At 45.7% G+C, this 143,479-nt stretch overlaps 2 protein-coding genes across 2 annotated transcripts; both read right to left on the reverse strand.

The window, feature by feature from the left end:
- Window positions 1-26,165: 26,165 nt before the first annotated feature.
- Window positions 26,166-55,600, reverse strand: LOC113427892 (lipopolysaccharide-binding protein-like). The gene is made up of 15 exons (XM_087959116.1): window positions 55,400-55,600; window positions 53,295-53,409; window positions 52,303-52,431; window positions 51,149-51,304; window positions 45,865-45,928; window positions 42,476-42,539; window positions 40,498-40,589; window positions 38,067-38,243; window positions 36,326-36,385; window positions 34,302-34,469; window positions 31,762-31,829; window positions 30,604-30,646; window positions 28,643-28,706; window positions 27,028-27,104; window positions 26,166-26,368 (listed from the first exon to the last, which is right to left on the reverse strand). The coding sequence occupies exons 1-15, from the start codon at window positions 55,506-55,508 to the stop codon at window positions 26,330-26,332; spliced, it is 1,425 nt and encodes a 474-aa protein (XP_087815242.1). The 5' UTR covers window positions 55,509-55,600; the 3' UTR covers window positions 26,166-26,329.
- A 10,914-nt stretch (window positions 55,601-66,514) lies between these two features.
- On the reverse strand, window positions 66,515-116,049 carry KIAA1755 (KIAA1755 ortholog). Its single transcript, XM_087958972.1, has 15 exons — window positions 115,969-116,049; window positions 113,749-113,910; window positions 108,645-108,842; window positions 104,726-105,944; window positions 102,224-102,415; window positions 99,080-99,203; window positions 95,182-95,275; window positions 93,079-93,165; window positions 85,655-85,771; window positions 83,143-83,241; window positions 77,091-77,239; window positions 75,838-75,976; window positions 74,222-74,344; window positions 71,074-71,265; window positions 66,515-68,853 (listed from the first exon to the last, which is right to left on the reverse strand). Exons 1-15 carry the CDS (start codon window positions 116,047-116,049, stop codon window positions 67,930-67,932), a joined length of 3,900 nt encoding a protein of 1,299 aa, XP_087815098.1. The 3' UTR covers window positions 66,515-67,929.
- Between the last annotated feature and the right edge of the window lie 27,430 nt (window positions 116,050-143,479).

Here is a 143,479-nt window from a genome sequence, read left to right on the forward strand (position 1 = left end):
AAAAATGAAATGAAACTACTATATTTAAGATCCCCATGATATATCCCCCTAATTTAGATTGTAATTATATAGTAGTCATATTTTTTCTTTATTTCCACTTAGCCAAAGTTTGCCTATGTAATTTAATAAGTTTCCCCTACTTTTAATCATCAAAAATACTTTCATTATAAATATTTTATATTCCCATATAATTGTTCCCATGTTTTTCAACCTCCTAAAGCAAAGGTGGGGAATTACGGCCCCTTTAAGACTTGTGGACTTCAACTCCCAGAATTCCTTGGCAGCATGGCATCATCATAACGATGGAATCCCCAATTATAATTTCAAAAAAGGCAACTATGATCTTATAAACAACGATCTCTCATCCCTTGATTGGCAATTTCCATTCTCTGGATGCAATACTGTAGAAGACCATTACAACATATTTTTACTTGAAGTCAAAAGAGTCATCAAACTATATGTACCAACAACAACTCCCAAAACAAAACAAAAAAACAGATTACCCATAACAATAAGGAAACTTCAATCCAAAAACAGATCACTTTGGCGGAAAAATAAATCTGGTCACGTTGCCAATTTCAAAAGCCGATACAAAAATTTATGCCACCAGATAAAGACCGAATGCATCAATTATCACATTAAACAAGAGGAAAACCTTCTACACACCAATTCCACCCGCGCTTTTTACAATTTTGTAAACAACAAACTAAAAGACTCAAGGTCCATCCCACCCCTGAATGGACCTAATGGCAAAGACTGCAACGACGACACCATTAAAGCCAACATCTTTAACACATTCTTCAGCTCAGTATTTGTAAACAGTAATGGATCATGCCCAATGTTTCCTAGCCGTACCACAGATAACAACAATGATCTAATACATATCGATTTTACAGAAGACAATGTTGAAAAAGCACTATGCAATCTAAAATCATCTCTATCTATTGGACCGGAAGGAATATGTGCCTACTTCTTTAAAAACCTATCCACTGCCATAGCCGAACCTCTAAGCATAATCTTTGAAAAATCTTTCAGGACCAGCTCCTTGCCAAAACTCTGGTCACAAGCCACGGTCATCCCCATCTTCAAAAAGGGAGACCCCAGCCTAGTTGAAAATTACAGACCAATCTCCTTATGCTGCATCACCTGTAAAGTCATGGAATCAATTATTAACCAATCCATCATCCTCCACTTAGAGACAAACAACCTACTCTCTAATAAACAATTTGGTTTCAGGAAAAAACTATCCTGTAATCTGCAACTCTTACACTGCAAAAACACATGGACTACACAACTCGACCAGGGCAAAGCAATAGACGCAATCTACATAGACTTCTGTAAAGCCTTTGATTCAGTGGTACACGACAAACTACTCCTAAAAATAAAATCCTATGGTATCTCTGGACAACTGAATAACTGGATAGAAGCAGTCCTGGCAAACAGACAACAAATGGTCAAAATTGGGAGCATCCTATCAAATTCTGTACCTGTCAACAGTGGTGTCCCCCAAGGAAGTGTTCTAGGACCAACTCTCTTCATACTCTACATAAATGACCTCTGTGATCGTATTAAGAGTAACTGCGTTCTCTTCGCTGATGATGTAAAGCTGTTCAACACCACAGACAACACTGCTACCCTTCAAAAAGACCTCGACTATGTGTCAGAATGGTCAAACAAATGGCAACTTGAAATCTCAACAAATAAATGCTCTGTCTTACATATTGGCAAAAAAAATCAGAAAATAAAATAGAAGCTGAATAGTCAAGACCTTGTTGATGACCCAAGCTCTGTAAAGGACCTTGGAATACTCATCTCTAATGACCTAAGTGCTAGAGCCCACTGTAACTACATAGCCAAAAAGGCATTAAGAGTTGTTAACCTAATCCTACGTAGCTTTTTCTCTGGTAATATCACACTACTAACCAGAGCATACAAAACATTTGCTAGACCAATACTCGAATACAGTTCATCAGTCTGGAACCCACATTACATATCTGATATTAGCACAATTGAGAAAGTCCAGAAATATTTCACAAGAAGAGTTCTCCACTCCTCTACTCGTTGTAGAATATCTTATGCCACCAGACTTGAAATTCTAGACCTAGAAAATCTAGAACGATGTCGCCTCTGGTCCGATCTAAGTATAGTATATAAAGTATATACGTTGCAGTGTCCTACCTGTCAATGAATACTTCAGCTTCAACCATAACAATACAAGAGCAAACAATAGATACAAACTCAAGGTTAACCGCACCAAACTTGATTGCAGGAAATACGACTTCAGCAACAGAGGGGTCAATGTCTGGAATACTCTACCTGACTCTGTGGTTTTTTTCCCCAAACCCCCAAAACTTTTACCTTAGACTGTCTCCTATTGACCTCACCCCCTTCCTAAGAGGTCTGTAGGGGGCGTGCATAAGCGCACCAACGTGCCTACCGTCCCTGTCCTATTGTTTATTTTATTTTTTTAATTTTTCTTATATGTATCCATGTATTCATAATTATGTTTTTTTTTTACTTATACCTATTATCTTGTAAGCAATTGACAAAAATAAAATAAATAAATAAATAAATAAAATAAATAAATAAACAGGACTCGCAAGACGCATCCACCATATGTTCTGCCTGCTGGATGTAATTTCCTATTTAAAAAGAAATAGAAATTATGGGCTAATTCTCAAGGACAAGCTGGCTTAATATAATAGCTTTCCAAGTTACTGAAAGAGTTTTTATTTTTTATTTTTCCCCCCTCTCTCAGCATAATTGCAATATTTTAAAATCCTCAGTGACCAGCATGATGGGATCAGATGTGGTAATTCAGCCGGTTCTGACCAGTTCTGGAGAACCGGTAGCGGACATTTTGAGTAGTTCGGAGAACCGCCCAATCCCACCTCTGACTGGCTCCGCCAACCCCACCTCTTCCCTGCCTCCCATTGAGTCCCAGCTGATCGGCTGGGTCTCCTTTGGTTGCCCTGCACCGGAGAACGGAGCTGGAAAGCAGGTTAGTGGGGTGGGGAGGGAAGGGGGATTTTGCAGTAACCTTCCCCTGTCATGCCCACCAAGCCAAGCCCACAGAATGCCATGCCCACCAAGCCATGCCCTCAGCCGATTGGCTGGGTCTCCTTTGGTTGCCCTGCACAGGAGAACGGAGCTGGAAAGCAGGTCAGTGGGGTGGGGACTGGGAAGGAATGGGGATTTTGCAGTGTATCCTTCCCCTGCCACGCCCACCAAGCCACCCCCACAGAACCAGTAGTAAAACAAAATTGAATCCCTCCACTGGATGGGAACCATCTGATGGCCTTCCCCCTCTAGTCTTCTCCATCTGCTTGGTGAAGCCCAACCCATAAGTCCCGGGGAGCAGAAGTGACGAAGTAGAAACTAGAGACTAGTCATCTTACAGTTGTAGGAACTGGGCATGGCTAGTCTGGTGAAGGGAGAGCTTGGAAGCTTTCAAGAAGAGACTGGACCGGCATCTGTCAGGAACGGGGTAGGGTCTCCTGCTTGGGCCGGGGATTGGATTAGATGACCTCCAAGGTCATCCTTCCAACTCTGATTATCTGTTATCTGTTATAACCAGGTTCCTGGCCACTTTCCAGAAGCAGCCTTTGCAAACCAACTGCTAGTTTCTGGGCTTAAGCTGTTTCGTCTGTTAAACGTACGATGAACAGTTGCAAGAACTGGACCTGGCTAGTCTAGGGAAGAGAAGGACCAGGGGAGACAGGATAGCATCTTCCAATATTTGAGGGGCTGCCCCAGAGAGGAGGAGGAATTCTATTCTATTCTATTCTATTCTATTCTATTCTATTCTATTCTATTCTATTCTATTCTATTCCTATTATCTTTTCTATTCTATTCTATTCTATTCTATTCTATTCCTATTATCTTTTCTATTCTATTCTATTCTATTCTATTCCTATTATCTATTCTATTCTATTCTATTCTATTCTATTCTATTCTATTCTATTCTATTCTATTCTATTCTATTCTATTATTCTATTCTATTCTATTCTATTCTATTCTATTCTATTATTCTATTCTATTCTATTCCTATTATCTATTCTATTCTATTCTATTCCTATTATCTATTCTATTCTATTCTATTCTATTCCTGTTTTCTATTCTATTCTATTCTATTCTATTCTATTCTATTCTATTCTATTCTATTCTATTCTATTCTATTCCTATTCTATTCTATTCTATTCCTATTATCTATTCTATTCTATTCTATTCTATTCTATTCTATTCTATTCTATTCTATTCCTGTTTTCTATTCTATTCTATTTTCCCTTCCCTGCTGGCTTGTCAAGGAGAGACAGGAGCTGCCAAGGAGAATGGTTTTCTGCAGCAAGAGAGGGAGGAGCAAGCAGCCTTGGGGGCCCCTTCAGAGAACAAGGAAATACTCTGAAGAATCGGGTATCGGTTGTTTGGGGAGAAGGAATTTATCTTGGCTCGCTGGGGGCCAAGATTTAGGCGTTGTCGAGAAGCCAACCATATCTCCCGCGGGCATCTGTCACTGTCTTCCAACAGCAGTTCACTTCAAGCGGAGCCCAACGCTGTTGTTTTTGGACAATTTTCACACCAGCTTTCAGTTTAAAACAATGTTGGAGGCTGCGCTGCATTCCTCATCTGGCATTTGCTAAGTACACTTTCCTTATCTCCTTCTGACATGTCAGGTGCACCACAATGCTCCCGAGCTTGGTGTGTGTGTGTGTGTGTGCTTTGCTCTGACAGATCCACCCACCTCTCCCAAAAAGTCATCTGTTTTTTGTCTGCCAAATCCTGGCCACAAGGGTTGCAGGATGTTCTTTCAAAGTGTCTGTGGTCAACACAAAAAGGTTTGTGATGGAGGGTCGAAGAAATCCAATTTGGGTCCATCCAGGTTTTGTCACCATGATATAAAAAAGATGTTGAGGCTCTAGAGCAACCAGGATGATTAGGGGACTCAAACAGACCATGAATGGTTTCAGGAACCGGACCTGGCTAGTCTAGGGAAGAGAAGGACTAGGGGAGACAGGAGAGCAGCCTTCCAGTATTTAAAGGGGGAGGGAGAGAAAGAAAAGGAAAGACAAAGAGAAAGGTAGGAAGGAGGTGAGAGAAAGAAAAAAAGAGGGAGAGAAAGAGTGAGAGAAAAAGAAAGGAAGGAAGGAAGTAAAGAAAGAAAGAAAGAAAGAAAGAAAGAAAGAAAGAAAGAAAGAAAGAAAGAAAGAAAGAAAGAAAGAGGGAGAGTAAGAGAGAGAGAGAGAGCAAGAAAGAGTGACTAAATCATAAATTGAATGGTTGCAGGAACTGTGCATGGCTAGTCTAGTGAAGAGAAGGACCAGGGGAGACAGGAGAGCATCTTCCAATATTTGAGGGGCTGCCACAGGGAGGAGAAAGGGGGTCAAGCTATTTTCTAAAGCCCCTGAAGGCCAGACAAGGAACAATGGATGGAAACTGATCCAGGAGAGATTCAACCTGGAAATAAGAAGAATTTTCTGATAGCGAAAGCAATCAATCCGTGGAACTGCTTGCCACCAGAAGTTGTGGGAGCTTCATCCCTGGAGGCTTTCAAGAAGAGACTGGACCGCCATTTGTCCAGAATGGGATAAGCTCTCCTGCTTGGGCAGGGGGTTAAGCACCCAACAGCCCAGATCCCTCTTCCGTCATTCGGTTATTCTAGGTAACGTTTACCTCTTGGGTGGACCGAAAGTCGATTCTCGATTTGCTTCTGAGTTCTGACCCAGAGGTGGCTTGCCAAAAACAACAGGCCTTTGTTTAGAGTTCTGCTCTTTGGAAATGAGGTCCTGAGTCAAACTGATGCGTGCTGGGGCTTGAGTTAAGAGGCTGTTTACTTGTCGCTTCAAACTTGGATCTGGGCACTGAAGTCGTGATCCACTCTGATTGGGAGCAGGTTTCGGCATGAGCTCATCCGGGGCAATTGACAGCTTCCCTTGCCAGAGATCCACATTGAAAGGAAAACGGGTCCAAGTCCAGATGTTACCCATCTGGATCGTATTTTTTTCAACTCAGTGTCTTTTCAGGTTCATTGACATAGGCTCGATTTACAGAGTTTGGAATAGAACAGGCCGAGTGCATATCCTCGACATAAATTGTTTCAACTTCTACCCTCAAAATGACACTATATAGAACATTGCACACCAGAACAAGTCGACACAAGGACAGTTTTTCCCCCCAAATGCCATGCCTTTGCTAAACAACTAATTCCCACAACACTGTCAAACTATTTACTGTATTACTATTCTTCTTCCCATCCCTCCTATTACCTATTTCCTTTTCTACGTACGAGTATAACTTTGTTGCTTGTATCTTTATGATTTATATTGTTTTATTTTGTTTCTTAGTATGGTTTTGATTGCTTATTTCAGTGATGGCTAACCTTTTCAGCTTGGTGTGTCGAAAATCAGGAAAAAGTGTAGCCTTCCTCGGGTCGTGTGTCACTTCAAGAAATATCAATAATTTGGTAATATCGTGAGCACTGTGTCTGGTTGTTGTGGTGCAGTCCTCCTGCGATGTTTACGACGGACTGGGCTGGGGTGATCACACAGGGCTGTGAAACTCGTCTCCCTTGTCTCAGGGCTGCAGGTGCAGGATGTGGGGATCGGAAGGCCACCTTACAGGGCTGTGAACCTCATGGATCTCCTTTCCTCCTGTTAGCGTTCCTGAGGTAATGAAACTGACAAACCTCAGTTTATGGCGGTTAAAACTGGTTCTCTGCTGCAAAGATCTCGCGGCAGCGGTGACACCACGCCTCCACACAACAAGCAGGGAGCAGGGATTGGAGCAGAGCACAGGCAGCCTCTAAATGTGCAGGTTTTCCCCACACCCACAGGCGTGTCAGTCAAAGTGCCTCGGCGTGTCACGAGTGACACGCGTGTCATAGGTTAGCCATCACTGGCTTATTTAGTATCCTATGACTATCACTAAGTGTTGCATCTTATGATTCTTGATGAATGTATTTTTTTATGCACCGAAGACAAATTCCTTGTGTGTCCAATTACCCTTATATAAATGCACTGCTCATTGCTTGAACGTCTGCAGGCCTTGTCCATACACACAGTAAACATCTTTTTGCAGATGAACAGAGGTGGAAGGGACCTTGTAGGTCATCTACTCCAACCCCCTGCCCAAGCAGGAGACTCTACACCATTTCTGACAGGTGGCAATCCAGTGTCTTCTTGAAAGTCTCCAGGGATGAAGCTCCCACAACTTCTGAACGCAACTTCTGTTCCACGGGTTGATTGTTTCTCACTGTCAGGAAATTCTTCCTTATTTCCAGGTTGAATCTCCCCTTGATCAGTTTCCATCCATTATTCCTTGCCTGGCCTTCAGGTGTCTTGGAAAATAGCTTGACGACCTCTTCTCTGTGGCAGATCCCCAAATACTGGACGACTGCTATCATGTCTCTACTTGGCCAATAAAGAATTCTATTTTATTATACTTTTGACCATCAGAACTACTGTGCGGGGGAATTTTCAATTGCAGCGCCAAACAAGACCCTTAAGCCCACCAGCCTCTCTTCCTTCCTTGTCCTCATAGAGATGTCCAGAGAGGAGATGGTGGCCACCATCACCTCCTCCAAATCTCAACCCCTTTTTTTAGATTCTGTCACAGTGGACGACAAAAATGGGTCAGGGTTTGAATTGCACGGCGGTAGCCACCATCTTGGCTTTCCGACTCCTCTGCGGACACCCCAGGATTAAAACAACAAGAGGAAAATAAGCGACCAAGAGATCCAGAGTGCATTGACTTCTTCTTCTTAGGAGAGATTCTGGCTGTCATTGTGCTGACAGCCTGACGGGCTGATGGGTGTGCCAATATTTCTGGTGAAATATTTCCTGATGGGCGTGCCAATATTTCCGGATTGCACAGGACTTTGTTCTTATCTAAAGTGGTCCGAAGCAAAACTTCCATTCTGGAGCCAGCCTGTTTCCTCTTTCTTTGTATCGTATTTGTTCATCCGTTCTCCTTGGCTGATGAAAGAATGGGGCCCCGCAAGGACCAAACTGCCCTGGATGAAATGGAGAATCACGGCTTCGACTCCCAGAATTCCCCAGCCAGCATGAAGGGAATGAGGTTTGCTCTCTATTTCTAGAGAACCAGCCTGGAAATAACTTTCCTGACAGCGAGAACATTTAATCATTTGAAGGGTTTGTCTCCAGAAGTTCTCTGTGCTCCATCATGGAACATTTCCAAGAAGAGTTTGGACAACCATTTATCCACAATGATATATGATGTCCTGCCTGAGCAGGGGGTTGGACTAGAAGACCTTCAAGGTCCCTACCAATTCTGTTATTCTGTTAGAATTAAGGAGGAATTTCCTGACATTGAGAGCAACTAGTCAGTGGAATGGCTTCCCTTCAGGACTTGTGGCTGCTCCATCACTGAAGATTTTCAAGAAGAGATTGGACAGCCATTTCTCCGGAATAGTATAGGACAGGAGTGTCCAACCTTGGCAAATTTAAGACTTGTGGACTTCAGGTTTGCTTGTCATTCTGCAGCAGAGTTTCTTCAACTTGACCACTTTATCCAATTCATTCAACTCACTCAACCAACCAACTCATTGAACTCAACCAACCAACCAACTCATCCAACTTACTCAACCATCCAACCAACTCATTGAATTCAACCAACCAACTCATCCAACTCATCCAACTCAATCAACCAGCTTGTTCAATTCAGCCAACCAACTCATCCAACTCACTCAACCAACCACCTAACCAACTCATCCAATTCACTCACTCACTCAACCAACCAATCAAACATTTGCTGGCTGAGGTATTCTGAGAGTTGAAGTTGCGAAGGTTGAAAAACACTGATGTAGAAGAACCTTCATCTAGGCTGGCTAGGCAATTCTGGGAGTTGAAGTCCACCTATTTTAAAGTTGCTCAGTTTGGGTACCCCTTACTATAGAGTCTCCTGCTTGAGCAGGCGATTGGCCTAGAAGACCGCCAAGGTCCCTTCTAACACACTTTCTCTGTTATTCTACACAAGGGACTTGCCCTGTCGATGGGAGAGTTCTTGGTGGTTCCTTGAATTTATGGAGAGGTTCATAAAGAGCCATGGTGGGGCAGTGATTAGAGTGCAGTATTGCAGGTTAACTCTGCCCACAGCCAGGAGTTCGATCATGATGGGACAAAGTTGGCTCATCCTTCCATCCTTCCAAGTTAAATAAGGACCCAGATTTTGTGGGGGGGGAGATGCTGACTCTATAAATGGCTTAGAGAGGGCTGTAAAGCACTGTAAAGTGGTACACAAGTATAAGTGCTATTGCTATTCCTTCCTTCCTTCCTTCCTTCCTTCCTTCCTTCCTTCCTTCCTTCCTTCCTTCCTTCCTTCCTTCCTTCCTTCCTTCCTTCCTTCCTTCCTTCCTTCCTTCCTTCCTCTTTCTCTACTTCCTCCCTCCCTGCTTTACTTCCCTCCCTCCCTGCAACTCTCCTTCCTTCCTTCCTTCCTCCCTCCCTCCCTCCCTCCCTTCCTTCCTCCCTTCCTTCCTCTTTCTCTCCTCTCTCCCTCCTTTCCTTCCTTCCCTTCCTCCCTGCAACTCTCCTTCCTTCCTTCCTTCCTTCCTTCCTTCCTTCCTTCCTTCCTTCCTTCCTTCCTTCCTTCCTTCCTTCCTTCCTTCCTTCCTTCCTTCCCAGTGCTTAGAATGCAGCACTGCAGGCTAATTCTGCCCACTGCCAGCAGTTCAATTCTCACCAGGCTCCAGGTTGACTCACCCTTCCATCCTTCTGAGTTAAACCAGGACTCAGATTGTTGGGGGCAATATGCTGATTCTGTAAAACCGCTTAGAGAGGGTTGTAAAGCACTGTGAAGCAGTATATAAGTGTAAGTGCTATTGCTATTCATGTGCCCAGGAAGGCAACATATCCCAGAGGTGCTATCTCTTCTAACACAAACTCGGGCTGATAATTCACAGGACCTGAACATCCCCAAGATAATGTGCTATTTGCCAGCCTTATCACTCCCCCAAAACGATGCCTTCTTTCTGGTCAAGCTGTTCCATTCCAAACCTGTGTGAGTTTTCGAGGGGAATGTGCTTGGTGAGCTAGAGCAGGGGTCCTCAAACTTGGCAACTTTAAGACTTGTGGACTTCAACTCCCAGAATTCCTCAGCCAGCTATAGCTGGCTGAGGAATTCTGGGAGTTGAAGTCCACAAGTCTTAAAGTTGCTAAGTTTGGAGACCTCTGAGCTAGAGAACTGGATGCCTAAACATATTTGGCTGGTGTTGCAGGCCACGTCCTTCCAACATGTCGGTTTCTCCTGAGCCCCAGATCAGCAGCTTCCAGCCATGCCAGGAATGTCCATGAGTTCAGTTGGAGCAACGCGGGATGCCTGAAAGTGTGCGAGAGGCCGTCTCCAAGCACATGCCTGGGATGGGAACCAGCCTGCATGCCAGCTCTAAACTGAAGCCTTGCCAGGAAACTGGCTCTAATTTTTGTTACCCCTTAACGGCGAGCAGCATTTTAATTCATCAGTCACCTCATAAATAAATCAAGTCAATTTCATTCCATCTGTCTTGGCAGTTGCTTTCCAAAATAATTCAGTTCCAGTAGGGAGGGAGAAAAGATTGGCATGCATAGAGGACGGTTTTGTGCTAAAAAAACAACAACACACAAAAAAACCCACACACCGAAGCCTCCAAATTCTGAAAGAATTGATGTTTCTCTCTAAAACCGGTCTATCAATCCCTGAATGAGGGAGGGGTGGAAACAATATCAATCTTGCTTTCTCGGCATTAATGTGCTTGCCGCTGGAATAATTAACGGTGCTCCATCTCTGCCAGACTACAAATGGTTAGATGCAACTTTCCTGCCCCCAACCTTCCCTGTTTGAACAGGCGTGCGTGCATCCTGGACAAGAACCATGCAGAGGCCAGGACCCAAAATGGGCGGAGTCCTTGGTGCTCTCTGAGCGGCGTGGTTTTCTTCCAGACGTTTCATGAACCAAACTAGGGAACGTCATCGGCGTTAGTGGGCAGAAGCGTGCCTACGTGCACAATTTCCACCCCCCACCCCCCGTGTGCATGGCTTTCGGAAGTGTTTGATACTTGGTACCAAATGTGCTGCCCATAAAGGAGGATATTTGTTAGCTCAGGGTTGAAGTGAGGATATGCTCTCGGAGTTTGGTGGCTTTCTGGCAGACGTTTCATAACCCAACTGGGGAACATCATCAGGGCTAGAAGGGAGTGGGGTGAAGAGGAGCAGAAGGAGAGAGAGGAGGAGGAATAATTGAGAAACGGGACGAGGAGGAGGGGGAAGGAAGGAAGGAAGGAAGGAAGGAAGGAAGGAAGGAAGGAAGGAAGGAAGGAAGGAAGGAAGGAAGGAAGGAAGGAGAAGAACTATGGGGTCCTGGATGTTCTCTAAGCTTGGCTGCTTCCTTACAGATGTTTCATGACCCAACTAGGGAACTTTGGCAGTGCTAGAAGGGAGGGGGTGAAGAAGAGCAGAAGGAGGAAGGAAAGGAGGAGGAAGAAGAAGATGAGGAGGAGGGGGAGGAGAAAAAGGAGGAGGAATAATTGAGAAATAGGACAAGGAGGAGGGGGAAGAAAGGGAGGGAGGGAGGGAGGAGGAGAATTTGGGGTCCTTGATGCTCTGTGAACTTGGTTGTTTTCTTGCAGACATTTTATGACCCAAACTAGGTAACATCATCAGTGCTGCAACAAGAAAACATCAAGCTCAGAGAGCATCAAGTTCTCCTCTTCCTCCTCCTCCTCCCTCCAAACCCTTCTAACACTGGTGATGTTCCCTAGTTGGGTCATGAAATGTCTGCAAGAAAACCACCCAGCTCAGAGAGCACCAAGGACCCCACAGTTCTCCTCCTCCTCCTCCTCCTCCTCCTCCTCCTCCTCCTCCTCCTCCTCCTCCTCCTCCTCCTCCTCCTCCTCCTCCTCCTCCTCCTCCTCCTCTTCCTCTCTCCAAACCCCCTTCTTCTAGCACTGGTGATGTTCCCTAGTTGGGTCATGAAATGTCTGCAAGAAAACCACCCAGAGCACCAAGGACCTCACAGTCATTCTCCTCCTCCTCTCTCCAAACCCCCTTCTTCTAGCACTGATGATGTTCCCTAGTGGGTCATGAAAAGTCTGCAAGAAAACCAGGGAACATCATCAGTGCTTCAACCCCTAAGCTACAAATATCCTCAAAGAAGCCTCCATGCTTTTCCCCACAGCCATCTCTGGTCTACAGGAGATGGTGACCAGGTTTTCTGCCCAAGGAATGGAAAGGAAGGTTCAACTTGGAGATGCTGGAAAAGGCCGAGTTCCAGGAAAAGGGGATTCAGGGTTTTCTGGAGAATAAATCCATATCTTGGGATTCCAAAGAATTTATGTTCTATCTACTTGGCAGACCTGTAGCCTTTTGGAGCTTTTTGTGTTTGCATTTTCTATGGAATTTTGCTCAACAGCATCTTCCCAAGAAAGACGAAACATTTCCTGTGGTTTTGCAAGATTTCAGTGCGCTGGATTGGCTTCCCATTTGAAGAGTTTCCTGCTCTGACATGTTCTACAGAAACCTTGTCTCTTGCGAAGGGGAGATCAACACAGAATAACAGGCTTGGAAGGGACCCGGGAGAACGGAGAACAGAGAACAGAGAACAGAGAAGGGAAGGGAAGAGAATAGAGAATAGAGAATGGAGAATGGAGAATGGAGAATAGGCAAAGGAAGAGAATAGAGAACAGAGAACAGAGAACAGAGAACAGAGAATAGAGAAGGGAAGAGAATAGAGAAGAGAGAAGAGAGAACAGAAGAGAGAAGAGAAGGAGAAGAGAAGAGAAGAAGAGAAGAGAAGGGAAGGGAAGAGAGAAGAGAAGAGAAGAGAAGAGAAGAGAAGAGAAGAGAAGAGAAGAGAAGAGAAGAGAAGAGAAGAGAATATGGAATATAGAAGGGAAGGGAAGAGAATAGAATAGAATATAGAATATAAAAGGGAAGAGAAGAGAGAATAGAATACAATATAATAGAATAGAATAGAATATAGAATAGAATAGAATAGAATAGAATAGAATAGAATGGAATGGAATGGAATGGAATGGAATGGAATGGAATGGAATAGAAAATATGGAATGGAATGAATAAGGAATAGAACAGAATAGAATGAATAAGGAATAGAATAGAATAGAATAGAATAGAATAGAATAGAATAGAATAGAATAGAATAGAATAGAATAGAATAGAATAGAATAGAATAGAAAATATGGAATGGAATGAATAAGGAATAGAACAGAATAGAATGAATAAGGAATAGAATAGAATAGAAAATAGAATAGAATAGAATAGAATAGAATAGAATAGAGCAGAATATTCTTTATTGGCCAAGTGTGATTGGACACACAAGGAATTTGTCTTGGTGCAAATGCTCTCAGTGTACATAAAAGAAAAGAGACATCCGTCAAGAGTCAAGAATCATCAGATCCGACACTTAATAATAGTCATGGGGTACAATGAACAATCAAATCATACTGGGAAACAGTCTATATAAATAATAAGGATACAAGCCACAAAGTTTCAGTCATACAGTCCTAAGTGGGAGAGGATGGGTGATAAGAAGTGATGAGAAGTTTATTTACTATTAGTAGTGCAGACTTTGTAAATAATCGATAACATCTTCCGTGTAGGAGGGAGCGGGGTTTTCCCTCTGTTCATAGACCGTAGCTTCTTGCCTCAGTGACAAGAGGTGGCTTGCGAAATGTCGGCAAGAGAGCAACCAGGTTCAGAGACCCCCAAGGACCCCACACGACAGGAAGGGTTCGTGGGTGGGTGGGGGGAACCACTGGCCTAGTTGGTTTGATTTTCCTCCCGAGCAGAGCTTCAGCCCTTCGTGGTTATCCAGAGAGGAAGCCCAAACCCTGAGCGCTAACATACCTGAACGTTACCCTCACGGAACTGGGCAAGCCCGAGAGCCCATCCCTCCTCCCTGCCCTGACTTTCCAGAGAGCTTAGGGAGGGTCTCTTCTGGGTCACATTTACACTCCCCACCCTCATTCTTGCTTTCCGTTCACATTCCTGTGATTCCACCCGTGCTTTGGCTCCCTTCGTCTTCTTCTTCCTCCTGCCTCCCAAGGTTCTTCTCACAGCCCTGCCTAGTTTCTCCTCTCTGAGATCTATAGTCCTGATTATTATGATGCCCTGCCTTTCCCGCCAAGGTTGTCCCCAATTTGGGTCTGAGCCTAGGGACAAAGCCAATGATAGATGCCAGGCACGATGTGCAGGTTTTCTGATGGCTTTCCCCCCCCCCCCAATACATTTTTATTATTTTCCACCACTACAAACCTTAATTACTTTTTCAACAACACTGACATCCACATATAATATTGTCTTATACTTTAACCTCGATTCATACCTATCCTTAATACGTATATTAGACTGATTATTATACATCTTTGATCTTTCTGTCTATCCTATTATACCTTGTGTATCACTTTCTTGAGAATTCTTATTTAATCATTTTTTCCTAATTCTTATCTCTCTTTTTCTAGCCACATGGACCATCTATGCCAGTGGTTCCCAACCTTTTTTTTCGCCCCGCACCCCTAAAGAAATTTCACTCGAACCTTGCACCCCCTGAAATTTAGACTTTAGGAACTACTGAACGCATTAAATATATGGTAGGATTGAATCTTTTCAGCTATGTATGTGACGGCCACTAAATAATGATACTTAACTCTAAAATGAAAACAAAGTTAATCCATTGCATAATAAATAAAAATGCCAACATATAGCCAATATCCTATTATTTACCTGGACTTTTCTCGCATCCCCTGGAATATCGTCTCGCACCCCCAGGTTGGGAACCCCTGATCTATGCCAAATCGAGTAGCATTCTGATTCTTCTTTCTCTCTCATTTTAAGTGTGAGCATGTCCATCTCAGCACAATCTGCTATTTTTTGTATGGTTAACTTTCTGACGGCTTTTTATTGGAGTCCTCCAAGGAAAAGGGCACCTGGTCAAAATGCCAAGAGCCAAGAACAAAGGATTGTGCAAGCTTTATACATTTTCACTAAGGGACAAGGTGGGACAAAGCGAGCTAATAAGACGTATCATCGAGTAAACATTTTAGTCATAGTTCTACGGTTTGTTCTATTGGTCTCTCCCTGTCCCTATTCCCAAGTCTTGGCTAATGAATGCCCTAGGAGTTATCGAATAGACATTTGATTTGCTGCAGGCCATCTCTATCCCTAACGGTTAGCCGAGGTCTGCAAGTTGGCTAACTGGAATTACTTTTATCAGCTTTCCAATTAGCCAGGATTGTTACAAGATTTACACACTCATATCCTCCTGTGGATAAGCATTCTTTGTTCTTGCCAGACCGACTCCACAATTAAAAGTTTCCTGATTTGCTTTGAAGCGTGTGCCATGACCTGGCTTTATTTTAGCAGATGGCCCATCACTGATACCTTTAAAAAAAATTCAGTTTCCATAGAAAATAGAAAATATTAAATTCCCTCTTCCGTCAGCCTGACATTCAAGTTCCACCAAGATGGTCAGGTCACTGTCAGCGTCCCAGCAACCCTCCTTTCCAGCCAATAACTCCAAGACAAACATCTTCTCAAAGATTGCTTTACTAAGATAGTAAACTGGCACAACTGTGGAATCCCGAATCTAAAAGTTTTCGGGCTCCTTTGCAATATTCTAAGCTACAAATCCACCCCCCTCTTGGCCGTCATCACATCACATGGCCCAATCCCCATCCGTCCCAAAGTAAGATTCTTATTTCATTCTGCGCCATACTCAAGGACCTTGAACTATCAAAAGAATTTTATTTTACCTACTTAGAGCTACTCAGTTGAATCCCCTGCCTTCCACTTTCTCAGGCTATGTGGCAGCGTGGGAGCATCGGATCCCAATATGGCTGCCAGTCATACTTGAGAGCAGGGCAGAGATGGGATTCAGCCAGTTCGCACCGGTTCTTCAGAACCGGTAGCACAAATTCTGAGTAGTTGGGAGAACCGGCCAATGCCACCTTTGACTGGGCCCGCCAACCCCATCTCTTCTCTGCCTCCCATTGAGTCCCAGCTGATTGGCTGGGTCTTCTTTGGTTGCCCTGCACAGGAGAACGGAGCTGGAAAGCAGGTCATTGGGATGGGGATTGGGAGGGAATGGGGATTTTGCAGTAACCTTCTCCTGCCACGCCCACCAAGCCATACCACTCCCACCATCCATGCCCAACAAGCCACACCCACCATGCCATGCCCACCACACCCACCAAGCCACGCCCACAGAACCGATAGTAAAAAAAATATATGAATCCCACCACTGGAGCGGGGGGCTTAGATCTGGCCTGGAAACAGCCCCATTTTTCGGCTGCGACGTTCTTCTGCAGCCAGCCCTCTGCCAGTGGAAAAAGAGCTTGGAGCTGGCAGAAAGGTGGCAGGAGACCATCCCAGCCGAAAAAAACGGGCCTCCGTTTTCGCTTGCCAGACGTCTAGCAAAACAAATGAAAAACAAAACGAAAGGAGAAACGTTTTTCCACCTTTTTGGATTTGAGCACACGAGAAGAGAGAGGAAAGGAGGAAGGGAAAGAGGGAAGACGAAGAAAAAGAAGGAAAGAGGGGTGGGATTGAAAAATTTTAGCAAATGGTTCTCTGCCCGGTTGGGGGGGGGGTGTTTTTGTTCTCCCTGTTCCTCCAGCCTCCAGGAGGGAGAAAATGGCCGCCTGGGCTCTCTGGAAGCTGGAAACAGGCCCATTTCCAGCCTTCCCAAACTTATTTATTTATTTATTTATTTTATTTATTTATTTGATTTGCCAATTGTTTACAAGATAATAAGTATAAATGTATACATAGTTGTGAATACATGAAATGGGTACATATAAGAAAAATAAAAGAATAAGAGAAACAATAGGACAGGGACGGTAGGCACGTTGGTGCGCTTATGCACGCCCCTACAGACCTCTTAGGAAAGGGGTGAGGTCAATAGTAGACAGTCTAAGGTTAAAGTTTTTGGGGTTTGGGAAGAAACTACAGAGTCGGGTAGAGTATTCCAGACATTGACCACTCTGTTGCTGAAGTCGTATTTCCTGCAATCAAGTTTGGTGCGGTTAACTTTGAGTTTGTATCTATTGTGTGCTCTTGTGTTGTTATGGTTGAAGCTGAAGTATTCATTGACAGGTAGGACATTGCAATGTATGATTTTGTATACCATGCTTAAGTCAGACCGAAGACGGCGTAATTCAAGGTTTTCAAGTTCTAGAATTTCAAGTCTGGTGGCATAAGGTATTCTACAACGAGTAGAGGAGTGGAGAACTCTTCTTGTGAAATATTTCTGGACTTTCTCAATTGTGCTAATATCAGATACGTAGTGTGGGTTCCAGACTGATGAACTGTATTCGAGTATTGGTCTAGCAAATGTTTTGTATGCTCTGGTTAGTAGTGTGATATTACCAGAGAAAAAGCTACGTAGGATTAGGTTAACAACTCTTAATGCCTTTTTGGCTATGTAGTTGCAGTGTGCTCTAGCACTTAGATCATTAGAGGTGAGTATTCCAAGGTCCTTTACAGAGCTTGAGTCATCAACAAGATCTTGACTATTCAGCTTGTATTTTATTTTCTGATTTTTTTTGCCAATATGTAAGACAGAGCATTTATTTGTTGAGATTTGAAGTTGCCATTTGTTTGACCACTCTGATACATAGTCAAGATCTTTTTGTAGGGTAGCAGTATTGTCTGTGGTATTGAACAGCTTTACATCATCAGCGAAGAGAACGCAATTGCTCTTAATATGATCACAGAGGTCGTTTATGTAGAGTATGAAGAGAGTTGGTCCTAGAACACTGCCTTGGGGAACACCACTATTGACAGGTACTGGATTTGATAGTACGCTCCCGATTTTGACCATTTGTTGTCTGTTTGACAGGAATGCTTCTATCCAGTTATTCAGTTGTCCAGAGATACCATAGGATTTTATTTTTAGGAGTAGTTTGTCGTGTACCACTGAATCAAAGGCTTTACAGAAGTCTATGTAGATTGCATCTATTGCTTTGCCCTGGTCGAGTTGTGTCGTCCATATGTTTTTGCAGTGTAAGAGTTGCAGATTACAGGATAGTTTTTTTCTGAAACCAAATTGTTTATTGGAGAGTAGGTTATTTGTCTCTAAGTGAAGGATGATGGATTGGTTAATAATTGATTCCATGACTTTACAGGTGACGCAGCATAAGGAGATTGGCCTGTAATTTTCAACTAGGCTTGGGTCTCCCTTTTTGAAGATGGGGATGACTGTGGCTTGTGACCATAGGTTAGGCAAGGAACTGGTTCTGAAAGATTTTTCAAAGATTATGCTTAGAGGTTTGGCTATGGCAGTGGATAGCTTTCTTAAGAAGTAGGCACATATTCCATCCGGTCCAATAGATAGAGATGGTTTTAGGTTGCGTAGTGCTTTTTCAACATTGTCTTCTGTGAAATCGATATGTATTAGATCATTGTTGTTATCTGTGCTACGGCTAGGAAATACTGGGCATGATCCATTGCTGTTTACAAATACTGAGCCGAAGAATGTGTTAAAGATGTTGGCTTTAATGGTGTCGTCGTTGCAGTCTTTACCATCAGGTCCTATCAAGGGAGGGATGGACCTTGAGTCTTTTAGTTTGTTGTTTACAAAATTGTAAAAGCACGGGTGGAATTGGTGCTTAGAAGGTTTTCCTCTTGTTTAATGTGATAATTGGTGCATTCGGTCTTTATCTGGTGGCATAAATTTTTGTATCGGTTTTTGAAATTGGCAGCGTGACCAGATTTGTTTTTCCGCCAGAGTGATCTCTTTTTGGATTGAAGTTTCCTTATTGATATGGGTAATCTGCTTTTTTGTTTTGTTTTGGGAGTTGTTGTTGGTACATATAGTTTGATGACTCTTTTGACTTCAAGTAAAAATATGTTGTAATGGTCTTCAACAGTATTGCATCCAGTGAATAGAGATTGCCAATCAAGGGATGAGAGATCGTTGTGTATAAGATCATAGTTGCCTTTTTGAAGTTACAATTGGGAATTACATCATTGTGGTGATTTTTGTGTGGACGCATGTTGAGACAAAAGTCAATCATATTGTGGTCGCTACTGGAAAGGGTTCTTTAGTTTGTATTCCGTAAATTAAATTCAAACTATTGCAGAAGATGAGATCGAGGCAGTTGTTTAGTCTAGTGTTGTTGGTTACTAGTTGTTCCAGTCCCAGATTTGTAGTAGCATTGTAGAAGGTTGTGTGTATGATTTCAGTTGTACAATCATTTAGGGTCCAGTCAATATGAGGTAGATTGAAATCACCAAGAAAGATAAAAGGGTATGGGCAGGATACAGCCCATGTTAGTAATGTATTTAGCTTGTTTACATGTTCGATGTCATAATCAGGTGCTCTGTAACATAGTAAGAATCGAATTGTGATATTTAAGGATAGTTCACAGATGATGGTCTCAGGAAGAGCAAGCTCCTGGGTAACTTGGATATTTTTAGATGTAAGGATTTTTATAGAAGATAGCAACACCACCTCCTCGACGATTTTCACGATCTGATCGGTAAACATGATAGTCTCTTACTGTGGTAATGGAGTCGGGAGAGATGCATTGAGCCATGTTTCACAGACAAATATAATGTCAAAGTTAGCCATATTTAGGAGGATGAGAAATTCAGGTATTTTATTCACGAGGCTTCTTGCATTGAGTAGTTTGCATTTAAGGCCGGCAGTAGTTGGAATTGAGGTAGTTGGGGCGTGCGTGCCTAGTCTTGGGTGATGGTGGATCGGTTGAGGTAGGGTTGTGGTTGAGGGTAAAAGCTGAGTATTGGGTTGCGTGGCTTACTTTTGATACAGTCAGCATGGTAGTCAATGTACAGGTCCTTCTCTCCATTGTCTAGACGGTTTTTGAGTTCAATGCGAGTACACGGGAGCGGGCACGTTGCTGTATGGTTAGGTCAGGGCGGCAACGGAGGTTCTTATGGTTGGTGTTGGTTTTGGCGAGTGAGTTTATAGTATAAATGAATTTACGTTTGCTTGTTTCATTTTTGCAAATGACTCTGCACAGGCGTGGGGCTACAGAGCCGTCACTGTTATTGAGCTCTCGGCCAATGCGTGAAATGTCAAGTATTTCATCAGCGGAGATGGTTGATGCTTGATAATCCCTGATGATGTTTCGGACAGTTGTGATGTCATCATTGTTATTGGTGACCTCTAGACCAAATAAGATGGCGTTTGGACGTTTCCGTTCACGTTCAACAGCTTCTCTGATGAGGATTGGGATATCAATATTTGTCTGGGTTGTGTTTATTTGTGGATTGGGTTTTGGATTGGGTTGTGGTTGTTGGGTAGAGATGTGGTTTGTAGCTATTGGAAGTTCAAGTTTTTTGCGTTGTTTCTTTTTTTTCAAGGTTGGATATTCTTTCTTTTATGGCGTCCAGGGATGCTACTATGGTTTCAATGGTATCAATTCTTTCCAACAGATCCAGTTTGGGTTTGCATGAATTGCAGTAATATGGAAACTCATTGGATGATTCCAGGTATTGAATAAATTGCTCGGTTAATCCCAAGCAGTCATGATGAGTGTATTTCTTACACAGAGAACATTTGATGGAGTTTTCATTATCCTTTAGATTTTTGTAGCATTTAAGGCATGTGCAGGAGTCTTGTGGATCATTGGTGGGGATTATGTTCTCTGTAGGTAGTGCTTTGGCATAGGATTTTTTCTTGTCATGGTAGGTTTGTTAAGATGGTACGTTGATTAAATTAATTAATGGAACAATATCACACCAATCAATCATCAATTGCAGTAATCTCTCTAGTCAGATAATATTTCTGGGCAACAATCAGCCTAATCAATTAAATATTCTAAACACTAATCAATTAATTACACTAATCATTAATCACACTGTTCATTTAAATTCACTAAATCATTGATTTTACTATTCAATTAAAATTACATGCATATTGATCTTTTCAACTAGTCAGTAATAACACTATTTGCACTAAACACTCTAGTCACACTAATCAATTAGGACCATAAATCAATTGAACCATTAATAAAATATTTTATAGAAATTGATTATCTAACCGTAGATATAGGTGATGAGGTAGAAAAGTTGTAAGTTTTGAGGTATTGAGTTAATCAGTGTTTGATTAAAGTAATGAGCTAGTATTAAGAGTCTGCAAGGAAAGGGTTAATGCTGTTGTTGACTGAGAGGAAATTGTTGCTCTTTGTAATAGTAGATTGCTATTACTCTGTAAACAAGACTGTAATACGATGCTCAAAGGGTTTTTGAAACAGTGAAAAACTTTCCTAAGCTGTTCAAGTTGAGTAGTAGGAGAAAATACAGTCACGTGGCTTGGGTTTACTTATCCGATTTGTCATTTACTTCCAACTAAATCTGGTAGTAATGACTTCTTGGAGGCCCGTTTTTTGCCGTCCTCAAGACTCCACGTGTGCCCTGCCCTTACCTGCATCCCAAATGGGCTGTGTGGGGACTCCTGGGAGGAGAAGGACGGGGTGGGTGGGGCTAGCCAGGGGTGGGATTTGGGGGGTTCGCCGAACTGGCAATTCAAAATGATAAAATTAGATCCCAGTTCACCCAAATTGGGGCGAACCGGTAGCTGCCCATCCCTGGAAGGAAAGATGGGAAGAGAGCAAGGAAGGAAAAACAAGGAAAGAGGGGAAGGAAGGAGAAAGGAAAATGAAGGGGGAAGGAAAAAGAAGGAAAAGGAAGGAAGGAAGGAAGGAAGGAAGGAAGGAAGGAAGGAGGGAGGGAGGGAGGAAGGGAGGGAGGAAGAGGGAAGGATGGAGGGAGGGAAAGAGAGAGGAAGGAAGGGAGAGAGAAAAAGGAAAGACAGAAGGTGGGAGGGAAGGAGGAAGAGGGAAAGGAGGGAGGGAAAGAGAGAGAAATGAAAGGGAGAGAGAGGAAGGAAGGAGGGAGGGAGAGCAAGAGAGAGGAAGGAAGGGAGAGAGAGAAAGGAAAGAAGGAAGCTGGGAGGGAAGGAGGAAGAGGGAAGGGAGGGAGGGAAAGAGAGAGAATGAAAGGGAGAGAGAGGAAGGAGGGAGGGAGGGAGGAAGAGGGAAGGAAGGGAGCAAAGGCAAGAGAGGAAGGAAGGGAGAGAGAGGAAGGAAGGAAGAAGGAAGGGAGGGAGAGGAAAGGAAGGAATAAAGGAGGGAGGGAGGGAGGGAGGGAGGGAGGGAGGGAAGGAAGGAAGGAAGGAAGGAAGGGAAGGAAGGAAGGAAGGAAGGAAGGAAGGAAGGAAGGAAGGAAGGAGATTATAATGAGAGGGAGGGAGGGAAGCCCTGCCTTAGCACATGGCCACCCCCAGGTGCCCCCGACACCAGTGATGTCAAGCTAGCCATGCCTACCCCGGATGGACACACACACGGACACACACACACACACACACACACACACACACCTACCTGCACCCACATGAGGTCAAACACAACCCTGATGTGGCCCTCAATGAAATCGAGTTTGACACCCCTGCGTAGCCAGTCCTATGGGGCAGGGGTCTCCAACCTTGTCCACTTTAACCCTGGTGGGCTTTACCTCCCAGAATTCCCCAGCCAGCTTTCATTCTGGGATTACAATAATTCTGGGAGTTGAAGTTTGCCAGGCTTAAAGTTGCCGAGGTTGGTGACTTCTGCCATGGAGGAACCTGTCTGAGCCTAATTTGTTCATTTGCCAACTAAGACAATGAAACCCCCCCCTTTTTTTTTGTTCCTCAAATTCAGTTCCCACCACAGGGAAAAACGCCTCCATTTCTTGTCCCAAAGGTGCTTTTTTTTGTTTGTTTCCGCAAGAGTCAGCTGGGCTTTCTTGTTTTCCTTTGAAGACGTTTTCAGGTCAGAGCTGAAGAAGCTTCTCGGATGAGAAGGGAAACCTCTTCAAAGAGAAACCAGAAAGCCCAGTTGCTTCTTGAGGGGGGAAAAAATGCACCTTTGGGACAACCAGGACTTGGAGGGCTGAGAATCTCTAACCCTCCATGAAATAATTCTTGAAAAGAAGAAAAGGGGCTGGCCGAAACCAGGCGATAGAACAGAAGAAGCCTCAGGGCTTAAGGCCACACCTGGAATTCTGTGTCCAGTTTGGTCCCCACATTACAAATAAAGAGGTTGAGACTTTGGGAAAGGTGCCGAGAAGAGAAACGAAGATGATCAAAGGCTTGGAGACTGAAATGTATGAAGAACGGTTGCAGGAGCCGCGTGTGTCAGTCTAAGGAAAAGAAGGACTAGGGGGGACATGATAGCAGTCTTCCAGGACCTGAGGGGCTGCCCCAAAGAAGAGGCAGTCAAGCTACTCCCCAAAGCACCAGAAGGCAGGACGAGAAGCGACGGGCGGAAACTAACCGAGGAGAGAAGCAACTTAGGACTAAGGAGGAATTTCCTGACAGTGAGAACAATGAACCAGTGGAACAGCTTGCCACCAGAAGCTGTGGGGGCTCTATCACTGGAGGTTTTGAAGAAGAGACTGGACAGTCACTTGTCTAAAATGGTGGAGAGGCTCCTGCCTGGGCAGGGGGTTGGACTAGAAGACCTCCAAGGTCCCTTCCAGCTCTATTTTTATTTTATTTTATTTTATTTTATTTTATTTTATTTTATTTTATTTTATTTTATTTTATTTTATTATTTTATTTTATTTTATTTTATTATTTTATTTTATTTATTTTATTTTATTATTTTATTTTATTTTATTTTATTTTATTTTATTTTATTTTATTTTATTTTATTTTATTATTTTATTTTTATTTTATTTTATTTTATTTTATTTTATTTTATTTTATTTTATTTTATTTTATTTTATTTTATTTTATTTTATTATTTTATTTTATTTTATTTTATTTTATTTTATTTTATTTTATTTTATTTTATTAACTATTTATTATCTTATTTGTATCCTGCCTTTTACTTTATTTGATTACAATAGTTTTTTTTAAAAAAAAATTAATTAATTTTTTTCATTTTCCCTGGTTTAATTAACTGAAGAAATAATGGATCTGTTGATGGATGGATGGATTGATATCCTGCATTTATTATTTTTACCAATAATTCAAAGCAGCCAAGATCTTCCTCCTCCTGTTCTCCCGCAACAGGTCCCCCTCCCACTTTCCCCAATGAATGTCCTTCAAGCATTTTCACTTTGGGCCAAGGGAACCTTTGAAAGCCCCAAATGGTCTGGGGCTGGCCTGCCTTTCCTTGAGTAAACCTCTTGCCTCCCTGATGTCCTTGGGGGACAATCCAGAGCCGGGGACCATCAGCCTGGTTTCCATGCTCGACACCTGGGTAGGGACGGTGTGTGTGTGTGTGTGTGTGTGTGTGTGTGTGTGTGTGTGCTGGGCCAGCCTTGATATCAAACCCCGGGAATAATTTGGCCTTCAGAGCTGCTTCTTTACTGCTCTTCTGGCTCCCTCTGCTGGTCACCTCCAAGTGCAGCCTCCCAAGAAGTCCCATTGTCCAGGTTACATGACACTCAAGAAGAATACAGGACAGAACCTAGGGTGGGAAGGGACCTTGGAGGTCATCTAGTCCAGGGGTCACCAACCTTTGGACCTCAGGGACCACCAAACTCGTCATTTAAAATCCCACGGACCACTAATATGAATTTTGACTGACGGTGGCTTGCTGACGTTTTCCCAGGGTCTCCTCAGAAAGCAGCAGAGACCCTGGGAAAATCCCCCCAAAAGTCGGCAGGAAAATCCCCCACCCCGTTTTCCTACCGATCGATCGTTCTTTATTTGGGATCGCAGGATACCCGTCTCCAGCTCCGTTCTCAGGGGGAGAAAGAGAAAGACAGAGAGACTGTTGGCTTCATGCAAGGAAAGCAGCAGAAGCAGCAGAAGTCTTTCTTTCTCTCCCCCAAACTCCGCCAGAAATGAGTCTTTGTGAGACTTGTCACACCGGCGCAGCCTCTTGGAGCAGGAGGCCTTGCAGGGTCCCAAAGACTCATTTCTGGTGGAGTTTGGAGGAGAGAAAGAAAGACTTTGGCTGCTTTCGTTGCATGCAGCCAAGAGCAGAAGAAGAAAGAAGCGGAAAGAAGCAGCCCAGTGGCCAGGCCAGGTGCATAGGGCGAGTGGGGCGAGTCCCCCTCCGCCCTTTCCCCCTCCCCTCACTACCTCATGTTGTGCGCAATGCAAGTGACACAAGCTTTGTGTTTCTGCAGGCCACGTGGGCAGTGCAGCCTTGTGTTCCCGCGCAGCCTGGATTAATTGCTTTGGCGGGGATTACATTTCTTTGCGGATCACCAAAACTTTCTCGCAGACCACCAGTGGTCCCTGGCCCACCGGTTGGCGACTACTGGTCTAGTCCAACCCCCTGCCCAAACAGGAGATCCTAGACCCTTCCGAACTTTCCTTGGCTTCGATACACCTGATCATAGAAAGAATATCGGAATAACAGAACAGAATAAGAGCTGGAAGGGAGGTTGGAGGTCTTGTGGTCCAACTCCTCCACCTCAGCAGCAGACCCTACACCATTCTGGTCAAATGGCTCTCCCTCTACTTGCAAGCGGGGAATTCTTGAGCCTTTTGGGGCCAAGGGACTGGGCAGGAAATGAAGAAACTAACATCCTTGCCATCCTGAAAGAAAGAGAAGGGCCATTGAAGTCTTCCCTTCGCCAACCCCTGAGCTGCCTGGCTGGGATGACAACATCCATCAACCTTCAAGAGATTGTAGCAATGGCCATGCAGGGAGGTTTTTTGGGGAAGAGGGGGGGGAATTCCATGGGGATTTTTATATAATAATATTTTTTTTATTTTAATTTTCTACGAACAATCCATCTTCCATTTAAACGGGTACAAACATCTTGCGCAATAACAATTACCGTTTATACATATGCATTACTTTAGCTTTGATACTCTATTCTTACTTAATCCTGATATACCTAAAAATGGAAATTTAAAAATTAGCGAAAAATACTAAGCCTGTGTGAATAGAATCAAATATGTTAAGATGGGGATTGTCATAATAATTCATAACAGTCTTAACATATCTGATTCTATTCACAGGCTTACTATTTTTCGCTAATTTTTAAATTTCCATTTTTATTCTCCAGCCGTTAATAAAACAATTCCCATTATCATATAATATTCACTTTGTTCCTTCCCTTTAATCCCAAACGTTAGCCTTTTCATTTCTGCCCATTCTGATATTTTGGTGATCATGCTCTCATCGGATGGAATCTTTTCGTTTTTTCCAATTTTGTGCAAATATGATTCTAGCTGTGGTCAATACATGAATGATTAAATATGCCTTCTCTTTATTATAAGTTCCATGTTAAAAGGGCTGTTTCTGGAGAATTTCCGGCAGAACCCCAAGCCGAAGCCCAGTGGAACCAGAAGTGGGGATAATATTCCTCCATTTCCTCCTCTTTTTCTCTGTTTCTCCTCCACACCTTCTCTATCCATAGCGCACGTCCGATGCAAAAACCAGAAAATCCTGTGGAGAGATAGAAGGGAAAGTAAACACTCCTCTCTCTCTCTCTTTTTCTCCCCCTCATTCTTTCTATCTTTATGCCCCCCTTTCTTTCACTCTCTCTCCTCCCCCTCTCATTCTTTCTCTCTCTCCCCCTCTTTCATTCTGCCTCTCCTCCCCCCCCTCTCTCCCTCCCCATCCCTCCCTCCCATCTTTCACTTTCTCTCTCCTCCCTTTCACTCTCTCTCTCTCTCTTCCTCTTTATGTCTCTCTGTCTCTCTGTCTCTCTCTCTCTCCCCATCTCTTTATCTCTCTCTCACCCTCTCATTCTTTCTCTCTCTCTCCTCCCTTTCTCTTTCACTCTCTCTCTCTCTTCCTCTTTATGTCTCTCTGTCTTTTCTCCCTCCCTCTCTCTGTCCCCCTCCTCCCTCCCCCCTCCCTCTCCGTGTGGTCAAATCAGAAAATTAGGATCCTGTTGCTATGAGGATGCAAATTTTGGTCTTCTTGGCTCAGTTTGCAATCTCTAAGGTTTACTGATTTTCAGAACGTTCATGACAAAACTTGTACACAGGTATTCCTCAACTCACAATCATTCCTTAGCATCTGTTTGGAGTCACCTGTTTTAGGACAAAAGTCAATTTCCCACCAAACTGTCCCACCAAACTGTCCCACCTGTCCCTCACCTGGTGAGCCTGAAGGACGGGGTTGGAGAGCTCCAGGTGATCCAGGAGGGGGAGGGGAAATCCTTCAGCCAGGCGGGCTGGAAGAGAGAAGGAGTCAGGGCATTATGCAGGAAAGGTAAAACATGGAGGGGGTTATTGCCCTTCATGGTCTTCTAGTCGAACCCCCTCCCGCTCAAGCGGGAGACCCCTATGCCATTCCAGACAAATGATTGTCCAGTCTCTTCTTGAAATCCTCCAGTGATGGAGCAGCTATAACTTCTGGGGGCAAGCAGTTCCACTGGTTAATTGTCCTCACTGTCAGGAAATTCCTCCTTGGTTCTATTTCTATTTCTATTTCTATTTCTATTTCTATTTCTATTTCTATTTCTATTCTTTAAACTGACTGTTTTCCTAATATGATTTGATTGGTTAATGTACCCTATGACTATTATTAAGTGTTGTGCCTGATGATTCTTGACTCTTGACGAATGTATTTTTTCTTTTATGTACACTGAGAGCATTTGCACCAAGACAAATTCCTTGTGTGTCCAATCACACTTGGCCAATAAAGAATTCTATTCTATTTCTATTTCTATTCTTTAAACTGACTGTTTTCCTAATATGATTTGATTGGTTAATGTACCCTATGACTATTATTAAGTGTTGTGCCTGATGATTCTTGACTCTTGACGAACGTATCTTTTCTTTTATGTACACTGAGAGCATTTGCACCAAGACAAATTCCTTGTGTGTCCAATCACACTTGGCCAATAAAGAATATTCTATTTCTATTTCTATTTCTATTTCTATTTCTATTTCTATTTCTATTTCTATTTCTATGCTATTCTATTATTAAGTGTTGTGCCTGATGATTCTTGACTCTTGACGAACGTATCTTTTCTTTTATGTACACTGAGAGCATTTGCACCAAGACAAATTTCTTGTGTGTCCAATCACACTTGGCCAATAAAGAATATTCTGTTCTATTCTATTTCTATTTCTATTTCTATTTCTATTTCTATGCTATTCTTTAAACTGACTTTTCCTAATATGATTTGATTGCTTAATGTACCCTATGACTATTATTAAGTGTGGTACCTGATGATTCTTGACTCTTGACGAATGTATTTTTTCTTTTATGTACACTGAGAGCATTTGCACCAAGACAAATTCCTTGTGTGTCCAATCACACTTGGCCAATAAAGAATATTCTGTTCTATTTCTATTATTTCTATTTCTATTTCTTCTATTTCTATTTCTTCTATTTCTATTTCTATTTCTATTTCTATGCTATTCTTTAAACTGACTGTTTTCCTAATATGATTTGATTGCTTAATGTACCCTATGACTATTATTAAGTGTTGTGCCTGATGATTCTTGACTCTTGACGAATGTCTCTTTTCTTTTATGTACACTGAGATCATTTGCACCAAGACAAATTCCTTTTATGCCTAATCACACCTGGCCTATAAAGAATTCATTCATTCATTTTCTTCATTAGACTAGACATACCTAGTTCCTTTAATCATTCACCGTATGGTTTGGCCTCCAGACCTCTGACAGTCCTTGTTGCCTTTCTTTGAACTCTGAAAAAATATTATATATGAAAGGCCTTTTGACTTTACAATGTCCTTACCATTCATCTGTGGAACTAGGATGCCGGCTGTAAGGAAGTTTACGAGGGATTCCAGCAATTGTACCTGCATATGGGGAGAGAAAACCAGATGTCAGCATTCCAACCAAATGCTCCATCCCAAATTAACAGGGATCCCCAACCTTTTCGACGCTGCATGCCCGGTTCCGGCGTCAGCTGGGCGCCATGCGCCCGGTTCCGGCGTCAGATGGCGCCGCCATCTTTTTTGACGAAAATCACTTCCGGTGACGCCATCGAGTGATTTTTCGTCAAAAAAATGAGCGCGCCAGCGCTTCTGGTGAGCTTTTTCGGGTAGAAATGGCTTTCTCCGGAAAAGCTCACCAAGCGCTGGCGCCGCCATCTTTTTGACGAAAAATTGCTTTTTTACCAAAAAGATGGCGGCGCCCAGCAACCAGCGCCCGGTAAGGCTTGTTCCGCGGCCCGGTACCGGTCCGCGGACCGGCGGTTGGGGACCCCTGCCAAATTAAGACAGAATAACAGAGTTGGAAGGGACCTTGTAAGTCATCTAGTCAAAAGTCCCTGCCCAAGCAGAATTCTGCATTCAGAGACCAAGTCCTCCCAAGTAAGAATTTATTAGAGAATATTGGCACATCTGGGAAAACCCAAATCTGAATTCCCGCGGTTTCCCCTGCTACACTGCTACACTAAAACTCACCTCCAGCCCCCTGACTGATGACTGACAAGTCCAGCTCTCCAATCCACCTCCATTCTGAACTCCTGCAAAGTCCAGTCACTCCCCTCCAAGCTCCAGCAACTGGGCCTTCAGTTCTGGCAAAAGAATGTTGCTGTGGCTATCCTCAGGAGTGGGATTCCAAAATACCAGCAACTGGTTCCCTGCCCAGTTGCTGAGTGGGCATGGCCATGGGGGGCATGGCCTACAGGAACTTCCGGGAGGGCCGGGTTTTTTTTTTTGCCTTTCCCAAAGTCCAGAGGCTTCCCCGGGGCCTCTGAGAGGGTGAAAATGGGCTCCCCTGGGCTCTGGAGGCCCTCCGGAAGCTGTAAACAGACCCATTTCCGGACTTCCGGAACTTCCGATTCGGCTGTTTTTTTGCCTTCCCCAGAATCCGGAGGCTTCCTCAGGCCTCTGGGAGGGTGAAAATAGCCTCCCCGGCTCTGGAGGGCCTCTGGAAGCTGGAAACAGGCCCATTTCCGGACTTCCGGAACTTCCGATTCGGCTGTTTTTTTGCCTTCCCCAGAATCCGGAGGCTTCCCTCAGGCCTCTGGGAGGGTGAAAATGGCCTCCCCCGGGCTCTGGAGGGCCTCTGGAAGCCGGAAACAGGCCCATTTCCAGACTTCCAGTACTTCCAGTTCGGCCCAGTTTTCACCCTCCCAGAGCTTCCGTGTGGACCCTGCACTTACCTGCATCCAAAATGGGCCGTGTGGAGACTCCTGGCGTGGTGGGCGGGGCCGGCCAGTTGGTTCAACCACCGGTTCTGTGAACCAGATGTAAATTTAACATCCGGTTCGCTCGAACTGGCCTGAACTGGCTGAATCCCACCCTTGGCTATCCTCCCTTCTCACTTTACTTTCATTCTCATGGTTACCCATACTCCCTTGGGGCAGCCCCAAATCTGATTCAAGATGGATCTGGAACCGACACCAGAATCAGAAAGCCAAATGAACTTGATTGGTTCGTGCCCCCCCCCCTTTGATGGGACATCCTAGATCCTTAGGGCTACCCCTGTCTTGGCTTGCAGACCAAAAGGGCGCCATCCTTCTGGCTCAGTTGCCCACCCTGGGCCCACCAGAAGAAGGGCTGAGGGAACATTGCAGTCCATCCTCAAATCTTTGGGGAAGGTCTGGAGGAGAAGGACCTAACCCAAGAGGAGAAGACAGGAGGACCCCAAGGTGAACTGAGCTTCTGGCTGGGACCCCAAGAAGACTGAGAAAGGAGGAGGGGCATGACATTTCAGGCAAAAAAAAAAAAAACCCATCCATCTTACCGTGAAGAACCCAACATCTGAGTGCTTTAAAGAGAACTTCAACCTACAGGAGAGACAGACAGAATAAGGTGTCGAAAGCCTTATAAGAAAGCTGACACACAAGCTAAAGATCTAGCCTAAGTGTCAGGCCTGCCCCAGATCAGGTCCTTAGGAAAGAGAGACTCTCGACTCCACTTAGTTGAAGCAATAGTTTCCTTTGCTAAGGTTAAGGCAACTTCTGCTGACTGCTGGCTGACTGAAACTTGGTAGTTCAAATCTCACTGAACTCCCCCTCCTGCCATGCACCTCTGCACATGCGTGCGTGACCCCCCCCCACATATCCTGTGCCTGTGTGCATGCATGTGTGTCTCCTGCGCATACCACGCCCCCACACATGCACGGCAGATACCCAACAATCAGCTGGCTAGCGGGAGGCGCATGCTTATGCGTAGTGGACCTGATCCAGGGTGATGGCTCGCATGCCAGCAGAGATTGCGTGCCACTTCTGGCACATGTGCCATAGGTTTGTCATCCCGGTTATAAGTAGTTGCAAGGTACGCCTCGACGTAGAACCACAGTTTGAGTCCAAAACTTCCATCGTTAAGGAAGAAAGTTATTGAGTGACTTTTTGTCCCATTTTTGCAACTTTTCTTGTCACGATTGTTAAATGACTTATTTACTTATTTATACACAAAGCACATTATTTATTTATCAATGGATTTTTATTTATAATGATTTTAACCTATGGCAAAAATGTTAGAAAGCACATCACCGTTGCGTTGTCAGTGAGCAAGTACGACACTGTTCACCACCCTTTACAAATTCAGATGTATGCGGTCAGAAAAACTCTGTTAAATGAATCATTGCAGTGGTTTAAGTTAGCCACTTAGTCGTTAGGTGAATCGGGCTCCTCCATTGTCTTGGCTTGTCAGAAGGTCCCAAAATCACATGACCCTTGGACATAGCAATGGTCATAAATGTGAGTCAGTTCCCAAGCGTTCCAATTTTGATCACAGGGCCACTGGGATGTTGCCAGTGTCATAAGTGTGAAAAATGGCCTTAAGTCACTTTTTCAGTGCCATTGTAATTGCCAACGGTCACTAAACAAATGTTGTAAGTCGAGGACTACCTGTATTTCCATATTCAGTCAGCGTCAGGTCCTATCCTGCTGTGACTCACCTGCCAAGCTTCAGGTTTCCAAAGATCCTGGTAGAATTGACATCAATTTTGGCAGAAACTGGGCTGGTCTAAAACGAGAAGAAGGAAAAACACAGATCTTTAGCAAATATGTCCATTCTGGTTATCTTCAACTGACTGTAACTAAGTCCAGAATTACGGTCATTGAGTTGTGCCAATTATTCAGCAGATTGTCACTGTTCTGACCTAGATCTTCCCAAGATCATGAAGCCGACTCTTCGTCCTGATAAAACCCCTTTTTATTTAGGTTCAAGGGAATTTCTCTCCAGCAAAGTCCCAGCAATCAACCCTCAAGAGATTTCACAACTACAGATCTTGATCAGGCTACTAGGAGAATTGCCAGGCCGATAGCTTCCAAACGTCACACTGTAGCAGCAATGACTTGGCAAGGAGTCAGGAACAGATCTTCACCCTCATGAATTGAACTTAATTGTCCCCTGCAAACCCCACTCCCCTTTTGCTCCTCTTTATTCCCTATGGAGGGGCCATTCACCATCCAGCTGAGCCTTTAGTACCGAGTCGGCCCTTGTTCCTTAGCCTTCTCCTGGCAGCTCTGTGCATGCGCACATTGGGAACAGGCTCCAGCTTTTCTTCTTCCTCACTGATCTCTGACTCTGAAAGCAGCTGATATCTGTCGGACGGCCCTGGCCCCATCTCTGCCTCCGAGTCAGAGCCCTCGCCCGAGCCTTCCCCAGACTCCAGGACTGGTCCAGGTTCCTCCCCAACCTCCTCACTGTCTGAGTCTGCTGCCAGCTCTGATGTCTGCTTTCGAGCCACAACAACTGGTAGAGAGTGCAAACCTGACCCTTTGATGATGTTACCTAGCATTGATGATGTTACCTAGTTGGGCAACAAATATCTGTCTATCAACCTTAGAGAACACCACAGTCCTTCTCCCTGCAAACCCCACTCCCCCTTTCGCTCCTCTTTTATTCCCTCTGGGAGGGGCCATTCACCGTCCACCTGTGGCTTTACTCCCAAGTCAACCCTTGTTCCTTAGCTATCCCTTCTTCTGGCAGCTCTGTGCATGCGTACACTGGGAACAGGCTCCAGCTGTTCTTCTTCCCCACTGATCTCTGACTCCAAAGGCAGCGGATAACTGTCGGATGGCCTTGGTCCCATCTCTGCCTCCGATGCAGAGCCCTCATCAGAGGCTCCCCCAAACTGGCCCAGGTTTCTCCCCAACCTCCTCACTGGCCAGCTCTGTTGCCTGATGGCAAGCCACAACAGTCATATGATACATTTTACATTTGTTTTTGCAATTATGGTTTGTTACATGCTCCTGGCTACTTTCCTTCATGACCAGCTTGCCTGACCAATAACTAGCCAAGAGTCAGTGAAGGCCTTTCTTGTTTCATTTATTGGAACAAATGGGGAGAACAAAGTATGGTTCTCTCCAGGTCTCCAACCCAAAATACTCCCTTCTTAATACAACCCTGTTCTGGCTGCCACATCCCTCCTCGTTCCCCATTGGCTGACGTACTATGAGGTTACTCTCTTCCCAGCTGCATCCTACTACATACTAAACCATACATCCCATGTACATTAAAATTAAGAAATTATTTACGCAAGGTGTCTTAGTTAATATTCACCAGTTAATTAGATATGCTCAGTTTCCTGTTTTAAGTTCTGGGCCTGTTTTTTTTATGGCTTCTTAGACCAATAGAATTTCCCTGTTTTTCAGTTTTAGCTTTGCCTTTCCTGTTTTCCAATGGAGTTACCTTTCCTCTTATCCCATTCAGTTAATTTTCCCTGTTTAGCCTTTCCCTCTCCCATTTTATCCCATTTTACCATCTTTCTTGCCTCCATCCAGTCACACATGAAGAACGGTTGCAGGAACTGGGCCTGGATAGTCTAGGGAAGAGAAGGACCAGGGGAGACAGGATGGCAGCCTTCCAATATTTGAGGATCTGCCACAGAGAGGAGAAAGGGGGTCGAACTATTTTCTAAAGCCCCCAAAGGCCAGACAAGGAATAGTGGATGGAAACTGAACAAGGAGAGATTCAAACCTGGAAATAAGGAGAAACTTTCTGACAGGGAGAACAATCAACCCATGGAACAGAAGTTGCCTTTGGAAGTTGTGGGAGCTTCATCCCTGGAGACTTTCAGGAAGAGACTGGACTGCCATCGGTCAGAAATGGTGCATAGGGTCTCCTGCTTGGGTGGGGGTTGGTCTAGATGACCAAAAAGGTCCCTTTCAACTCTAATTATCTGTTATCTGCAGGTGTCAGGATAGTAACACGCTTGTGAAGTGATCCTGGCTTCCCCGTTTACTTTGTTCATCAGAAGGTCACAAAAGGGGATCCCGGGACACTGAAACTGTCATGCCGGTTGCCGAGGGCCTGAATTTTGATCACGTGACCGTGAGGGTTGCGTGAAAAACTGTCGTAAGTCCCTTTTTTCAGGACCTTGGTGACTTCAAACAGTTGCTCCATGGTTGTAAGTCAAGGATGATCCGTAAAAGGCCTTGCACAATGTCTGGGTTGTCCACTATGGACCCTAAAAATGGAGAGATCGCTTACCGCTCCAATCACAAAGAGAGGTGCCAGGGAAGAATCTGGGAGAACCGCAAAGGCCTGGATGTCGACTGAAGGGGTCAGCGAGAGGGTTTCGGGGGAGATGCTCAGAGATGGCACCGAAGAAGGGGAGACCTTCAGCTTCATGGCCATGTTGGGGTAGAGCTTCTTCAACTGGGGACAGAAAGGAGAAAGTCACATTTCCAGAGATGGTCACCTTCTCTGCTTGAAGACCTGCTGTGAGGACCCTGGGTCAAGGCACAATGGCCACAGAGCCAGCGGAGAGTTCAAACTCCCCTTTCATGCTCTAAAATCCCCCCCCCAATGCTCCCATGTCCTTGGCAAGTCCCAGAGTAAAGTGTACGCATGCACACACACACACCACAGCCTCTGACTGCCCACAGTCCAGCAAAACAAAGGAACCAGTGGTAATATGCTACTGGTTTGGACCGGTTTGATTGAACCGGTAGTAAAAAAAAAAAAAGGCTCCCATGATCAGCTAAGAGGTGAAAGAAGAGAAAAGGGCATGATTGGCTGTGTAATGCTCTGTGAGCTTTGGTTGCTTTTTTGGCAAACATTTCATTACCAAATGAATAGAATAGAATAGAATAGAATAGAATAGAATAGAATAGAATAGAATAGAATAGAAAATAGAATTGAATAGAATTAAATACAATAGAATATAGAGAAGAATATAAAATAGAATAGAATAGAATAAGTATGAATAGAATAGAATAGAATAGAATAGAATAGAATAGAATAGAATAGAATAGAATAGAATAGAATAGAACAGAACAGAACAGAATAGAACAGAACAGAATAGAAAATAGAATAAAATAGAATAGAATAGAATAGAATAGAATAGAATATAGAGAAGAATATAAAATATACAATAGAATAGAATAAGAATGAATTGAATAGAATAGAATAGAATAGAATAGAATAGAATAGAATAGAAAAAAGAATAGACTAGATAATAGGAATAGAATTGAATAGAATAGAAAAGAGATAATAAAATAGAGAATAGAATAGAATAGAAATAGAATAGAACAGAATAGAAAATAGAATAGAATAGAAATGAATAGAAATGAAATGAAATGAATAGAATAGAATAGAAAATAGAAGAATAGAATTTAATAGAATAGAATATAGAGCAGAATATAAAATAGAATAGAATAAGAATGAATAGAATAGAATAGAATAGAATAGAATAGAATAGAATAGAATAGAATAGAATAGAATAGAATAGAATAGAATAGAATAGAATAGATATTGGAAAGAATAGAATAGAGAATAGAATAGAATAGAACAGAAAAGAGAATAGACTAGATAATAGGAATAGAATAGAATAGAATAGAAAAGAGAGAATAAAATAGAGAATAGAATAGAATAGAATAGAATAGAGAATAGAATAGAACAGAATAGAAAATAGAATAGAATAGAAATGAATAGAATGGAAAATAGAATAGAATAGAACAGAAAAGAGAGAATAAAATAGAGAATAGAATAGAATAGAAAAGAATAGAAAGAACAGATAATATAAAGAAATAGAAATAGAAATAGATAGAACAGAATAATAGAAATGGAATGAATGGAATGTAATGGCCAAGTGTGATTGGACACACAAGGAATTTGTCTAGGGACACTATCAGTGCTGGAAGAGAATGGGGTCACACAGAGAGGAGGAGGAGGAGGAGGAGGAGGAGGAGGAGAGGGGAGGAGGAGGAGCAGAGGAAGAGGTAACATCATTATAAAAGCTGAAGTGAGAGGAGGAAACCTTTAAAAGCTTTCAAAAACGGTGCTAGGAGATCCTCACCCGACTTCTCTCTTCTCCTGCACTTGCAGCCTGATCCCAGGGTCCTTCTCTGCTTTGTGGACTTCACAATCCGGGAGGATGCAACCGCAGAAGCTTCCAGATGCCTCCCTCCCCCTCCCCACCTCTACTTCCAGATGCTCCCCACACAATGTGGCCCCCCCTCCTCCCTTCCCTTCGCTTCGGAGCCTGGGCTTCGCGAGGGAGAGGTGCTGACCTGCGGGATGAAGGGCTGGAAGGAGGAGGTGTTCAGCCGGATCTTAACCTCCGGAGGAACCTGCAGGTGGGAAAGACGGTCGGAGGTGAGCGAGCAGCAGGTGCAAAAGCAGGGTAGAGGAGCAGGGAGGAGGTGAAGGAGCTTCTCGGAGGGGAAGTGAAACGTCTTCAAGGAAAAACCAAGGAAGTCCAGTTGCCCCTTGGAGGAAAAGCACTTTGGGACAGCCAGGACCTGGAGGGTGGAGAAGCTTCCGTTTTCCAAGTTAGTGGACTCCAAAACCCAAGAGAGCCAACACAACCACACAGGTAATACACCCACAAAAACATTCAAAGGCTGGTAATCATGACACCACTCTTCTCCGTTGCTACTCTACCAACTCCTCCTCTTCCTCCTCCAACAACTCCTCCTCCTCGTAAGTGTTATTTTTGGAGAGCAGCATCTTTTCCTATCTACTTTAGGCTGCATCAGACTTGCTTTATTTCCACAGAAAAACATATCTCTCTCCAATCCATCCATCCATCCAGGGGTGGGATTCTACCAGTTTGCACCTATTCGCTAGAAGCGGTTGTTAACATTCTAAGCAGTTGGAAGAACTGGTTGTTGGAAGAAATTACTGGGCTAATCCTGTAAGGAAGGCAGGAAGGAAACATTCTGGTGTTGCTTACAGAAACTGCCTCTCCGTTAACCCTTATTACGTTCTTGGCAGGACTAGACTTCCTGTCTCTGGAACTTCTCTGGAGTTTTTTTCCCCCTCCTTTGCTGGTACTTTGCTTGTGTGGAGGGACCATTCAAAGTTACAATGGCACTGAACAAAGTGACTTATGACCATTTTTCACACTTATGACTATTGCAGCATCCCCACAGTCATGAGAGGCCAGGCGAGGAGATGCGTGCCTTGATGTGAGTGATATTGAGTTGGCCATGCCCAGCCAATAACATGACCACCAAGCCACGCCCACCAACTAAGCCACTCCCACAGAACCGGTTGTTAAAAAATTTGAATCCCACCCATCCACCCATCCATCCATCCATCCATCCATCCATTCTTCCCTCTCATCTCTCTCTCCCTTCCTTGTTTCTTCTTTCCTTCCCCTTCCTCTCCCTCCCTTCTTTCCTCCCTCCCTTCTTTCCTCCCTTACTTTTTTCCATCGCTCCTTCATCCCTCTCTCTCCATCTTCACTTCTTCCCTCCCTCCCTCCCTTCCTTTCTGTCTCTTTCTTTCTGTCTCACACTCAGATCCTCTCCTAAATACACACACACACACACACACACACACACACACACACACGGGTAAGAACAGCCCAGGGCTGGCCGTTTCACAGGCTGTCTGTCCTCTCAGAGGACGTTGAGATCTCAGGGTCTCCTAAAGCCAACAACCAGCCAAGTTACACCTTCCGGCTTAAGAGAAATAGATTTCCGGACCAGTTAAAATAAACGCTGAAGGTCCTGTTGGAATCCAGGGCGTTGGGAATCCATCCTTCCCCATTCCTATAGCTACACCGGCACATCTGGATTTCTTGAAGAACCTTCATTGGTGGCTTCCAACCCTCACAGCAGAAACCACTGCTGCCAGGTTGAATAAAGTTACCGCTTTGAAAATTAATGGGGAATGTAGTTATGGGGTTCTGGAGCTCGGCTATCCTCTCCCCCTTCCTGTTTATACATAGGCTCGGGTGGGAGAAAGCAGGTTTAGACATTCCAGAGGCTTCTGGTGAGGGCTTCACAATCTCCTCAGTCTCACCATCTCATCCACGATCCAGAAGGTCAGGGATCCCGATTTGTAGTAGACGTCACCAGCTGTGTTGAAGAAGTAAGTGGAAATCCCGAACTGGACCATGCGGTTGGGATCCAGCGGAAAAGAGAGAGGAGGCGCTGGGAAAGGAGCAGGGGAACGATGGGCGGTGGAGAAGAATTCGCCCTGGTGAGAGGACATGAAAGAAGTTAGGAAGATGTGAAAAGGGAGGAGGCTACCTGAGGGACTGTCTCTCCACTTCGATCTCCATCCATTTTGATCCAGCCGATTGGGCATATGGCAAGATCCCGCCAACCCAAGAGAATCGGCTGGTGAGGACCAGAAGACGGGCCTTTTTGGTAGTGTCCCCAGCTCTGGGGAATATCTTCCCTGTGGAGATTAGAGTCAGAGAGCTAGTTTGATTTGGTGATTCAAGCACCAGGCTAGAAACCAGGAGATGGTGAGTTCTAGTCCTGTCTTAGGCATGAAAGCCAGCTGGGTGACTTTGGGCCAATCAACAGGAGACGGTGAGTTCTAGTCCCGCCTTAGGCATGAAAGTCAGCTGGGTGACTTTGGGCCAGTCACCAGGAGACGGTGAGTTCTAGTCTCATTTTAGGACGAAAGGCAGCTGGGTGACTTTGGGCCAATCACCAGGAGACGGTGAGTTCTAGTCCTGCCTTAGGCATGAAAGTCAGCTGGGTGACTTTGGGCCAGTCACCAGGAGACGGTGAGTTCTAGTCTCATTTTAGGACGAAAGGCAGCTGGGTGACTTTCAGCCAATCAACAGGAGATGGTGAGTTCTAGTCCCACCTTAGGCATGAAAGCCAGCCGTGTGACTTTGGGCCAATCACAAGGAGATGGTGAGTTCTAGTCGCTTTAGAAAATAGCTTGACCCCCGCCTTCCTCCACTCTGTGGCAGCCCCTCAATCATTGGAAGACTGCTTTTGTGTCTCCCTGGTCCTTCTCTTCACTAGACTAGCCAGGCCCAGTTCCTGAAACCGTTCTTCATGTGTTTTAGTCTCCAGTCCCCTCATCATCCTGGTTGCTCTTCTCTGTACTTTTCCTAGAGTCTCAACATCTTTTTTATAATGTGGTGACCAAAACTGGATGCAGTACTCTAGGTGTGGTCTTACTAAGGCTTTATAGAGTGGTACTAGTACTTCCCTTGATCTTGACTGTATCCCTCTGTTAATACAACTTAGGATTGTGTTAGCTTTTTTGGCGGCTGCTGCACACGGCTGGCTCCTATTTAGCTGGTTGTCCACTAAGACTCCAAGATCCCTCTCCCAGTTCCTGCTATTGAGCCTGGTTTCACCCAGTCTGTATGTGTCCTTTGGGTTTTTCTTGCCTAAGTGTAGGACTTTACTTTTCTCTACATTGAATTTCATTTTGTTAGATACGGCCCAGGGTTCTAGCCTGTCAAGATCCATCTGGATCTTGAGCCGATCTTCTTGGGTGTTAGCTATTCCTGCCAGCTTAGTATCATCTGCAAATTTGGTAAGTTCCCCTTCTATTTCCTCATCTAATTCGTTAATGAAGATATTGAAGAGTCCTGGGCCTAAGACGGAACCTTGTGGCACCCCACTGCTTCCTTCCCTCCATGCAGACTTAGACCCATTAAGGACTACTCATTGAGTACGGGTTGCCAGCCAGTTGCAAATCCATCTCGTGGTGGTGCTATATATCCCACTTTTTTCTTGCTTACCAAGAAGTAGGTTGTGGTCTACTTTGTCGAATGCCTTGCTGAAATCTAAATATATTTTGTCCACAGTATTTTGCTGGTCTACTAATTTAGTCACTGTGTTGAAGAATGAAATAAGATTGGTTTGGCATGATCTGTTTTTAACAAACCCGTGCTGACTGCTAGTTATTACTTTACTTGTTTCTAGATGTTGGCAGATCTGTGTTTTTTTAATTATCTTTTCCAGTATCTTCCCGGGTATTGATGTTAGGCTGATTGGTCTATAGTTTCCCGGGTCTGTTTTTTCCCCCCTTTTTTGAAGATGGATTTTCTGCCTAAGGCAGCACTAGAACTCACCATCTCCTGGCAGTTGACTCAAAATCACCCAGCTGGATTTCATGCGTAACATGGGACTGGCACTCCCATACTCCCGTTTTCTAGCTTGGTGCCTTGAGCATGACATCAGACTGGCTCTCTAAGAGGCAAATAGTACAGAAGTCTCTTCTGGGGTCTAACATGTCCACCCACCTCCAAGTCAGGAAACTGGTATCTCCTCATTTTGAAGCGAGAAGCAAAGAAAAACTGTAGGGTAACTCCCAAAATGGCACAACAGTATCCTGTATTGGTAAAAAGAGACTGAGACCTCCAGATAACTGAGAAGTGGGAGGGAAGGAGGGAAGAAGGACAGGCAAACTCTATCACCTGGGAGGTTTCCTTCTGCAGTCCCATCATCTTCCAAGCTTTCTTGTTGAAGCTCACCTTGAGGTCCAGGTCTACACACTGACTTGTCGCAACTGGTGGCCCAACCAGAGAATAATCGATGCTTGATGTGTGGTCGATATTGGCTGTAACTGGGTGGGAGAGACAACATAGGAATGACATCAAGGAACTTGGTCCCTTCTGCAGGACAGTCTCAAGGATGATGGAGAATCATATAATCTTAGAATCCTAGGGCTGGAAGGGACCCTGATGGTCTTCTAGTCCAACCCCCTGCCCAGAGTAGTGTAGTAGCAGTAGAGATCCTGTAGAGGCGCATGCAGCACACTGCTGTGCCTAATATACACGGGCCTCTTTGCATGATCTCACTCCTTGTCCCAGGCTGATAAGTCCCGCACTTGGTACAATGATCTCACCTTACTAACATCACCACTATTCTTAAGGATTGGTGAGGGGATTCACCAATCCTAATGCTGTATCTATGTTGCCTTTTGCTACTTGTAAACAAAACATATAAAAAGAATAAACACTGCCCAGGCAGTCAGACATCTTGGCACCCTGCACAATGACTGGTCTTTGAAATCCATCAAGTAGGAGACCCTAGGCCATTCCAGACAAATAGTTGTCCAGTCTCTTCTTGAAAACCTCCAGTGTTGGAGCATTTACAACTTCTGGAGTCAAGCTGTTCCGCTAGTTAATTGTTTTCACTGTCAGGAAATTTCTCCTTAGTTGCAGGTTGCTTCTCTCCTTGATTAGCGTCCACCCATTGCTTCTTCTCCTGCCATGAGGTGCTTTGGAGAATAACTTGACTCCGTCTTCTCTGTTGGAGTCCCTCAATACTGGAAGATTATCATACCACCCCTAGTCCTTCTCTTGGTTAGACTAGTCATATCTACGTCCATCTACGTTCACAGTTCATGGAGGTTCTCAGCCATCCACATCATGGTTGTCCCAAAGGTGCTTTTTCCAAGAGGCAACTGGACTTTCTGGTTTTTCTTCTTTGAAGACATTTCATTTCTCATCCAAGAACCGAAAGCTGAAGAAGCTTCTTGGATGAGAAGTGAAATGTCTTCAAAGAAGAAAAACCAGAAAGTCCAGTTGTCTCTTGGAAAAAGCAACTTTGGGAGGTTGATAGTTTGGTTTAGCCTCCAGACTCAGAGGGAAGGACAAGAAGTAACAGATGGAAACTAATCAAGGAGAGAACCAACCTGGAACCAAGGAGCCATTTTCCAACAATGAGAACAATGAACCTGTGGAACAGAAGTTGCCTCTAGAAGTTGTGGGTGCCCCATCACTAGAGGTTTTTAAGAAGACAGGACAACCGTTTGTTCAGGATGGTATAGGGCAGGGATGGCGAACCTATGGCACGCGTGCTACAGGTGGCATGCAGAGCCATTGGTGCCAGCATGCAAGCTGCAGGCAAACTTACCTCACTGTGCATGTGTGAGCCTCACAGCTGATTTTCTGTGGGTTTGAGGCCTTTTTCGGCCTCCCAGAGGCTTCTGCAGGATTTGCAGGCTGAAAACTAGCCCCGTTTTGTCACTTCCTGTTTTTCCGGAAATACCGGAAGTGACAAAACAGGCCTAGTTTTCAGCCTGCAAAGCCTGCGAAGCCTGCGGAAGCCTTCCTCAAGCCTCCAGGAGTTCAAAGAAAGCCTCAAACCCACCGCATGTGTAGGGGGTGGGGGGTGGTGGGGCATGTATTGCCTTCTGGGTGCTGGCATGAAAGAATGAGCATGCAAGCGTGCCCAATTTTTGGCACAGGAACCCCAAAAAGGTTATCCACCACTGGTATAGAGCAGGATATTGGCCTAGGAGACCTCCAAGGCAGCTTCCAACTCTGTGGTTCTATAATAAGGGATCCAATACTAGGACAAAAGAGAGACCAGAAGCTGCAGGCCAGCTAGGCAGAAAGACTGAGATGCAAACAAAGCTTGTTGGTTTCCTCATAGGATGCTCTTGTCCTTCTGATGGAGAAAGCTTTGGAGGGTCCATCAATGCTCCAAGGATTTTGTTCTTACTTGGCAACGACTGAAGGTGGGACTGCAGTTTGGAGTTAACGGAAATTCTCACCATCTCACAGATCTGGAAAAAAAAACGCACAAGAAGACAATCCTTAAAGAGAGGAAAAGCAAAATAAAGCAACGACTTTCAGCAGGAGCCAGAAAAGATATTAAAACAGGGCCAGGTTCTCTCCAAGCCATCATTTCCTAGCCTGGCAGGTTGCTGGATGTGACACCTCCTAAATTTGTAGGCCAGCCCAGAGAAGGCATTTGTGGGCTACAAGCGGAGTTTTGCAAAGGCATTCATCGCCTCAAAAACAGTCTTCAAAGCTGGCCGCTGAAACCATTTTATTAGGATAAAGCTAGATTAAAAACCCTTTGGTGAGATCACTTGAAAAATATGTGGCTTGTTTAGGCAATATAACCAAGGACCGTGTCTGAAAATCTGGCCTGAATTCTGTTTGATCGCTCAGGGTCACAAGATCCCTACAAAGGACTTTCAGTTGCTGACCACTCCCCGAAGAGCAGTTAAGATAAAATAAATAAACCCCTTGAAGGACTCCGTAAAACATATGAAGAACGGCTGCAGGATTTGGGTACGTCTAATCTAAAGTGAAAACTAGAGGGGACGCGATAGCAGTCTTCCAGTATTTGAGGGGCTGCTAAAAAGAAGAGGGGGTGTCCACCTATACCCCAAAGCACCCGAAGGCAGGACAAGAAACAGCGGCTGGAAACTAATCAAGGAGAGAAGCAACCTGGAACTCAGGAGAAACTTCCTAATAGTGAGGACAATTAACCAGTGGAACTGCTTGCCACTGGAGGCTTGGGTGCTTCAACACTGGAGATTCTTAAGAAGAGATTGGACAGCCACTTCTCTGAAATGGTATAGGATCTCCTGCCAGAGCAGGGGGCTGGATTAGAAGACCTCCAAGGTCCCTTTCAGTTCTATTCTATTCTATTCTATTCTATTCTATTCTATTCTATTCTATTCTATTCTATTCTATTCTACACTATTCTATTCTACTCTACTCTACTCAATTCTATTCTATTCTACACTATTCTATTCTACTCTACTCTACTCAATTCTATTCTATTCTATTCTATTCTATTCTATTCTATTCTATTCTATTCTATTCTATTCTATTCTATTCTATTCTACCTACTCTACTCTACTCAATTCTATTCTATTCTACACTATTTTATTCTACTCTACTCTACTCTACTCTACTCTACTCTACTCTACTCTACTCAATTCTATTCTATTCTATTCTATTCTATTCTATTCTATTCTATTCTATTCTATTCTATTCTATTCTATGCTGCACTATTCTACTCTACTCTACTCTACTCTATTCTATTCTATGCTACTCTACACTATGCTATGCTATGCTATTCTACACTATGCTATGCTATGCTATTCTACTCTACTCTACTCTACGCTATGCTACGTTACACTATGCTGCGCTATGCTGCTCTACTCTATTCTGTTCTATTCTATGCTATGCTATTCTATGCTATTCTATTCTAACATGTACTATCATAGAATCCTATGACTGGAAGGTATCTTGGAAGTCTTCTAGTCCTCCCCCTTGGCAAGGCAAGAGCCCTTTTCAAAAGTTTCCAAAAGAGACTGAACAACCATTTACCTGAAATGAAATAGGGCCTCCTGCTTGAGCAGGGGGTTGGACTAGAAGACCTCCAAGATCCCTTCCAACTATTATTCTATTCGATATTCTATGTCCTTATTCCATGCCAGACAAATGGCTGTCCAGTCTCTTCTTCAAAACCTCCAGTGTTGGAACATTTACAACTTCTGGTGGCCAGCTGTTCCACTGGTGAATTCTTCTCACTGTCAGGAAATCCCTCCTGAATTCCAGGTTGCTTCTCTCCTGGATTAGTTTCCATCCGTTGCTTCTCGTCCTGCCTTCAGGGGCTTTGGAGAATAATTTGACCCCCTTCTTCTTCTTTGGGGCAGCCCCTCAAACACTGGAAGACTGCTATCATGCCCCCCCCAGTCCTCCTTTTCATTAAGTTAAACATATCTAGTTTCCTTAGCCATTCGTCATCCTATTGAGACTTTATCATCTTCATTGCTGTTCTCTCTCTCTCTCTCTCTCTCTCTCTCTCTCTCTCTCTCTCTCTCTCTCTATATATATATATATATATATATATATATATATATATATATATATATATATATATATATATATATATATATATATACACTCTTTCTAGGGATGCGGTGGCTCAGTGGCTAAGGCACTGAGCTTGTCGAGCAGAAAGGTTGGCAGTTCGGTGGTTCGAACCCCTAGCGCCACGTCATGGAGGGAGCTCCCGTTCCTTGTCCCGGTTTCTGCCAACCTAGCAGTTCGAAAGCATATTTAAAAAAATGCAAGTAGAAAAATAGGGACCCCTTTGGTGGGAAGGGAACAGCATTCCGTGTGCCTTCGAAGGCATTTAGTCCTGCCGGCCACATGACCACGGAGACGTCTTCAGACAGCACTGGCTCTTCTTCGGCTTTGTAATGGAGATGAGTAGCGCCTCCAGAGCCGGAAAACTACTAGTACATATGTGCAAGGAGGGGAACCTTGACCTTTACTTTTATACTCTTTCTAGGGCCTCAGCAATTTTTAAAAATATTGTGATGACCAGAACTGCATGCAGACTCCAAATGTGGTCCCACTAGATTGGTATAAAGCAGTAGTATCACTTCTCATGACCTTGATGCTATCCCTCTCTTGATACAGTCCAGCACTGCGTTGACCTTTTGGGCATCTGCAGCACACTTCTGGCTCACACTCCAGCAATCGTCCATCAGGACACCTCAATCCCTCTCACAGGTGCCCCTGTTGAGCCAGGTGTACTTTTGAATGGCATTTTTGGGTGGACAGCTTCCCGTGTGGAAAGCTGAGATGCTTTCTTGTCCTTGCATATCTCTTGTCAACTTATAAAGCATTCCTATGCCTGTTTTCGAGTTGCCATAAACCGGGGGTGGGATGGGGGTTGGAACCTGAAGGAGCAGTATGGCATTTAAAACCAGAAGTACATTCCATGCTTATCTTACAAAGATTGTAGCCTAGGCTACCAGATCTTCTGCTCAGGAAAATCCTTCATTGGAGAATGTGATTGATGCTACCCAGACTCTGAATGTGCTTTGTTGGAGAATCTGATTTATGACACACCCAGACAGGAGGGGGGAAACAGGGTCACAGGTGACTATAAATTACACGTGGCAGAGTTGGCTTCATATGGCTCAATGCCAACATGTTGCTCCTAATAAATCTTTTGGATTCTTTTGAAGCTTGGCTCGAGGGTTATGATTGAATTAGGGCAATCGTCGGAAACCCTGACATCTCTTTTCTTAGAGGTCAAGCGTGGTGTGAAGGCCCAGGATTCAGAATCTTTACCTTGCTCTCCATGACTGCCTTGAAAGATGATTCAATCTTTCTTTCGAAGAGGTTATACAGCCACCTGCAAAAGCAAAGACCACACCCATGAGGCTCATCGTCCATAGCTTGGTGAATTGACCCTCAAAAGCCTCTGTGGCTTCTTCAAGAGCTCAGAAAAAACAAGGGGATATTTCCTGTTTCTCTTCCTCATCCTTGATTGTTTTTTTTAACATCTAAAGGGGTTCCATTGTCAACTCATAAAGCATTCCTATGCCTGTTTTTGAGTTGCCATAAACAAGGGAGGGGGCGAGGAAATCTGAAGGAGCAATGCAGCAGTTTAAAAACCAGAGGTACATTCCAGTACTTATCTTACAAAGATTGTAGCTAAACTATCGGATCTTCTGCCCATGGAAATCCTTAATTGGAGAATGTGATTGATGACACCCAGCATGTGAATGTGCTTAATTGGAGAATCTGATTTATGACACACCCAGGGGGAGGGAGGGGGGAAACAGGGTCACAGGTGACTGTAAGTTACATATGCCAGAGTTGGCTTCATACAGGTTAATGCTGGACACATTGCTCCTAATAAATCTTTTAGTTTCTTTTGATATCCAGCCAGTTCAGATTAGTTCTAGGAGAGTGAAGCGCGCTATCATAGAACCGGTAGGAAAAAATTTGGAATCCCACCACTGCATAGAAGACCCTATGGAGTTGAGGGGCGTCTGATATTTCTCGATCCTGGAGCACCTGGGAACTACCAGAGGACTGGAAAAGAGCAGATGTGGTTCCCATCTTCAAAAAAGGGGGAAAAAACAGACCCAGGAAACTACAGACCAATCAGCCTAACATCAATACACAGGAAGATACTGGAAAACATAATAAAAAAACAGATCTGCCAACATCTAGAAACAAGTAAAGTAATAACTAGCAGTCAGCACGGGTTTGTTAAAAACAGATCATACCAAACCAATCTCATTTCATTCTTCAACACAGTGACTAAATTAATAGACCAGCAAAATACTGTGGACATAATATATTTAGATTTCAGCAAGGCATTTGACAAAGTAGACCACAATCTACTTCTTGATAAGCTAGAAAAAAGTGGAATAGACAGCACCACCACTAGATGGACTCACAACTGGCTGGCAAACCATACTCAACGAGTAGTCCTTAATGGGTCTAAGTCTACATGGAGGGAAGTAAGCAGTGGGGTGCTACAAGGTTCCGTCTTAGGCCCAGTACTCTTCAATATCTTCATTAACAAATTAGGTGAGGGAATAGAAGGGGAACTTAACGAATTTGCAGATGATACTGAGGTGGCAGGAATAGCTAACACCCAAGAAGATAGGCTGAAGATCCAGATGGATCTTGACAGACTAGAACACTGGGCCGTATAACAAAATGAAATTCAATGTCGAGAAAAGTAAAAGGAAAGAAAAATCAAAAGTACCTATATAGACTGGGTAAAACCAGGCTCAATAGCAGGAACTATGTGGTTTGAGCTTCTTCAGCGACAGACCGAAACCTTGTTTCTGCGAGGCTTCGATCCGTGCTCGCCGCTGGAGCGCCCCAAGCTGGCTGGTTTCGGGGCTAAGCCACCCCGTAGAGGTGGTGAAGAGGGGGGAGACTGCCAGCAGGGTTGAGGAGAGCCGCATCTCTCCTCCCCAGCTGGCCATTACTCCCTTTCCCGAAGGCAGTTGCAGCAGTGGTCAGAAATGGCCACCACAAAGAAGAACTCGACCGGAAAAGAATGTGCAGGAGGAAGATAAGAAGAGAAAGTTTTGGTTGACCGGGTCAAACAGCAAAAGCAACAAATAAGGTACCCTGGAATTGAAACTATTAAAAAAAAACAATAACATTGTTCCCTAAGAAGATTTTTAAGCTGCAAAGGAGAAAGACAAGGGAAAAGGTTTGGTTTTTTTCTTCTCCTTTTCCTATACTGAAATTGGAAAAAAATCCACTTTTACATCAATAGGCATTTAATGCTGAAAATAAAAAGTCAAGGGGATAATAAAGATTTCTGGATAATTAAAAGCTTTTGAAAACAGGAAAGGAGAGAGGAAGAATAGAAGGGCAGGATCTGGAAGGGAGGAGACTGCCTGGAATTAAAAAGAACTTACAGCAAAATCTCAACAAGACTTCCAAAAGATACATTCTAACTGAAATATCACAAGAAAAACCCCAGCAAGAGAAAGTGGAAAAAGAAATAAGAAGAAATAACTTGGGACTATTTGGATTACTTGATGATTTCTGGATTTTTGGTTATTGTATTTGAATGACTAAAATCAATTGGGTGGTTGTTTAAAACTGTTTAAAATGGCTCCACTTTTAGAAGAACTGAAAATGGAACTTAAAAAGTACAAAGAAGATGCACAAGAAGGGAGCGGTTCTTTTGGCTTCTCATTTCAGTTTTTAGAAATGGAGATTTGGAATTATGAGAGACAACAAGAAATGCCTGCAGAACAAGAAGATTGTGACAAAGAAGAAGCCACCTTTAATGAACAAGTAATCTTAGGTGGGGGGAAAAAAGGAAAGGGGGAAAAGAGAATGGAAAGTATAAGATTGGAAAAAACAACTCAAAAAAAAAAATAGAGTGAAAAATAAGTATAAAATCAGAAAGGAACAGAAGAGAGAAATGCAGAAGAGAGAATTAGAAGTAGAGAGACAAGGGGGTAAAAAGGGGAGGGAGAAGATGAAAGGGAAGAAAGAAAGGAAAAGAAGTTATAAAGGACAGAAACAAAACATAGAGAAACGGGGCCTATTTAGAGATAAGGGGTGAAAACTTAATAGAAAAATGGATTCTGCAAAGGTACATAAGATAGTATGGTTATATTAGAAATAGAAATAATTTTAGAAAATATGAAACAATGTATGATTAAAATGTTTGATAAAATAGCTATTGTAATTCAGTGGAATGCTTTTTAATAAACAAATGTAACAAAATGAATATTTAATGATTTACAAAACATATGTGAAGAGAAATAAGGGAAAAATTAATTATGGAGATTATATGTGTCTTTAAGGAAGTATGATATTTAATTGAAAATAAGTGTTAAAGATGTTAAGATTTTAATGATTATTAATGATAGAACTGAATTGGAATGGAATGAGGGTTTATAATTACATATATTTATAATCTTTTTTTAAAACAATATAGTGTGTATTATAAGAATGTACCAAGCAGAATTCAATTGGAAGTTATGTATTATGTATTATATTGAAGGTCATAACCTTAAGGTATATATTGAAGTTTAAATAAGAGTTGAATGGATGTAATTAAAAGATATAAAGGTGTCATATTCCAATTAGTAACTACAGGAGAAAATTTGTTTAATGAGAAAAGTTAATATGAAATTGAAACAGAACGGACAAAAGTATAAATATAATGATTTGAATTGAGATGAGATAATCAAAATAAAATTGAGAAAATTAAAAGAGGGGAAAAACTATACAGAAAATGTAGAATAGTATAAGATATGGAATAGAACACAAAAAGGAGCATGAAATTGAGTTTGGTGTCTGTATAAAGAAGTTCAACCCGGGACCATGCTATTTTCAAAAAAGATGCTTTACTTGTATTTTTTATGTGTGAAAACCCAAATAAAACTTTATTTAAAAAAAAAGTGCAGGAACTATGAGAGGGATCTTGGAGTCTTAGTGGACAACCAGCTAAATGTGAGCCAGCCGTGTGCAGCCGCCGCCAAAAAAGCTAATGCAATCCTAAGTTGCATTAACGGAGGGATACAATCGAGATCCAGGGAGGTACTAGCACAACTCTATAAAGCCTTAGTAAGGCCACACCTAGAGTCCTGCATCCAGTTTTGGTCACCACACTATAAAAAAGATGTTGAGACTCTGGAAAGAGTGCAGAGAAGAGCAACCAGGACAATGAGGGGACTGGAGACTAAAACATACAATGAACAGTTAGTTGCAGGAACTGGGCCTGGCTAGTCTGGTGAAGAGAATTACCAGGGGAGACATGGTAGCGGTCGTCCAATGTTTGAGGGGCTGCCACAGAGTGGAGGAAGGGGTCAAGCTATTTTCTAAAGCACTTTGAAGGCCAGACAAGGAATAATGGATGGAAACTGAACCTGGAAATAAGGAGGAACTTTCTGACAGGGAGAACCATCAACCCATGGAACAGAAGTTGCCCTCAGAAGTTGTGGGAGTTTTGTCACTGGAAGCTTTCAAGAAGAGACTGGACTGCCATTTGTCAGAAATGGTGTAGGGTCTCCCGCTTGGGTGGGGGGTTGGACTAGATGACCTACAAGGTCCCTTCCAATTCTGATTATTTGTTATCTGTTATCTGAACAATGGGATCATGAGAGACACCAAGACCATTTGAAGGTTATGCTTAGTGTGGTGGTGTCTTATGTGTCAAATGGACCTCTTTAAAATGTTCACTCTGATCTCCACAAGGGAATATTTTCCATCTCTCTGTTGTTTTAATAGTTAACATTTACAACATTTGTAAGAGGTGCCACCTGAATGACACAACCTGGAAGTAATTGGACTGTGGGGTCTTGGATTGCTGGTGAGATGCTTTGGTCTTTGTGTTTTCTTTTCGACATTTTGATCAGCTCTTTTGAATAGTATGTAAATGCTGCTTATCTCTATGTGCCTGTTGATGTTTGATTTGACTGAGTGCAGGCTTCCTGGAATCCAGTCATGAACAGGCACATAGAGAAAAAGAACCTTTACATACCATTCAAAGGGAACAATAAGAAAAGAAAAGAAAAAGAAAAAAGAAAACAAAAAGACCAAAATCATTGCTCACCACCAATCCACAACCAAATAAGCAAAGATTAACATCAAGATTAACGCTAAACCAACAATCGCTAACTAACGTTAGCAAACAATACCCCAATCAAGAAACTACTAACTAACAGACAGTACAGAATAACAGAGTTGGAAGGAACCTTGTAACTCATCTAGTCCACCACTGGCCTGATCTTTCTTTGCACTGGGTAGAGTGGGCTGATGTTTCCTCTTCAAATTGGGTAGACCAGGATGGCCCTGTAGGCTGAAGCCAACCACATCACAGGCTGGATTCGGCCCCTGGGCCTTGAGTTTGACATCCTGGTATAGGATCTTCTGCCCTGAGTAGGGGGTTGGATTAGATGACCTCCAAGGTCCCTTCCAATCCTTTTAGTCTATGTTCTATCTATGTTCTAAATAAATCATGTTTAACCCTACTTCAGACCTTCCACTTCCCTGGGAAGGAGGACGACGTTATGGTGAGAGGTAGACAGTATTCATATGAGGAACCCTCTATGACTATTAATGAAAATCAACCTACTCCCATTTGCCAGAAATATCAATGTCGACATTGGAAATGTGGGTGTTGCAATCCAAGGTGGTAACCGTTGGTCTCCCAGTGTCATCGCTCCCCAGCTTCAAGCCCACAGAGATGGAGATGCCATCAAGCTTCAGTTCAAAGGAGCCATCATCCTTCCTGGTAGGAGACACAATATACAGAAGTATTCACAAAAATCTCAGCCTCTTGAGTGATGACGAAGGTACCATCCTAAGGCTAGGCTGAAAAAGGTACTCCTACCACTCAGTTCCTCCTTGTGTCCCCACCTACTGCTCAAACTGATAGTATCACTTTTGACCACAGGGCATGACCTTTGAGGACTTCAACAGTCATCTAAAGGCCAATATCTATTTATTTATTAAATTGATTTGCCACCCACATCACTATCCAGAGGCTTACAATGGCAAAAAGAAGAAGTATAAAAGCATTAAAATTAACAACAATTCAATAACAGTAAAAAGCAAGGTGGGCTTTTGTTTCTCACTCAACTCAACTAACTTATCAACTTATGCAACTCAACCAACTCATTCAACTCACTTAATCAGCCAACCAACTAACCAACCAAATTCAACTCAACCAACCAACTTATCCAACTCATTCAACTCAACCACCCAATCAACCTATGCAACTCAACCCACCAACCAACTCATTCAACTCACTTAACCAACCAACCAACCAACCAACCAATTCATTCAACTCAACCAACCAATTTATCCAACTCATTCAACTCAACCAACCAACTTATCCAACTCATTCAACTCAACCCACCAACTTACCAACTCATCCTATTCACTTAACCAACCAACCAACTCAACCAACCAACCTATTCATTCAACTCACTCAACCAACCAATGCCTCCTACCAATATTGGATGAGCCCTCTGGAGACCCAAAGAACTACATCTGAAGATTTCTTCTGGACTTGGTCTCACATGGAGAGGCAAGACCTTGACCATGGATTGACTTCATCCCATGCTGTAGATGAGGCTGAATTTCCAGGTGTTGCAGAGGTTCAACTGGTAAATAATTAATTTGCCCAGTTGCCTGGAAGGGGCATTGGGGACCCCAAGCTCATAGAAGTGATGTGGGAGTATTTTTCTGAACCAACAGAAAAAGGTAAGGAGCAATGAGACTCACAACCAACGTTTCTTCAGCTCCCAGTGGCCGGTCATTTCAGCCAAAGCATTGCTGACGGAGACCCTGAGGCCCTGGCCCGGCATGGGTTCAATTGTTGAGTGGAATAGCTCGAACCGACGGATGTTCAGACTGCAAACAAGGATAGAGAAAAGAAAAAAAAGCTTTTGAGTTTGTGAGCTGAGTGTCTGGGCTCAATTTTGCCCACAGTGTGTTCAACCAGGTCCATTAAAGACCCAATTACATACAATTTGCTAAATTCCATTAGGTGTCAATGTGAGAATCTCTGCATGCATACAATTTGTTAAATTTATGCTTCAAAATGAAGTGCAAAACCAGGAAATTGAGTCATCCATCAAGCAGATCTAGTAGGAAGTTCAAGTTGACCAAGACTTTGGTCTCTCAAGGAAGACCAAGCAGGATTCACTGTGGGGCTCTGGGCTTGGGGATTGCAGGTGGTCCTTGACTTATGACCACAACTGACCTCAAAAATTATGTGAAGTGAGACATTTTGTTATGTGAGTTTTGCCCCCATTTTATGACCTTTCTCGCCACAGCTGTTAAGTGAGTCATCGCAGGTGTTAAGTTTTCTTTGAAGACATTTCGCTTCTCATCCAAGGAGCTTCTTCAGCTCTGACTGGATGGCGGGGAAGGGAAGGATTTATGTTCCTTGCAGAGAGCCGGTCATTTGCACCCTTTTAGAGGGACATTGAGGCCACTTGGAGGTTTCTCTGTGTCCTCAAGTTCATTTGACTGGTGCAAAAGATCTGGAGAAAACATCCTGCAGCCAAGAAGGCACCACCCCCTGAACTGCCACCTGTCAGAAATGGTATAGGGTCTCCTGCTTGGGGGGGTTGGACTAGATGACCTCTAAGGTCCCTTCCAACTCTGTTAACCTGTCATACTTCTGCAAACAGCAGCTGCTGCCCCATTTGGGGGCTCTGAGAGATTCACCTGGACATCCCAAGTCTTAAAAGAGAAAAAAACAGCCTCACCTGTAAAACCTGTAGTTGACATTTCCTATCATTTTAACCCTGTAGGAGCCGGAGAATTCAGGGAGGGTGATGGCAGGCAAATCCTTCTGCAAGGTGGCGACTCCTTCTTGGCATGCTGAAAAAAAATGGGCAACTTATGTGCTGGTGGTGGTTTTTTGTTTTTTTTAACTCCTTTATCACTTCCTCATTCTTTTTTTAAGATGAAATGTGTCATATTTGTTGAGATCCTGGGTGCTGTCTTGAGATGGGTGGTTTTCTTGCAGATGTTTTATTACCCAACTAGGGAACACCATCAGTGCTAGAAGAGGTAACTTCTCTGCCTTTCACTAGCACTGATGATGTTCCCTAGATGGGCCATGAAATGTCTGCAAGAAAAGAACTGAGCTCGGAGAGCACCAGGGACCTCATAATTGTCCTTCTCTTCTTCCTCTTCTTGCTCTTAGTTGTCCTCCTCCTCCTCCTCCTCCTCCCTCCTCCTCCTCCTCCTCCTCCTCCTCCTCCTCCTCCTCCTCCTCCTCCCCTCCCCCCACATCCCTCTTGCTTCTAACATCGATGATGTTCCCTAGTTGCATCATGAAACATCTGCAAGAAAACCACCCAGTTCAGAAAGCACCAAGGACCACACAGCCTTTCTCTTTTGCTTCCTCCTCCTCCCCCCCATCTCTTTCCAAACCCCACTCCCTTCTACCACTGATGATGTTCCCTAGTTGGGTCATGAGACTTCTGAAAGGAAACCACCCAGCACCACATTATTCTCTTCTTTGGTGTCTTTTTTTAAAAGACCAGTGGCAGCTCAATGAACTTCGATGTGGTAGAAGCCACCACTCCCCACAGGGACGTCTCCCTCAAGCCGTTGTGCCCCTCTGCCCAATGGTGGGCCAGTTGTATCTTCATTCATCCCATGTCAAAAGAATCTCCTGTTGGTTACAAGCAACTTCACGGCTCTTTTTACACAGGTTGCAACGCAGGTTAAAAAGAGATGGGATTTCCATCCCGCCTAGCAACTACCTCCTTCTTGGATCACCACCAGATTGTATCCGATGTTTGCAATCAGTCCGTCACAAGTAAACAGTCTAAAACAGTGTGTCAGGTTTCCAAGTGATGAAATCCATTTCAAAAAGAAAAGAACAAAGTCCATCTTGCAAAACAATTTCTTTTATTTAGGAAAGCATCAAATTGGCAAAGTCCGTAGTAATTTCGGATTTGACACAACCCCGTAATATTAGAAGTTAGAAACAACCCCCCAAAAGTCACATTCTCCAATAGAGAATGTGCAAACCTGGCCATTAAATCTCTAAAACCTTAAATCTCTAAAAAAATAATAATAACCCACCAAACCTTGGGTCTTTTTTTTGAGAGAGAGGTATAGTTTGTTAGAGATCAAGTCAGGGGCAGGGTGCTAATGTTATGGCTGGTTCGGTGAACTCATCAAGGAGAGAAACAACCTGGAAATAAGGAGACATTTCCAGATGGTGAGGACAATTAACCAGTGGAACAGCTTGCCACCAGAAATTGTGGGTGCTCCATCACTTGGAGGCTTTCAAGGTGAGGCTGGACAGACGCTTGTCTGAAATAGTGTAGGGCTTCCTGTCTAAGCAGGGGGTTGGACTAGAAGACCTCCAAGGTCCCTTCCAGCTGAATTGAATAATCTAATGAAAAGAGGGGCTAGGGGTGACCTGATGGCATTTTCAATATTTGAGGAGCTGTTACAGAGAAGAGGGGGGTCGTTCTCTGCAGGCAGGACAAGAAGCAACAGATGGAAAGATCTCCAAAGAAAGATTCCGACGGAGAATTAAGGAGAAACTTTCGGGCAGTGAGAAACAATCAACCGGTGGAGCAGAAGCTGCCTGTCAGGAGCTGTGGGTGCTCCAACATTGGAGGCTTTCAGGAAGAGACTGGGCAGCCATTGGTCAGGAATGATATAGAACCTCCTGCCTGAGCAGGGGGTTAGACTAGAAGACCTCCAAGGTCCCTTCCAACTGTTCTAAACGAGAGAGTCACTTTTGAGTCACCCCACCCTGTTCTCCTTGCACCCCACCCGTTGTCCGACGGTTGGCTGTGGGGCAGAGAGGGGGCTCTACTGGAAAGAACAGCTGAGTACCTACCATAGTCCAATCCTTTCTTGGTGATCCTGCCTGCAAAACCTGGGTTTACGCCCTCAGAGGAGGACAGGAACCAGCAAATCCCGAGCACCAGAAGGCTTTCCCTGCGCATCTTCCCACCTCCAAACTCCTGGAGACCTTCTGCTCAGACCAGGATGGGTGTCTGGAGTCGCCCTGCCGCTGGGTGCCTCTAATGCAGAGAAACAGGAACCAAACTCTCCCCACTGCCACCTTTGAGAAGAAGCAGGAAGCTGCACTCTCGTTCCGGAAAGCGGCTTTCCCTGGTTGACCCGTTCCCAGCCTAGATTTGGAATGGGATTTCCCCCCCCCCCCCAGAGGCACTTCGGATGGGGGACAATGTCCAGTGGCTGCCTGGACATTGCCATCCCGTGACTCACAACAGAGATTGTGGCTTTGATGCTCAGGGTGACGCCGGTTGGATAGAAAGCAAACATCAGAGCATGGTTTAGTATATTTATGTTTTACTTTATTTGTTTGATTTGTCAATTGCTTACAAGATAACAGGTATAAGTATAAACATAGTTACGAAAACATGAAATGGGTACATATAAGAAAAACAAAAGGAACAATAGGACAGGGACGGTAGGCACGATTGGTGCACTTATGCACGCCCCCTACAGATCTCTTAGGAAAGGGGTGAGGTCAAGGTTAAAATGTTTGGGGTTTGGGGAAGAAACCACAGAGTCAGAATAGAACAGAAGAACTGAGTTGGAAGGGACCTTGGAGGTCTTCCAACCCCTGCTCAGGCAGGAATCCCTATCCTATTTCAGGCAAATGGTCATCCAATCTCTTCATAATTCCAGTGTTGGAATAGAATGCCTTTATTGTCATTGCATTCCACGAATACAATGAAATTTGAAAGCTACTCCAGCGCAGTGCCCTAAACACCACATCACAATTACACTACAGAGTATTTAAAAATTAGAACAATTACAATAATAATAATAGGACTAAATCACAAACGCACTGTTTGATTCAAGACAATTGCTGGGGAAAAAAAAACTGTTTCTCAATCTATTAGTCCTCATTTTAAGACACCTGTAACGCCTCCCTGATGGTGAAGTTGGAGCATTCACAACTTCTGGAGGCAAATTATTCCATGGATTAATTGTTCCCCATTATCAAATAATTCCTCATTAGTTCCAGGTTGCTTCTCTCCTTGATGAGTTTCCACCTGCTGCTTCTTATCTTCCCTTCTCGTGCTTTGAAGAATAGCTTGTGGACCCCCTCTTCTTCTTTGGGGCAGCCCCTCAAATATTGGAAGTCTGCTCTCCTGTCTCCCCTGGTCCTTCTCTTCCCTAGACCAGCCAAGCCCAGTTCCTGCAACCGTTCTTCATAATGTTTTAGCCTCCAGTCCCCTCATCATCCTGGTTGCTCTTCTTTGTAGTTTTTCTAGAGTCTCAGTATCTTTTTTATATTGTGGTGACCAAAACTGGATGCAGTACTCTAGGTGTGGTCTTACTAAGGCTTTATAGAGTGGTATTAATACTTCACGTGATCTCTATCATTGTAAAGTGGTCATTGTAAAAGATCGCCAGTAGAATATAGAATAACCAAATTGAAATGGACCTTGGAGGTCTTCTAGTCCAACCCCCTACTTGAGCAGGAGACTTTGCCATTCCAGACAAATGGCTGTCCATTCTTTTCTTAGTTTAGTCTAGTCTTTATCGTCATTGCACCTCGTACAACGAAATCAAACACCGTCTTCAGTGCACGTCATGACCAAGAAAATAAACACAAACCCACATCCTTCACCCTCCACACATTGAATTGAAAACCCACGACACCACACCAACATTACACTATACAGTAGAATTCAACAGGGCTACTGCCCTGGGATAGAAGCTGTTTTTCTGCCTATCTGTTCTTGTTTTTAAAAGCCTCCATTTTTTGAGCACCCAGAACTTCCACTGGCTGATTCTTAGGAAATTCCTCCTTGGTTCTAGCAATGCTTCACCAGAGGACTTCACCAATGTGAAGAGTTCCACAATTCTTGAAAACAATTTTATTGATTTTTAAAAACAAACAAAACAGACAAAACATAAAAACATCCAACTTTCTTTCATAAATATACAAACAGTGTATCGGTTGGTTTACCAATTTTTTGTGCATCCATTTCGTGGTCGCAATTACAATTACATTACATAATATCTCATATTGTCAATCAGAAATTATATACCTTAATATCACTATTAAACAATCATTTGACCATGATTTTATTCATTCATACTTTACGAGATAACTATAGTTTACTTAGTTTATTTTATAACAAATCATATAGTCATACCAAATCTATCCTAATAACATTTTATAAATATAATATCAAAAAAGAAAAGAAATAAATCTTTATATATTCATTATTTTCTAAAATTCTAAATATTCTATTATTGTATTTTATTATCTAACCATTGGTAGAAAAGGTCCCATATTTTATAGAATTGTTTATCATCTTGTTCTCTAATTTCAAATGTCAATCTACTCATTTCTAGCACATTCCAATATTTTCTTAATGATTTCCTCCTGGGATGGTATTTTCTCATTTTTCCAGTTTTTAGCAAATACAATCCTAGCCGCTGTTAATACATTTACAATCAGGTATTTCAATTCTTCACGAGAGGACCAACACCGAAGATCTCCTCCTCTGAAGATCCCATCTGGATCCCATTTACTTCTTCCTTCTCCAGGACTTTTAATACAAGGATGGCAGCACCCGTCCAATGAACCATTTGTCTGGAATGGTCTAGCTAGGGCAGGAGTTGGCAACCCGTGGCTCTGGAGCCGCATGGGACTCTTTCATCCCTCTGCTGTGGCTCCCTGTCACCAGTCAGCATCACAATTTTGAGAGGAGCTTCTAGTTGAGGGTGGGTGGGAAACATGGTGCGTCAGGAGACACTTTATGGCACGGGTGGGGGGGTTTCTGGTTGGCTCCACAATTGATAGGGCTTTGGGTTAGGACAGGTAGAAGAAAAAGGACGCCACGCTAGGAGGAGACTCTATGGTGGAGGGAACCAGACTTCCGGTCAGCAGAGAAAAAAAAAAGGATGCAGTGCTAGGAGGAGACTCTATGGTGGGAGGACTGGACTTCCAGTCAGCAGAGGAAAAAGGATGCTGTGCTAGGAGGAGACTCTATGGTGGGAGGACTGGACTTCCAGTCAGCAGAGGAAAAAGGACGCCGTGCTAGGAGGAGACTCTATGGTGGGAGGACTGGACTTCCAGTCAGCAGAGGAAAAAGGACGCCGTGCATGGAGGAGACTCTATGGTGGGAGGACTGGACTTCCAGCCAGCAGAGGAAAAAGGACGCCGTGCTAGGAGGAGACTCTATGGTGGGGGAACTGGACAGCTCCAGAATTGAACAAGGGGATTCCCGTTAGAATCTTTGTGGCTTTTTTGAGTGTTTAAGGTTGCTGACCCCTGAGCTAGGGGTCTCCTGCTTGGCCAGGGGGTTGGACTAGACCAGTGGTGAAAATTTCAGTGGTCCGCAGAGAAATGTCACTCTCAAAGCAATTAATCCAGGCTGCACAGGAACACAAGGCTGCGCTGCCCACATGGCCTGTGGGAACACAAGGCTTGTGTCGCTTGCATTGCGCACAGCACGAGGGAGTGAGAGGAGGGGGGAAAGGGTGGAGGGGGGAACTTGCCCCACTCGCCCCATGCGCCTGGCCTGGCCACCAGGCTGCTTCTTTCCGCTTCTTCCTTCTTCTGCTCTTGGCTGCACGCAAGGAAAGCAGCAGAAGTCTTTCTTTCTCTCCCCCAAACTCCGCCAGAAATGAGTCTTTGGGACCCTGCAAGGCCTCCCGCTCCAAGAGGCTGCGTCGGCAAAGACTCGCTTTCTGGCGGAGTTTGGGGGAGAGAAAGAAAGACTTCTGCGGCTTCTGCTGCTTTCCTTGCATGAAGCCAAAAGTCTCTCTCCTCTCTCCCCTCCTGAGAACAGAGCTGGAGCTGGTATCCTGCGATCCCAAATAAAGAACGATCGATCGGTAGGAAAACAAGGTAGGGAATTTTCCCGCAGACTTTTTGGGGGATTTTCCCAGGGTCTCTGGTCTGCGGGATTTAAAACGATGAGTTTGGTGGTCCCTGAGGTCCAAAAGGTTGGCAACCTCTGGACTAGAACACCTCAAGGGTCCCTTCCCACACTTCTCCTCTTCTTTTTGGAGAGAGGCCGGGCTCCGGAGACAGAGAAAGCTGCACAAAGGATGACCCAAAGCTTCCCCTTTCCTGCAAGAGGGGATTGCAAAACACGCTTCCCAGCTGACGTGAGGAAAAGGGAAGGAAGTTCGTGCCTTATCAAGGGCTTCTTTGACCCTCCTTTTTGGGAGCAGGAGGGGAGTCCAGGAGACGCAGAGGAGGGTCGGGGCTAACAGGCTAGCTAGCAGAAACAGGAAGTCCCAGAGAGCTTCTCCCCTGCCTGGCAGGAAACGGTTGCTGGCTGGGCTTGCAAAGGTGGTTCCCCTTTTTAAAAGGTTGAGGCTCTTTCACCAAGCTCAGCTCAGCTGGGGAAAAAGGAGGTTTTCCTGCAAGCATGTCTTTGCATGTGTGTGTGAGAGAGAGAAACACCAGCTCTTTTACACACACACAGACACGTCTCCTTGAGTTATCTCTGCCCTGTTTCACCGCTTGCATTCGCAACCATCCCAAGGATAGAGCAGAGTAAACTTGGTTAGAATGGATCAGAGTTAATCTGGGGAGTATCTTTACTCGTTCTGGAGCTCCAGGCTCTTTGGTTTATGTTTCAATGTTTTCTAGCAACCCAGAAAATGTGCAACTCAGGTTAAATTGGTCGTGTAAACACAGCTACTAAGTGATCCATAAATCCTTCCTTCCTTCCTTCCTTCCTTCCTTCCTTCCTTCCTTCCTTCCTTCCTTCCTTCCTTCCTTCCTTCCTTCCTTCCTTCCTTTCCCTTTCCTTCCTTCCTTCCTTCCTTCCTTCCTTCCTTTCCTTCCCTTCCCTTCCCTTCCCTTCCTTTCTCTCTAAGACCCTAAAGTTTTGATTAAACTTAGAGAAGAAGCTTCAACCAGGATATTATATTCTGAAAGAAATTCACGTTTGCCCCAACAGTGTAACCTGAGCTTGCACCCAGGATTCTGGGAGTGATCTGGGGGGTGGGGTGTACCCATTTGGGGAAGGCTGGGTGTAAGAGAAGATAGTTTTTGTAGGTCAGGGTTGAACTGTGGAGTCCTTGGGGGTCTCAGAGCTTGGTTGTTGTTGTTTTTTTTTCAGATATTTCATTACCCAACTAGGGATCATTATCAGTGCTAGAAGGGTTTGGAGGGAGGAGGAGGAGGAGGAGAACTTGATGCTCTCTGAGCTTGATGTTTTCTTGTTGCAGCACTGATGATGTTACCTACTTTAGGTCATAAAATGTCTGCAAGAAAACAACCAAGTTCACAGAGCATCAAGGACCCCAAATTCTCCTCTCCCTCCCCCTCCCTCCCTCCCTTTCTTCCCTCCTCCTTGTCCTATTTCTCAATTATTCCTCCTCCTTTTCTCCTCCCCTCCCTCCTCATCTTCTTCTTCCTCCTCCTTTCCTTCCTCCTTCTGCTCTTCTTCACCCCCTCCCTTCTAGCACTGCCAAAGTTCCCTAGTTGGGTCATGAAACATCTGTAAGGAAACAGCCAAGCTTAGAGAACATCCAGGACCCCATAGTTCTTCTCCTTCCTTCCTTCCTTCCTTCCTTCCTTCCTTCCTTCCTTCCTTCCTTCCTTCCTTCCTTCCTTCCTTCCTTCCTTCCTTCCCCCTCCTCCTCGTCCCGTTTCTCAATTATTCCTCCTCCTCTCTCTCCTTCTGCTCCTCTTCACCCCACTCCCTTCTAGCCCTGATGAGGAGGAGGAGGAGGAGGAAGAGAAAGGAAGGAGAAAGACAGCAGTGGGGTCCTTGGTGCTCTCTGAACTGGGTAGTTTTCTTGCAGACATTTCATGACCCAACTAGGCAACGTTTTCAATGCTAGAAGGGAGTGGGGTTTGTGGAGAGGAGGAGGAGGAGGACTGTGGAGTCCTTGATGCTCTCTGACCTGGTTCTTTTTTTTTCTTGCAGGTATTTCATGACCCAGCTAGGCAACATCATCTGAGCTATCATCATAAAACACCTGCAGGAAAACACCCCAGCTCAGAGACCGCTCCATTGACACGTTTTCTCCTGTAGAAAGTTAGCACCCACCCCTCTCCTAGAAGAGTGAAATATTCTAGGAAATATTAAGAAGGCAGAATATTTCCCCTAAAAGAGAAATAATCTTTTTTTTTTAAGCAAACAGAAACTCAGCCCTAGCTCCCTGCCCCCAAACAAATATTTATCTACAAGATGAAAGACCTCAGCTCCAGGATGATGGGATTATCCTTCAGGGTCAAGCCATTCAGCCACAATAGGAATGACCCTTCGTTGCATCACCCAGCAAGCAGTGGTGGGATTCAAACGTTTTTACGACCAGTTCTGTGGGTGTGGCTAGGTGGGCGTGGCCATGTGATTGGGTGGGCATGGCACTTTTTTTTGCAGCATCCCCCCTATCCCCCAACCCCATTTTTGGGGGGCCTTTCTGGCCCCAGGGGAGCCTCCCGGGGGGGCATCTTTGCTCCCAGAAGTCTCCCCTGGGGCTCAGGAAGGACAAAAAAAGTGGAGCATAGGGAGGGGCACACAGCACCCCCTCCACGCTCCATTTTGGGGCCTTCCTGGGCCTCAGGGATCCCGGCACAGCTGTACATATGAACAGCTGATTGTCGGAAGGTTAAAAAAAAATACCTTAAGGAGTGGCTGGGCGGGCGAGCATTGAGCGGGTGGGGTGAGCGAGCATCGGGCAGATGGGAAAAGCGAGCTAGCCGCAACAGGGCGTCTGGGTTGGGGGCCCGGCCAGCCAGAAGTTACTACCGGTTCAGCAACCCGCGCCCAATCCTTGCTACCGGTTCACCTGAACCGGTGAGAACCAGCTGAATACCACCACTGCCAGCAAGGTTCCACCAAGCCTGGGACATAGACCACCTCTGCTATGACTGCATAGCCCCATGGGAGTCTGACTGCAACTAATAGGATAACATGCCCTTGCCACAGGAACAGGAAGCTCCAGTTCAAAGCCCAAGGTCTAAATATAACTCTCTCTCTCCACTTCATGTGGTCTTCTACCCAGAATCACATGGCCTTGGTGGTTCTGTTTCACCATTAAACCCAGGGGTGGGATTCAAAAACCCCAATAACCGGTTCTCTGCCTGGTTGCTGGGTGGGCGTGGCCTACCAGAACTTTCAGGGAGGGCATTTTTCGCCTTCCCCAGAGTCCGGAGGCTTCCCTTGGGCTTCTGAGAGGGTGAAAACGGCTTCCCCCGGGCTCTAGAGGCCCTCTGAAAGCCAAAAACAGGCCTGTTTCTGGAACTTCCAGGAGGGACCCTGCAATTACCTGCATCCAAAATGGGCCACGTAGACTCCTGGGAGGGCCGGGGCGGGAGGGACAGGGCCAGCCAGTCGGTACAACTACCGGTCCTGTGAACCAGATGTAAATTTAACTTCCAGTTCGCCCGAACCAGTCCAAACCGGCTGAATCCCATCCCTGATGAAACCATCCTTCCAAGCCGTCTCCCGTGTTTCCAGTGTCTTTCTCCCCACTTGGAACTGAACCCAGAAGGATAATTCTTCCGACACCCCCCCCCCCACTCTTTTCCCACTCGAACCACCGAAGCGTTGGCCTTCTCTCTCCTCATTTTCCCTCCCCTTCCCCAAGGACCCAAACCACGATGGGACAAAAAAAGCTGCCCCTAATTTTCCACCCGGCTGACAAAAAGCCCAAGAACCTACAGCACTTCCGGGACAGTCGGACTGAACAGGAGCCATAAGGACTATTTGACTCTGTGAATAGTAACTACGAAGTAAACAGTTGGGCGAGAATGAATGATTCCCCGGAGAATTAATTTTAAGAAAACCTGACTAGGCTGGTGGGTATAAAGTTGCTTTGATGCCGTGATGGCCCATCACTCACAAAAGCACTTCCAGAGGTGGTGGGGGCCTGGAGAAACAAAGGCCCCCTCCCCAAAACCTCAATCCGGCTCTCTTTTGTAAGGGAAGTTTGGAAGGAGGCCCTTTCATCCATTGTCTTCCCCATCTTTGCCATCCTGTCCTTGAAGTCTCCATTCAAAGGCCAGCATAATTAATTTCGCTCATCCATCACCGAAACAAAGAGACGGCCATTAGCATCCATCAAGGTTCCCATTATCTGCCCAAACCACGGAGATGGAGACAGATCTGGCTGGCTGCAGAAGGGAGATACGGCACGGATGGAGGAGGAGGAGGTGGCGGCCCACGTCTCTCTTGAGTAGACGTTGGGGAGAGGAACGGCGAAGTCTCGGCAAGCCACTTCTCTTAGGCTGAGGTCTCCAATGCTTGGCCTACCTGGAATGGAAGGGAAGGGAAGGGAAGAAAAGAGAAGAGTAGAAAATAGAATACAATAGACATTAGAGTAGAATAGGAATAGAACAGAAAGGAACAGAACAAGGAATAGAAATGGAAGGGAAGGAAAGAGTAGAAAATAGAATAGAATAGAGAGTAGAGTAGAGTAGAGTAGAGTAGAATAGAATAGAAAATATGGAATGGAATGGAATAGAATAGAATAGAATAGAATAGAATAGAATAGAATAGAATAGAATAGAATAGAATAGAATAGAATAGAATAGAATAGAATAGGAGAATGGAATGGAGTGGAATGGAATAAGTAGAATAGAATAGAGTAGAATAGAGCATAGAATAGAATATAGAATAGAATAGAATAGAATAGAATAGAATAGAATAGAATAGAATAGAATAGAATAGAATAGAGAATGGAATGGAATGGAATGGAATAAATAGAATAGAGTAGAATAGAGCATAGAATATAATATAATATAATATAGAAGAGAAGAGAATAGGGTAGAATAGAATAGAATAGAATAGAAGTAGAATAGGAAGGAACCATGTAGACCATCTACATGGATAATAGAGTTAAAAGGGACCTTGGAGGTCTTCTAGTCCAACCCCTCCCACCCAAGCAGGAGACTTCCAGTCCAGTCTCTTCTTTAAAAACCTCCAGGGATGAAGCTCCCTCAACTTCTGGAGGCAACTTCTGTTCCATGGGTTGGTTGGAACAGCTTGTCTTTGAAAGAAGAGATTGGAGAGCCACCTGTCTGAAATGGTCTAGGGTCTCCTGCTTGAGCAGGGGGTTGGACTAGAAGACCTCCGAGGTCCCTTCTCACTCTATTCTTCTATGTTCTAAGGAGAAGGAAAGAAGAGGCCTAGAGGAGGAAGACATGAGGGGAGAGGGGGTTAGGGAGAAAAGGAGACCACTTGGACTTATAGGCCGCTTCGCAGGGCTTCCCAACCCTCTCTTGCCCCCAACAATCTGGGTCCTCATTTTGCTGACCTGGAAAAGGCAGAAGGCTGAGTCAGCTGAATGAAGCCTGGTGAGATACGAACTGCCAAATTGCAGGGAGCAGAAGGAGCCTGCAGTCCTGCACTCTAACCACTGCTGTGCCACCACGGCTCTTGGATGGATGGGGGATGGAAGGGAGGGAGGGGGGAGGGAGGGAGGAAGGAAGCAGGGAGGGAAGGAGGGACGGAGGGGAGGGTGGAAGGAGGGAGGGAGGCAGAGTGGAGGGGTGAGGAAGGAAGGAAGGAGGGAAGGAAGGGGAGGGAGGGAGGAGGGAGGGGAAGGAGGAGGAAAGGAAGGAAGGAGGGAGGGAGGGAGGGAGGGAAGGAAGGGAGGGGAAGGAGGAGGGAAGGAAGGAGGGAGGGGGAGGAGGGAAGGAGGAAGGAAGGAAATGAAGGAAGAAGGGAGGGAGGGGGAGGGAGGAGGAAGGAAGGAGGGAGGGAAGGAGGGAAGGGAGGGAGGGGAAGGAGGGAGGGAGGGAGGGAGGGAGGGAAGGAAGAAGGAAGAAGGGAGGGAGAGGGAAGGAAGGAGGAAGGAAGAAGGGAGCGAGGAGAGGGTAGGAAGGAAGGAGGAAGGAAGGAAGAAGGGAGGCAGAGGGGAGGGAGGGAGGAAGGAAGGAGGAAAGGAAGGGGAGGGAGGGGGAGGAGGGAAGGAAGGAGGAAGGGAGGGTGGGGTAGGGAGGAAGGAAGGAGGGAGGGGGAAGGAAGGAGGGAGGGGGAGGGAAGGAAGGATGGATGGAGGGAGTGAGGAGGGAAGGAAGAAGGAAGAAGGGAGGGAGAGGGAAGGAAGGAGGAAGGAAGAAGGGAGCGAGGGAGAGGGTAGGAAGGAAGGAGGAAGGAAGGAAGAAGGGAGGCAGAGGGAGAGGGAGGGAGGAAGGAAGGAGGAAAGGAAGGGGAGGGAGGGAGGGGAAGGAAGGAGGAAGGGAGGGTGGGGTAGGGAGGAAGGAAGGAGGGAGGAAGGAAGGATGGATGGAGGGAGTGAGGAGGGAAGGAAGAAGGGAGGGAGGGAGAGGGTAGGAAGGAAGGAAGAAGGGAGGGAGGGAGAGGGTAGGGAGGAAGGAGGGAGGGAGACAGAGGGAGGGAGGGAGGAAGGAAGGGAGGAGAGAAGGAGGGAGGAAGGAAGAAGGGAGGGAGGGAGAGGGTAGGGAGGAAGGAGGGAGGGGAGGCAGAGGGGAGGGAGGGAGGAAGGAAGGGAGGAGAGAAGGAGGGAGGAAGGAAGAAGGGAAGAAGGGAGAGAGGGAGGAAGGAAGGTGGGAGGGAGGGAGGGAGGGAGGGAGGGAAGTTCATTCTATGTTCCAAGCAGTGTTTCTCCACTTGTTTGGGGCTTCATCACTGGAGGTTTCTGGGAAGTGACTGGACAGCCATTTGTCTGGAATTGTATACAGCAAAGTTCCCCAACCTTTCTGGCTTTGTGGACCAGCGGTGGGGTGGAGGGAGAGGGGGTGGTTCCATGTCGAGGACCCCTGATGTAGAGTTTCCTGCCTGAGCAGGGGGTGGACTAGAAGACCTCTGCGTTCTTTTCTTATTCTACCTTCAGTCAATTCCCCATTCCAGACCTGAGAACGGAGCTCTGCGAACCAGAAGCACACCCACAAGGCTTAAGAACCCACAGCACAGACACAGAAACACTGCCAAACACAACAAGAATAAGTGCAAACACATCTGTGTGAACCAAGAAGTACTTTTTGCTTCTTTTTTGGTTAAAAAAAAACACAACATAAAATGAATGAGATTATAAACACGTGTTCTTTTTTCATAGCAATTTCCACATCTCCCCACCCCCCCCAAAAAAACCTCCCCCTTGCATTTAATTCTGGGTTTCTCCAAGGAGTGCAAAGGTTACCAGATGGGTAGGATCCTCCCACTTGTTTCTATGCTTCACCCCTGCGAGGTAGGCCAGTCTGAACGTGACCTTAAGACCTTTCAGAGTTGTGCATTTTGTTTTCCCTCCAATTCTAGCCATATTTCTGTAGGGGCCATTCAGGACTTTATTTTAAACCCCTCGGGAAAATTGTCGATGGAGATTCTCCGTCATGCAGGTCACGGTTGTCCCAGAGGTGCTTTTTCAAAGGTCAACTGGACTTCCTTTGTTTTCCTTTGAAGATGTTTCGCTTCTCAAGAATCGAAGGAGCTTCTTGGATGAGAAGCAAAACCAATAAAGCTGTTTGTTTTTTTATAAAAATGTTAAGAAACTTTGGATCCAAGTCTGCACGAATAAACGGTAATCCATCCTCAGGAGGAGGAGGAGGTGGTGAAGGAGAAGGAGCATAAGGAGAGAAGGAGGAGGTGGTGGTGAAGGAGAAGAAGGAGAAGAAGAGGAGGAGGAGGAGGAGGTGGTGAAGGAGAAGGAGAAGGAGAAGAAGAGGAGGAGGTGGTGGTGGTGAAGGAGAAGAAAGAGAAGGAGAAGGAGAAGAAGAGGAGGAGGAGGAGGTGAGGGAGAAGGAGGAAAAGGAGAGGAGGAGGTGGTGGTGGTGAAGAAGAAGGAGAAGAAGAGAAGGAGCTGATGAAGAAGGAGGAGGAGGAAGAGGAGAAGGAGGAAAAAAGAGGAGGAGGGTGAAGAAGAGGAGGAGGAGGAGAAGGGGGAGAAGAAAGGAGGAGGAGGAGGTCATCCATTCAATCATGTCTATGGAGCAGGAAGGAAAAAAGGGAAGGAGAAGAAAGAGAAGGAGGACGACTGTGGGGTCCTTGGTGCTCTCTGAGCTGGGTTGTTTCTTTGCTGATGTTTCATGACTCAACTAGGGAACATCATCAGTGCTAGAAGGGAGTTAGGTTTACAGAGGGGAAAGAAGGAAGGAAGGAAGGAAGGAAGGAAGGAAGGAAGGAAGGAAGGAAGGAAGGAAGGAAGGAAGGAAGGAAGGAAGGGGAGGAGGGACTGTGTGGTCCTCGGTGCTCTCTAAGGTTGGTTGTTTTCTTGCAGACGTTTCATTACCTGCCAAGGTAACACCATCAGTGCTAGATGGGAGTGGGGTTTGCTCTCTTTATATACACCAGTGGCTTGCCCTGTCAAGAGTGAAGGAGCAGAATTGGGCTTTGGGCGAAAATCCCGCTGGGATACTGGAGCTCCCGAACTACCAAGGAATGTTTTCAGCACCAGATCGGTCAGCTAGAAGAAGACCTAGAGAAACTCCAGAACTCCAGCACCTCAAGTCTCTGGTTTCACCGGACCTGAACCGCTGCTTGGACTGTGGTTCTCCAAGTAGAGGATCCCCAGTCCTTTTTCCTGAGCCCCACCGCCTCGGAGACCCTGCAGTTCCATGGACCACGTGCTGCTGGAGTCCACGGCGTCTTCGGAGGAGTTTTGAGAATCGGCGTCTTCTGATGAAAAACTCCCGTGTCTGGAGAGCTGGAAGTACTGGGCTCTCTCTCGCTTCTGAGGCCGTGGTGGGCCTCTCGCCAGTAGAGGGGCACAGGAGTGGCCTAGGGGTGGTAGAGTGTCCCCGGTTCCTGGCATTGGCTCGGCTTTGGGAGAAGAGGCAGAAGAACGACGCAAGGGAGAAGAATCCCAGGAGGCCCTCGGAGGTCTTCCGGAGGGCTCCTCTCCCAGATCCTGGTGGTCAAGCCCAGCCAATTCCAAGATGGTACCTGGAGAAGCTTCCTTGTGGCCTCTTACCTCCATATCTGAGGGCTTCTTCGGAGAGGAATCAATTCTGTCCGTGGTTTCTTTGGAGAATGGCTCCAGGTTGTTGGTGGCCTCCAACGTCTCATCAATGGTGAGGACATCGACTGGGATTGACGAAGATGAGTTAGGAGCGGAAGGGCTTCTCTTCTCCCCATAGTCTCCTGCCGTGATTCCCTTGGCCTCCTTGAGGCTGACCAGAAGGTCCTCCAGGATCCGCTTGGCTTCTTGGCTTCGTTCCAAGGCATCGCTCCAGATCAAGCAACCTTTTTCGCTGTGCAGGCTGGAGGCTTGGAGCTTCATCTGCTGGAACTTCTCCTCTGAAAAGTCCTCGGACATTCGCCGGAGAGCATCTTCGGTGTCCTTTTGGACCTCCACGGTGTTGGGGTCCTTCTCCCTGGCCTGCCACTGGGCCAGATGTTGCTTGCAGTCCAGGTGAAACGCCGTGACCTTGAAAAGACAAGAGGTCAACATCTGTTACTTACTCCATCAAAGGCCTCCCCTTTTGGTTTCCACACTATGTCGACAATAACAGTATTTTTATTGACAGTTAATATTAATCAGTGGAATGGGTTGCCTTCAGAATTTGTGGGGGAAGGTTTTCAAGGAGAGATTGGAAAGCCATTTGTCCAGAATAGTGTTGGGTCCAATTTTGAGGATTTTTTTGGACTGGAACTCCCAGAATTACCTAGCCTGCCATGAATAGGGGAGGGGAGGGGAGGGGAGGGAGGAGAGGAAAGGGTTGGAAAGAACCTCAGAGGTCTTCTAGTCCAACCCCCCGCTCAAGTAGGAGACCCCATGCTGTTTCACACAAATGGTTGCCCAATCTCTTCTTAAAAGTCTCCAGCGTTGGATGTCGACGTAGATATTTTAGTCATACAGGTCATAGTTGTCCCAAAAGTGCTTTTTTCAAGAGGCAACTGGACTTTTTCAAGAGGCAGCTGAAGAAACTTCTTGGATGAGAAGCAAAATGTCTTCAAAGAAAATCCAAAAAGTCCAGTTGCCTTTTAAAAAAATGTACCCTTGGGACCCCACCACCAACTTCTGTTGTGGTTAGCCGGCAGCAGGTGTGGATGGCTGAGGAGAGCGAGGACTCGGATGAGGGGCCGGCACCATCAGGGAGTGGATTGCTGCCTTCAGGGATGGTGCGGGCTGGCAGCAGCGATGAGGAGGTTCCCGAGGAGCCTGTGCCAAGTGTGCAGGAGCACAGGATGATTCATAGAAGAGAACAGCTGGAGCAGCACAGGCGACTCGGGAGTAAGGATGCAACGTAATGGCCCCTCCCTCCAGGGAATATAAGCCTGGTTTCAAAAGGTTTTTGCCTTTGCCGAAAGCAAAAACACTCTAAGGACCCAGCATTGTGTGTAGAGACTCTGGATTATCTGAAGAATTCTGTCAAGGCTTTTCTGGTTGGACTAATTGGCTGCAAGCCATCTTTTATCTGCAAGGAAGTTTATTTGTAGATTAAAGCTGTGAAGGTTTGAGTCTCTGCGTTTGTTTGATATTTTCTTGCTGGTAACAGGGTTGGGTCAGAACAACTTCTGAAGATAAGCCATTCCACGGATTATTTGTCCTCACCGTCATGAAATTCCTTTTTAATTTCAGGTTGCTTTTCTCCTGGATTAGTTCCCATCCATTGTTTCTTTCCTGCCTTCAGGTGCTTTGGAAAATAGATTGACTCCCTCTTCTCTGTGGCAGCCCTTCAAGTGCTAGAAGAAGCTATCATGGCTCCCCTGAGCCTTCTCGTTGTTAGGCTAGACATATCTAGTTCCTTTAGCTGTACACAATCATTTGTCAATTTGTAAAACATTCTTAGGCCAGTTTTGGAGTTGCCATAAATAATGTGGGGGGGGGATCTGAAGGAGCAGTAAGGCAGATTAAAACCAGAAGTACATTCCACGCTTATCTTACAAAGATTGTAGCTAGGCTACCGGATCTTCTGCCCAGGAAAATCCTTCATTGGAAGAAATGATTAGACTAACCGTGTTATTAAAAAACAGGGAAGAAGAAGAATATTTTACGATATGGAATATATGGTATAAATGATTTAAAAAAAAGGAGTAAAAATATTTTGTGAAAATGACTAAAGAAACTGCAAAGAAGAATAGGATATATGACATGTGTATGTATATATATATGTAAAGTATAATAATGTATAAAAAAATAAATAATGATGTGGGAAAATACCCGAACAAAGCTGAATACCATATATGTAAAGTAGTGTAGATAAATAAATAATGTACTTTAATAATATAATAAGTAAGGAATTAATAAATTAGCAACACATATACCTACGGTAAATGCACTCAACTGTTATTAAAGGACATGTACACTGCTATGATGCCGCTGTAAAATGTGAGAACTTGTTTCTCTTTTTTAAATTCTTGAAACATTGAATAAATAAATTTTAAAAAAAGAAAAGAAAATCCTTCATTGGAGAATCTGATTTATGACACACCCAAGGGGGAGAGAGGAAACAGGGTCACAGGTGTCTGTAAATTAAGGATGCCAGAGTTGACTTCATTTAGGTTAATGCCAGCATGTTGCTCCTAATAAATCTTTGGGATTCTTGTGATGCTTGAACTCGAGGCTCATGATTTCATGAGGGCCAGAACCCTGACACCATTTTTGACTGTTCTTCTACTTTATGAAGGCATTTTCTGATCTCACCTTGTCACAGAATCTGTAGAGGTCCAGGAAAGTCTCCAACTCTGCTTCTTTCATCTCCATGTCCATGTAGAACATGGTCAGCTTAGCTTGGAAAGCTCCCTTGGCTGCCTCAAAAGTGGCCATCTCAGGAAACTTGAACCCATGGATCTTGGCAGCTTCCTTGGATAAGGAGAGGCCCTGGTTGTAGTGAACCTGTGGGAGAAAGAAGGCAACTCATGGTTAGCCATCTACAACAAAGATGATTAGGGGACTGGAGGCTAAAACACATGAAGAACGGTTGCAGGAATTGGGTATGTCCAATTTAATGAAGAGAAGGACCAGGGGTGGCATGATAGCAGCCTTCCAATATTTGAGGGACTGCCCCAGAGAAGAGGGGATCAAGCTATTCTCCAAAGAGGGCAGGACAAGAAACAATGGATGGAAGCTAATCAAGGAGACAAGCTAGAGTCCTGCATCCAGTTTTGGTCACCACACTATAAAAAAGAGGTTGAGACTCTGGAAAGATTGCAGAGAAGAGCAACGAGGATGATTATTGGCCTGGAGGCTAAAACATATGAAGAACACTTGCAGGAACTGGGCATGGCTGGTCTAGTGAAGGACCAGGGGAGACAGGAGAGCATCTTCCAATATTTGAGGGGCTGCCACAGAGAGGAAGAAGGGGTCCAGCTATTCTCCAAAGCCCCTGAAGGCCAGACAAGGAAGAATGGATGGAAACTGAACAAGGAGAAATTCAACGTGGAAATAAGGAAAAACTTTCTGACAGGGAGAACCATCAACCGATGGAACAGAAGTTGCCTTCAGAAGTTGTGGGAGCTTCATCCCTGGAGGCTTTCAAGGAGAGACTGGACTCCCCTCAGTCAGAAATGGTACAGGGTCTCCTGCTTAGGCAGAGGGTTGGACTAGATGACCTACAAGGTCCTTTCCAACTCTTGTTAATTTATCTATATAAACAAAGGTATCGTGGTTGAGCTGGTAGTTGGTCTAGAAGACCTCCAAGCTCCCTTCCCATTCTGTTTTATTATACCCAGCGACCAAAAAGATCTGTGATCCATGAATGAAATGCCCATATCCAGAGGACTCCAGCAGATCCTTGCAGGGGGAGTATTGATCCTGAGTGATGCTAGAGATATTCCCAGAACTCATGGAGAAACAATGCTGAGCTATTGACCTTTGGTTCAATGTTCAACCAGACTCTCCCGAATTAAGAAGCCTGACAGAAAATCTATCTATCTCTACCATCTATCTATCTATCTATCTATCTATCTATCTATCTATCTATCTATCTATCTATCTATCTATCTATCTATCTATCCATCATCTATCTATTTATCCATCATCCATCTATCCATCCATTATCTATCTATCTATCCATCCATTATCTATCTATCTATCTATCTATCTATCTATCTATCTATCTATCTATCTCTATCTATCATCTATCCATCCATTCATCCATCATCTATCCATCCATCCATCATCTATCTATCTATCTATCCATCATCCATTTATCCATCCATCCATCCATTATTTATCTATCTATCTATCTATCCATCCATCCATCCATCATCTATCTATCTATCTATCTATCTATCTATCCATCATTATCTATCCCTGCTCTCATCTATCTATCTATCTATCTATCTATCTATCTATCTATCATCTATCATCTACCTATCTATCTATCTATCCATCCTCTATCTATCTATCTATCTATCTATCTATCTATCTATCTATCTATCTATCTATCTATCCATTCATCCATCATCTATCCATCCATCCATCATCTATCTATTTATCCATCATCCATCTATCCATCCATTATCTATCTATCTATCCATCCATTATCTATCTATCTATCTATCTATCTATCTATCTATCTATCTATCTATCATCTATCCATCCATTCATCCATCATCTATCCATCCATCCATCATCTATCTATCTATCTATCTATCTATCCATCATCCATTTATCCATCCATCCATCCATTATCTATCTATCTATCTATTATCTATCTATCTATCTATCTATCTATCTATCTATCTATCTATCTATCTATCTATCTATCTATCTATCTATCTATCTATCCATTCATCCATCATCTATCTATCTATCTATCTATCTATCTATCTATCTATCTATCTATCTATCTATCTATCCATCTATTTCTCAAATGTCTCACTTAGCAACAAAAATTCTGGGCTCCATTGCAATCATAAGTCGAGGACTACCTGTACAGAGGCTGAAAAATTGGAAAAATCCAAGAGTTTCAGGCATGTTAGGCAGATTTGACTTGGAACGAATCTCCCTGTCAGACAGAATTTAGATCAGGGAAGGAACGGAGTCAGTGCCTGGTTAATTCTGGGCAGGAGAACTGAAGCCCTGGAGGAAGAGAGAAGAGACTTTGCAGAACAAACCATTTCTTCAAAGCAGGGAGAAAAAAATATATATATTCCCCAAATTAAAAAGTGACTTTTTTAGAATACGCTATCAATGTTAACCAAAGAAAAGAGGGAAATTAAAGCCTTGGGCGAAATGCTTCGAAAGAAGAACTCGTTACGGAAATAAAAACGGAAACGAGAAAGTCCCGGTTAAAAAAAAAATGAAGCTTAGATCCAGGTCGTCCTTGACTTACAGCAACAACGGGGGACTGGAATTTCCCTTGTAAAGCAAGAGGGGCATCAACTCATAAAATATTTCTCTGGTCTTTTTAGAGTGGCCAAGAGAAAGGGAGAGGGGAGCAACATGGCAGCTTGCAAACTGAAAGTGCATTCCAGAAATGTTTTCAAAGATAGGAACTAGGTGACTGAAGTTTCTGCCGAGACAAAATTCTAACTGGAGTGTATGATGGATGACTCTGGGCTAGGGAGGTGTCCCATTGGAGGATAGGAATTATGATACACCCAGGGGGAAGGGGGAAACCAGGGTCAAGGGTGACAATGAATTATGTGTCTCAGAGTCGGCTAAACCCAGGCAGTTCCGGACATGTTAACTCCCAATAAATCCTTTTTAAGTTTTGGAAGTTTGGCTCGAGACTCATGAATTAAACGGGGGTCACTGCCAGAATCCTGACAACTCACCTATGGAGGGTGGCAGTCACAACAACGGAAACGTTAGAATACGCATGTTGGATTCCATCCTAACTTACCGTGGCTTCTTTGAAAAAGTCCTTAAACCGCCTGTAGGACTCTTCCGTTTTCTCTAGGCTGCCTTCCGCCAATCCCATCATGCTCAGCTCTGGTTCTCCTTCTTCATCAATCCACAAAGTGACCTGAAGGAAGAAGCAACAGAAGAGAGAGAGAGAAAAAAACAAAACCTCTTTCTCTGGACAAGGACTTGCTTTGAAATTGAGCCAAGCACACAACGGTTTTAGCCAGGTCACTTCGCCTGATGCTCCGTTTCTAGAGAACGCGAAGCCCACTTGGGCCAGTCTTAGATTTCTTCTTGTCATTTGGGGCTTTGTTTGTCCTACCAAGAGGCCTGGAGGCGAAAGCAAACAAAGAACAGCTGCAGGATTTGGGTTTGCCCAGTCTAAAGAAAAGAAGAACTAGGGGGTGACATGACAGCTGAATTCTAGTATCTGAGGGGCTGCCCCAAAAAAGAAGAGGGGGGTCCGCCTATTCTCCAAAGCACCAGAAGGCAGGACAAGAAACGATGGATGGAAACTCATCAAGGAGAGAAGCAACCTGGAATTAAGGAGGAATTTCCTAACAGGAAGGACAATTAACCAGTGGAACAGCTTGCCACCAGAAACTGTGGGCTCTCCATCACTGGAGGTTTTGAAGAAGAAAATGGACAGTCACTTGTCTGAAATAGTATAGATTCTCTTGCTTGAGCAGGGGGCGGGACTAGAAGACCCCTGGGGTCCCTTTCAGATCATTCATTCATTCACAGTGATGGGAGTACCCAGAACTTCTTGAAGCAAGCCGTTCCACTGATTATTCTCCCTGTCAGAAAGTTTCTCCTTATTTCCAGGTTGAATCTCTCCTTGTTCAGTTTCCATCCATTATTCCTTGTCTGGCCTTCAGGTGCCTTGGAGTATAGATTGACCCCTTCCTCCTCTCTGGGCAGCCCCTCAAATATTGGAAGACACCCTCCTGTCTCCCCTGGTCCTTCTCTTCACCAGACTAGCCAGGCCCAGTTCCTGCAACCGTTCATCGTATGTTTTAGTCTCCAGTCCCCTCATCATCCTGGTTGCTCTTCTCTGCACTCTTTCTAGAGTCTCAAATCTCTTTTTTATAGTGTGGTGACCAAAACTGGATGCAGGACTCTAGCTTCTCTCCTTGGTTAGCTTCCATCCATTGTTTCTTGTCCTGCCCTCTTTGGAGAATAGCTTGACTCCCTCTTCTTTGAGGCGGACTTCAAATATTGGAAGGCTGCTCTCCTGTCTCCCCTGGTCCTTCTCTTCCCTAGACTAGCCAGGCCCAGTTGCTGCAATTCCATTCTTCATATGTTTGAGCCTCCAGTCCCCTCATCATCCTGGTTGCTCTTCTCTGTACTTTCTCTAGAGTCTCAACATCTTTTTTTATAGTGTGGTGACCAAAACTGGATGCAGGACTCTAGGTGTGGCCTTACTAAGGCTTTATAGAGTGGTATTAGTCCCTCCCTTGATCTTGGCTGTATCCCTCTGTTAATACAACTTAGGATTGCGTTGGCTTTTTTGAGTGACGCCACATGAACAAGGAAAGGATGGAAAGGCTGAACGGATGAGCACAATGGGATGTAACCAGCATTGGACGCAGTTTAGTTGCAGCCTTCACTTACCTGGTGAAATTCTTCCTCAAGTTCCCGGATCTTCTTGAGGAACTCCAAGTGCTCCAGGCAACCGTTGGATTTGGTCACCAGTGTGTGAACTTCTTCCTCCACCAGGTTGTAGACTGCCAAGGTGCTCTCAAAACTGCGCCTAACAAACACACACATGATGAGGGGACTGGAGGCTGAAACATGCGACGAACGGTTGCAGGAACTGAACGTGGCTGGTCTAGGGAACAGAAGGACCAGGGGAGCCACAGGAGAGCATCTTCCAATATTTGAGGGGATGCCCCAGAGGTGCTATTCAACCAGTTTGCACCTATTTGGGAGAACCGGTAGTGGTTATTTGGCATGGGTCGCCGAACAGGTGGCGACCCCTGGCTGGCCACGCCCCCAACCTGGTCGCCCGGTCGCTCACTTGCCCCGATTGCTCTCCTAGCTTTCCGTTCCCCATGTCCTCTTTCTTCCCGGGGGGGGGGAAAGGAGGAAAGGCATGGACACTGCAAGTATCCTTTCCCCTTGTGAGTTAAAAGTGCCTAGAATGAGAGAGAGTGCAGGGTGACAGAGGGGGACAATGGGATATTGATTGTTGGTGGGCAAGTTAAGGAAGAAGATTGGTATGAGTTGTCCTTGACTTATGGCCTCCATTGAACCAAAATTTGCCACTCAAGGTCCCTTGAGTGAAATGGAGAAGGCCAGGAGCCATGCATGGGATCTCCTCTTCCTCCCTCTTCCTCCTCCTCCTCCTCCTCCTCCTCCACTCTTTGGAAAAACTCCCTCCCTTCTAGCACTGATGATGTTCCCTAGTTGGGTCATGAAATATCTGCAAGAAAACAACCAAGCTCAGAGAGAACCAAGGACCCCACAGTCCTCCTCCTCCTCCTCTTCCTTCCTGCAAATTCTTCTCCCTTCCAGCACTGATATTACCTAGTTGGGTCATGAAATGTCTGCAAGGAAACAACCAACCCTGTTACTCCAAGAGCATCAAAGACCCCACAGTCCTCCTCCTACGCCCCCCGCTAAACCCACCTCCCTTCTAGCACTGGTGATGTTCCCTAGTTGGGTCATGAAAGGTCTGCAATGAAACCACCCAGCTGAGAGAGCACCAAGGACCTCACAGCCCTCCTCCTCTTCCTTCCTTCCTTCCTTCCTTCCTTCCTTCCTTCCTTCCTTCCTTCCTTCCTTCCTTCCTTCCTTCCTTCCTTCCTTTCCTCCTCCTCCTCCTCCTCCTTTTGAGAACTGCCCTGAGGACTTGGCTTTCCTACCGGACATCAGGAGTGAAGCCGAGCCGGGTGGCCTCCTTCCGCAGCCTGGCCAGGGTGGCCCCTCCTTCCCTCTGCAAGCTGACCAGCTGGGCATCACGCAGAACGTCCTGCATGAGCTGCTGGTGCCGGTTGACTTGGCGCTCCACCGCCTGCGGGAGAAGCCAAACGCTTAGCCAAGTTCATGCAAGTGTCTTTGAGGCCCACGACGCTCCTAAATTGTGCTGGCCGTTCAGCGATTCACGCGCGGGGTTGCCTCGCTCGATGAGCCCAATCCCTGCTCTCCCTGTTGGAGTCCTTAAGTGAGCACACGAGTCGTTTAAGTGGAGCATGGGGTGCCTAAGGGGGGGGACGAGGTCTATGGCAAGCTCGGGTCCACCTACCGTTCCCTTCCCAACTCCCATGGGGTCTGTCTGGTCCTTCCCCGTCTCCTGGGGGGTCACCCTGGCTCCACTTTCTGCCCTGCCGTCCTTGGGCCTGCTTTCCACTCCCCCGGGTCCCACATACCGCCTCACCATTGGTAGCTCAGGGGTGAATTGTGGGGTCCTTGGTGCTCTCTGGGCCTGGGGAGGGGGTTTCTAGCAGAGGTTTCAAGACCCAACTAGGGAACAGCGTCAGGGCTAGAGGGGAGAGGGGTTTATGGAAAGGAGGAGGAGGAGAACTGTGAAGTGCTTGGTGCTGTCTGAGCTGGGTGATTTCCTTGCAGACATTTCATGTCCCAACTAGGGAATACCATCAGGGCTGAATGTTGGCTCATGAAACATCTGCAACAAAACGACCAAGCTCAGAAAGCACCAAGGGCCTTACAGTCCTCCTCCTCCTCCTCCCCCTCCTCCTCCTCTCTCCAAACCCCCCTCCTTCTAGCACTGATGATGTTCCCTAGTTGGGCCATGAAACATCTGCAACAAAAGTTCCACCAAGCTCAGAGAGCACCAAGGACTCCACAGCATTCTTCTTACAGTCCTCCTCCTCCTCCTCCTCCCTCTCTCCTCCTCCTCCCTCCTTCCCTCTCCACATATCTCTCCTTCTAGCACTGATGATGTTTCCTAGTTGGGCCATGAAACATCTGCAAGAAAACCACCAAGTTCAGAGAGCACCAAGGACCCCAAAGTCGTCGTCCTCCTCCTCCTCCTCCTCTCTGCAAACCCCACTCCCTCCTGGCACTGATGACGTTGCCTAGTTGGGTCATGAAATGTGTGCAAGAAAACAACCAGGCTCAGAGAGCACCACGAACTTCACAGTCATCCTCCTCCTCCTGCTCCTGCTCCTCCCTCCGTTCGTAGCCCTGATGATGTTCCCTAGTTGGGCCAGTTGACCATGAAACGTGTGCAAGAAAACCACCAGGCTCAGAGAGCACCCTTACAGTCCTCCTCCTCCTCCTCCTCCTGAACCTCCTTCCCTTCTAGCACTGATGAGATTACCTAATTTAGTTCATGAAACGTCTGCAAGAAAACCACCCAGCTCAGAGAGCCCCCAAGGACCCCACAGAGACGAATTCAGCCCTTCAACGCCAGGAAAAGGTGCAGACCACGAAGCCCAGCCGATGCGTGCCCTCCAACCTCCAACCCCCCAGTAAGACCCCACCTCCGTACCTGCAAGGTTTCCAGGTCCTCTTCCTTCTCCAGCTCCTGCGTGGTGGTCCGTAACAACTCGGAGGCCTTTTTGAGACCACCGACAAAATGATGGGCTTTCTAGGAGGAGAGATGGACAAAGACATTTTGTCACAATGGAGGTTGTGTCAAGGGTATTATTCATGAATAATGAGAGCCAATGAGAGCTGAGTTAGGGCTGAAACTGAAAGAGGCAATCCGGGCGTTGTTTGTCTCTGTTCTGTGCTCAGCTCTAAAGTGAAAGAGAAACTGACTTGCTTGCCTGCCTGCTGAACCGATGTCTGTTTCTGAGCTCCTGGGTTGCTTGTTCCGCTCTGAACCTGTAACATGTCTGCTTCTGTTTGAGTTTGCTCCATGCTGTAAGAAATCTACAACTGGTATTGTAAAATTTACTTTATATGTTTATAAAGAAGTTAAATGAAGCCTCAGCCATCTGTGTTTACTTTTCTGGTGCTGAATTTACATTGCGATACTCTGAACAGGAAGGAAGGAAGGAAGGAAGGAAGGAAGGAAGGAAGGAAGGAAGGAAGGAAGGAAGGAAGGAAGGAAGGAAGGAAGGAAGGAAGGATGAACAGGATGCAGGCCTATAGATCGGTTGGCTGGTGGCCAGGTGGCATCTGGACAAAGCGAGGGGTCGCTACGGAGGACAATCAGGATGATACAACTACGTGGTCCCGATTAAAGATGGGAAGATGACCGGAGGCCTCTGGGCCACAGACTCTTCTACACAGAGATGCCAATCTCCAAGCAACTCCTTGTATGTCTCCTCCTGACACAACGACTTGCATCCACCTACACCTGGTTTTTCCATCTGCTACAAGCTCTTCCTCACCCAAAGCCTTCAAGCAGAGCATTCTGCATTGGAGGTTGGTTTGGCCTGGTGGTTAAGGCAGTAGGCTAGAAAGTGGGACATAGTGAGTTCTAGCCCCGCCTTAGGCATGAAAACCACTTGGATGACTTTGGGCTGATCACCAGGAGACCGTGAGTTCTAGTCCTGCATTAGGCATGAAAACCAACTAGGTGACTTTGGGCCAATCATCTGCATAATGTGAGTTCTAGTCCCACCTTTGGCATGAAAGCTGGCCAGGTGATTTTGGGCCAATCAGCAGGAGACAGTGAGTTCTAGTCCCGCTTTAGGCATGAAAACCAGCTCTTTGGGCCAATCATCTGCATAATGTGAGTTCTAGTCCCACCTTAGGCATGGAAGCCAACTGGATAACTGGGCCGATCACCAGGAGACGGCGAGTTCTAGTCCCACTTTAGTCATAAAAGCTGGGTGATTTTGGGAATCACCAGGAAAAGCCCACTGGGTGACTTTAGGCCCAATCACCAGGAGAGAGTGAGTTCTAGTCCTGCCTTAGACATGCAGGACACTGGATGACTTCGGACCAGTCCCTTTCTCTCTGCCCAACCTGCTTCACAAGGTTGTTTTTGTGGGGAAAATAGAAGGACGAAAATATGTCGGATATGTTTACCCCCTTGAATTATTTGTCAAAATAATAAAGGCAGGATACAAAAACCAACAGAGAATTAAATTGTGTTTGAAGGCAAGGAGATCGCCTACCAGGTCTGAGCCATGGGACAAGGTGGCTGTGGGGGAGGCCTGGAATTTTGAGGCTGAAAGCCACAAAAAGGACTACAATCTTTGAGATAAATCAAACAAGGCAATTGAACAGGAGGTGTCTTCAGGTCCAAAAAGCCAAGACGGTGAGAGGAAAACTCCACCTGATTTTAATCCGTGTGGCACATCTTGAAAATTAGTACCTGCTCTGACCTGGGCTTCCCAAGATCATGAAGCCGATTCCTTATCCCGATAAAACCCCTTTTATTTAGGTTCAAGGGAATTCCTCTTCAGCAAAGTCCCAGCAAACAGTCCTCCATGAGATTTCACAACTACAGACAATGATCAGGCTGGGAGAGTTGCCAGGCCAAAAGCTTCCAAACGCCATGCTGTAGCAGCAATCAGGAACAGATCTTCACCCTCATGAATTGAACTAATTGTCTCTTGCAAACCCCACTCCCCTTTCGCTCCTCTTTATTCCCTATGGGAGGGGCCATTCACCTGAGCCTTTACTCCCAAGTCGACCCTTATTCCTTAGTTATTCCCTTCTCCTGGCAGCTCTGTGCATGCACAAACTGGGAACAGGCTCCAGCTGTTCTTCTTCCCCACAGATCTCCGACTCCAAAGGCAGCTGATAACTGTCAGACGGCCCTATCTTCACCTCTGCCTCTGATGCAGAACCCTCGTCAGAACCTCCCCCAGACTCCAGGACTGGCCCAGGTTCCCCTCCAACCTCCTCACTGTCCAAGTTTGCGGCCAGTTCCGCTGGCGGACCACAACAATATCAAGGTAGAATCTCAATCACACCATGCCAGCTGCCATCTTGACTTTTTTGGACTACCTCACATGGACGCTTCTTGTCGTCAAAACCCAAGGAGAAATGTTTGCCCCCCTGAGACACCTCCCCAAATGTAGAAAAGGCAGGAGAAGAGGATACCTGGAAGAACTGCACCCATTCCCTGTGGTTGTAGGGGAAGTGACCATCAAAGGCCTGGGTCAGCTGGCTATTGTCCACGTGGCGGGTCAAAGCTTTCGGAGAAGTCACGGTCTCCACCTGCAGGTAAGACATGGAGAGATGGTCAACCTCAGCTTGGAGAAACAGTTACACAGCTCAACCCACCTCGCAAATGTCAGCATTCCTGTTCTGACCCAAACTGTTCCAAGGAAACAAACACAAAATGGAGGTAACAGCAAAATCTTTTAATGATTCTTTACGAATTCTGTTCCTTCCCGGTTAAAAGGCTGTTTCAAAGTAAGAAATAAGAAAGAGCCTTGCCAAGGTGGTGCAAGGCTGCCAAGAACAACAGATAAAGTTGCCAAGAAATATTTGAAACACAAAGAGTCTCCAAACACCAACCAAGAGAGTACAAGCTTTTACAAGGCTTGAGTGCAAAAACGTCTTTGCTTCCTGCAAAGGACTCCGGTTTCTCAGCTGGCTTTTATCTCCTCAGGGAGGGGCCATTACCTTGAAGCCTTACTCCCGAGTCGCCCGTGCTGCTGCAGCTGCTTTTTCCTTCAAGTAGCCCTGCGCACACATGCGCTGGGCACAGGCTCCTCGGGGGCCTCTTCCTCACTGCTGCCAGCCCCCACAATCTCCAAAGGCAGCATTCCACCGCGTGGTGTTCCTGGCCCCATCCCTGCGTCACACGCAGGCCCCTCACCTGAGTCCTCGCTCTCCGAGACCTCAGCCATCTACACCTGCTGCCGGCGAACCACAACAGTCCCAACTCACCAACTCCAAAGCCATAAACTCCGGACAGGCATTTCTCAAAGTCCCATTTTGTAGAGTTGTCCTATTGGCACATTCTGGGAAAACCCGAATCGGAGAGTTCTGGGTTTTCCTTCCCAAAAGAGAAATCAAAGATCCATATCCCCTGCACCACCAGTCCATCCCATGGCCCTCCAACTAGGGAACAGCATCAGTGCTAGAGGGGAGAGGGGTTTATGGAAAGGAGGAGGAGGATTGTGAAGTCCTTGGTGCTGTCTGAGCTGGGTGATTTCCTTGCAGACATTTCATGTCCCAACTAGGGAATACCATCAGGGCTGAATGTTGGCTCATGAAACATCTGCAACAAAACGACCAAGCTCAGAAAGCACCAAGGACCTTACAGTCCTCCTCCCCCTCCTCCTCTCTCCAAACCTCCCTCCTTCTAGCACTGATGATGTTCCCTAGTTGGGCCATGAAACATCTGCAACAAAACGACCAAGCTCAGAGAGCACCAAGGGCCTTACAGTCCTCCTCCCCCTCCTCCTCTCTCCAAACCTCCCTCCTTCTAGCACTGATGATGTTTCCTAGTTGGGCCATGAAACATCTGCAAGAAAACCACCAAGTTCAGAGAGCACCAAGGACCCCAAAGTCATTGTCCTCCTCCCCCTCTCTGCAAACCCCACTCCCTCCTGGCACTGATGACGTTGCCTAGTTGGGTCATGAAATGTGTGCAAGAAAACAACCAGGCTCCAGAGAGCACCACGAACTTCACAGTCTCCTCCTCTCCGTCCGTCAGCCCTGATGACGCTGCTGGGGCCATGAACGTCTGCATCCTCCTCCTCCTGCTCCTGCTCCTCCCTCCGTTCTAGCCCTGATGATGTTCCCTAGTTGGGCCATGAAACGTGTGCAAGAAAACCACCAGGCTCAGAGAGCACCAAGGACCTTACAGTCCTCCTCCTCCTCCTCCTCCTGAACCTCCCTCCCTTCTAGCACTGATGAGATTACCTAATTTAGTTCATGAAACGCCTGCAAGAAAACCACCCAGCTCAGAGAGCCCCCAAGGACCCCACAGAGACGAATTCAGCCCTTCAACGCCAGGAAAAGGTGCAGACCACGAAGCCCAGCCGATGCGTGCCCTCCAACCTCCAACCCCCCAGTAAGACCCCACCTCCGTACCTGCAAGGTTTCCAGGCCCTCTTCCTTCTCCAGCTCCTGCGTGGTGGTCCGTAACAACTCGGAGGCCTTTTTGAGACCACCGACAAAATGATGGGCTTTCTAGGAGGAGAGATGGACAAAGACATTTTGTCACAATGGAGGTTGTGTCAAGGGTATTATTCATGAATAATGAGAGCCAATGAGAGCTGAGTTAGGGCTGAAACTGAAAGAGGCAATCCGGCGTTGTTTGTCTCTGTTCTGTGCTCAGCTCTAAAGTGAAAGAGAAACTGACTTGCTTGCCTGCCTGCTGAACCGATGTCTGTTTCTGAGCTCCTGGGTTGCTTGTTCCGCTCTGAACCTGTAACATGTCTGCTTCTGTTTGAGTTTGCTCCATGCTGTAAGAAATCTACAACTGGTATTGTAAAATTTACTTTATATGTTTATAAAGAAGTTAAATGAAGCCTCAGCCATCTGTGTTTACTTTTCTGGTGCTGAATTTACATTGCGATACTCTGAACAGGAAGGAAGGAAGGAAGGAAGGAAGGAAGGAAGGAAGGAAGGAAGGAAGGAAGGAAGGAAGGAAGGAAGGAAGGAAGGAAGGAAGGATGAACAGGATGCAGGCCTATAGATCGGTTGGCTGGTGGCCAGGTGGCATCTGGACAAAGCGAGGGTCGCTACGGAGGACAATCAGGATGATACAACTACGTGGTCCCGATTAAAGATGGGAAGATGACCGGAGGCCTCTGGGCCACAGACTCTTCTACACAGAGATGCCAATCTCCAAGCAACTCCTTGTATGTCTCCTCCTGACACAACGACTTGCATCCACCTACACCTGGTTTTTCCATCTGCTACAAGCTCTTCCTCACCCAAAGCCTTCAAGCAGAGCATTCTGCATTGAAGGTTGGTTTGGCCTGGTGGTTAAGGCAGTAGGCTAGAAAGTGGGACATAGTGAGTTCTAGCCCCACCTTAGGCATGAAAACCACTTGGATGACTTTGGGCTGATCACCAGGAGACCGTGAGTTCTAGTCCTCCATTAGGCATGAAAACCAACTAGATGACTTTGGGCCAATCATCTGCATAATGTGAGTTCTAGTCCCACCTTTGGCATGAAAGCTGGCCAGGTGATTTTGGGCCAATCAGCAGGAGACAGTGAGTTCTAGTCCCGCTTTAGGCATGAAAACCAGCTCTTTGGGCCAATCATCTGCATAATGTGAGTTCTAGTCCCATCTTTGGCATGAAAACCAACTGGATAACTGGGCCGATCACCAGGAGACGGCGAGTTCTAGTCCCACTTTAGTCATAAAAGCTGGGTGATTTTGGGAATCACCAGGAAAAGCCCACTGGGTGACTTTAGGCCCAATCACCAGGAGAGAGTGAGTTCTAGTCCTGCCTTAGACATGCAGGACACTGGATGACTTCGGACCAGTCCCTTTCTCTCTGCCCAACCTGCTTCACAGGGTTGTTTTTGTGGGGAAATAGAAGGATGAAAGTATGTCGGATATGATATGTTTACCCCCTTGAATTATTTGTCAAAATAATAAAGGCGGATACAAAAACCAACAGAGAATTAAATTGTGTTTGAAGGCAAGGAGATCGCCTACCAGGTCTGAGCCATGGGACAAGGTGGCTGTGGGGGAGGCCTGGAATTTTGAGGCTGAAAGCCACAAAAAGGACTACAATCTTTGAGATAAATCAAACAAGGCAATTGAACAGGAGGTGTCTTCAGGTCCAAAAGCCAAGACGGTGAGAGGAAAACTCCACCTGATTTTAATCCGTGTGGCACATCTTGAAAATTAGTACCTGCTCTGACCTGGGCTTCCCAAGATCATGAAGCCGATTCCTTATCCCGATAAAACCCCTTTTATTTAGGTTCAAGGGAATTCCTCTTCAGCAAAGTCCCAGCAAACAGTCCTCCATGAGATTTCACAACTACAGACAATGATCAGGCTGGGAGAGTTGCCAGGCCAAAAGCTTCCAAACGCCATGCTGTAGCAGCAATCAGGAACAGATCTTCACCCTCATGAATTGAACTAATTGTCTCTTGCAAACCCCACTCCCTTTCGCTCCTCTTTATTCCCTATGGGAGGGGCCATTCACCTGAGCCTTTACTCCCAAGTCGACCCTTATTCCTTAGTTATTCCCTTCTCCTGGCAGCTCTGTGCATGCACAAACTGGGAACAGGCTCCAGCTGTTCTTCTTCCCCACAGATCTCCGACTCCAAAGGCAGCTGATAACTGTCAGACGGCCCTATCTTCACCTCTGCCTCTGATGCAGAACCCTCGTCAGAACCTCCCCAGACTCCAGGACTGGCCCAGGTTCCCCTCCAACCTCCTCACTGTCCAAGTTTGCGGCCAGTTCCGCTGGCGGACCACAACAATATCAAGGTAGAATCTCAATCACACCATGCCAGCTGCCATCTTGACTTTTTGGACTACCTCACATGGACGCTTCTTGTCGTCAAAACCCAAGGAGAAATGTTTGCCCCCTGAGACACCTCCCCAAATGTAGAAAAGGCAGGAGAAGAGGATACCTGGAAGAACTGCACCCATTCCCTGTGGTTGTAGGGGAAGTGACCATCAAAGGCCTGGGTCAGCTGGCTATTGTCCACGTGGCGGGTCAAAGCTTTCGGAGAAGTCACGGTCTCCACCTGCAGGTAAGACATGGAGAGATGGTCAACCTCAGCTTGGAGAAACAGTTACACAGCTCAACCCACCTCGCAAATGTCAGCATTCCTGTTCTGACCCAAACTGTTCCAAGGAAACAAACACAAAATGGAGGTAACAGCAAAATCTTTTAATGATTCTTTACGAATTCTGTTCCTTCCCGGTTAAAAGGCTGTTTCAAAGTAAGAAATAAGAAAGAGCCTTGCCAAGGTGGTGCAAGGCTGCCAAGAACAACAGATAAAGTTGCCAAGAAATATTTGAAACACAAAGAGTCTCCAAACACCAACCAAGAGAGTACAAGCTTTTACAAGGCTTGAGTGCAAAAACGTCTTTGCTTCCTGCAAAGGACTCCGGTTTCTCAGCTGGCTTTTATCTCCTCAGGGAGGGGCCATTACCTTGAAGCCTTACTCCCGAGTCGCCCGTGCTGCTGCAGCTGCTTTTTCCTTCAAGTAGCCCTGCGCACACATGCGCTGGGCACAGGCTCCTCGGGGGCCTCTTCCTCACTGCTGCCAGCCCCCACAATCTCCAAAGGCAGCATTCCACCGCGTGGTGTTCCTGGCCCCATCCCTGCGTCACACGCAGGCCCCTCACCTGAGTCCTCGCTCTCCGAGACCTCAGCCATCTACACCTGCTGCCGGCGAACCACAACAGTCCCAACTCACCAACTCCAAAGCCATAAACTCCGAGACAGGCATTTCCTCAAAGTCCCATTTTGTAGAGTTGTCCTATTGGCACATTCTGGGAAAACCCGAATCGGAGAGTTCTGGGTTTTCCCTTCCCAAAAGAGAAATCAAAGATCCATATCCCCTGCACCACCAGTCCATCCCATGGCCCCTCAAATCTTCGGCCCCCCACTGGAGACATCCCCCCTCCAGCCACTCCCCACCAGGTGCAGGGCAACCTGTCCTTGACTCTGATTCTAAACCTTTGCAGCATTTATGTTTTATTGAATTATTGAATTTTTATCCTTTGAACATTGTTTATACATAACTCAAGGCGGCAGATATACCCGACATTGTTTCCTCCTCTTCTTTTCCCTGTAACAACAGCCCGGCTGTCAGCCTTGGAAGCCATTTTTTTACTTGGAAGCTTTGAGGCTGTCTAACCTAAGCAGGGGGTTGGACTAGAAGACCTCCAAGGTCCCTTCCAACTCTGTTATTCTATTCTATTCTATTCTATTCTATTCTATTCTATTCTATTCTATTCCTATTATCTATTCTATTCTATTCTATTCCTATTATCTATTCTATTCCATTCCATTCCATTCCATTCCATTCCATTCCATTCCATTCCATTCCATTCCATTCCATTCCATTCTATTCTATTCTATTCTTTATTCCATTATCTATGCTATGCTATGCTATTCTATTCCTGTATTTCATTTCTATTCTATTCTATTCTGTTCTGTTCTGTTCTATTTTATTCTATTCTAATTCTGTTCTGTTCTGTTCTGTTCTATTCTATTCTATTCTATTCTATTCTATTCTATTCTATTCTATTCTATTCTGTTCTGTTCTGTTCTGTTCTGTTCTGTTCTGTTCTGTTCTGTTCTGTTCTGTTCTGTTCTGTTCTATTCTATTCTACTCTTTATTCCATTATCTATTCTATTCTATTCTATTCTATTCTATTCTATTCTATTCTATTCTATTCTATTCTATTCTAATGGTTGTAACTTGAGGTCTACCTGAAATTCCTTCTGCTCGCAGAACGGCTGGCACGGAGTCCAGACAACTCACTTGCCAAAGCAAAGCCCATTTACAGCTGCTTTCTGAACCCCTGAATTTCAGGCAAACTGATCCTTGGGGGGACCCCTTCTAGCCCCACTTCTTCCGAACCAGGCTGGGAGGCGAGGGGTGGGCTTCTGACCCCCCCTTTCCCACTTGTCATTCATCAGGCACCCCAGAAGGAGCTCCCAACCCATCCCGGGCGAGGGAATCTTTTAATCACGCTGGGCAGCTGCAGTTTATCAAAGCCATTAATATTTCACCTTGCCTTAATTAAAGCCAGCGGTGTTAATGAAGGAACCGACCCCTTTCAAGGCTGAATTATTATTTTAATCTCCGTGCGCCGGAGGTGAGTTGAAGTGGCTGACGCAGCCAGCAGGGGCCCGAAGTCTATTAAGGCTGCTCCAGACCGACAGGGTTGGCCTGAATTAATGGCTGGGGAGGGAATGAGAGACAGGGAGGATCGGAACTCAGTTCCCACAACTCAGCTTCCGAGGGAGAATAACAGAATAAATCCCATGATTCTGCAAGAAAGAGTTTTCATGCCAGCTTGTCCCACTCAGGGGGTACGGTGTTTTTTCAAGGATTCCTAATAACAGAGCAGGAAAGGGACCTTGAAGGTCTTCTAGTCGAACCCCTTGCTCAAGTAGGACTCTCTCTAGTCCAGTGATCACCAACTGGTGGGCCAGGGCCTACTGGTGGGCCGCAGAGAAATCTCACTACCAGATCACCCCTCAAAGCAATTAATCCAGGCTGCGCAGAAACACAAGGCTGCTAAATTGCTATTTTCCCGACCATCAGCTGTTCTGCTGTGCCAGGAGATTTAGATTAGCTAGGAAGCAGGAAATGGTTGGATTTCTTGCTTTCTAGCCAGTCTTTAGATCTTTGGCTCTGCTTTTAAGTACAGCCGAACCTCCCTTAGGACTGATTATTCTATTATTCTATTATTCAGTGCAGACTCACGGCAAGCAAATTTTATGGGACAGACTGAGCTAGCTGATGGCAGATAGATAGATCACTGAATGGGTCTGTGAGCAAATCAATTTGCCTGCCTGCTTTGTCTGATTTTGGGTAAAAGTTGCTCTTTTTTATAAAAAAAATCAATATTTATATCAATATTTATAATATTTACATACAAGCCATGCCCAGCCAGTCACATGACCACCAAGCCACACCCACAATAGGCCATGCCCACAGAACCGGTTAGTGGTCCCTGGGATTTAAAATTATGACTTTGGTGGTCCCTGAGGTCCAAAAGGTTGGCCACCCCTGCTCTAGTCTATACCATTTCAGACAAATGGCTTGTCCAGTCTCTTCTTCTTAGGGAACAAGTTTTTTAATAGTTTCAATTCCAGGGTACCTTATTTGTTGCTTTTGCTGTTTGCTGTTTCAACCAAAACGTTCTCTTCTTATCTTCCTCCTGCACATTCTTTCTCGGTCGAGTTCTTCTTTGTGGTGGCCATTTCTGACCACCGCTGCAACCGCCTTTGGGAAAGGGAGTAATGGCCAGCTGGGGAGGAGAGATGTGGCTCTCCTCAACCCTGCTGGCAGTCTCCCCCCTCTTCACCACCTCTACGAGGTGGCTTAGCCCTGAAACCAGCCGGCTCGGGGCGCTCCAGCGGCGAGCACGGATCGAAGCCTCGCAGAGACGAGGTTTCGGTCTGTCGCTGAAGAAGCTCAAACCGGAAGCCCGGCTTGTCCAGTCTCTTCTTAAAAGCCTCCAGTGATGGAGCATCCATAACTTCTGGTGGCAAGCCGTTCCACTGGTGAATTGCCCTCGCTGTTAGAAAGTTTCTCCTTAATTCCAGGTTGGTTCTCTCCTTGATTAGTTTCCATCCATTGTTTCTCGTCTGCTTTCTGATGTTTTTGGAAATAAATTGACCCCTTCTCCTTTGTGGCAGCCCCTCAAATATCGGAAGGCTGCTCTCCTGTCTCCCCTGGTCCTTCTCTTCCCTAGACTAGCCAGGCCCAGTTCCTGCAACCATTCATCGTGTGTTTCAGCCCCTGGTCCCCTCATCATCCTGGTTGCTCTTCTCTGCACTCTTTCCAGAGTCTCAACATCTTTTTTATAATATGGTGACCAAAACTGGGTGCAGGACTCTAGGTGTGGCCTTACTAGGGCTTTATAGAGTGATATTAGTACCTCCCTTGATCTCGATTGTATCCCTCCGTTAATGCAAGTTAAGATGTCCAATCTCTTCTTGAAAACGTCTGGAGGCAGGTTGTTCCGTCAATTAATTGTTCTCCCTGTCAGGAAATTCATCCTTAATCCCAGGTTGCTTCTCTCCTTGATTAGTTTCCATCTGTTGCTTCTTATCCTGCCCTCAGCCGCTTTGGAGAATAGGTGGAGCCCCAATTCTTTAAAAAACAAACAAAAAAAACCTCCAGCACCCACAACTGACGTTGTTCTGGGGAATTCTGGGACTTGAATTCTAGACATCTTCAAGGGACCAAAGTTGAGAATCATTGAGTTTATGCTGCTTACCTAGCTGATGCCCAAAAAACAAGGCACCAAATTCTACCTTTTCATGAGAAAGAGTAATCCATTTAATTATATTTGATTGGGAAGGGCTCCTTTGATCTCGATTGTATCCCTCTGTTAATGCAAGTTAAGATGTCCATTAAATTGATCCATTGTACGCTAATGAAAATTGAATGAAATAGAGAATGCAGCTTGACTCTTCAGCCTGTTGGTTAAAGGCAGGGGTGGGATTCTACAGGTTCGCACCTATTCGCTAGAACCGGTTGTTAACCTTCTAAGCCGTTCGGAGAACCGGTTGTTAGAAGAAATTACTGGCCTAATCCTGTAAGGAAGGCAGGAAGGAAACATTCTGGTGTCGCTTACAGAAACTGCCTCTCCATTAACCCTTATTACGTTCTTGACAGGACTAGACTTCCTGTCTCAGGAACTTCTCTGGAGTTTTTTTCCCCTCCTTTGCTGGTACTTTGCTTGTGTGGAGGGACCATTCAAAGTTACAGTGGCACTGACAAAAGTGATTTATGACCATTTTTCACGCTTACGACTGTTGCAGCATCCCCACAGTCATGAGGCCAGGAGAGGAGATGCATGCCTCAATGTGAGTGATGTTGAGTTGGCCACGCCCAGCCAATAACATGACCACCAAGCCACGCCCACCAACTAAGCCATGCCCACAGAACCGGTTGTTAAAAAAATGAATCCCACCCCTGGTTAAAGGCCACCCCTGGTCCTGCCGTGGGGGGAGGGGGGGCGAAGTTCAGCCTTAATCTAATAATTTGATTACCTGCAACCTGGTTAGAAATGAGCCTGTCACAGTTTTTGAAAAATGGCTTAATTGTTGCTTGTTCAGGTAGAAATTCACACTTCTCTGCCTCCATCCGGACCACTTGGTTTCCCATAACGGCTGCCGTCCTGGGAAATGTACAGCAGTCCTTGAGTTACGACCATAACTCAGCCTGCCCAGGATGGTCATAAATCCCAACCGCCGTAAAACAGGTCGGTCACATGACCGACACGGTTTTTCACAATGTGTTTTGCTGGCGTTGTGAAGCGAATGCGGTGGTCATAAGTGTGAACTCCATAGTCGTTAAAGAGGACACCGCAGTCGTTAAGTAAAGCCACTTTTCATTCTGGTGCTGTTTGGCGAAAAAAAAACCAGGAGAACGTGATGGTTTTTGGCAAAAATCTCATAAAATGCAGTCATGGGACCACAGGCCGCTGCAAACGGCTGTAAAGGTGTTCTGTAAATGTGATAAAATTTAATGAATAGGTAACATTTAACAAGCCCTGCATGCATGAGAAATGCACAGGAGATGCACGTGCATGCGTGGGGCGGGGCACCTCACAGTTTGTCAGAATACAGTTGGAAGGGACCTTGGAGGTCTTTTTTTTTTTTTTTTTTGAAAAAAAGTTTTATTAGTTTTTAAAAACAAACAAAACAAACAAAACGTAAAAACATCCAACTTTCCATAAGTATACAAACAGTGTGTCGGTTGGTTTACCAATTTTTTTGTGCATCCATTTTGTAGTCTCAATTACAGTTACATTACATAATGACTCATATTATCAATCAAAAATTATATACCCTAGTATCACTATTAAACAATCATTTGACTCTAATTTTATTCATTCATGCTTTACGAGATAGCTATAATTTACTTAATTTATTTAATAGCAAATCATATAATCATACCAGATCTATCCTAAAAACATTATAATATCAAATAGAGAAGAAAAAATGTCTCTTTATATATTCATCATTATCTAAGATTCTAAATATTCTATTTATTATGTTTTATCATCCAACCATCTATAGAAAAGATCCCAAATTTCACAAAATTGTTTATCCTCTTGTTCTCTAATTTCAAATGTCAATCTACTCATCTCAGCACACTCCAATATTTTCTTAATAATTTCTTCATGCAATGGTATTTTCTCATTTTTCCAGTTTTTAGCAAATACAATCCTAGCCGCTGTTAATACATTTACAATCAGGTATTTCAAATCTTTACTGTATGTATCAGGTAAGAGGGACCTTGGAGGTCTTCTAGTCCAACCCCCGGCACAAGCCTATACCATTTCAGACAAATGGCTGTCCAATCTTTTTCTAAAAACCTCCAGTGTCTGAGTACCTACAACTTCTGGTGGAAAGTAGTTCCCCTGATTAATTGTTCTAACTGTCAGATAATTCCCGCTTCTCTCCTTGATTAGTTTCCATCCGTTGCTCCTTGTCCTGCCTTTCAGGTGCTTTGGAGAATACCTTGATCCCTTCCTCCCTTCAAATATTGGAACCCTGCTATCATGTTACTCCTAGTCCTTCTTTTCATCAAACTAGACGTACTCCATCTGCAATAGTCCTTTCATATATTTCTGTCTCCAGATCCTTAATTGCATTCGTTGCTTTTTTCCTTGGCACTTTTTCCAAAAGTCCCAACATCTACTGTTTTTTTTTTTTAAGTGGGGTGCCCAAAACTGGATGTAGTATTCCAGGTGTGGCCTTTCTAAAGCTTTCTAAAGCGGTATTAATCAGTGGTGGGATTCAACCGGTGGTAACAACTGGTTCGGTGAGCCCATTTTCAGCTCTAAAACTTACCTTCTATTGCAGGGGTCTCCAACCTTGGACGCTTTAAGACTGATGGACTTCAACTCCCAGGATTCCTCAGCCAGCCACACAACAACAGGAAGTCTAAAGCGGCGTTTGCTGGCTGGGGGATTCTGGGAGTTGAAGTCCACCAGTAGCCAAGATTGAAGAGCCCTGTTCTACTGCAGCCCCGGGGAGTACAACAGCTGATTGGCGCAATTAGCTGAGCTGCAAAACACAGCAATACAGGACAGACTAGGGCAGGGGCAGGTGGACGGGGCCAAATGATCACCTGAACAACCGGGTCGCCTGAACCGGTCTGAACTGGCCTGACTCCCACCCGTGGCCTTGCACACAGAGGAAAATCCAGGTTAAGCCTCATAACGCCCCCCCCTTGCACGCAGCCTACGGCCCTGCGGTTGTTTTGGGATGGAGGACATTTGGGCAGTGCAACATCATCACAAGGAGACCCAGATTCAGGCGGAGGAGTGGATGGTCAGAGCTTACCTGTAAGCCGAGGAACTTCTCCACCTGAGAGGCGGCCTCTTTCTCCGCCACCAGCAGGAGAACCTGGATGGCTCCAGGAAAAGTTTTCTGCAAGGAAGTGGAGACACCAGTGACTTCCCGTGGCTTCCTCTGCTTGCTGTGACTGTGTGCGTGTGTGTGCGCCTTTAGCACCTCCCGATCTGACGCTCTTCTCAAATTAGAATAGAATAGAATGGCAGGTAAAATATAGAGAATAGAATAGAATTATGGAATGGAATGGAATGGAATGGAATGGAATGGATTAGAATAGAATAGAATAGAATAGAATAGAATAGAATAGAATAGAATAGAATAGAATAGAATAGAATAGAATAGAATAGAATAGAATAGAATAGAAAAAGAATAGAATAGAAATGAATAGAATAGAATAGAAATAGGAATAGAATAGAAATAGGAATAGAATAGAAATAGGAATAGAATAGAATAGATAATAGGAATAGAATAGAATAGAATAGATAATAGGAATAGAATAGAATAGAATAGAATAGAATAGAATAGAATAGATAATAGGAATAGAATAGAATAGATAATAGGAATAGAATAGAAATGAATAGAATAGAATAGAATAGAAAAAAAATAGAATAGAATAGAAATGAATAGAAATGAATAGAATAGAATAGAATAGAATAGAACAGAACAGAACAGAATATGGAATAGAATAGAATAGATAATAGGAATAGAATAGAATAGAAAAAGAATAGAATAGAAATGAATAGAATAGAATAGAATAGGAATAGAATAGAAATAGGAATAGAATAGAATAGAATAGAAATAGGAATAGAATAGAATAGAATAGAATAGAATAGAATAGAATAGAATAGAATAGAATAGATATTGGAATGAAGAGAATGGAATGGAATAGAATAGAATAGAATAGGAATAGAATAGAAATAGGAATAGAATAGAATAGAATAGAATAGGAATAAAATAGAATAGAAATAGAATAGAAATAGGAATAGAATAGAATAGAAATAGAAATAGAAATAGAAATAGGAATAGAATAGAATAGAATAGAATAGAATAGAATAGAATAGAATAGATATTGGAATGAAGAGAATGGAATGGAATGGAATAGAATAGAATAGAATAGAATAGAATAGAATAGAACAGAACAGAACAGAATAGGAATAGAATAAAAATAGAAATAGAAATAGAAATAGGAATAGGAATAGGAATAGAATAGAATAGAATAGAATAGAATAGAATAGAATAGAATAGAATAGAATAGAATAGAATAGAATAGATATTGGAATGAAGAGAATGGAATGGAATGGAATGGAATGGAATGGAATAGAATAGAATAGAATAGGAATAGAATAGAATAGAAATAGAATAGAAATAGGAATAGAATAGAATAGAATAGAATAGAATAGAATAGATATTGGAATGAAAGAATGGAATGGAATAGAATAGAATAGAATAGAATAGAATAGAACAGAATAGCAGAAGGGACCTTGGAGGTCTTCTAGTCGAACCCCTGGTTAGACAGGAGACCCTGTATCATAGAGAGGACTGGACTAGACGCTGGAAGGGACCTTGGAGGTCTTCTAGTCCAGCCCTTTGCTCAAGCAGGACAATCTATACCATCTCGGACATGTGACTGTCCAGTCTCTTCTTAGAAACTGCCCCACACATTATCCCCTAGGGAACACATAGAAGGTGGGCAGGGAGGCGAAGGGGCAGAACATTTGGGCTGCTTCTTGCTTTTTTTAAGGAGTTGCATTTTACACTAAACCTGGTTTGGGTTTCAGCTTTGATTGTTCGTTCATTTAAACTGTGATTGATGACACACAGCCCATGAAGGTGATCAATTGGAGAATCCGGTTTAGGAGACACCCGGGGGGGAGGGAGAGGGAAAACAGGGTCCCAGGGGAGTGTAAATGACATAGGCCAGAGTTGGCTTCATGCAGGGCAGGGCCAGTAGGTCGCCTCTAATGGATCCTTGGAAGTTTTTTGAAGTTTGGCTCGAGAATCACGATTTCATTAGGGCGATTGGTGGAATCCTGACAACCTGGACATAAGCAGTGAGGGTCTCCACTAGGGATCCTGCCCACCCATCATTACCTGGAGAGATCCCAAGGCTGCAGGGAGCGTCAGAGAAGGAGCTTCCTTTCTGGCATCAACGAGGATGACCACCGCCTGGTCGTGGGAACGCTTCCTGCATGGTGGAATAAAACAAAGTGACGTAGACTCCCAAGCGGAGACGGACTTCATGGCTATCTCTGTTGACCCAAAGGTGCTTTTTTTTTTTTTCCCAAGAGACAACTGGGTTTTCTTGTTTCTTCTTTTGAAGTCGTTTCACTTCTCATCCAAGAAGCTTCTTCAACTCTGACAGGACAGTGGGGAAGGGAAGGATTTATGCTCCTTGAAGACAGCTGGCCATTTGCCTCCTTTGAGAGGGTCGTTGAGACCACCTGGAGGTTCATCTGTGTCCTCAGGGTCACCTGAGTGGTGCAAATGGGTGTGTGGAGCTTTCTTGGCTGCAGGATGTTTTTTTTCTGTCCTCTGTCCTGCAGCCAAGAAGGCTCCACACCCATTTGCACCACCCAGGTTCCAACTGTCCAGTCAGAGCTGAAGAAGCTTCTTGGATGAGAAGCGAAACGTCTTCAAAGAAAACCAAGAAAGTTCAGTTGCCTCTTGAAAAAGCACCTCTGGGGCAACCATGACCTGGAGGGATGAGAAGCTCCCTAGATTTTTAGACATGCAGTTTGGGATAAAGACCCTTTTGGAAGGGATGGTTGTAGGAATAGATTTTCAGAGGGGCAAAAATTGCAGACTACTGGAACCATTAGCGCCACTCAAGTGACCCTGAGGACACAGACAAACCTCCAAGCGGCCTCAAGGACCCTCAAAAAGGATGCAAATGACCAGCTGCTGTCTGCAAGGAATATCAATCCTTCCATCCTCCACCTTTTGGTCAGAACTGAAGAAGCTTCTTGGGTGAGAAGCGACTTCAAGGGGGGGAGGGAAATCAAGTAAATCCAGCTGTCTTTTGGGAAAGCGCCTTTGGAACAACTGTGACCTGGGTGATGGGGAATCTCCATAGACAAGATGCAGAGTTGTCTGCAAGGGGTGTAAATCTTTCCCTTCTCCACCCTCCAGTCAGAGCTGAAGAAGCTTCTTGGATGAGAAGCGAAACATCTTCAAAACAACAACAACAACAACAACAACCAGGAAGTCCAGTGGCCTCCTGAAAATTGCACCTTTGGGACAACCCGGACTTGGAGGATGGAGAAGACTTTCTATTTATGTTGAGTTTCCTTGGTGGTGGTCCCTTCAGGGGTCTTCTAGGATGGTTTCCTGTCTTCCCGCTCTAACCAACAACCGTTCAGATTTCCTAGTGGTCTCCCATCCTTTTACAGCTAGGTAAAATTGAGCTGGTTCTGCCCCCTGCTGTGCACAAAGTGAATTAAGAGGGATTGGAAGAGAATTTCTGGAGGGGGCAGCAAGGGGAGTTGGGGGAATTTAGAACTTGGGGAGACGTGGATGGAGATTCTCAGCCATCCAGGTCACGATTGTCCCAACGATGGTTTTTCAGGAGGCAACTAGACTTTCTTGTTTCTCCTTTGGAAGACGTTTCCCTTCTCATCCGAGAAGCTTCTTCAGCTCTTGACTGGTTGGTGGGGAAGGGAAGGATTTCTACTCCTTGCAGACAGCTGGTCATTTGCATCCTTTCAGGGGGTCGTTGAGGCCGCTTGGAGGTTTTACTTATGTCCCGGGCGTTACCTGAGTGGTGCCAATGGATGTGTGGAGCTTTTGTCATGCCCCTGGTGGAGTCTGACTCTGAGGAAGAGGAGGAACAGCCAACAGGGAGTGGAAGTGTGGCTCCAGAGGTGGTGGAGGAGGCTGGGGAAGGGCAGAGGCCGGCTGAGCAGCCAGAGGAGGATCCAGGCTCATCCCCTCTCCATCCTAGGGCACGCAGGGAGGAGAGGATCAGGGAAAAGCGAGGTCTACTCAGGAGGAGATTGCCATGATCCTCCTCATGGCTTGCAGCTGGGAGCAATGTATATAACTTTGCAACTGCGTAGGCAGAATTGCTGGAGTCAAAGTTTATTGTTCTTTGAAAGAGGTTTATCTTTGCTGGCGTTCTTCCCATGGACTCTCCTCGGTTATTTTCCTGGAATGTATGATTAATTATCTTGGCTTGCTTCGGAACTCTCATCCATGCGGTTTGTTTTGGTTTCCTTTTTGCCTCGTTATTTACTTTTGTGACTTTAAACTGTGCCTAATAAAACAGTGAAGTTAAGTGGAAGGCTTTACCGGACTTTCATCTATCTTTTGGGTTTGGGGTTATTTTGAGAGGCTACGGGTCATCCCAACCTTCTTCAGATCTGTCTCACTGCATTGTACAGTGTACCCCACAGATAAAACACCCAGACCCCAAACCGAGCAACATGGTATAGGCAGTACAACGCAGTGAGACATGTGCAGATCTGTACACTGGGGAAACCAAACGGCCACTTCACCAACGCATGGCGCAACATAGGAGAACAAACGCATCAGGACGAGATTCAGCCGCCCATCTGCATTTAGAAGACAACAGTCACTCTTCTGAGGACAGCAAAATCCACATTTTGGACAGAGAGGAGAGCTGGTTTGGAAGCAGGGCCCAAAAGGACATCTAGTCCAAACTGAACAGCCCTCCCTCAACAGTGGAGGAGTAGGGATACGACCACATCTATCTCCAGCCTACAACACCATCCTTTCAGCAGCTCCAAGAAGGCTCCACACCCATTTCCACCACTCAGGTGACCCCGAGGACACAGATAAACCTCCAGGTGGAGTTTCCACCTCTATCCTATACCTTTCTCCCTAAGCAGGAATTGGGGACAAATACATGGAGAAAGGGACGGTCTGTGAAAATTCGCCGCAGCCTACTCTCCTCAGCCAACTCACAATAGCCACGTTGGCACAAGTCGCTGCAGGTTAGGAGTTGCACTAATGTGGTGGAATCGAATCATTAAAGAATTGGTGCAAAAGCAAGGGACCCATGAAATGTGAACGACAAAAATAAAATAAAATATTATCTGTATTTATTTAAAACAAGCTTGATACCTGTGCTTTGCTATGAAACTATGTGGTGGGGCTTAGTTTTTAGGGAGGAAAATAAGGGAGGGGGGATTCTGCCTCTGCCTACCGGCATCTATGGGTATTCATCTGGCTAGCATCTTGTCAGTGTGTGAGAGAATTGAGGGCTGTTTGGAAACTGAAGCAGTATTTTCTATGTGAGCAAGAAGGAGACAGCAAGGAGCCTTGACGTGGCTTAGCTCAACTGTTCTGGACTAAAGCGGGTTGGTGCTGTGAAATGGAAACGGAAACTCCTCTGCTTGTGTTTTGCATTTGGAACAGTTTTTTTTTTTCAGGTGGGGAGTGGGAACTCCTTAGCATCAGAGCGTGTTAATAATAATAACATAGCAAATACTCTAAATGGTCTGATGGTCATTTGGAAAAAATCCTTTCTTAGTGAGCCCCTCTAGAAGCCAAGAGGAACTTATGGGCCAAATTTCAAGTTTGTAGGCTTGACGGTTCTGGAGATTTTGTGATGATGCCTGAGGGGCCTTTCGCTTTTATAGAGAGAGATAATAATTAAATTGGATTGTTAGCTTGTCCCACAGTGAGTTGGTTGTGGTGAGTTGTCCCATTCCATAAAGGGAAGCCGCCTTGTTCCCTGCTCCTCTGAAGACTCAGCTCCACTTCAACGGTGGAGAGAGCCCATTGGAGAACACTTGGGCCATCTCATGCCCTGCCAGGACATCCGGAGGGGTGGCAGAATGAGAAAAAGGAAGGTGCTTCCTTCAAAATCGAAGTCGCTTTCTCTCGTTTACTGGGAACAGGCATCGGGCGGGGCAAACAGGCTGCAAAGGGGGCGCCCCCCCTCACCTATATGGAGGGCAGGGAGGGGATCTCACCAGTCTTGACTTCCTCCCATCGTCTTGGCCTCCTTTCCTCTCGAATGGCTTACCTGGCCATGGAGCAAAGGCAGAGGAGAAGCCGTGCCACCTCTTTGGCGGAGATCCCAGGGTCCTGCCAGACTCCTCCGTTTTGGGGGATTTCAACCACGGGCCTCCCGAGCTTGTCCACGCTGCCTGAAATTTGAGAGGTCACGTTAAACCACGCAGGAGTCCAGGGCTCTCCAAAACATGGTCACTTTTAAGACTGGTGGACTTCAACTCCCAGAATTCCCCAGCCTCAGAGAGCACCAAGGACCCCACACTCCTCCTCCCCCTCTCCCTCCTCCTCTTCCTCCTCCTCCTCTCCACACCTCAGTCCCTTCCAGCACTGATGTTGTTCCCTAGTTGGGTCATGAAATGTCTGCAAGAAAACAACCAAGCTCAGAGAGCCCCAAGGACGCCACAATTGTTATTATCCTCCTCCTCCTCCTCCTCCTCCTCCTCCTCCTCCTCCTCCTCCTCCTCCTCCTCCTCCTCCTCCTCCTCCTCCTCCTCCTCCTCCTCCTCCTCTCTGCAAGCCCCACTGTCTTCCAGCACTGATGTTGTTCCCTAGTTGGGTCATGAAATGTCTGCAAGAAAACAACCAAACTCAAGAGAGCCCCATGAACCCCTCAGTCTGAAAGTGGCCAAAATTTGGAGATCGTTGCATGAGTTGTAAAAAAAACACTCCAAAATGTTGCACCTTACAGAGCATCCCAATTTACCAACTGTTGTACATTTACCCCACTTTGGAAGGGGAAACGTAGCAGGGATGACACGAAGAAGATGCTTGGTAAGGAAAAATGCTCAGGGCAAATGCTCTCCTTAATTAGAACAATTAACCAGTGGAACTGCTTGTGTCCAGAAGTTGTGGGCACTCCATCACTGGAGGTTTTTAAAGAAGAGATTGGACAGTCAATTATTTGAAATGGTGTAGGGTTTCCTGCCTAAGCACGGGGTTTGACTAGAAGACCTCCAAGGTCCCATCCAGCCCCTAGGATTCTATGATTCTGAGATAGATGATAGATAGATAGATAGATAGATAGATAGATAGATAGATAGATAGATGATGGATGGATGGATAGATAGATAGATAGATAGATAGATAGATAGATAGATACTGGTAGAGATGAAGATAGAGAGATAGAGAGAGACAGACAGACAGAGATGAAGATAGAGTAAGGTAAGATAAGGTAAGATAAAATAAGATAAAATAAGAGATGGAAGGAGGGAAGGAGTGAACAAGGAAGGACAGAAGAAAAGGAAGGAAGGAAGGAAGGAAGGAAGGAAGGAAGGAAGGAAGGAAGGAAGGAAGGAACGAAGGAAGGAACGATGGAAGGAACGAAGGAAGGAAGGAAGGACGAGCTTGCCTCCAGAAGTTACAGAGCCCCTGATTATGACATCGAACATGTAAACAAGCTAAATTCACTACTAACACGGACAGCATCCTGCCCACATGCTTTTATCTTTCTTGGTGACTTCAATCTACCTCATATTAACTGGACCCTAAACGAATGTACAACTGCAACCTTCTACAATGCAGTAACAAATCTGGGACTGGAACAACTAGTAACCAACAACACTAGACTTAACAACTGCCTTGATATCATCTTCTGCAATAGTTTGAATTTAATTTATGGAATACAAATTAAAGAACCCTTTTCCAACAGTGACCACAACATGATTGACTTTTGTCTCAACATACGCCCACACAAAAATCATCATAATGACAAAATCCCCAATTATAACTTCAAAAAAGGCAACTATGATCTTATAAACAATGATCTCTCATCCCTTGATTGGCAATTTCTATTCACTGGATGCAATACTGTTGAAGACCATTACAACATATTTTTACTTGAAGTCAAAAGAGTCATCAAACTATATGTACCAACAACAACTCCCAAAACAAACAAAAAACAAAATAAAACAGATTACCCATAACAATAAGGAAGCTTCAGTCCAAAAAGAGATCACTTTGGTGAAAAAACAAATCTGGTCACATTGCCAATTTCAAAATCCAATACAAAAATCTATGCCACCAGATAAAAACTGAATGCACTAATTATCACATTAAACAAGAGGAAAACCTTCTACACACAAATTCCACCCACGCTTTCTACAATTTTGTAAACAACAAACTAAAAGACTCAAGGTCCATCCCACCCCTGATAGGACCTAATGGTAAAGACTGCAACGATGACACCATCAAAGCAAACCTCTTTAACTCATTCTTTGGCTCAGTATTTGTAAACAGCCATGGATCATGCCCAGTATTTCCTAGCTGAACCACAGACAACTACAATGATCTAATACATATCGATTTTACAGAAGACAATGTTGAAAAAGCACTACACAATCTAAAATCATCTCTATCTATTGGACCGGAGGGAATATGTGCCTACTTATTAAAAAAGCTATCCACTGCCATAGCCAAACCTCTAAGCATAATCTTTGAAAAATCTTTCAGAACCAGCTCCTTGCCTAACCTATGGTCACAAGCCACGGTCATCCCCATCTTCAAAAAGGGAGACCCAAGCCTAGTTGAAAATTACAGACCAATCTCTTTATGCTGCATCACCTGTAAAGTCATGGAATCAATTATTAACCAATCCATCATCCTCCATTTAGAGACAAACAACCTACTCTCCAATAAACAATTTGGTTTCAGAAAAAAACTATCCTGTAATCTGCAACTCTTGTAAGCAATTGACAAATCAAATAAATATTAAATACTAAAATACTAAATACTAAAGTCGTGGGAGCTTCATTACTGGAGGCTTTCAAGAAGAGACTGGACAGCCCCTTGTGTCTGAAATGGGATAAGGTCCCCTGCTTGAGTAGGGGGTGGACCAGATGACCTGCAAGGTCCTGTCCAAGTCTGTTATAGGTGGGCTGCAAATTATGTGAGGCAGCGCTGACTTCATTTGGGTACGTGCTGACATGTTGCTCCAAATAAATAACTGGATTTCTTTTGAAACTTGGCTCGGAAAACCCTGATAGTGAGCCAGGTTGAGAAACACTGATCCCAGAGAGATTTGTAAGCTAAGGATCTACTCTTCCCAAATCTTTCTCAGCTCAACTCTCCGGCCACCAACCCAACTGGACCAGCTGGGAGATTTCGACAGGAAAAACAGCTCTCGGACAATCCTGGAGCTGTTTCCCACTCAGGGTACCTGGCAGACGGGCAATCCCCGAAGTTAAAAGCTCGGAGTTGAGCAGATCCCACGGGACCGACGCGGAGGGACTCGATCCCAGGACAAGCGGCTCGTTGATCGAGGTATCGGTGCTGGAGGAAGTTACGCCAACAGCGTCCACATTCAGGGATCTGGAAAGTTCCCCGAATGCAACTTCGGTCTGACTGGAACCTGGGAGAGAAATGGATCTTATTTATTCATTTATTGGCTTATTCATTTATTTATTCACTTATATATCTATTCATTCATTCATTTGCAAACCATCTCACAGATAAGTGACTCTGGGCAGCTGATAAACCTCATTAACAACAGGGGGACACAATATTAATAACTTATATATTTAAATACAGTGTTTCTCAGCCTTGGAAGTTGAAGGTGATAGATTTCAACTCCCAGAATTCTACCCATCTTCCAAGTTTCCCAAGGCTGAGAAATTGACCAGGCTGGGGAATTCTGGGAGATGAAATCCACCGATCTTCAAGTTGCTAGTTGCGGCAAACATTGTCTTAGAAAATGCTAGGGAGAATTGGGGTGGGGGCTGAAGACAATGCTTCCCTTGAGGGGGAGGTCGCCGAGTAACACCCCCTCCCCTTCCTGGGGGCCTGCTTGCCCCCAACCCTCAGGAGATTTTGCAAGGGCTCCCTTGCTGGAGATCTTAACGTTGGCCATTAGGCAGTTTGAGTTAATCAGAGCCTGCGGATGTTACTCATCGATTTTATATTTAAAGTTCTTTTTATCGGCCATTTAAGTTGCATTTGTTGAGACTGTAAGACCGGATAGTATATAAAGTTCAAATGCAATAAACAAAATTATGTTAAAAACTTTGGCTGGCACAAACTACGCACAACGTTGTAGTTGGTACAACCCCAGTGCAGGCAAAGATAGGGCAGAAAACACCAACACAACAGGAATTGCAATCATTTGACTAACGGATACTGTGTTTAATTTAACTTAATTTAATTTGTTAATTCAATGCCCATGCCGCCCATCTCACTCTTAGGAACTCTGGGGGTCTTGCCATGTTACAAATACAAGGATTCCTTAACTTACAACATTTTGTAGAGCAACCGAAGTTACAACGGCCCTGAAAAAAAACCTTAGGGCCCCCTTTTTCAGACTTACAACCATTGCAACATCCCCACGGTCACATGATCAAAATTGGCGGCCGACTCGTATTTATGACGGTCGCTGGGCTCCAGGGTCATGTCGATCCCATTATGCGACCGTCCAACAAAGCAAGTCAATGGGGAAGCCAGGTTCACTTAACAACCGGGTTACTCCCGGTAACTGAATCACTGCAGGGATTTACTTAATGCATTGCAGTAAGAAAAGATCATAAAAAGGGGCAAAACTTAACGACCATCTCCCTTAGCAACGGGAATTTTGGGGCTCAATGGCGCCTGCCATAAGTTGAGTGTCAACTCATCAAACATTCCTCTGCCTGTTTTAGTAGTTGCCATAAAAAAATAAGGGGTGGAAGAAGGCAATCGGGAAGAGCAGTGCAGCAGTTTGGAAGCAAAAGTACATTCCAAATCTTATCTTTAAAAGATTGTAAGCTCCGGGAAAATATTTAATTGGAGAATGTGACTGATGACACCCAGCCCGTGAAGGTGCTCAATGGGAGAATCCGGTTTATGACACACCCAGGGGGGAGGGAGAGGGAAACAGGGTCCCAGGGGACTGGAAATGACGTAGGCCAGAGTTGGCTTCATCCAGGGCAGGGTCACTGTGTCGCCTCTAATGAATCCTTTGAAGTTTTTTGAAGTTTGGCTCGAGAATCATGATTTCATTAGGGCGATTACTGGAATCCTGACAGCAAATCAAGTGGAAGGGCTACCCATTATCAGAGGCATCTTGGGTAAAGAATAGGAATGTCCCAGCTGATCGCCTTATAGCAACCCTAAATTCTATATCTGCACTCAATTTGTTTTTTGCTTAATACAGGTCACCTTCAAGAAGTGAGAGGAGCCAAATGTCAACTCATCAAACATTCCTATGCCTGTTTTAGTAGTTGCCATAAAAAAGGTAGGGGGGAGGAAGGAAAGCTGGAAGAGCAGTGCAACCATTTGAAAGCGAAAGTCCATTCCAACTCTTCTCTTTAAAAGATTGTAACTAAAATAACAGAGTTTTTGCCCTCAGATATATTTAATTGGAGAACATGAATGAGGACACCCAGCCCGTAATTGGAGAACGTGATTGATGACACCCAGCCCGTGAAGGGGCTCAATGGGAGAATCCGGTTTATGACACACTCAGCAGGGAGGGAGGGAGGAAACAGGGTCACAGGGGACCGGAAATGACATAGGCCAGAGTTGGCTTCATGCAGGGCAGGGTCACTAGGTCGCCTCTAATGAATCCTTCGAAGTTTTTTGAAGTTTGTCTCGAGAATCATGATTTCATTAGGGCACTTGCTGGAATCCTGATATCGAGGATTACTCATAAACCACAATTTTGTTCCTGCCACCCTCCTCTTCCTCTTACCCTTTCCAGCTGCTGACTTCACTCTGGCCACTTTGGGAGAGGAGACCATCGACGTTTTCTTCCGAGGCCCTTCGGGCCCCTTGCCAGCTTTCTCAGTGGGGGCAGACCCCTCCCCAGAAGAGGCCAAGGGACGGTGGCCTTTCAGGAAGGAGAATTTACTGCTGACTGCCGGACCTTCAGCTGGAGACTTGGCAGGTTTCGTGGGCCCCGACCTGGGGATTTCCTCTGTTTTCCTGTCCTTGTTGGGGTGTCCGGAGAGGTTCGGCGAGATCACCTGGCCTGACCCTTCATCCGGCTGGACCTCCGTGTCCGCTGCTTGGTTCAAGTCCATTTCCTCCAATATCGCCGCCATCAGCCCCGAGTTGAAGCTGATGGGGTTCTGGAGAGCCGCCATGTAGGAGTCTCGGTAACGGCACCGTGGCTCATGGGTCTTGGAGTCCGGGCTCAGTTTCCTTCTCAGACAGGGGGTGCAGGGACCCTCCTCCAAATCTTGCTCTTTCCCACAATCCCAGGCCACACCCAGAGGGCCAGGTTTCCCATTGGGTTGAAGAAGCACCTTCTCAGCCTCTGGTGGAAGGTGATGAGGAGCCACCGATGGAGAAGACATCTCAACCTTGGGAGGTTCTTCTGAAAACTCCACCAGGTTGACATATTCGCCTTCCAGGTTCTCGCTGATGATGTCGCAGAGGCTGGGCACCACAAAGAGGGTGGACCTCTTCCAGGAGCCCCGGTCCACCTTGATGAGTCCAGGATACTTGCCTTGAGATGGTTTGGAGGCCTGGTCTCCACCGCTGGGGTGGTTTGGAGGCTCAGGGTGGACGGAGTCCTTCTCCATGGGAGGTTCTGCTTTGGGGAGCTGGACAAACTCCGGGGTCGCTATTTTATTCCATGGGACGGGGACAATGCCGTTGCCGGTGGCCACCAGGCAGGTGCGCAGGGTTGGCCGTTCCAGGTCCCGGTTGATGTCCTCCAACCAGGCTTCGGTGAAGAGCCACGAACAAGAGGCATCAGGGATGGGGATCTTCTCAACGGTGGTCAAGTCCCTGGAGAGACACTTCACCACCAGGCAGGCCGACTGCTCCCCACAAGGCTCGGCTTGGAGGTAAAAGTCTCCCGGTCGGAGCAGGAGGGGGTTCAAGGGGCTAAGATGGACGGACACCTTCTCGTGGAGGCACAAGGGCCAGCCTTCATGCAGGAAGACACAGCCAGAGTAGGGGGCCTGGGGGAGAGGGAGAGAGAAGGAAAGAGGAGAAGCCGTGGAGTGAAACCATCTAATTCTCCAAAACTTTTAACTGTTTTTATATTTATAATTGGCCCTCCCATCCCGGACATAAACTGCTTCAACTCCTTCCCTCAAAATGACACTACAGAGCATTGTGCACCAGAACAATTAGACACAAGGGGAGTTTTTTCCTGAAAGCCATCACTCTGCTAAACAAATAATTCCCTCAACACTGTCCAACTATTTACAAAGTTTGCATTACTATTACTATTAATCTTCTCATCACTCCTTATCGCCCATCCCCTCCCACTTGTGACTGTCTGACTGTAACTTTGTCACTTGTACCCTAACGATTTATATTGACTGTTTCCTAGTATTATTTGTTTGCTTATTTGTACCCTCTGACTATCATTAAGTGTTGTACCTGATGATTCTTGACAAATGTATCTTTTCTTTTATGTACACTGCGAGCATCTGCACAAAAGACAAATTCCTTGTGTGTCCAACCACACTTGGCCAGTAAAGAATTCCATTCCATTCCATTCCATTCTATTCTATTCTATATTTCTATTCTGTTCTGTTCTGTTCTATTCCATTCTATTCCATTCTATTCTATATTCTATTCTATATTCTATTCTATATTCTATTCTATATTTCTATTCTGTATTTCTATTCTATATTTCTATTCTGTTCTGTTCTATTCCTACTCTACTCTACTCTACTCTATACTCTATTCTATCTATTCTACTTATTCCATTCTATTCTATTCTATTCTATTCTATTCTATTCTATTCTATTCTATTCTATTCTATTATATTCTTATTGTACTCTCTGACTATCATTAAGTGTTGTACCTGATGATTCTCGACTCTTGACAAAAGTATCTTTTCTTTTATGTACACTGAGAGCATTTGCACCAAGACAGATTCCTTGTGTATTCTATTCTATTCTATTCTATTCTATTCTATTCTATTCTATTCTATTCTATTCCAATCCATTCCATATTCTATTCTATATTTCTATTCTATATTCTATTCTATATTTCTATTCTATATTTCTATTCTATTCTGTTCTGTTCTATTCCTACTCTACTCTACTCTACTCTACTCTACTCTACTCTACACTACACTCTATTCTACTCTATTCTATCTATTCTACTTATTCCATTCCATTCCATTCTATTCTATTCTAAGAATGCACTGTGTCAGAGTTCCAGAAAAACCCAACTCCAACCAAAAACTCAGAGACAGGCATTTTCTCAAAAGTTTCCATTTGGTTAGAGTTGTCCTACTGGCACATCTGGGAAAGTCCTGAGCCTGAGAGTTCCGGGTTTTCCTTCAATCATTCAAAACGCAAAACCTACCCCCATGCACCCCTCAGTCCATCACATGCCCCATCACCATCCGTTCCAACTGGAGGCATCCCCTCTACTCCTCCCCACCCAGGTGCAGGAATCACATGACCTTGACCGAAAAGAAGAATGCTATGATGTCTAACCACATCCGCTCCGTGAAATCCCCCCTCCCGACTTCCCAAGCACAAGAATGTAGCAGCGTAGAAGCTCGTGGTGCTAATATGGCTTCCAAAGCTGACATACTGATGAAGTTACCTAGTGTGGTAGTGAGGTGTCTGTAAGCACACAACCAGGCTCAAAGACCACCAAGGACCCCATGGTTCTCCTCCTTCTCCTCCTTTCCACAAACCCTACTCCCTTCTAGCACTGATGACGTTCCCTAGTTGGGTCATGTAATGTCTGCAAGAAAATAACCAAGCTCAGAGAGACCAAGAACCCCACAGTCCTCCTCCTCCTCCTCTCTGCAAACCCCACTCCTTTCTAGCACTGATGATATTACATACTTGGGTCATGAAATGTCTTTTTTAAAAAAAACAAGTAAACTCAGAGAACACCAAAGATCTCATAGACCTCCTCCTCCACTCTACAAGCCTCACTTCCTTCTAGCACAGATGGGGAATTCTGGGAGTTGAAGTCTCCTCCCCCATCTTCAAGTTGCCAAAGATTGTCCCCTAAGACTAGAAGGCCCTGCCATGAGTCAACAAGAGCTGTGCAACTTTTTTCTTTTGCAATAGTTGTCGGCAGGTGGGAGACACACGGCCTGATTTTATTGCACAACTGCAATTCTACCATTTGCATGAAGTTACCATGCTGGGTGTGTCTTTGCTGGGGCTTGCTCCAGACACCTGTGGGCGCTGCACTGGAGCCCAACATCCCAGAGCTGACAATTACATGGAGAGGGAGAGAGAGAGGGAGAATGAGAAAAAGAAAGAATGAGAGAGAGACAGAGAGAAAGGTAGAAAAAGAGAGAGAGAAAGAGAGAAAGAATGACAGAGACAGGAAGAAAGAGAAAAAGAATGAGAGAGAGAGAGAAAAGAGAAAGAGAAAGAATGAGAGAATATGAGAGAGAGAGAGAATGAGACAGAGGGAATGAGAAAAGGAGAGAGGAAAAGAAAGAGAGAGAGAAAGAGAATGAGAGAATGACAGAGAGAGAATGAGAGAGAAAAAGAGAAAGAATGAGAGAGAAAAAGAGAGAGAGAATGAGAGATAAATGAGAAAGAGACAGAGAAAAGGAGAAAGAGAGAAAGAATGAGAGAGAATCAGAGAGAGAGAATGAGAGAAAGAGAGAAAGAGTGAGAGACAGAGAGACATACCAGGGCTGGGGATTTTCCTTCTGTACTTACACAGGCAGCTTGTCGGATGTGCTCCAGGAGACGCTTCAGAGGGATGAGGAAGTCCAGGAGGCAGCACAGCCCATCCCCGTGGTACTTGGACTCCAGGACCCGGAAGAGCTGGCTCAGCACCGTGGGAGCTGTGACCTCGAAGGGAGGGAAGAGCCCTGACAAGGTGTTCTGCACAGCGGCATCCAGAGATTGGGGGTCCTGCCGTGGGGAAGGAAAGAAGGAAGGGAGAAGGAGGGGGAGAAAGGGAAGGGGGAGGGGGAGGGGGAGAAGAAAGGGAGAGAAGGAGAAGTAGGAGAAGGAAGAAGAGGAGAAGGAGAAAGGAAGGAGGAGGAGGGGAAAGGGAGGGAGGGAGGAGGAGGAGAAAGGGAAGGGGAGGAGGAAGAGGAGGAGAAGGAGGAAAGGAGGGAGGGAGAGAAGGAGAAATAGGAGAAGGAAGAAGAGGAGAAGGAGAAAAGGAAGGAGGAGGAGAGGAAAGGGAGGGAGGGAGGAGGAGGAGAAAGGGAAGGGGGAGGAGGAAGAGGAGGAGAAGGAGGAAAAGGAGAAAGGAGGGAGAGAAGGAGAAATAGGAGAAGGAAGAAGAGGAGAAGGAGAAAAGGAAGGAGGAGGAGAGGAAAGGGAGGGAGGGAGGAGGAGGAGAAAGGGAAGGGGGAGGAGGGGGAGGAGGAAGATGAGGAGAAGGAGAAGAAAGAGAGAGAAGGAGAAGTAGGAGAAGGAAGAAGAGGAGAAAGAGAAAGAGGATGAGGAGGGGAAAGGGAGGGAGGGAGGAGGAGGAGAAAGGGAAGGGGGAGGAGGAAGATGAGGAGGAGGAGAAGGAGAAGGGAGGGAGAGAAGGAGAAATAGGAGAAGGAAGAAGAGGAGGAGGAGAAAAGGGAGGAGGAGAGAAAAGCGAGGGAGGGAGGAACAGGCATTTATTTTATTATTTAGTAAATTTATCTGTCAGCCTTCTCACTTGTCAAGCAATTCACGGTGACTTACAGTGTCATAAAACACAATCTAAAACAGGCTTGTCCAACCCACGGCCCACGGGCCGCATGCGGCCCAGGTCGCCTCGTAATGCGGCCCAACGCCCACCCCAACCTTCATGAAAGATCCAGCGAGGAGGAGGAGGAGAGGCAGGCGCGAGGCGGGGCGAGGCGAGCAACAGAAAAGGCGGGCAGCTGCAGCCCAAAAGTCCCGCCCGCCACCTCCTGCTGTTGCCGCCACCGCCGCCACCGCTGCTGCTTCTGCCCCGCCACCGCTGCCGCCGCTGCTGCATTTGCAGGAGGAGAGGTAGGCGCGAGGCGGGCGAGCTTTCTCCCCCTCCACCCCCGCAAAATTTGGCCGGAAAATTATAAAATAAAAATAAATAATTTTTAATAAAAAAATAATAATAAATAATTATTTTATTTTATTAATAATTTAATTATTTAATTTAATTTAATTTAATTTAATTTAATTTAATTTAATTTAATTTAATTTAATTTAATTTAATTTAATTTAATTTAATTTAATTTAATTTATTATTAAATTAAATTTAATTTAATTTAATTTAATTATGTGCGGCCCAAACCAAATTTTCATCTTCTAATGTGGCCCAGGGAAGGTGAAAGGTTGGACACCCCTGATCTAAAACAATCAAAGCACCAGTAGAAGAGTCCAGGGTTGAACTGCGGGGTCCTGGCTTGTTTACTTGCAAGGCGTTTTGTGACCCAGCTGGGGAACATCATCAGTCCTAGAAGGGAGACAGAACAAGTCTAAACCCCCCCTCCCTTCTAGCACTGATGATGTTCCCTAGTTGGGTTATGAAACATCTGCAAGGAAACCACCAAGCCCAGAGAGCACCAAGGACCCCACAGTCCTCCTCCTCCTCCTCCTTCTCCTCTTCCTTCTCCTCCTCCTTTCTGCAAACCTCATTCCCTCCTTGCACTGATGATGTTACCTAATTGGGTCATGAAATGTCTCCAGGAAAGCAACCAAGTACCCCAAGAGCACCAAGGACTCCACAATAATCAAAGCATGAAAACCACAAAGCATCAATTATTAATTATAAATAATTCCCTCAACACTGTTCAACTATTTACAAAGTCTGCACTACTATCACTGTTAATCTTCTCATCACTCCTTATCACTCATCCCATCTCACTTGCGACTGTATGGCTGTAACTTTGTCACTTGTATCCTTACGATTTAGATTGACTGTTTCCTGGTATGATTTGATTGCTTATTGTATCCTATGACTATCATTAAGTGTTGGATCTGATGATTCTTGACTCTTGACGGATGTATCTTTTCTTTTATGTACACCGAGAGCATTTGCACCAAAGACAAATTCCTTGTGTGTCCAATAAAGAATTCTATTCTATTTTCTATTCTGTTCTGTTCTATTCTATTCTGTTCTATTCTATTCTATTCTATTCTATTCTATTCTATTCTATTCTATTCTATTCTATTCTATTCTTATTCTATTCTATTCTATTCTCTATTTTTTATTCAATTCTATTCCTATTATCTACTATTCTTTTTTCTGTTCTATTCTATTCTATTCTATTCTATTCTATTCTTTCCAATATCTATTCTATTCTATTCTATTCTATTCTATTCTATTCTATTCTATTCTATTCTATTCTATTCTATTCTTTATTCTATTCTATTCTGTTCTTCATTCTATTCTTTATTCTATCCTATCCTATATTTTCTTTTCTATTCTATTCTATTCTATTCTATTCTATTCTATTCTATTCTATTCTATTCTATTCTATTCTATTCTATTCTATTCTATTCTCTATCCCGTTCCTTCCATCCCATCCCATTCTATTTAAATTCTATTCCTATATCCTTCTATTCTATTCTATTGTACCCTATGACTCTCATTAAGTGTTGACCCTGATGATTCTTGACTCTTGATATCTTTTCTTTTATGTACACTGAGAGCATTTGCACCAAGACAAATTCCGTGTGTGTCCAATCACACTTGGCCAATAAAAGGATTCTATCGATCTTTCTATTAAAATCAGAACACTGGAATGGGGCTGAATTGCAAACATCGGTAAGTTTGGAGAAGAAAAAAAAACCTCTTGATGGATCAAATTTCAACCCACGGCAACTCATAGGATGGCCCAGATCCACAAGTACCTGGTTCGCACCATTTTTAGGACCCCATTCTTTCTTTGGGTTGGCCCAATAAAATTAAATTGATATTAATTTGCTGCTCGACGTTTAAATGTTTTCATTATGTCATTACGGTATTTCTAACATGGTACGATGCCCAGAGTTGCGAATAATGAGATGGGCGGAATGTACATTGAGTCAACAAATTTAATTAAATTAAACGGAGCATCCGTTAGTCAAATGATTGCAATTCCTGTTGTGTTGGTGTTTTCTGCCCTATCTTTGCCTGCACTGGGGTTGTACCAACTACAACGTTGTGCGTAGTTTGCACCAGCCAAAGTTTTTAACGTAATTTTGTTTATTGCATTTGAACTTTATACCATCCGGTCTTACAGCCTCAACGAATGCAACTTAAATGGCCGATAAAAAGAACTTTAAATATAAAATCGATGAGTAACATCCGCAGGCGCTGATTAACTCAAACCGCCTAATGGTCAATGTTAAGATCTCCACCAAGGGAGGCCTTGCAAAATCTCCTGAGGGTTGGGGGCAAGCAGGCGTCCAGGAGGGGGAGGGGGTGTTACCTGGCGACCTCCCCCTCAAGGGAAGCATTTTCTAAGACAATGTCTGCCACACGGAGCAACTTGAAAATGACTTCAACTCCCAGAATTCCCCAGCCTGGCCAGTGTTTCTCAGCCTTGGGAACTTCAAGATGGGTGGACTTCAATTCCCAGAATTTAAAGAAGCTAGACAGTCACTTGTCTGACATAGTATAGGTTCTAGTCCTTGAACATGGGGCTGGACTAGAAGACCTCCAAGGTCCCTTCCAGTTCTCTTCTCTTCTATATTCTATTCTGTTCTATTCTATTCTATTCTACTCTATTCTTTATTGTATTCCATTCCATTCTATTCTATTCGATTCTTTATTCCATTATTTATGCTATGCTATGCTATTCTATTCCTGTATTTCTGAAGGATTCTATTCTATTCTATTCTGTTCTGTTCTGTTCTGTTCTGTTCTGTTCGTCCATTCCATATTCTATTCCATATTTCTATTCTATTCTATTCCTATTCTACTCTACTCTACCACCTACTCTACTCTACTCTACTCTACTCTACTCTACTCTACTCTATGCTCTATTCTACTCTATTCTATCTATTCTACTTATTCCATTCCATCCATTCCATTCTCTATTCCATTCTATTCTATTCTATTATATATTATATTCTATTCTATTCTATCTTATTCTATCTATTCTACTTATTCCATTCCACCCATTCCATTCTTCTATTCTATTCTATGCTATTCTATGCTATTCTTTATTCCATTTTCTATGTATGCTATGCTATTCTATTCCTGTATTTCTGTAGGATTCTATTCTATTCTATTCTGTTCTGTTCTGTTCTGTTCTGTTCCATTCCATTCCATATTCTATTCCATATTTCTATTCTATTCTATTCCATATTTCTATTCTATTCTATTCCTATTCTACTCTACTCTACTCTATGCTCTATTCTACTCTATTCTATCTATTCTACTTATTCCATTCCACTCCATTCCATTCTCTATTCCATTCTATTCTATTCTATTCTATATTATATTCTATTCTCTATTCTACTCTATTCTATCTATTCTACTTATTCCATTCCACTCCATTCCATTCTTCTATTCTATTCTATGCTATTCTATGCTATTCTTTATTCCATTTTCTATGTATGCTATGCTATTCTATTCCTGTATTTCTGTAGGATTCTATTCTATTCTATTCTATTCTTTATTTCATTATCTATGCTATGCTATGCTATTCTATTCCTGTATTTCTCTTCTCTTCTCTTCTCTTCTCTTCTCTTCTCTTCTCTTCTCTTCTCTTCTCTTCTCTTCTCTTCTCTTCTCTTCCCTTCCCTTCCATTCCATTCCATTCCATTCCATTCCATTTCTATTCTAAATTCCCCAGCCTGACCAGTGGAGGGATGGGTGGACTTCAACTCCCAGAATTCCCCAGCCAGCAGAGCATACCGTCAATTGTTCTTCGTACGTTTGGTCCTCCAGCCCCCTGATCCTCTTTGTTGCTCCTCCCTGCACTCTTTCCAGAGTCTCAACGTCTTTTCCAATATCGTGGCGACCAACACTGGGTGCAGGATTCCCAGCGTGGCCTCCCCAAGGCTTGATAAAGCGGTGCTAACGTTTCACGTGATCTTGAATCCTGGAGGGCGGGAGGAGCGTTGTTGGGAGACACCCCCATCCCTTCTCACTTTATGTCCACAGTAGAGATCTTGTGGTTCAGCAGACTTCACGGGGAAAGAGAGAGAGAACTTGTCCAACCAGTTTTTCCATCCACCCACCACCCCTTCCTTTTGCCCGGATGGCTGCAGGTGAAAATTCTGCAGGAAACACCTTCATTTTCAACCGGAAGGGATTTTCTCCCCAGAGAAAAAGTGTTCAATTAATTACAACTCTGGCAGTATACAATTTAATCCATATAATACAACATTAATCTCTCTCTCTCTCTCTCTCTCTCTCTCTCTCTCTCTCTCTCTCTCTCTCTCTGTCTATCTATCTATCTATCTATCTATCTATCTATCTATCTATCTATCTATCTATCATCTATCTCATCTATCTAAAAGCGAAATACCACTCAGGCATCATCACAAAATCTCCAGAACCGTAAAGCCTACAAACTTGAAATTTGCCACGTATGTTCCTCTTGGCTTCTAGGGGCTCACTAAGGATTTTTTGAAATGACATTAGTATTTTGTATATTATTATTATTATTAACATGCTCTGATGCTAAAGAGTTCCACTCCCCCTCCCCACCTGGAAAGAAATCTCTTCCAAATGCAAAGCGCAAGCAGAGGAGAAGAGTTTCCATTTCAGTTTCACAGCACCAAGCAGCTTTAGTACAAAACAGCTGAGCTAAGCCACCTCGAGGCTCCTTGCTGTCTCCTTCTTGCTCACACAGCAAAACTGCTTCAGTTTCCAAACAGCCCTCAACTCTCTCACACACTGACAGGACGCTAGCCAGATGAATACTGATGGATGCTGATAGGCAGAGGCTAAAAAAAAATTCCCCTTATTTTCCTCCTCAAAAACTACGCCCGATCCTATCTATTCACTTAACCACGGTGGGCAGATAGGCCATAAAATGAGGCGGAACTCAGTGAACAAACGTCTCACTACACGAGAAGAATTTGGGGCTCAAACGGAGCACAGTGGCCAAGTCAAAATACTCAAATCGACCCGGTTAAAATAGCTCGATCGGGCAATTAAAGAACCGCTGCACATGCGCACATGCTCCCACTGGTGAGCTGGTCTTTGGATCACTGCTGCACATGCAGAGGGGCGCATGCATGGGAGGGCGACAGGACAGACGCACATTGCATTTTTGGGGTATGCTCGCATGCGCACGCTTTGGGCCCTCGGTGCCAAAAAAGGTTCACCATCACTGCGCTAGTGTATAAACAAGAGAGCCAACCTTACTTTCTTCTAGCACTGACGTTGTTCCCTAGTTGGGTCATGAAAGATCTGCAAGAAAACTGCCAAGTTCGGAGAGCACCAGGAACTCCCCCCTTGATGGATGGTTCTAATCGTAAAGAAATTTCTCCTTATTTCTAGGTTGCTTCTCTCCTTGATCAGTTTCCATCCATTATTCCTTGTCTGGCCTTCGGGTGCCTTGGAAAACAGCTTGACCCCCTCCTCTCTATGACAGCCCCTCAAATATTGGAAAGCTGCTCTCCTGTCTCCCCTGGTCCTTCTCTTCCCTAGACTAGCCAGGGCCAGTTCCTGCAACCGTTCTTTGTGTGTTTCATCCTCCAATCCCCTAATCATCTTTGTTGCTTTTCTCTACACTCTTTTAAGAGTTTCAATATCTTTTTTTACAGGATTCCAAGTGTGGCCTTACCAAGGCATTACAGAATAGAATAACAGTGTTGGAAAGGACCTTGGAGGTCTTCTAGTCCAGCCCCTGGCTCAAGCAGGAGACCCTACACCATTTCAGACAAGTGACTGTCCAGATTCCTCTTAAAAACCTCCAGTGGATATGAAGCACCCACAACTTCTGGTGGCAAGCTGTTCCACTGGTTCATTGTCCTCACTGTGAAGAAGTTTCTCCTTACTTCCAGGTTGCTTCTCCCCTTGATCACTTTCCACCCATTGCTTCTTGTCCTGCCTTCAGGGGTTTTGGAGAATAGCCCGACCACCTCTCCTCTGTAGTAGCTCCTTAAATCTCGGAAGGGCTACTATCATGTCCTTCGCTTCGTTACTAGAGATACCTCCTTTCCTGCCACCGTTCTTTGATGTTTTCTCCTCCAGGTCTTTCATCTTTAGTTGCTCCTCTCTGCACTCTTTCCAGAGTCTCAATCTCATTTTTTATATCGTGGCGACCAAAACTGGATGCCGGATTCCAAGTGTGGCCTTTCTAAAGCATCATAAAGTGGTATTAACCCTTCCAGTGGTCTGGATTCTATGCCTCGGTTGACTCCCTCTTCTTTGGGGCAGCCCCTCAGATGCTATCCTGTCACCCCAAGTCCCTTCTCTTCCCTAGACTAGCCAGGCCCAGTTCTTCCTCCAGTCCCTTAATCATCTTCGTGGTTTCTTCTCTTCCCTTCTGGCGCTTTGGAGAATAAATTGACTCCCTTTCTTCTTTGGGGCAGCCCCTCAAATACTGGAAGGCTGCTATCCCAATCCTTCTCTTCAATAGCAAGGTTTACTCAAGGAGTAAGGGTTGCAGAGTAAATGAGAGGCAGCCCTGGAGAACTAGCAACTGGCATAGTAAGAGAGTGAGCATGCCGCAGCAAGTAGCTGGGGGCGGTTTCACCCGGAAGCAGCCCAGGCAGCTGGCCAGGTGGCATCAGAGGTGGCCCAGGTAAAATGCAAACAGGGAGCGGTACGGCCGTGCCACAAACGCCTTGTTTGCAGAGGAACTGGGAGAACCCGCCCTGATCTCCCCAAAGGGAGATGGGTAAGGGCTGGATCCCGACCGATAATAAAGACTCGGGCCCTACAGGTGGTCCTTGAGTTACGACCGTTTGTTTAGTGACCGTTCAAAGTCACCACGGCACTGGGAAAAAAAAGTGGGGGGGATTGATGACCGTTTTCTCACGCTAACCACCCTTGCAACATCCCTGGGATCCGATGATTCGAACTGGGACGCCTGGCAACTTGTTTCATAGTTACGACGGTCACGGTGTCCCAGGGTTGGGGGGGTATTACGTGATCCCCCTTTTGCGACCTTCGGACAAGAAAAGCCAATGGGGGGAGCCGAATTCGCTCAACAACCGGGTGGTAGATTTAACTGCAGCGATTCGTTTAACGACGGTGGACAGGAAGGTTGTAAAAGGAGGTAAAACTCATTTAATAAGGGAATGGGAATTGCAGGGAGGAGGAGGAACAGGAGGAGGAGGAGGAGGAGAGGAGGAGGAGGAGGAGGAGGAGGAGGAGGAGGAGAAGAAGAAGAAGAAGAAGAAGAAGAAGAAGAAGAAGAAGAAGAAGAAGAAGAAGAAGAAGAAGAAGAAGAAGAAGAAGAAGAAGAAGAAGAGGAGGTGGGGAAGGAGGAGGAGGAGGAGGAGAGAAGAAGAAAAGAAGGAGAAGAAAGAAGAGGAGGTGGGGAAGAAGGAGGAGGAGGAAGAGGAGAAGAAGAGGAGGAGGAGGAGGAGGAGGAGGAGGAGGAGAAAAGGTAGAAGGAGAAGAAAGAAGAGGAGGTGGGGAAGAAGGAGGAGGAGGAAGAGGAGAAGAAGAGGAGGAGGAGGAGGAGGAGGAAGAGGAGGAGGAGGAGGAGGAGGAGGAGGAGGAGGAGGAGGAGGAGGAGGAGGAGGGACTGTGAGGTTCTCGATGCTCTCTGAGCTTGGAAGTTTTCTTGCAGACGTTTCATGACCCAGCTAGGGAACAACATCAGTGCTAGAAGGGAGGAGAATTTGCAGGGAGGAGGAGGAGGAGGAAGGATGGAGTGTGGGGTCCTTGGGGCTCTCTGTGCTTGGCAGTTTTCTTGCAGACGTTTCATGACCCAGCTAGGGAACCTCATCAGTGCCCTAGAAAGTAAGCTATCTCTTTCTAGTGTGTGTGTGGGGGTGGGGGGGGGGAACTGCCCTTGGATGGTGGCAGTGGGGCCTGCACTGAAGTGGATTTTAGCCGTTTTGAGTCTGGAGGGTCCAAGAAACCCAGGACTTTGGTCTGGCTGGTGCCAACCTCGACCTACAACAGATGCTACTCTGGTTGCAAAAGGTCACAGTCTGAATTTAGCTCTCCTTGCCCAGGGGGAAGCTGGCAAGGGGCATGCCAGAAGGCGGGGTGGGTAGAGGACAGACTACACACACACACACACACACCCCAGCAGGTGCCAGCCTGGTGCCAATGCCAAGGTTGCCCCCCACCCCCCCCTGGGCCCCCAACAAAGCCGAGGCTGCGATCTTTCTCTTCCAGCCTTGTGACTTTTAATCCTGCGCAGATCCTCCCATTGGGAGCTATTTTTAAAATCATTTTTGTAAAGGCTGGGAGAGCTTTGGAGGAGCTGTTTACACATACCCCAAATTAAAATCATCTGCCAAGGAAGGGGGAGGAGGAGGGGGAAACTCCCAATTTTTTCCCCCCAGCATTGATTAGGGAAGGGCAAACGGGAGGAATTAGAGAAAGAAGGGGGGAAAAAGAGGAAGGATTTTTAAACATGTTCGCCGCCTTGAGTTATTTCTAAGCAATAATAAAGACCGGATAAAAACCAAATACCTCAATGAAATGAATGGTGGAGAGCCCCTCCCTAGCATCCCTTCCAACCCCCCACTCCCCAAAAGCAGACGGGGCAAAATCAACCCCCCCCCCTACCTACAACCCCCCAGGGCTGTGCCAAGTCACCCAGCTGCCCTCCCCTTGCAGAAAAGCCCCTCTGAAACCCAATTTTTTTCTGGCCACCTGAGGAGGAGGAGGAAGAGGAGGAAGGAAGGAAGGAAGGAAGGAAGGAAGGAAGGAAGGAAGGAAGGAAGGAAGGAAGGAAGGAAGGAAGGAAGGAGAGGAAGGAGAGGGGGAGGAAGGGGAGGGGGAGAGGGAGGAAGAGGAGGGGGAGAGGGAGAGGGAGGAAGAGGAAGAGGAAGAGGAAGGAGGAGGAGGAACAGGAAGAAGAAGAAGAGGGAGAAAGAAGGAGAGGAGGAGGAAGAGAAGAATAAGAGAAGGAAGAGGAGGAGGAGGAGGAGGAGGAAGAGGAAGGAAGGAAGGAAGGAAGGAAGGAAGGAAGGAAGGAAGGAAGGAAGGAAGGAAGGAAGGAACGAGGAGAGGAAGAGGAGGAAGAGAAAGGAGGAGGAGGAGGAACAGGAAGAAGGAGGAGGAGGAACAGGAAGAAGAAGAAGAGGGAGAAAGAAGAGGAGGAGGAAGAAAAGAATAAGAGGAAGGAGGAGGAAGGAAGGAAGGAAGGAGGAAGGAACGAGGAGAGGAAGAGGAGGAAGAGAAAGGAGGAGGAGGAGGAACAGGAAGAAGGAGGAGGAGGAACAGGAAGAAGAAGAAGAGGGAGAAAGAAGAGGAGGAGGAAGAAAAGAATAAGAGAAGGAGGAGGAGGAGGAGGAAGAGGAAGGAAGGAAGGAAGGGAGGAAGGAAGGAAGGAAGGAAGGAAGGGAGGGAGGGGGAGGGAGGAGGAGAGGAAGAGGAGGAGGAAGAGAAAGGAGGAGGAGGAGGAAGAGGAAGGAGGAGGAGGAGAAACAGGAAGAAGAAGAGGAGGGAGAAAGAAGAAGAGGAGGAGGAAAAAAGAATAAGAGAAGGAAGAGGAGGAGGAGGAAGAGGAGGAAGGAAGGAAGCAAGGAAGGAAGGAGGAGAGGAAGAAGGAGGAGGAGGAACAGGAAGAAGAAGAGGGAGAAAGAAGAAGAGGAGGAGGAAGAGAAGAATAAGAGAAGGAAGGAAGGAAGGAAGGAAGGAAGGAAGGAAGGAAGGAAGGAAGGAGGAGAGGAAGAGGAGGAGGGGGGGGTAGAGGGAGGAAGAGGAGGGGGAGAGGGAGGAAGAGGAGGAGGAAGAGGAAGGAGGAGGAGGAACAGGAAGAAGAAGAAGAGGGAGAAAGAAGGAGAGGAGGAGGAAGAAAAGAATAAGAGAAGGAAGAGGAAGAGGAGGAGGAAGAGGAAGAGAAGAAGGAGAAGAGGAGGGAGAAAGAAGAAGAGGAGGACGGGGGAGGGAGAGGGAGGAGGAGGAAGAGAAGAATAAGAGAAGGAAGAGGAAAAGGGGAGGAGGAGGAGGAAGAAGAAACAACTGCTGCGTCTTCTCATTTCCCCTCCCGCCCTTTTCAATGGAAGACCCTTAGCCCGGGTGGGTCCCCTCCAACAGTGCAAGCCAGCCAGCAGCCCCTCCCCTCCGAGGTGGGAAGCCCCCACCCTGGAGAAAACAGCCTCTTTCTACTCCCCCTCCCCCCTGCCTGCCTCCCTCCTCCCCATCTCTGCCCCCTCTCTCTCTCCCAGATGTGAGGCTCTTTGGCAGGGAGAACGAGGAGGAGGAGGGGAGGAGGAGGAGGGGGAGGAGGGGGGGGACACAGCTCTCTGGGGACAGGCAATAAACAAGCAGTCAAGTTCCCACCCTCATGAAGTCTCCTCCGGGTTTGGAAATCTGGTCTCACCGCCAACCTCGGGTGTGGGGGGGGGATTCCTGGGTCTGAGTTCAAGTCTGCATGTGTGTGTGTGTGTGTGTGTGTTAAAAACATCAGTCTCAGGCTTTCTGCCTGGTTGGGGAACAGTCTCTCCCCCCAGGCCGGACGGGTTTTTTTTTTTTTTGCCTGTTTGAAACTGCAATGGAAATTCATGCAGGAAGGTGGAGAATATAGAATGATGGGGGTGGAGGGTACCCCAGAGGTCATCTAGTCCAACCCCCTGCTCAGGCAGGAGACCCTTACGGAATTACAGAATAACAAGGGTTGGAAGGGACCTTGGAGGTCATCTAATCCAACCCCTGCTCAGGCAGGAGACCCTTACAGAATGACAGAATAACAAGGGTTGGAAGGGACCTTGGAGGTCATCTAATCCAACCCCCTGCTCAGGCAGGAGACCCTTACGGAATGACAGAATAACAAGGGTTGGAAGGGACCTTGGAGGTCATCTAGTCCAACCCCTGCTCAGGCAGGAGACCCTTGCGGAATGACAGAATAACAAGGGTTGGAAGGGACCTTGGAGGTCATCTAGTCCAACCCCTGCTCAGGCAGGAGACCCTTACGGAATTACAGAATAACAAGGGTTGGAAGGGACCTTAGAGGTCTTCTAGTCCAACCCCTGCCCAAGCAGGAGACCCTTACGGAATGACAGAATAACAAGGGTTGGAAGGGACCTTGGAGGTCATCTAGTCCAACCCCTGCTCAGGCAGGAGACCCTTACGGAATGACAGAATAACAAGGGTTGGAAGGGACCTTGGAGGTCATCTAGTCCAACCCCCTGCTCAGGCAGGAGACCCTTACGGAATGACAGAATAACAAGGGTTGGAAGGGACCTTGGAGGTCATCTAGTCCAACCCCCTGCTCAGGCAGGAGACCCTTACGGAATTACAGAATAACAAGGGTTGGAAGGGACCTTGGAGGTCATCTAGTCCAACCCCTGCTCAGGCAGGAGACCCTTATGGAATTACAGAATAACAAGGGTTGGAAGGGACCTTGGAGGTCATCTAGTCCAACCCCCTGCTCAGGCAGGAGACCCTTACGGAATGACAGAATAACAAGGGTTGGAAGGGACCTTGGAGGTCATCTAGTCCAACCCCTGCTCAGGCAGGAGACCCTTATGGAATTACAGAATAACAAGGGTTGGAAGGGACCTTGGAGGTCATCTAGTCCAACCCCTGCTCAGGCAGGAGACCCTTACGGAATGACAGAATAACAAGGGTTGGAAGGGACCTTGGAGGTCATCTAGTCCAACCCCTGCTCAGGCAGGAGACCCTTACGGAATTACAGAATAACAAGGGTTGGAAGGGACCTTAAGAGGTCTTCTAGTCCAACCCCTGCTCAGGCAGGAGACCCTTACGAATGACAGAATAACAAGGGTTGGAAGGGACCTTGGAGGTCATCTAGTCCAACCCCTGCTCAGGCAGGAGACCCTTACGGAATGACAGAATAACAGACTTGGGAGGGTCCTTGGAGGTCATCTAGTCCAACCCCCTGCTCAGGCAGGAGACCCTTACGGAATGACAGAATAACAAGGGTTGGAAGGGACCTTGGAGGTCATCTAGTCCAACCCCCTGCTCAGGCAGGAGACCCTTACGGAATGACAGAATAACAAGGGGTTGGAAGGGACCTTGGAGGTCATCTAGTCCAGCCCCCTGCCCAAGCAGGAGACCCAATCCAGGGAGTCCTTGATTTACAACAGTTCATATAGTGACTGTTTCAAGTTACAACAGCACTGAAAACAGGGCCTTATGACCATTATTCACAGTTACGACCTTTGCAGCATCCTCCCTGGTCACGCGATCAAAATTCGGACGTTGGGCAACTGACTTGTGTTTACGACGGCCGCAGCGTCCAGGGGGGAGTCACGTGATCCCCTTTTGCGACCCCCCTGACAAGCAAAGTCCATGGGGGGGGGGGGCAGCCAGATTCACTTAACAACTTGTGTGCCTCACTTAACAATTGCAATGATGCGTTTAACAACGGTGGCAAGAAAGGTCATAAAGTGGAGCAAAACCCACTTAACAATTATCTCACTTTAGCAACAGAAACTTTGGGCTTAATTGTGGTTGTAAGTCAAGGACAGATTGTCCTTGAATTACAACAGTCCGTTTAGTGACCACTCAAAGTTACAAGGGCTCTGAAAAAAAGTGACTTAGGACCATTTTTCACACTTACGACCGCTGGCAGCTTCCCCGTAGTCATGTGATCAAAATTCAGACACCTGGCAACTGACAACTGAGCACAGATTCAATTAACTGCCCTGTGACTAACTTAATAACTGCAGGGATTCGCTTAACAACTGGTTGTTAAAATCAGGCAAAATTCAATTAACGACTTCTCACTTAGCAACAGAAATTTGGGGCTCAGTTGTGGTCATAAGTCAAGGACTATCTGCTCCATTCCAGAGAAATAGTTTTTCTGCCTCTTCTTGAAAGCCTCCAGGGATGAAACTCCCACAACTTCCGAGGGCAACTTCTGTTCCATTGAATATAGAGTAACAGTTGGAAGGGACCTTGGAGGTCATCTAGTCCAACCCCTCCGCCCTTCTCTCTGGGGCAGCCCCTCAAAGATTGGAGCACTGCTGTCTCCCCTGGTCCTTCTCTTCCCTAGCCGAGCCAGGCCCAGTTCCTGCAACCGTCCGTCGTATGTTTGAGCCTCCAGTCCCCTCATCATCCTGGTTGCTCTTCTCTGTAGTTTTTCTAGAGTCTCCACATCTTTTTTATAATGTGGTGGCCAAAACTAATCCAGGAGAGAACCAACCTGCAACGAACATTAAAAAAAATCCTGACATTGAGAACTATTAACTAGAAACTCTTGAAATTGACAAACTGCCATAAAATGGAGATCTATGTAAATATTCATATTTAATGTACAGTATAATATCTATGTCATTATACTTATATTGTATCCTGAAAAATATACAACATCTTCTTTTATGGCTATGGAACAGAGAGCACAGTACACAGACTATAATTATATAGATTTATCTCTGATTCTTCTCTTTCTAGATATACTGTATATATGTACTTAATGTTATGATGACATTTTTCTCTTTTGAACCAGTGACCTATATACACGAATCACTTTTTATTCACATTATTAAGGCCCTGTGAATTACCAATATGATGAATAACTGTCAAGTATTAATTGTATTTATTGTACCGTCGAGAAAATGATGTTGAAAGATATCGGCACATCTTCTATTGTAGAAATGTTTGTAAATATTTTAACATTTTGAATTTTTGTAAATCTTTTAACATTTTGAATTTCAATAAAGAATTTTTTAAATTTTTAAAAAAGAGAGAGAGAGAAAGAGAACTATTAACCAGTGGAACAAGTTGCCCCCAGAGGTTGTGGATCACTTCCAGGTTTTCAAGAAGAGGCTAGACAGCCCGCTGCTGGCCAAAACAGGGTGGGAACTTTGCACCCCCTCCCCAGCCCTTGGCAGCTTTAGCAGGGCAAAAATTTTATTTTTATTTTGCCGTCTTTAGCCCAGGTCAATCAACCTTGGTTACTTTAAGACTTGTGGATTCAACTCTCAGCCAGCAAAGCTGGCTGAGGAATTCTGGGAGTTGAAGTCCACAAGTCTTAAAGTGGCCAAGGTTGGAGACCCTGCTTTAGCCGAACCAAACGGCCATAGGTATGAGACGCCTTCGACACACAACGCCGCCAAGCCAAACAGTGGGGCGTTGTTGGCTTTTTTGGGCTCAACCCCTAAGCCCAGAAGTCACCTACCATCGCCAAGATTTCGGGGGTCCGACAACCACCCAGGTCTTGAGACCCCCTACCATCGCCAAGATTTCATGCCTTGACCAGGCCCCTTTCCCGGGGAAAGTCCAAGCCACTCGCTTTGGTTTACCCCAGGGATCCCCCAAACTTGGCCACTTTATAAGCCTTGTGGACTTCAACTCCCAGAATTCCCCAGCCAGCCAGCCGTGTCTGTTTTTTTTTTTTTTTCTCTTAACCTCCTCAAGCGGAGAGAGATGGCAGAGGAAGGGATTGCAAGAGAGCAAGCGATGCTGGCTGGGGAGAGAATTCTGGGAGTTGAAGTCCACCAGGTCTTATAAAGCGGGCAAGTTTGGGGGAGCCCTTGGTTTACACCCAGGGCCACCCAGGTCTCGGCCTGATGCAAACCCCAGTCACTCTGCCACCACCACCACCACCACCACCTTTCCCTTGAGAAGCCTGCCTACTCCCTTGCGCCCACTTGGTGACCGGATAGATTGCCTTGGCACCCGGGGCCAGACCAAAGCCGCGAAAATCAGGGTGGGTGGGTTGAGCCGCGTCCCGCAGAACACCCGGCTGATAGACTTGGGCCCTTAGCCAAGGGACACTGGGTGGTCCTTTCCCCAGCTAACACCTTGAAGAGACCCCAAGCTTTTACCTTCCCACCCTGTCCTCCTCCTCGGGGCTCACCTGCCCCCCCCCAAAGCCTACCTAAAATCTTTGGAAGCTCTCAGGGTTTTTTTCTTCCGCATGGCTGGGGAGAAAGTTTGTGCCAGCCTCTTCGCCCGCTTAATGGCTTCGGGAAAACTCACGGCCGAGATAAGCACACCTACCTACCTGGTCCCTTCCCACCCACCTACCCACCCCTGGACTCTCCCTGCCCCGGAGGGGGAGGGCTCTAAGCTCGGGTAAACACGAAAGGGTGTTTTCTCTCTCTCTTTTCTCTTTTAAAGAAGGATTCTCACGCTTTTTTTCGCGGGGGGAGAGGGGGAGAGGGGAGGACCTGCAAACGACAAAGCCGGAACGGAGCTGAACTCGCGCAAAAGTTTTGCTGGCCGCTCAAGTAGCCGAGGGGCTTTCGAGGTGTTTTTTTGCAAAGCAGTGGCTGGGAATGGTGGGGGGGGCGGAAGTTCGTCTTTGGAAGGTGGGGGTCTTCGGGCAGAAGAGGGGCGCCCGCTTTTTGGGGTGGGGGGAACCTGCAGCCTGGACAAAGCCGGAGCGGAGTTGAACTCGCGCAAAAGTTTTGCTGGCCCGCATCGGATGGAGGGTTGCGTTAAAGTAGGCAAGGGGGGGGGGTTGCAAAGGAGTGGCTGGGGATGGGGGGCGGCAGGGTCTCCTTGGCCCCCGAGGTTTGTCTTTGGGAGCTCGGGGGGGTCTTCGGGGCAGGGGAGGGGCGCCCGCTGCAAAAGGGGGAAACAAAGGCGTTCTCATTACCATGGCTCCTTCGGGAGGGACGCTGGAGGGGCAGCGAGGCCGGAGGGGGTGGGGCGCCCCCAGACCCCAATGGCCTTCCTTCCTTCCCGGGGCTTCCTTCACCGGGCGGCAGCTTCTGCCCCATCGGGATCCCGGCCAGGCATTCTGCCCAAGCGGCTCGGTTCTTGCCGGGCTGGGGAGGGCAAGAGGGGGCGCGGCGGATGAGATCCAGGTGTGCTTCGCCCCGGGCGAGGGTCCTGGCTGCCCCCCCTGCAACCGAGGACGCCCCGCGACCCGGCGCTGGCTCGCCTCGGTCCGGCCTTGAGCGGCTGGCGACGAGAGAAGGACTCTCGGTCGGGGGTGGGAGGGGAAGGGAGGGAGGGAAGGGGTGGGGGAGGAAGAAGAGCCCGCCCGCCCTGGAAAACCTCCCTCCCGCTCCTCTTCTCTCTCTCTCTCTCACACACACACACTTTCCTTCCCCTCTTTCTCTTTTGCTCTCATACACTCTCATTCTCTTTCTCTTTCCCTTTCTTTTGCTCTCATGCATTCTCTTTTCTCTCTTTTCTCTCTCTCTCTCCTCCTCACTCTCTTCTCTCTCTTTCCGCTCCCTCTTTCTTTTCCTTTTGCTCTCATGCATTCTCTCTCTCTCTTTTCTCTCTTTTCTTTGCTCTTTCACTCTTTTTCTTTCTTTGCACTCTCCTTCCCTCTTTCCCTTTCTTTTGCTCTCATGCATTCTGTCTTTTCTCTCTCCCCTCCCCCCCTCTCTTTTTCTATTTCTCTCTCTCTTTACACTCCCTCACTCTTTCTCTCTCTCTCTCACTCACACACACACTTTCTTTCTCTCCCCGTTTCTCTTTCACTCTCATGCACTCTCACTCTCTTTTCTCTCTCTCTTTTGCACTCTCCTTCTCTCTTTCCCTTTCTTTTGCTCTCATGCATTCTGTCTTTTCTCTCTCCCTCCCCCTCTCTTTTTCTATTTCTCTCTCTTTTACACTCCCTCTCTCTTTCTCTCTCTCTCTCACTCTCTCACACACACACACTTTCCTTCCCCTCTTTCTCTTTTGCTCCCATGCACTCTCATTCTCTCTTCTCATGATTCTGTCTTTCCCTTTCTTTTGCTCTCATGCATTCTGTCTTTTCTCTCTCCCCTCCATGCCCCCTCTTTTTCTGTGCACTCTTCCTCTCTCTTTTACACTCCTCTCTCTTTCTCTCTCTCTCTCACTCACACACACACACACTTTCTTTTTCTTTGCTCCCATGCTCTCATGCCTTTCTCTCACTCTCTCCTTTTTCTCTTTCTCTCTCTCACCCCTCTTTCTCTCTCTCCCTCCCCTTTTTTCTCCCCGCTCTCATGCACTCTGCCTTTGCCTCCTCTTTCTCCCTCTCCCCTTTTTCTATTTCTCTCCCTTTCTCTTTTACACTCCCTCATTCTCTCTCTCCCCCTCCCCCCCCCACGCACACATTTGCTCTATCCCTGGGGCCCGCAAAGGACTCCAGAGCTCCTGTGCCAACCCTCCTGCAGAACAGCCTCCCTCTTTGTGTCCCTGTGCCCAGACTGAGAACGGCTTCCTTGGGGTGGGAAGGGGGCCCCTGAAGAAAAAAAAAACCTCCAGGGTATAACCCTTGCAGTTGGCGCTGGAGCTTTGCAAGAAGCCAGGTCCAGTCCAGGCCGCTTCCCACTTGGCCGGCCTTGTCTTCCTCCCCCTCCTGCCACCCCCCACTCCTTTAGTTCCTTTCCCATTCCTTTCCTGAAAAGGGGGCCCTGAATGTCCTCCTCCATCCCCTCCCACCCCATCCAGTCAATAAGGGAGGCTTAGCTGGAGGATGCCAAAGAGGAAGAGAAGATGGCTGAGATCTCCCTCCCTCCACCCACCCCCCCACCCCCCCCAAAAAAAAACAAGGAATCTACTTTGCCTACCAATCTAGCCGTGCAGCCATGGAGATGGGAGGGGGTTGCCAAGGAAGGGGGGCAGGAAGGGGAAAGGAAGACCCCCTCCACCTTCCAGCCCTAAGGAAAAACCATCTATTCTTTTGAAAATGATAGCAGGCAAAGCGCCCCGAAGGCTGGAGAAGAGAGCAAAGTGGATGGAAACTCATCAAGGAGAGAAGCAACTTGGAACTAAGGAGGGATTTCTTGAGAGCTAGAACAATGAAATCGATGGAACTGCTTCCCTCCGGAAGTTTAAAAACTTTAAACTTTAACCTTAGACTGTCTACTATTGACCTCACCCCTTTCTAAGAGGTCTGTAGGGGGCGTGCATAAGCGCACCAACGTGCCTACCGTCCCTGTCCTATTGTTTCTCTTATTCTTCTTTTTTTTCTTATATGTACCCATTTCATGTATTCACAACTATGTATACTCTTATACTTATTATCTTGTAAACAATTGGCAAATCAAATAAATAAATAAATAAAATAAATAAATAAAAATAAAATAAAGTTGTGAAGGCTCCAACCCTGGAGGTTTTTAAAGAAGAGTTTGGACTGGCCGCTTGTTCGAAATAGTCTCGGGTTTCCTGCTGGGGCAAGGGGCTGGACTAGAAGATCTTCAAAGTCCCCTTCCAATTCTGCTATTCTGTTATTCTTTCTAATGGGAAAGTAATTCAACCTACCTACCTACCTACCTTCCTACCTTTCTTCCTTCCTTTTTATTTATTTTATTTTTATTTTTTTACAAATAAGGTAGCAAACATACCTAATATTCCTCCCCCTATTTTCCTGTGAGGTGAATTGGCTGAGAGAGAGGGGGACTGGTCCACCTGGCTTAGGTGGGATTTGAACTCGGAGTCCCTTGCTTTCTAAGCTGGTGCCTTAACCATTAGACAAGGCCACCTCCAAATTTGGCTGGAAGCTTTCGAGAAGAGACTGGACTGCCCCCTGTCAGAATTGGGGTAGGGTCTCCTGCTTGAGTGCGGGGGCAGGGGGTTGGACTAGATGACCTCCAAGGTCCCTTCCCACTCTGTTGATCTGTACACCTGGGCAACCTTAAGACCTGTGGACTTCCATCTTCCAGAATTCCTCAGCTAGTTAGGCTGGGATTTGAAGTCCACACCTTGTAAAGTTGCCAAATTTGGAGACCACCCTGCCCTAAATCAAACGGCCTCTCGGCTGAGGGTTTAGCAAGTGAATTCGCAAGGGTGGAAAAACAGCCGGTTCTGCTCATTCCTGGAAGGAGTAACTGCGATGGGCTAGCTGTTCTGACCTAGGCTTGTTCCCAAGATCGTGAAGCCGACTACTCGTTCCCGATAAAACCCCTTTTATTTAATTTACAATGAATTCTTCTCCAGCAAAGTCCCGGCAAACGGTCTTTCAAGAGATTTCACAACCACAGACCTTGATCAGGCTGGGAGAGTTGCTTAGGCCGAGAGCTCCCAAACGCCACGCTGTAGCAGCAATGACTTGGCAAGGAGTCAGAAGCAGATCTTCACCCTCATGAATTGAACTAATTGTCTCCTGCAAACCCCACTCCTCTTTCTCTCCCCTTTATTCCCTCTGGGAGGGGCCATTCACCGTCCACCCGTGGCTTTTTCTCCCGAGTTGGCCCTTGTTCCTAGCTGTTCCCTTCGTCTGGCAGCTCTGTGCATGTGCACACTGGGAACAGGCTCCAGCTATTCTTCTTCCCCACTGATCTCCAACTTCGAAGGCAGCTGATAACTGTCGGACAGCCCTGGCTTCATCTCTGCCTCCGATGCAGAGCCCTTGCCAGAACCTTCTCCAGACTCCAGGACTGGCCCAGGTTCCTCTCCAACCTCCTCACTGTCCGAGTCTGCTGCCAGCTGGCTGCTGGTGGGCCACAACGCTAGCAATATGATGCCACCCTGATCGGTCACCCTGGATTGATGGGGCAGCTTCCACCAGAAGTCCCCCACCCCAGGGAGCAAAACCCTCCCTCCCCATCAAGGCCTTCAGCCTCTGAGCTGCCTAAGGTGATGGGCCGAGACTCGCTTGTTAAGTTCATCAGAGGGGGAGAAGGCGGAGCCACGTCGCTGCGATACAGCTGCAATCTCGGGGCTCCGAGATCGCAGCTGATATCTTCGCCCCTGGTCGGTCCCAACGGACCTAAACCGTCCCGTAGAGACGGTGACAGTAAGGGGCGCTTTCTGTTGATCCCAGGGACATCGCAAAGTCCCTGGTTGATCCAGGAGAAGCCCTTTTACCATCGGCAAAAGGAGAGGCAGCCATTAAGCTGCTGAAGCTGGGACAGCTCCGGAAGGAAGAGATTGAAAGAGAAAGTGTATCGGTTTGGTGAGGACTTTTTTTATTATTATTAATATTTGGGACTAAAGGACACCCTAAGAATGAGAAGAAATCTGTAAGATTTTAGAAAGTTCATCAGAGGGAGCCCTTTAGAAGGCAGGGGCGTTCGTGAAATCCCCGATAAAGACGTTGGAAGCGACAGAGCGAAAACCGTACGGGAATTTAAAGTGCAGATTGATCGGCCCATGTGACCAATCGCAGCCGACATTCCTACGATTGAGGAAAAAAAACAACTAGTTGGGCTTATTGAACGTAGCCGTCGAAAGTCGCCTTAACGTTAAAGACCAGAAATGGACAAAGGTGACTAGGCGCCAGGAATTTGCAAAAAATATATATATATATATTGAGAGACGTGGACACTGTACAGATTCTTACTGGGTTGTAAGGGTGAAATGTTTGGCATTTTTGGCTAATGGTCCAGTTTGGTCTGGTGGGAAGGTGCTGGCCGAAGGATCGGAAGACGGGGAGTTCTAGTCCCGCCTTAGGCAAGAAAGCCAGCCAGGTGAGTCTGGCCCAATCATGAGGAGACTGGGAGTTCTAGTTCTCTTTCACACATGAAAGCCAGCAGGGTGACTTTGGGCCAATCACCAGGAGACGGGGAGTTCTAGCCCCACCTTAGGCAAGAAAGCCAGCCAGGTGAGTCTGGGCCAATCCCCAGGAGTCGGTGAGTTCTAGTCCCACCTTAGGCATGAAAGCCAGCTGGGTGACTCAGTCCCCCCCCTCTCTCTCTCAGCTCAACCCACCTTACAGGGTTGTTGTGGGGAAAAAAGGAGTTCTGTATAAACAGTATTCAAAGGATAAAAATTCAACAAATAAATAAAACCTAAATACTGCAAAGGTTTAGAATTTGGGCTGCCAAAAGCCAAGAGAATTCGGATCGGCACCCATGACGAGAGAACAATCATTAGATGCTGATTTTATGAGGGTTCAAAAACAGGCTAACATGGGCTAAGGATGCCCAGTTAGGGAACTGGAATAACAACAATGACAATAACAATTAAACGAGGTAGATTTGGGCCAGAACAAACCAACCGGACAGAGCAGGCTTGCTTTGCAGCCCAATGAAATGCAGGCAGTCCTTGAGTTACGACCGCAATGTGGCTAAGCAAGACAGCCGATCAAGCGAGATTTGCCCTGTTTTACGACTTTTCTTGCCCCCGTCGTTAAGTGAATCACTGCAGTTATTAAATTAGTAACACGGTCATTACATGAATCGAGCTTCCCCTTGGACTTTGCCGGTCAGACAGTCGCAAAAGTGACTCCTCCCCAGGGCACTGCGACCGTCATAACTATGAGTCGGCTGACAAGCGTTCTGAATTTAGATTCCATGACCACGGGGACGCTGCAGCGGTCGTTAAGCGTGAAAAGCGGCCGTTAAATGTGAAAAAAAATGGTCATAAGTCCCTTCTTTTCATTGCGGTTGCAACTTCGGTCCCTACATCAGCTGTTTTTTTATTTAAACACCTGTCTTTTTTTAATAATAAATTTTATTAAGTTTCCAATTTTTAAGAACATAAGATAAAACTTTATATATTGTTATCAACATCCGGACATCTTTTGCATCTCCTCACATGGTTCAGTATATCTATTTACTTATTCCTTTACCACTACCTCTTACTCTTGCTATAAATCAATATCTTTTTTCCCTTACCTATCAATCTTCGCCCTGGCATATTTACATGTTTACATATTCCCTCATTCTTTTCCTAATTGCCATTTTATTTTCTTTTTATTTCTAAACCACTCATCCCAGGCAACCCAGGCCCTATAATCAATGGAATCTTCTCTGTCTTTTACTTTCGTCGTTAGCCTGAAAATAAACACCTGTCTTTTCATAGTGTGGCTCTTTATTACCTGGACTAAGCAAGGGGCACTAAACAGGGATGACTAAACCACCCCCGCCCGCCCCATCCAGGGTTTGCACAGACATGATGTCATGCCAGGCAGGTTGCAGGTTGCAAGACGTCTCCCTGATTGTGTTTCCCTCGCAAACCTCTCCCCACCTCATTATTTCATGTTGTGTGTGTCTTTCACACAAATGACAGGGTCTGCGCGCTGCCAAAGACTTTGGGAGTCAAGAGTTGTGGTTGCAGACTTTGTCTGACGGGAGGGATGTCTGCGATGGGTTGGAGCAGGGGGGGGGGGGGGGGCAGAGGGGTAGATCTTGCACACACACACACACACACACCCCATAAGGAATGCCAATGGAAGAGGTAACAAATCAGAATAACAAGGGTTGGAAGGGACCTGAAGAGGTCTCCTAGTCCAACCCCCTGCTCAGGCAGGAGACCCTGACAGATTTACAAGAGTCTGAAGGGACCTGAAGAGGTCTTCCAGTCCAGCCGCCTGCTCAGGCAGGACACCCTGACAGAATTAGAGACTAGCAAGGGTTGGAAGGGACCCTGGAGGTCTTCTAGTCCAACCCCTTGATCAGGCCAGGAGACCTTACCCCCATTTGAGACAAATGGCTGTCCAGTCTCTTCTTAAAACCCTCCAATTAAACCCTCCAATTTAAACCTCTGGTGATGAAACTCTTACAACTTCTGGAACTTCAAACTAGTTCAAATTAATTGTCTATGGGAGATTCTAATACCACTCTATAAAGCCTTAGTAAGGCCACACCTAGAGTCCTGCATCCAGTTTTGGTCACCACACTATAAAAGGGATGTGGAGACTCTAGAAAAAGTGCAGAGAAGAGCAACCAGGATGATTAGGGGACTGGAGGCTAAAACATACGATGAATGGTTGCAGGAACTGGGCCTGGCTAGTCTAGGGAAGAGAAGGACCAGGGGAGACAGGAGAGCATCTTCTAATATTTGAGGGGTTGCCACAGAGTGGAGTGCGGGGTCAAGCTATTTTCTAAAGCATCTGAAGGACAGACAAGGAATAATGGATGGAAACTGAGCAAGAAGACATTCAATCTGGAAATAAGGAGAAACTTTCTGACAGGGAGAACCATCAACCCATGGAACAGAAAGTTGCCTTCGGAAGTTGTGGGAGCTCCATCCCTGGAGGCTTTCAAGAAGAGACTGGACTCCCACCTGTCAGAAATGGTGCAGGGTCTCCTGCTTGGGCAGGGGGTTGGACCAGATGACCTACAAGGTCCCTTCCAACTCTGTCATTCCATTAATTAAAATTCTCAGTCATCCAGATCATGTTGTGCCAAAGGTGCTTTTTTTTTTTTCTTTTCAAAAGGCAACTGGGTTTTGTTTTTCCTTGAAGACGTTTCGCTTCTCATCCAAGAAGCTCCTTCAGTTCTGCCTGAATGGTGAAGGATGGAAGGATTTATATTCCTTGCAGTCATCTGGTTGTTAGGACTCTCTCTGAGAATGGTTGAGGCCACTTGGGGGTATATCTGTGCCCCCAGGGTCACCTGAATCAGGATGCCAATGGCTGTGCAACCTTCTTGGAACAGCTGAAAAGATTGTGTGGTAGACAAGGAAGAGGAGGAGGAGGAGGAGGAGGAGGAGGAGGAGGAGGAGGAGGAGGAGGAAGAGGAGGAGGAGGAGGAGGAGGGAAACTGTGGGGTCCCTGGTGCTCTCTGAACTTGGCTGTTTTCTTGCAGACGTTTCATGACCCAACTAGGGAACATCATCAGTGCTAGAAGGGAGGGGGGGTTGTGGAGAGAAGGAGAAACAGGAAAAGAGGAGGAGGAAGGAAACTGCGGAGTCCTTGGTGTTCTTTCAACTTGGCTGTATTTTCTTGCAGATGTTTTATTATCCAAGAAGGGAACTTGTGTCAGTTCTGTTTCAATACCCAACCAGACTTATCACTGATGATGTTGCCTAGTCAGGTAGCAAAACATCTTCAGGAAATCAACTAAGCTGAGAGAGCACCAAGGACCACACAATCCTTTTCCTCCTCCTCTTCCTCCTCCTCCTCCTCCTCACAAACCTCCCCACCCTTCTAACACTGATGATGCTACCTAGTTGGGTCATGAAATGTTTGCAAGAAAACAGCCAAGCTCAGACACCATCGAGGACACCACATTTCAACCCTGAACTACAAATACTCTCCTCTTCTTCCTCCTCCTCCTCCTCCTCTCTTATCTGCAAACCCCATTCCCTTCGAGCACTGATGCTGTTCCCTAGCTGGGCCACGAAACATCTGCAAGAAAGCCACCAAACTCAGAGGTCCCCGAGAATTCCACAGTTCAATCCGGAAGAGCAAATTCTCTTCTATTGGTATATGTCATTTAAAAACAACAAAAAAGATGCCATTACATAATGCCCACAGGGAGATCCAAGGGGCCTCAGGAAGGGAACTCGGGATCTGTTACTTGACCATCCCTGATCCCAGCCGAGGACTTTGGAAAGCAGCCTCTTGAGTCCCGAGGAAGAAGAGGTCATGTGAATGCTCCCAGTTCTCTGGCCTTCTTCGGTTCGCTTATTTTTGGGGTTTACCGAGAGCCTCCATCCATACAGATTCTTAGGGTCAGGGTTGCAGACGCTCACGTTAACCCAAACCCGTTGGAATACATAATACTTAAAAGATGACACCGGGTCAAAAAAGGAGAACTTGGGTGGGTAAAGGAATAAGATATTTAGCACGCGAGTATCAGGAACAATGGACACGGCGAGATGGCACTGATCACATTCTGCCACGGGCAGTGCTTATAAAGAACTCCACCAGAATTAATCTAAGAAAATAAAAATTAAAAACAAGGAAGCGCTCGAATTCATTTCGCAAGCCTCCGTCCCACTCGAAGGGAACTTTGGAAAGTTTCCTGCCAAGAGTTGCTACAAGCCGGAGGGAATTGCGCAGACAGGAAATAGGACCTTCTGTTTACACACACACCCCCAGTTGGTCCTTCTCTAGCCGGTGGTGGTCTTGGCAGCTCATGAGAAGCCCCAGTTCCAGGAAGGGTGAAATCAAGGCCAGCCACATCTGCATTTCCCCAGCTGTGGATCCTTTCCCTCCAGCCTAGAGTGGTGGGACTCATCTTGGGGAGGAGGGGGGGGATGAGTCTGCCTGCTGAGATGAGGTGGACCAACGGTTGCTTTCGTGGGGTGGAGACCATAACTTGGTCCTCAACACCTATAAGACCAAGGAGCTTATAGTGGATCATAGAAGGAACAGATCAGACATCCAGCCCTTGCTTATCAAGGGAGACCGAGTGGAGCAAGTGGACAGTTTTAAGTTTCTGGGGGTTACCCTAAAAGAGGACCTGACCTGGGGGGCTCACATTGCAACCTTGGTCAAAAGGGCCCAGCAGAGATTATACTACCTGAGACTTCTCAGAAAACAACAACTGAATGGAAAACTGCTGGTGACCTTCTACCGCTGCACCAGAGAGAGTATCTTAACTTACTGCACTTCTGTATGGTTTGCCAATTGCACATTGGCAGATAGGAAAGCGCTCCAGAGGGTCAACGTCATTGCCCAGAGGATCATTGGTTGCCCTCTCCCCTTTTTGGAAGAGCTTCATAGCTCCCGTTGCCTTAAGAAAGTTCAAAACATTCTCAAAGATCCATCTCATCCTGGGAACCCTTTTTTTTTGGAACTATTACCATCTGGCAGGCAGTACAGAATAATAAAAACAAGGACAAATAGGCTGAAAAACAACGTCTATCCCAGGGCAGTTGCTCTTTTGAATTCTACTGTATGGTGCAATTTGAATACAATATCAGGGGGTTTTCCATTCAATGTGTGGTGTGTGAAGGACGTATGTTTGTGTTTATTTTCATAGTCATAATGTGCACTGAAGATGGCATTGAATTTCATTGTATGAGGTGCAATGACGATAAAGACTAAACTAAACTAAACCAATGACCTGATCTGTCTGCACTTTTGAGTCCATCCAGGTGGTGGGAGAGCGTTAGTCTAGAAAAGGACTGATCAAAAAGCTGAGGACTGGAAACTTGATAAAGAGAGTGTGTGGGGAGAAGGGACTGGACAGCCCCTTGCCTGAAATGGTATAGGGGCTCCTGTTTGAGTGGGGGGCGGGGGGCTGGACTAGAAGACCTCCAAGGTCCCTTCCAGATCTATTCTGAGGGACCGAGAAAAGGAAGCTAGGAACAGCCTCCTAAACTTTGGGCTGCTTGATGGGAATACAGAATAACAGAATAACAGAGTTCCTATGTTTTGGCCTCCAACTCCATAGTCATTTTTGTTGCTCTTCTCTGCACTCTTTCCAAAATCTCAACCTCTTTTTTATATTGTGGCGACCAGGCTGACCCCAGATACCTATAGGTCCACCCCTTCCTCTTTCTTCCACAAATGGGGAGGATCAGGCCCCTTCGTGGTTGTAGAGACCACTGAGCTCTGTCCACGTCTGGCTGCAGAGATTATAGAAATCCTCCCATCCTCCACCATTCAGCCAGAACCGAAGAAGCTTCTTGGATGAGAAGGGAAACATCTTCCAGGAAAAACAAAGGAAGTCCAGTTGCCTTTTGAAAAAAGCACCTTTGGGACCACCGTGGGATGACCCAAAGGAGCGTGGCACAAAAGCAACAAAGTCACCAAAGTCAGTAAAATCCCTTTAATTCCTCCAACTTGGCCCCCAATGTCCAGTTATCTTCGGCTGGAGAAAAAACTCTCCCAAGAACAGTCTTGAAAGGGAAGAAATTCAGTCCGAACTCAAAGTATATATAAATTATAAGTAAAAACCAACACAAACCACAGCTGCCGCAATTAAGGGATTGCAGACTTCAAAAGATAACGAAACATACACAGTTGGGAGGATGCTAGAACCCAGATAAGACTTGACAAACAAAGATAATGCACGCATTGCTTCCAGCAAGGTGCTGTGTACAAACACCCTTTATATCCTGTTTTCCCAGCTGCAGCTAATGAAGGGAATCAGGGCCCTTTCCTCCCCCGTAACCCATGTTGCTCCCTTCTCCGTTCCTCCCTGTGTGCCCTAGGATGAAGAAGGGGTGGCCCTGGGCCTTCCTCTGAATGCCCATCTGTGCCCTTCCCCTCTTTCCTCCACAGCCACCGGAGCCACATTCCCACTCCTTGGAGTTTGGACTAAGAATCCGAATAAGAATAAGGAGGAATAATTAAAATGGAATATTTATGAAAATAGGATTTTATACTAGGTCAATTAAGTAAGATAGATAAATACTTACGGGAAATCTGTGGCTAATATTTAAGGTGGGAAAGGAAATGTTAAGTGGAGTCTGACAGAGAATAGATATAATCATATAGTATAGGATAATATTTCTAATGAATTATATATTTTGTTATTCATTTGTATAAGGTAATGAGGATACGTTGTTATACGTTTGATATTATTGGCTGAAAGAAAATAAGATGGGAAAATATATTTGCGTAAAAATTAGGAGTTAGAGCAGGGGTCTTCAAACTTGACAGCTTTGAAGACTTGTGGACTTCAACTCCCAGAATTCCTCCTCCAGTCATGTTAGCTCAGGAATTCTGGGAGTTGAAGCCTACAAGTCTTAAAGCTTGCCAAGTTTGAAGACCTTTGTAGATAGATGATAGATAGATAGATACATAGATAGATAGATTGATTGGTTGGTAATTAGGTAGGTAGGTATGGAGAGAGAGAGAGAGAGAGATGATAGATAGATAGATAGATAGATAGATAGATAGATAGATAGATAGATAGATAGATAGATAGATAGATAGATAGACAGACAGACAGACAGACAGACAGACAGACAGACAGACAGAAAGACAGACAGACAGACAGATAGATAGATAGATAGATAGATAGATAGATCAGGGGTCTTCAACCTTGACAGCTTTAAGACTTGTGGAGGTCAACTCCCATAATTCCTTCCCCAGTCATGTTAGCTCAGGAATTCTGGGAGTTGAAGTCCACAAATCTTAAACTTGCCAAGTTTGAAGACCCTTGTCCAGTCTCTCCTTAAAAACCTCCAGTGATGGAGCACCCACAATTTCTGGTGGCAAGCAGTTCCACTGGTTAATTGTTCTCATTGTTAGGAAGTTTCTCCTGAGTTCCAGGTTCTTCTCTCCTTGATTAGTTTCCATCCATTGCTTCTTGTCCTGCCTTCAGGGGCTTTGGAAAATAAGTTGACCCCCTCTTCTTTGGGGCAGCCCCTCAAATATTGGAACACTGCTATCATGTCACTCCCCTTCTTTTCATTAATCTAACCCAGGGGTCTTCAAACTTGACAGCTTTAAGACTTGTGGACTTCACAACTCTCAGAATTCCTCCTCCAGTCATCTTAGCTCAGGAATTCTGGGAGTCCACAAGTCTTAAACTTGCCAAGTTTGAAGTCCCTTGTGATAGATGATAGATAGATGATACATAGATAGGATATATAGATGATAGGTAGGTAGGTAGGTACAGAGAGAGAAGAGAGAGAGAGATGATAGATAGGTAGGTAATAAATCAGGGGTCTTCAACCTTGACAGCTTTTAAGACTTGTGGACTTCAACTCCCAGAATTCCTCCTCCAGCCATGTTAGCTCGGGGATTTTGGGAGTTGAAGCCCACAAGTCTTAAACTTGCCAAGTTTGAAGACCCTTGAGTTAGAGGGAAGGGCGCACATAGAAAATAAAAACATACGCAACAGTGGCAAATGTAATATTGGAAAGAGGATATAATAGGGGATAATATAAATTAAGATGAAATTTTGAGTGACCAGTGAATTGACATGAATAGATTAAATTGTAAACAGGCTGAACATAAGAATAGATGATCGAGGAAGATACGAGAGTGATTAAAAATAAGAGACGGATATAAAGTAATTTATGAGAATATAAAGAAGAAAATTTGGCAGGAGATAAGGATGGGATGTCAGAAAGCTGTATTTGTAACTGTGGATATGACTGATCTAAAATGCAAAACACCTGGGACCTCACTGGTTGTCTCCAAGATGTATTCAATTAATTAAAAAATAAAAAACTTTATAGATGTCCTCCTGAGACATGTCGAAGTTTCTCGGCCCTCCCCTGTTGAATTTTCAGCTTCTTTCCCCATGAAAGGGATATTCAGAGCTATTTGGATCTGACACGCGGACACGTCCCGTCCATAAGAAGCCCTCTGTTCTTGCCCTGCCCTCCAGTCCTCCCCTCCCTCCCTCCCTCCGGCTTTCCAGCATTTTTGCTTGGTGACTTGATGTCCAGAGAGACAGCTGAAGACACAAGGGAGACCAGAAGGCTGGGCCAGGATGACCTTGGAGAGGGGAGAGGGGGGGAGAGAATGGAGGAAGAGAGAGAGGTAGAGGGAAGAAGAAAGAAAGGAAGAAATGAGGGGAGGAGAGAAAGAGCAAGAAAGGGGAGGAGAAGGAGAAATAGGAGAGAGAGAGAGAGAGAGAGAGAAAGGGGAGGAGAGAGAAAAACAGATGGGTGAGAGAGAGAACGAAAAGATAGAAAGAGACAGAGAGAGGGGGAGGGAAGAAGAGAGAGGGAGAAAGATATAGAGGGAGAAAGAGAGAAAGAGCAAGAGAGAGGGGAGGAGGGAGAAAGAGAGCGGAGTGAGAAAGAGAGAGACGGGAGGGGAGGAGAGAAAGAAAGGGGAGGAGAGAGAAAGGCAGAAAGAAAAAGAAAAGAGAGAGGGGAGGAAGAGAGAGAGAGAGAGAGAAAGAGAGAAATCACGAGAGAGGAGGAGAGAGAAAGGGGAGGAGAGAGAGAAAGAAAGAGATAGAGGGAGAAAGAAAGAGAGGGAGAAAGAAAGTGAAAAACCGAGAGAGGGAGAGAGAGAGAGAGAGAGAGAGAGAGAGAAAGGGGAGGAGAGAGAGAAAGACAGAAAGAAAAAGAAAGAAGAGAAAGGGAGGAAGAGAGAAAGAGAGAAAGAGAGAAAGAAAGAAGAAAGAAAGAAAGAAAGAAAGAAAGAAAGAAAGAAAGAAAGAAAGAAAGAAAGAAAGAAAGAAAGAAAGAAAGAAAAGAGGGAGAAAGAAAGAGAAAGAGAGGGAGGAGAGGGGGAGAGAGAAAGAGAGGAGGGGATGAGAGAAAAAGAAAGGGGAGGAGAGAAAGAAAGGGGGAGGGGGAGAAATGGGCTTGGTGACTTCTGGGAAAATCTCCAAGGAAGAGTTGAGAAGATCCTTTCAATGGCATCTCGGTCACTTCCCAGAAAGCAGAAAGGCCACACTGGGGGTGGCTGGTTGGAAAGGGTATTTTGGGGGGAGGGGCAGAGGCAGTGGGGAGGGAGAGAGGGTTATGTGAGACCCTTCCCTCATCTCATCTGGGCAGTCAAAGTCCTAGTACCTTACATTTCGGCTTCAAGGCGGAAGGCAAACTTCCCCTTTCAGCAAAGGCTACTACCAAAAGGCACCTGGTAGCAACCTGGCCAAATCCTGCCAGGGGACCCTGAGTAGGACTGTTACAGATCAGGCGTGGGGGGGAGGCAAAGGATCACCCAGGACGTAAACGGGGGTCTTAATCCGAAATGAGAACTGACAACCCACCCCAGATCTCAGGACAGGCTCTGAGTTAGAGGCACGACTACTTCAGCCATCGACGGGCACGGAGAGATCATAAACCATGACTACACGCCCTTCAAAAAGCTAAAAGGCCCCAACAACCTCCTGGCCAGAGCAGCAGAGATTAACACACACCAAGGTTGACAGTAGGCCAGCAGTCAAGAAGTCCACCCTACCCCAGTCAAGGAGACCAGCAAACAGCAAACAACAGCCTATTCAAGGAACCAGTGAGTAAACTCCCCCCAACACTGGTAGGGCGAGCCATTGTATATAAACAGCCAACGTCCCTCCCTTATTATAGCACTGATGATGTTACCTAGTTGGGTTATGAAACGTCTGCAAGACAATTCCCAAGCTCAGGGAGCATGAAGAACCCCACAGTCCTCGTCCCCTCTCCTGCTTCTCCTCCCCTCCTCCTCCCCCCTTCTTTCTTCACCTTCACCTTCTCCTCCCTCCTCCTCTTTCTTCTCTTCCTCCCTCCCCCTTCCCCTCAGCCATTTGTCTGACATGGTACAGGACTTCCTGCCTGAAGCAGAGGTTGGACTACAAGACCTCCAAGCTCCCTTCCAACCCTATTACTCTATTGTTCTATGTTCCTCCTCCTCTCTTCTTCTTCCTCCTCTTCCTCCCACTCTTCTTCTTTCTCCTCCTTTCTCCCTCCCCCCTCCTCCTCCCTGCTGCTCTTCCTTCTCTTCCTCCTCCTCCCCTCCCCCTCCCCCTTTTCCTCCTCCCCCTCCCTCCTCCTCTTCCTTTCTTCCTCCCCCCTCCCCCTCCTTTCCTTTCTCCTCTCCTCCTCCCCTGTCCTCTTCCTTCTCCTCTCTCCTCTTCTCCACTCCAGAGTCCACCCTATCTTTCAACAGTTGCTAAGTGAAGGCTCCTAAGTCTTTCAGGAGAGTAGGTGGATCCGTTAAACAAGCCTCGTGACAGATTAAATAGATGCCTTTGCTGGCTCTCTGCATGCTCAGCAATCCATTGGTATCCAAGCGTTGGTGCTTGCAGCTTTCTGGTCCCAAAAATATTCAGCAGCGCCACCGACTTGAGCTTTTGGGCCGCCCTTTGCAGAGACCCTGCAGCCCAGGCCCAGCCAGCCTGCAAGGACAGATCGGGCTTAGAACAGAAGAAGGAAAATTTATGGAGGGAGAGAGAGAGAGAGAGAGAGAAGAGAAAAAAAAAAACACAATGGTTGGCAAACAGATTTTATTCCTTTCAGCACCACTGAGCCAGAAGCAGCTTTTGGCCCGAAGTTCCCAACACAGTTGCTGATAATCGTTTTATTGTGCATTTTCTGAAATCATCATAAAGCGGGGCGGCCAAAGAATATGAATTTAACTGTTGTTGCTCCCTGCCAGACCGAGTCTAGCAACCCTCCGGAGAAACACGGCTTGGGCGTTTTTTCTCAGGAACAACCCCGCATTTCCAACGCTGGGATGAAGAATGAACCCAAATCTTGGCCACTTTAAAGACTGGTGGACTTCAACTCCCGGAATTCCCCAGCCAGCCAGCCAGCCGTTTCTGTTTCTTTTTTTCTCTCTTAACCTCCTCAAGTGGAGAGAGATGGCAGAGGAAGGGATGACAAGAGAGCAAGCGATGCTGGCTGGGGAGAATTCTGGGAGTTGAAGTCCACCAGTCTTATAAAGCGGCCAAGTTTGGGGATCTCTGAATTAACCCCATCAGAGCAAAGCATCCCCATCAGTGGGGGGGGGGAGCTCTTTTAATTCAAGTCAGCTTCTCCTTGTCTTGGTTTCATCCACCAAGAATTTCCTCTTGGATCGGGTCCCCCCGGAAGGCTTGCTGGAGAGACAATCCTAAATACAGAGGTTTGAAGTGTTGCATCTGTCTTTCAAATGACACGTTTATTCACATTTATAAATTACACATTTATACTCTCAAGGAGGGTTCCCCCCCCCCCCACCACACACACTTTGCTTCTGAGTAATTTCTGTTTTCTGTAACATATGTTTTAGGTCTCAATCTTATTAAAGTTGAGGATATTGGCCCTTCTGATAGTCTTAAATTTTAAAAAAATACAGGCAATACATGGTGTTTTCCTCTCATTCCCCCTCTTTATTCATTCCTCCCTCCCTCCCTCCCTTCCTTTCTCTTTGTCTTTCTTTCCTTCTTTCTTTCCTTCTTTCCTTCCTCCCATCCTTCCTTTCTTCCTCTTCCTTCCTTCTTCTTCCTTCCTTTCTGTTACTTCCTTCCTTCCTTCTACTTTCTTTCTTCCTTTTTATTTATTTCTTTCTTTCCTTCCTCCTTCCTTTTTCTTTCTTCTTTCCTTCCTCTTCCTTCCTTCTTTCTACTTTCTTTCTTCCTTTTTATTTCTTTCCTTCCTCCTTCTTCCTTCCTTCCTTTCTCCTCCTTCCTTCCTCTTTCTTTATTTCCTTTCTTCCTCTTCCTTCTTTCCTTCCTTCCTCTTCTTTCTTTCTCTCTCTCTTTCTTTTTCTTTCTTTCTCTTTCTCTCTTTCCTTCTTCCTTCCTTCCTTCCTTCCATCCTTCCTTCCTTTCTCTTCCTTCCTTCCTTCCTTCCTCTTTCTTCCTGCCTTCCTTCCTCTTTCTTTATTTCCTTCCTTTCTCTCCCTTCCTTCCTTCCTGTTCCTTCCTTCCCCCATCCTTCCTCTTCCTTCCTTCCTTTGTCTCTTTCATTCTTCCTTCCTCTTCCTTCCTTCCTCTTCCTTTCTTTCCTTCTTCCTTCCTTCCTCTTCCTTCCTTCCTTTATTCCTTCCTTCCTTCCTTCCTTTCTCAATCTCTCTCTCTCTTTTCCCTTCCTTCCTTCTACTCCATCTTCTCCTACTCCCCCTTTACTTTCCACAGACACGTAGAGCAGAGAGGAGGCAGGCACAACACAGGTCAGCTAGGCTGCTTGTAAGGAGGCAACCTTGCCTCTCATGAAAGGCTGCACTGGCCTCGCCTACTCAATCCCGCCCCCAGGACTTGAGCCTTGCTGGAGCAACCTTCCCAGTTCCGTGCCTTTTGGGTTGTGCCAAAGCCTATCCTGGCCTGTTTGGCTTGTAAGACGGCTTTCCTGGACTTTGTGCATGCTCGTTGGACTCGGTTCTCCAGTGACTCTTGCCGCGCTGAACTTGGAACCTGGAACTGGGCAATGGAGGTGCTGTCAAAGGACCTCGACAGCTCTTGCCATTGTGAAACATGAAGTATTGCTTTTAAGACAATGTTTCATTATAGGGTTTGCATCATAAAGAAAATAAGGAACTAGAAATTTAAGGAGCTTTTTGAAAAAAAAAGTTAAAAACTATTCTTACAGTGGATTATTATTATTATTATTATTATTATTATTATTATTATTATTATTATTTGGATCAGAAGAGTCTAGAAAGAAAAGGGCTACTATTTTCTGAGCAGTAGCTCAACTGACCCATTTCAAAATAGAACCAATTTAC

This window comes from Notechis scutatus, chromosome 3 (genome assembly GCF_049901735.1).
Source record: "Notechis scutatus isolate UNSWTSFEM ecotype Mainland chromosome 3, rNotScu1.2, whole genome shotgun sequence".
Classification (NCBI taxonomy): Eukaryota; Metazoa; Chordata; class Lepidosauria; order Squamata; family Elapidae; genus Notechis; species Notechis scutatus.

Excerpts from the sequence above, each read along its gene's own strand:
- LOC113427892 (XM_087959116.1), bottom strand. The coding sequence starts at position 55,508 with ATGCGCAGGGAAAGCCTTCTGGTGCTCGGGATTTGCTGGTTCCTGTCC. Across the intron at positions 52,432-53,294 it reads GTCAACTACAGGTTTTACAG|TCTGAACATCCGTCGGTTCG; the intron begins GTGAGGCTGTTT and ends CCTTGTTTGCAG. Across the intron at positions 51,305-52,302 it reads GAGCTGAAGAAACGTTGGTT|GAAGGATGATGGCTCCTTTG; the intron begins GTGAGTCTCATT and ends GTCTCCTACCAG.
- KIAA1755 (XM_087958972.1), bottom strand. The coding sequence starts at position 116,049 with ATGAAAGACCTGGAGGAGAAAACATCAAAGAACGGTGGCAGGAAAGGA. Across the intron at positions 85,772-93,078 it reads AGAAGTTCCTCGGCTTACAG|GTGGAGACCGTGACTTCTCC; the intron begins GTAAGCTCTGAC and ends TCTTACCTGCAG. Across the intron at positions 74,345-75,837 it reads TTGAGGAAGAATTTCACCAG|GTCACTTTGTGGATTGATGA; the intron begins GTAAGTGAAGGC and ends TTCTTCCTTCAG.